The sequence below is a fragment of the Mya arenaria genome, chromosome 1 (genome assembly GCF_026914265.1).
Source record: "Mya arenaria isolate MELC-2E11 chromosome 1, ASM2691426v1".
NCBI lineage: Eukaryota > Metazoa > Mollusca > Bivalvia > Myida > Myidae > Mya > Mya arenaria.
Window position 1 is genome coordinate 10,000,311 of NC_069122.1, and position 144,179 is coordinate 10,144,489.

The 144,179-nt window shown below is 34.6% G+C and overlaps 3 protein-coding genes across 3 annotated transcripts; 2 read left to right on the top strand and 1 right to left on the bottom strand.

Annotated features, from left to right (window-relative positions):
• Positions 1-8,383: 8,383 nt before the first annotated feature.
• On the bottom strand, positions 8,384-82,866 carry LOC128229801 (integrin alpha-6-like). The gene is made up of 27 exons (XM_052941625.1): positions 82,473-82,866; positions 58,450-58,577; positions 57,927-58,012; positions 50,345-50,551; positions 49,962-50,121; positions 48,056-48,198; positions 47,126-47,196; positions 45,845-45,947; positions 35,860-35,998; positions 35,339-35,427; positions 33,489-33,617; positions 32,621-32,793; positions 31,721-31,919; positions 29,668-29,835; positions 28,859-28,941; positions 28,309-28,459; positions 27,172-27,350; positions 26,265-26,348; positions 25,498-25,603; positions 24,702-24,821; positions 24,383-24,445; positions 22,284-22,322; positions 19,880-20,029; positions 18,918-19,037; positions 18,487-18,591; positions 17,629-17,754; positions 8,384-17,096 (listed from the first exon to the last, which is right to left on the bottom strand). The coding sequence occupies exons 1-27, from the start codon at positions 82,685-82,687 to the stop codon at positions 16,944-16,946; spliced, it is 3,489 nt and encodes a 1,162-aa protein (XP_052797585.1). The 5' UTR covers positions 82,688-82,866; the 3' UTR covers positions 8,384-16,943.
• Positions 82,867-86,569: 3,703 nt separating this feature from the next.
• LOC128239269 (biogenesis of lysosome-related organelles complex 1 subunit 1-like) lies at positions 86,570-94,223 on the top strand. The gene is made up of 5 exons (XM_052955839.1): positions 86,570-86,719; positions 90,585-90,657; positions 91,312-91,444; positions 92,148-92,235; positions 93,317-94,223. Exons 1-5 carry the CDS (start codon positions 86,659-86,661, stop codon positions 93,325-93,327), a joined length of 366 nt encoding a protein of 121 aa, XP_052811799.1. The 5' UTR covers positions 86,570-86,658; the 3' UTR covers positions 93,328-94,223.
• Positions 94,224-133,014: 38,791 nt separating this feature from the next.
• LOC128221037 (collagen alpha-2(IV) chain-like) lies at positions 133,015-143,167 on the top strand. Its single transcript, XM_052929478.1, has 2 exons — positions 133,015-133,084; positions 141,837-143,167. The coding sequence occupies exons 1-2, from the start codon at positions 133,015-133,017 to the stop codon at positions 143,165-143,167; spliced, it is 1,401 nt and encodes a 466-aa protein (XP_052785438.1).
• Positions 143,168-144,179: the final 1,012 nt, after the last annotated feature.

The window sequence follows — 144,179 nt, forward strand, 5'->3', positions numbered from 1 at the left end:
CAGTCACTACAGAGTTATCGCTCATTCATTATGCACATTACCTAAAATCGGTCCTGACCGATCAGTGACTTTAGAAGCAATCATCACTAAATACGGTTAAAATGTGTACGGGATATCTCGGCCAGGTTCGATAAACAGCAATGCCGCCTCAGTCCCTTTTCAGAGTTATGCTCCTTAAATAGGTAAAACACTGTAATAAAAGTGTCCGCCCTCCAAATTTGGCACTAAGTTTCACTAAACTTGGTGTCCTAAAAAGAGGATGGGCGTATTTTGCGAATATCAGCGCTATTGTTGCATTTGTTTTTGAACGTTTTAATTCATGTTATTTTTTGTTACACAGGACTACGTTTACGCTTGAGTGACCATTACAAAACCTCTTTGGAGAACATGCCGATATCTCCAATCCTGACCGAAAAGAATACCAAACTCAATTAGTTTTACGTGGCACCCAACCTTGTTGAAAAAAATCATAGAAAAATAGACAGCTTTGACAACGAAAAAAGAGATCGGGAAGTATCGAAGTTTTCGAATGTTTTCTGCCATGACGGTCAGTTCGTTAGAAACGTTTTCCTTGTTGGTGAACCAGGAAGTGGAAAACAACTTTCTCCGTGTCGCGGGGTCAATTTGCCCTGCTCTATATGTTTGTGTTAGTGTCATATGTCTACATGTATGTTTATCCAGTACACGTACTTTCCAAGTCCATCTTTCTTGTGATAATCCATTTTCCTATTCTTCCATTCCTTTCAGTCATTCCTATCATTCACTAATTCCTATACTGATTTCACTTTCATTTTCGCTTTCACTTTCTATATTTATTAAAGTAGTTCGCCTCGTGCACAGCTGGTGGCGGTATTTTCCTCGTGCACAGCGCACTCATATTTTGTCGATGGAGACGTAAACATCGTTGGATAAATTTGGAAACTTTATTGTTTCATTTCTTTATAAAAGTGTATTTGGATAATTCCAGGTATGATTTATTACTATAATATACATGTTGGCATTGTGTGAATTTGTCTTTTGTGTAATTTGATGTATTGGCACTCATATTTTGTCGATGGAGACGTAAACATCGTTGGATAAATTTGGAAACTTTATTGTTTCATTTCTTTATAAAAGTGTATTTGGATAATTCCATTCGCCCCGAGAGACGAACAATTTTCATTCGCGACATCCGCAATGTGTGCTCTGGTTTGGAGCAACCAGTATTCACAAACAGGGGAAGGATTTTAAAGTAAAACGCGCTTCGCTGACTCAGAATTCTTCAGAGAGTTTGCATTTTTGTTTCATGTAACCATACGAGATTCAGGTCAGAGTTGCAATCTTAATGAAATGGTCAAGGATCAAATTGATGGTTGATCAGATGATGGTTTCCGTTTATTACAGACAGTGCGGGAAAGTGAAAAATGCTTAATCATAGTTGACGGCCTCGACGAATGGACTCATCCGAAAAACGCAAACTGTACCTGCAAAGCAGACGAAAAGGTGATGCCTTTCCAAAATTCAAAGATCGACAAGTTTCTGGAAATAATAGAGGCAGATGATCCAAAAGAAATTGTGAAACAAATTGTCACCATACTTAATGAGGATAACGAGATTAAACGGGATCCAGAGGACTTTATGAAAATGATACGCGAGAAGGATCTTCAAGATATATTGAAAATTCCTATCACTATCACCCAACTTGTTTGCCTGTGGTTCGAGGGTGTATCGTTTAACAATTCAAGGTGTAACATTTATGCTGGAGTGATAAACATGTTATCCGGTAGACAAGGCTGTATCATAGAGAAGGTTCCGAAAATTGAATTTTCGTCCGTGATCACGAATCATGAATGCTTCACCAACAATCCAATGGTTTACCTTGCGCTGGCCAAGTTGGCATACACAACTTTGTTTTCAGAGTACCGAGAATCGTCTGTTGTTTTCAACAGTGGCATTGTCAACGATGTATTAAACAGTGGGCAGGTTGAATTTGCATTGAAGTCTGGCTTACTTACAGAGAAGAAATCCAACTCATTAAGCAAGAGGACATCTCATTTTGCATTTTTTCACAAAACAGTTCAAGAGTTTTTTGCTGCCCTTTATTTATGTTAAAATGAAAACGACTACAATCAGTTAGTTAGCATGTACGAAAAAGATAACGTGGAAACAGTCTTGGGAGATGTTTATTTTCATGTGTGGATTTAACCCCGAACGCGCTGTCCAAATGTCTACATGGATCAATAATTCCATACCTCAAACATCATTAAATCCTGCGTCTACCATTACCTTCAAAGCCGATTTGTCCTTTACGTTTGTTGGTCATGATTCTGACAAAAAAGAACATCAGCGCTCGGTTATCTCTGGCTACCGTGAAGCCCAATCCAACAACTTAGGCGACATTCCACTCACCCTCGCGCACTTCTTTTTTGACTACGACTCTAGAAAAAAGGATGACTGTTTATTAAAACATTTGATGAATGTAAACAAGTGTCATGTGAAGCTACTTGCAATCATCCGCATTGACCGCAATTACATTCTGAGTGAGCAGGTGTTCAGCGTCTCTTGCGAATCCCTCAAATGTGTTGAGTTGGTGTTTTGTGTTGGGCAGTATGACCTGTCCAAGTGTCACAGGCTGGAACAGCTCGGTTTAGTGGGAATCCATATAACACATATTCAGGTTGATACAACAAATGTTAAAACGTGTCGATTACAAAATGTGTCATCTGAGGTTGTGTCAGCAATACTTAATTCATTGAAACACGACATAATGGGGAGTTAACTGCAAACACTCTTTCTGACAAATTTAAAGAATACCCTGTTACTTCGTGATACAATTCCAAGTCTGTCTCAGTTACATTACATTGATATCCATAATACTGATCTCGACACGCTCTTCCTACCTCTTCCATCCACCATCATCAGTATCTCCCTTCTTAAAGTGACAATGAAAGCGGAGGCGGTTAAAAGGCTGGTGGAACGGGTTGAGAACATACCGCACGCTGTGAAATGTTTTTTATCCTACTGCACGGTGAAACCAGCCAGTGAATTCGAACAAATAATGAAGCATGTGGATAGTTCGCCAGCATTCACCAGTGGTGATAGAAAATATATGAGGATTTATGAGTTCACCAAAAATATAAAATAAATTCTTGATCAATAATAGGAATCAGATTTGTTTGTTAGCATTGATGTAGACATTTCGGATTTGGCTGAAGATAAAGACAAAATAAAACGCACCGAAGCAAAACCTGAGTTTGTCAAATTATGTTATTCTAACTAAAGTAAGCTTTTTAAAAGTTATCGATATCTACTGCCAGTTTTATAAAAAAAATATAAGTTATTTACATGCCATTTTGGCAAGTTTGCACAAGATGGTGATTGGCTTTTGTCAGGAATTGTTGTTATTCGTATTATTGTTTTGGCCAAACCTAATTCGTCAAGAACAGAATTTGAAAAAATACTCAAAGGAAATTAAAGGAACTAAGAAGATGCGACTGTGAAAGTGTGCACCTTGCAATAATTCAACTTTGGAGAGTTTCCTCCCCATGTTCATATAAAAAGCAAAATCTATCAACTAGTAGCGTAAACTGTGTTTCAATAAAACAAATCGTCAGGACATTTACCGCATAGATTCGTAATTTTACCAATGTTCCAGAACTCTTAAGACGCGTAAGGTTTACAACCAAGATGTCTTATTGAAACGGTGTCCTGGGCGTACATGAAGCATGTTAAATCATACGCACCTATACTTAAGTGGAGTGTCTCATGATGAGAGCTTTCACAAACTCATTACACAAGTAAAACGTTTAGCACGCGAGTTTCATTTCTGGTGTCAAGATGTAAGCATTTTCCTTTTCAGGGAAACCGAAACTGATTTGTACGACCGGGCGTAAACGTATATGTATACGAACGCCACCGTACTTGTACTTCCCTTACTCTGATATGATTAGACATATACGCTAAGAAGAAGCTATAGTTAAGTACTAAAAAGGCTACAGAAATAGTCCTGACTTGAGGGGTCAATTATAGAAGAAATTAACTAGGCCTTTCAACGGAATATCTATCAAGGGAAAAAGTTTGATGAAACAACGCCATTGTAACTTTATCATCTTTAAAAGCAGCATGAACTTGCATGATAAACCTACACTAGAGCTTGGACAAGAAATGGTGTACATCTAATTAATAATGACGTTAACCTTGAAGCAGAATACGTTAAAGCAGATTGCAAAGCGAGGTCATGATGTCATCAAAATAGGTGAGCTATATGAAAGCCCTGCATAGTGTTATAGAGCTACCTCGCGAAGAATAGTAGTTCTATTTAAAGTAACAGCGATATTGACTTTGCAGACAAATAAAAAACAATAGGGCTCTAATGCCAATAAATGGGGGCGTAGCTAGACCAGAATTGATGTGCACATCCGGTTCGCAAAGATGGGGGGGGGGGCGTCGGGGCATGCTCACGCTATCTTCTTTCTAAAGCAGAAAGGTGCGATTACTACTATATCGAGGATAAAAAGAGAAAAACACACTAATTAAAAGAAAAAAGGAGCGTTTAAAAGGAAACTTAACCAGTATTCTTTCCTTAAGAATATACCCCCTACCCCTGCAAATACCATTTTTGAAAATCTTGTGCAATCCCGGGCCTATTGCTCCGACGCGGAGTTATGCAATTACACACTGAACTTCCCTATCATATGTGAGCGTGGTCCTACGTACCAAATGTTCAGCGATAATCCTTGCCGTAACAGGCAATTAGATTTACGAAAAAACAGTTACTGTATAATCTTTTGCAGCGTAATATGACCTTGGGCGTGACTAATTTTAACCGTAGAATAATGATTAAGCAAATTTGGGAGAGAACCACATGACAAAGCTACAACAAATTAAAGCTCGGACACAGTGGTTTCTGACAAGACGATTCTTGAAGTCCCCCAAGGTAAACACATGCATACAATGAAAGAACAACGTCATTTTTTGTTTTGTCAGGACCGCTAGTCAATTGTACATACGTTATATGTAAGCTCTGGACAACATATTAAGCCGTGGCCGCGACATACTAAGTCAAAGAGTCGAGATAGAAGGTCATGGCAATTAGATAACAAAAGGTTCGTACATGTCATGTCTTTGTAACCATGACAATATTTGAGATGTTTGAAGTGTTTTTCTTTATCTGAATGTGAATACATACATGCAAATAATATGAGTTCCTCGGGTGCGGCAAATTTTGACCATTGATAATTTAAATAGACTTGGTTGCCAATTTTAGGCATTGCGTGTTCAGACTTGCTGTAATCCTTTTTTCTTTGACAAAGCTGATGTAAACAAATATCCACAAGATGTGGCAGATAAGGATCCCGGGGCAATGATTTGTAGAGACTATCTAGATCATGCTGCAAACTAAATATCTAATTTAATGCCTTGTATGAACAGGGTTAGAGTGACATAGTAGTAAGGTCGTCCGCCTCTCATCTTAGAGGTCCTTATGTATCGGCACCAGTAATAAACATATTCAAATCGTAATTTTATCATTAAACCTAAACAAGAAAGAATCGTATGAATGGAATGAATGTTGAAAATTAAGTCAATATTTTTTCAATTAAAATACTGACAAATATGCGGAGGGATAATGGTTTACCGTTGTGTAACAGAGTAACGTATGCTTCTTTTGCGTCACCTTTTTTACGCACAGTCTTGACGCGTATATTAAAGAAATAAAAATGGAGACCATTTTGGACAGTGTTAGTTTAGGTATCTGGCGCGAAAAAAAAAATGGATAACGCGTGCATTTGATAGTATGTTCACAACGATGTACATATAGTTATGTACCAAGAATTACGCAACGTGTTTTGCTGTTTTTCAAGTCGTCGTGAGAGAACACGTAGTTGACTTTTGTTCAAAATCTGGGTTTTAATCGCGGAATTTGAAGTTATCTTCCTTTTAATCTTCAAGACTAGAATACAAAATCCGGGATTAACCTAAACTCAAATAACGTCAGAAATTAAGTGACAAAAATCAAACTGAACTTATCTCCTCGAAGTCAGGTGCTCGAAAGAAAATAGGTGCATTTCCTTACAAGTCTACCGTTTGTTGATTTAAGATTGGCTGGGTAAGCAATGGTTCATTAAAATGTCGAAGTTCATCTCTTTAAAAGTCTACCGTGTGTTGATTTAAGATCGGCTTCGTAAACGATGTCTCATTTCAATGCGAAAGTTCATATCTTTACAAGACTGCTGTGAGTTGATTGAATATCAACTGGGTGAAACACTGGTTCATTCAAATGTTAAAGTCCATCTCTTTAAAAGTCTACCGTGTGTTGATTTAAGATCAGCTTCGTTAACAATGGTTCATTAAAATGTCAAAGTTCATCTCTAAAAATTCTACCGTGTGTTGATTTAAGATCGGCTGGGTAAACAATGGTTCATTAAATTGTCAAAATTCATCCCTTTAAAAGTTTGTTTGTATTAATTTAAGAACGGATGTGTTAACAATGGTTGATTAAAATGTTGAATTCAATTTCGTTAACGATGTTATATCTTTGTTTTTATTTGAGTAGACGGGGAAAACTATTTTCATAACCGAAAAAGTACAACCAATGGTAAAACGGGTAGAACTTTGGGGAGAAAACTGTGGCATTGGCCTAGATGAACCAAGCATATTTGTAAGAAACACTGCCTTAAGTGAGATGAGAAAGAAAATTTTATTTGTCCGAACTGTTATACAAAAGTAAAAAGGTATGTTATATGCGTGGTTGAAAGAAAGAAACGATTTCAGGTAATGCGAAATCACCGCATCTCTGTCTCGGAGCGACATTGGAATTATAATGCAATTGACCTATGTTTGGGGGCTGGCAGATTTGACGATATGAGCCAAGCTGGAATCCGCATGTTTTCGAACCTGCATGTTAGAAAAGAAATATCAATCTTGTTATTTTCGACGACCTAATGTCAACGGCCAGCAAAGACCCGAGGATTATGGACCTCTTTACGGAATGGTCTCACCAAAGATATCTATCCGTCATGGCACTCAATCAAAAGCGATACTTTAGTAATGATCCCATCAAGAGAAGATATTGCAATAATTCGGTGTTATTCAAGAACCCAATCGACCAACAACCTGTCGTATTCAAGAATCCAATCAACCAACAACCCGTCATGTTCTTAGCTCGACAAATGTATCCAGGAAAAACTGGCTATTTGATGAGTTTTTTTCAAGAGGCTACGAGTCAACCAAACGGTTACCTTGTCGTCGATGAGAAACCAAAAACATTAGAATCTGAACGTCTAAGAGGACAGAATATAAGTTGGCAACTGCAAGAGACCAATTTTAGGGCTCCTGGGCTGGTTTCATCAAGAATCCTAGATTTTGAACGGTAATGCTGCACTGCTGAATATATCCCGGAAATGAAATCGATTCTAGGATTTTCTTTGATGAAACAGCCTCCATGTTTTAAAAACACATGACGATGGCCTCAGTTCCAAATGTCGAAGTTACAAAATCCCAAGTTTTCAGTAGCAACGTTTTAAGAATTTAATCTTGGTAATTCGATCACACATTTTTTTACAAAATGCCGAAGTTACAATTTTTGTAGTTTGGCATTTTTGCTTCTCGTGAGATATTCAATCATTGCTCGACATTTTGAGCACATGATACAACACCTTTTTCTCATTGGACTATCTACTCGGCATTTTGCAGTTAGATGCGGCTCGCCGTTATGATTTTAGTGATGCAAAAATTCCGAAACAGAAAAAATGCAGCTTCGGCATTTTGAAGTGAAGCCATCGATGACCCAAGTGACAGTGTATACCTTGCCACATTATATTGCTTGATAATCCCAAGCTATGCATCCCCTGAGTATTGCCCTCACAGCAGGGTGTCAATTTCCAATTGAATTGTTTATTTCCATTTTTGCTGTGTTCCAAGAAAAAAGGCTGGTTTGGTAATGATTTGAAAGATGAAAATTCATTTATGCACTGAACAATATTCATTGTCAACAGGCACAGTTGGGCAATAAAGATTAGGACCTACAAAAGCCGTGTGCAATACCCAAGATTCTTTTTGGGTGGGGGTCACTTCTAAAAAGGCTAAACTAGGCCTTTCAGAGTTGTTTATCTAAATTTATATGATATTGGCTAGGATTATTTTGTCTAAAAAGATTTGTCATACTATTATTTGTATTATTATTATAATTATTACGAGTGTAGGACAAAAGATTATTTTTATAGCGCGTTCTTTTCCGTATTCCGTCCACCTTGTTATAATGGTTAGAAGTGTTTGTTCACTTAAACAACGATGAGCAGGATGTGTTTTGTCAGGGGGGGGGGGGATAATTTGTCCCTCTCCCTATAATTTATTTACCAACAAAATGCATGCACTACTTTCCTTGAACCCAAAGAACAAAAGCTACGGAGTTATTCATTTTATTGAATTTAAGCATCAAATAATGACTATTTAAAACATACAAGTGAGTAATAATGCATACAATTTACAAATTTTCATGACAAACATTTCATTCTCATTGTGTGGTTATTTTTTAATCAATGATAACTATTTCATTGCAGAATTTCAGTGTTTCAGAGAACCTTGTTATTTTATTTGTATTTTTAAGGCATGTTATTAAAGGTGATGACTTTACGGAAATCTTACCAGATGTATCAAGTACATTTCAATACGAAAATCACATTTCTTTAACTGTGTACTGACCACACATTATAGTCTGCTAAATAATAATTCAGAAAAAAATCAATCCAAATGATCACAAACAAAATGTAAATGGCTTACTTTTCAACACAAATGTCACATGTATTCTTATTTCAAACACCATTGAACATGTGTATACAGTGAGTTTGCATAAATGATACAGTAATGAAATATTTGGAGTCACAAAAAAAATCAGAAATAGAACAGTGGGCACTTACTTCTTGCTGTGGTTCATTTGAAAACTGTGCATCAACATTTCACAACACACTGAATATAGTATAACAAAATTATAAATGAAACACAAGTATATAATATTCTTTACATATATATACCATATATTACATAAGTACATTACACATTCATACGCTTTCCTACACATACTCTTGTACAAAGCAAAAGAAAACACACTATAAAACAATTTATGGCTAAAAAGCTGGAATGCATTAATTAGGGTAATAGCTACACTGTATATTGTATGTGTGGGTGGGTGTGGGAAAGGGTTAAAATGGGCAACAAAACCGGTATATTTAGAACCAAGGGTAACGAAACACTACTCATGCAAGTGGAATAATTGTCAATTACTGTTTTGAACTTTTTTTCATTGATTTTTTTTTTATGGTAGGAGGAAAAAATACATAAAAACACAGATAACGAGGTTTAGTCAGAATGAGACCATTTCATAATGTTTTGGTGTAACATGTGATCCTATGTACCCTTCTCAAAAAAGTGCGGAAAACGCGCGTTTAACGCGCGTTAAACGTGCAGAAAACGCGCGTTAAACGCAGCGGTATTGGCACTGCGTTTTTAAGCGTATTTTTCTTACCGACTGCGTAAAAAGTGAATAAAATTGAACAGAAAAGCGCACTTAAGCGTATTTTTTCTGCACTTTTTACAAAAAACGCACTAAAAACGCACTTGAGTGTATTTTAAGTGCGTTTTTTAACAAAAAAAAATACACTTAAAACGAACTTACACAAAAAAAAAACGCACTGAGTGTGTTTAAACCGCGTTTTTTTTTTTATAAAATGCGCACTTAAAACGCAGTTGAGTGCGTCTTTTCTGGAAGTGCGTTTTTTACCTCCAAAAAGCGCAGTTAAAACGCACTTAAGTGCGTTTTTTTAGAAAGAATACGCACTTCTTGAAAGTGCGTTTTTAGTTCGCTTTTTGGAGGTAAAAACGCACTTCTAGAAAAGACGCACTCAACTGTGTTTTAAGTGCGCATTTTGGGGTTAAAAAACGCAGTTAAACGCACTTCAGTAAAGAAGTGCGTTTTGATCCCTAAAAAACGCGCTTAAAACGCACTTCCGTTTTTACTGATTAAAAGTGAATCTTTTGCACCCAAATTTTATGGAAAAAAAAATGCATTAAAAGAGCATTTTTCTGTGTTAAAAAAGAGCACAAATTCACTCAGGTGCATTTTACCTGCATTAAAAGTGTCCATTTTTGCAAAAATAAAAAATGGACAATTTTAATATATTATTTATATATATATTGAACCATCAAAAATAGAACACATTTGAATAAATAAATACTGATTTTGTTTCATTTAAATTTCCTAAACATGAGTTTGTGTTACATATAAAAAAAAATATATCTCATAATTAATTTAACATGACACCTTGTAACTGGACATAATGTATTTACAGTCAGACAAACAAGTACATATTTGTAAAATTTAGCAATAATAAAATAACCTTTTACTCAGTGGCAAAAATAATTGATAGAAAATCATGAAACTGTAAGCTACAAATTGGAAAATGACAGTCTCAAGAATCTTTTGTTATATTTTTGTCAAATCTAGAGATTCCTGACAGCTCTGGAATAAAACAGGGTATCATATTTTAAATAAGTAATGACTTTATTAGTACTTAAATTGATTGACCCAATTTGGCCAGTTTCCAATAACTGGTAAGCCATGTGGAAGATGACAGTTTTATGACCCCTCCAAAAACCAACACTGTAATCATTTGTATAACTTTAAAGGTGCTAGTGTGCATATTTATGGAAACATGGCAATTTCTGCTTAATATGTTAATATTATATTAACATATATAAGGATAAAAACAAGTGCATCTTCATAGAGTTTTAAAACTACATCTACTATCTGGGACCAATAATCCTACTTCCAGCTACTATCTACAAAAGCATTGTTATTTATTAAAATATGTGCACTAGATTGAAAGTTGACAAACAAAAGTCCCACAAGTAGTCAAGTGTCATAACAGTGAAATTAACAACTGAAATAAAGAATACATACCATGACCTGAGTGCTTTCACATGTCAGTTTATCACAAATCATCCAATAGTGGTATTGTTATGTTTCTAATCATAACTCATATTTACCTGATCTAATGATCATTATTTTATTTCACTAATCCCTTTAATATTAATTTGTTTTAATTGGTGTATTAAAATCCATTTATTAATTAAAACATCATCAATATTCTTTTAATGAAATCCCAACAAAATGGCTACCAGTAGCTTTGATTTGAAATTGGCTCCCTAAATGCTGAGATTTAATTGGTCCTTGGTACAATCAGATAAGATCAGGCTTATCATGCATGTTGTAAAATTGGAAAGGAAATGACAAAGAATTTGGTAGTCATTACAAGAAACTTAAGGAATAATAATTCTATAAATGTTGTAATTACATGCAATTGATTCTTGCCTATAAGTAAAATGTGTTCTTTTGATTACACAATAAATAAAAAATTATAATATATTTTTGATTTTTAAAATAATCTTTCTTTTTATTTCATTATTTTATTTTTTTTATTTTGAAGGTATATTGATCAATAATAAAATGCTTATTTACCGGTTGATTTATTCATTCATTCATTCATATTCTTGTATTTATGTGTGTATTTCATAAATGTTATTTTGAGAAGGGCATGATTCACATTAATATTAAAAAAAAGTAAAAGATTCACTTCTTAACAAAAAGACGCACTTAAAACGCACTTACTGGTGGTCAGAAAAATATCAAAATAAAAAACGCACTTAAAACGCACTTATTGGTGGTAAAAAAGAAACAAAATAAAAGACGCACTTTTCCCTTTAAAGATCCACTTAAAACGCACTCTGCTGAAAACGAAAACCTAAAAGATTCACTTTTAACGCACTTCTGTATAAAAAGCGCACTTATTGACAGAAAAAATACACTTAAACGCACTTATGTTAGAAAAGACGCACTTATTCACACAAAAAACGCAGAAAAAATACACTTATTTAGAAAAGATACACTTATTACGCAGTTATTCATAAAAATACGCAGAATAAATACACTTTTTCAGAAAAACGCAGGAAAAATACACTTTTTAGTGCGTTTTAAGCGCGTTTTGGTAAAAAGTGTATTTTTTTTTGAGAAGGGTAAGGAAGAGGAATTACAGAATAAAACATGGAATGTTTTAGGATTAAAAATACTGAAATGCAAATCACTGTTAATTAACAAATTCACTATAAAAAATCATGTGTGATGAAACACACTATTATGTACATTTTTGTGTCATTATACTGAAAGTGTACAGAACGCCAAACTCTCAACAAAATGAAACTCAAGAACAAGGTGTAGATGTATCTTCTTAGACCAATCTACAGTTTGGACAACTTTTGTTTTCTCTGACATGTAGCAAAAAAGTAAAACATATATATTTACAGACAGATTGTTCTTAAGTGTACCATAATACCATACTTTACTTTGAAGGCATAAGAAGATGTAGAGTATTTTTATTTGTTTTACTCAAATTTGTTTACTTGATCTTTGCATCTCTCATTATTATAAAATATACTTATATATTAATCACTATGTCAAAATATTTCTGTTTCTGACACACACAAAATTAATTGAATTATACAGATGGCATAAATCAATAATGCCCATTTGCAAATATCATCATAATTGTATGTCTACAAAATTACTATAAACTAATATAAGATTTACAGAAATTATTTAGAGAAGACATCAACATTGGTCATGTTAATAATGGTAAGATCAATGGACATTTGACCAGCCACCAGTTGTTAATCCAACAATTATTTGACCAATCATTGGATTGTATTTTGTAAAAAAAATAAATAAAGCATGTGGTTGCAATATCAAATAGATTAACAAACATCTCCTGAATGATCTTAACAAGATGTAATACTTGCTTTAGCAACTATTTATCAATCGGTTGTGATAGAAAGGCTAGGCTATAGTAATTGCCAATAGTTCAAGGCATTTTTTAAATTTATTATTATATAGGCTAGAGCTACTGCTTATTCTAGGATAATTGGTGTTTGACACTAATATTGGAATCACATGGTTTGTATTGTACATTCAAAAGGTTTGGTGACTTAAAACCTAATAAGGTGACTCAATAACTACTGGGAAGGGTAAAATAGGGTAGTGTTTGGCCTAGGGTCCTGTAGGGAAGAGGGTGACTAAACTACAATAGGGTATAGCTTTTTACATTGTGGAGACTGGTTATCTCAAAGCAGGCTGCATAAAGCACCTGGGTAACATTGATGATGCAAATGGAAGTTAAAAGCAAAAACATTCTATGTGTCATTGAAAAAATAAGCACATAGTTGCTTTACACTTTCAATCCACGAAATATACATGTATATACATAATGTAATGAATTTACAGTATGAAAACAAAACATGACAATGATAACGGTGACATTATGTTATTTACATTGAATATGAAATTATACAAAATAATATTACATGATGAAATATTTGCAATAAACACATAGAAAGCATGATTCAAACATCAAAATAAAGGTACTTATCAACTGTGTATACATTTCAATAACAGATAAGGTAGAAATTATTGTTCCAAGTATATTTGTTTTTAATAGCTAAGATTTTATAATGCATACAATAGCTAAATAATTAAATCAATCAAATTAATTTTACAAACAGCTGCTCCTGAAAATTATAATAGTCAGCAGGTTTACCTCAGAACATGTAAAACTGAGAAATAAAAGTAACTGTGCATGCAAAAATATTGACTGGTACTTGAATAGAATAACTTGAAAAAGCAGCATTATTCTGAAAAACAGTCACACGTGATTTGAAAAAACAACAACACCATTACATCAGAGTTGGCCTTGTATGTTAAAACATGGAACATGGCTGGTTTCAATCAAGGATTTTTATTACTTCAATAATCATAAATTTGTAGAAAGAGTTCACAAATGTCATCAAGTTGATTTTTGTTATTTAATTAACTATGTGTTCAATTTTAATACTGGTTAAGTTCAATTCACACAAATAGTGTATCAAAATAAAAAAAACTATGACACTAAGGTAATTTTAATTTAAAATCTAAAATTGACTAATATCTTTTTTGAAACGCCCCTCAAATGTCCTGAAACCAATTAAAGACATGTACAGTTAACTTTTTTCCACTGGGAAATAATTATTTGGACATGATAAAAAGAACTTGGTTTTACAAACTGAATGGCACTTAAAATGGTGATGAATGTATTGTAATTATAAACACAAACAAAACAACACAGTAATGCTGTCACGTAAAAAAGCCCTTAAACGGTACACATAGATAGAAAATATAATTATATTATATACAGAATTATATAATAAGGGAAGAGCAGTATTATTTATATTATACATGTGGTCTTATTTCATTCACAGACAAGGCATTTTAGGGAAAGTTACACAACTTACATGATTGTATAATTCATATATTTTATTCTTTACCCTAACAGGTTGTTAAAATGTGCAGAGTAATGGCATAAAACATTAATGAAGTCTGAGATTGTTAAAATGAAATGAAATGAAACCTATAGATACAATAATTAATAGTACTATTTTAACATGTAATAAAAATGTAAGAATGTTGATTGGCTAAACTATCGCTTTATGTTAATTTTAAACACTGTTGACTACAATTTGGAATGTAGACTTAAAGGCATCCAACCTCTTCAATTTCTGGCTAAAATCGAAATGACCTATTTTTAGATGTCTTTGAATCCCAGTGCATACAGTTCATGTAGTATTATACCACTAACAATGAACCAGGCATTCTTTATGGAGAATTGTTCAAAATGAGTTTCAGATTTTGTCACTTCATTTTGCAATTTTCTTTTAACTTTAGCACTGATTATGTTATCAAATGAACAGTACAAGAAGTATATTACTACCATAATTGTTTATGGAAGGTTTTGCGCTTGGCTGCCTTTAATGGGCCCACTTAGACGGGCCCAACAATTAACAATGTAGCACTATAATGCATATTAAGTAAGACCTTGTCATTCTTAAAACTTACATGTTTCAAATTGGTTGGAATAAGTACTTTGTGTGTATGTTTCTGTAGAATCGTTCTAGTGTCAGCTATAGTTCATACTTTAGATTTCTTTAAACACATCTGAGGGGTGATAAAATTTTACGCTGACTTTTTTTATAACTCCAAAACTATTCATGCAATTCCATTCTTATTTACACTCATACATTGGAATGTTTAAAACATATCTCATATTTAAATATTTTTTTACCTAAATTGAACATTGTGTCATGATTTTCCTAATGTCATTAAACAGAGAGGGTTGCACTATACACATGTATTTTTTTTCTCAAATGAAAATAGCCAAAAACATCCAACAAAAATGGCCAGGATAATTATTATAAAATATAGTTACATAAAAGCATTATGCCAATGGTTTTAGATTTTTCCTTTCAAAAATATTCCAATGAAATATTGCTCACATATATATAACTGAGCACTCTTGATTCTATAGAACAAAGTGAAGTGAAAGCATCATGACAAAGTTTTATTTAAAAAAAAAATCCAAGAAATATTCCAGAGGTATACAGTACCAGTTATTCTCTTACAAAAAGAATACTCAATTATATAGACCATTAAGCTGCATTGTGTATTCAGTAACAAATCTACTGATTATGTAATACTCCCTATTAAATATTAGTGGTCAACATAATATTTTGTCCAAAGAGAAGGCAATATTTCTTTAGCGTCCAATGAATATATTTTAATAAATCAGCAGTCAGCTGTAATTGATTTAAATCAATTATAACAGCAGATATAAACAGAGGCTGGCCCAGTTAGTGGGTAGTTTACAAAATATTATGTAGACCACTAAAAACAGAAAGATTCTTATAATGTACTTCCACAAAGTAAATGGTTATGCGACTGCATCACATCAATCATTTATTTTTGTAACTACATACTATTAATCTTTACATAATGACTACTTAAATATCAATAGTAAAGCTATTAAGCATCCCATAACTGACTAGTATTTAAGCAATTAGCCTATTAAATTATTCACTATAATACTCGCCTATATTTATTACATCAGCTTTAAAATATATCTACCAAATATAAATGTTGATAGTTTATATGTGGTTATGTTTAAAATTATTGCCTGCTTACTTAAGATCATGTTAAGTTTTTTACAATTTTTTACAAATTGTACAAGTTGACCTCAGAAAGATCTTGAAATTCTTATTTTGAAAATGAAATTGATTTTTCTCACCCTTAATCATCTGTGTATTAATTTATCATTGGAATATAAACTATCTATCGTAAAATTCGGTAATTCTCTTCTGGATTAGTAGCCTGATTAACTAAACTATAAAAGGCCGAAGCTATAACTTATAAGGCACAGTATTATGCTCTAACATTTATACTAAAAGGACGTGCCAAAACTACATTTATATAATTATAAGAAATAATCATGAATAATACCATAATTCAAGAATTTGTTGTTTTTAAATGATTTTCCCAATATTTGAGACCGAATGAAAGTTATAAAAATAATTCAACAAACGGTTTTGGCATGTCTCGCTACTTAAAAAGAGATCTTAAATTTCTGGAGCAAATATGGTTTAAAAACATAATCTAAAGTCACTTTTAAAATCATGGATAACAGTTATGTACATTTAAATGTCCATAAATATTTAGAAGATGTCCCATATATTTTCAGTTTATTTTTCCTAGAAAGTTTCAGCAGAATAACCAGATTTGAAGTAGATTTACCATAAATTTCGGTAATTTATCAATAAAGTTTTGATAAATTTCCCATAAATTGTCAGGATACCCAACATTTTTTTGAGATGTCTAAATAATTTCCACATTTTTCAAAAGTTATTCCCAAAGAAATGTACATTTTCTTTTAAGTTTCTGTCCACTTTCACACAAAATTGTAAACAAAAAAATATTTTGCATGTAATACAGCTCTAGACTGGAAATGGGCCTTACTTGATTTGATATATTGTTTGAAAATTTAACTTTTATCCTATCATCAATGCTTGAGAAACACTTCATTTTCATCTATGTAGTCTTTATGGGTCTCCACTTTTGTATTGTGTGTTGGGTTCTTGATATCGCGTTTTTTCTCCACCTTTACATTGTAAGTTGTCATACTATCATACCGCTGTCGCTTGAAGAAACCACACTGAAATGACAAGAAAATGTTGACGTAGGTATACTTTTAACTTCCAGATAAAATTGTTAACAAATTTTCACACATTGTTTTAACATAAATTCAAACTATGCAATTTTTCTCTGAAGACATCAACAACAAACATGTTTACCAGTAATCAGTTGTTTTTTAAAGAAAATTTTATATGTTTTAAAACAAATTTTATTAGTTAATCCTTCATCATAAATATACCTCTGTTCCAGTGGCTTATAAATGCCTGGTTAACAAATTTTATAAGGAATATCCCCTTTCATGACATTCCAGTTCATTACACTATACATTTCCAGTCAGGCTTAACCAGCATGTTTAGGGTAGTTTGTTAGTGCTTGTTTGTATTTATTCACCTCTTATCCCTTTACTTCCATAATAGAAAAAGCAAAACTAAATTTGACTACCTGAGAGGCTTAAAAACTTCTCATGTCACTGGTATTTTTGTGAGTTAGTCAGGAGACACTAAACAAGCAAATTATTACTTGTCGCCTAAAAAGACAAAATCAACACTAACCTTCCATAAACAAAGAGCAAGCAACACCAACAGCACAAGACCTCCCAGAATAGCGAGGGCATAGATCCACCATTCCAACGGCTTTTCTTGTACAATCCGAATACTTGGGATGGCTACTGTCCGTGCCTGACAAAAGATACAAAAGACAATGTCATTACTGGTTTAATTGATCTGCAGTGAATCAATTTCAATCAGGATTAATCTTTTGAAAGTTGTCAACCCTGATTTTAGGATCAATCTTAAAGGGACTAGACACCAGATGATACAATTGCAAAAAAAATGTAAAATTGATATCGTTGTGTATATGCATTATATCTTACTTACTGATGTATCACATCAACACATCAGTTATGACACATGTATCTTTTGCAGTTTCTGCGTATTTTTCCAATTCGAAATTTACTCTGTCTACCATGTAAATCCAAGTTATTTAAAAATAGCGTTGGTATATGTATCTATACTAATCATGTGTCTTTTACTTGCTAAACATACACACTATAAGCTGGGAAACCATTATGCACTTTTCTGAAACAGGTAAGCTCAGCTGGGAAAGCGACAAAATATTCTTTTAATCATGTAAAGTGATGTATAATCGGCCTCAATTATATATTCTAGCATTATGTTAGCTCATATTGACAAATCTAGGTTTGTTTGTTGAAATAATGTATTTGCCAGTTCTGGGACCATGTGGTGTCTAGTCCCTTTAAAGCGTTGTCATCCCTGAGTCAAAATGTAAACTTATAATTATGATAAGGCATATAATTATAATGGTACCCACTTTTTTCTCATTAAAAAAGACTCACAAAATATCAATATTTAATACATCATACATAAACTTTGAAAACTGTTGAAACTTACATATGTGACATCATTTTTGGTATCCTCTTGTAAAACATTCAGCTCAGGTCGGATAAATATCTTCGCCTTTGAGCGTATGTGAACTTCATCTACATGTCGGAAATCCTAAAAAGTGAAATAAAATTTTACTTTTATTTTGTAACAGAGATCACTATGTGCATACCAATCTGTAGGCCTGACAACAAATGATTTAAATTCAGATTTTAATGGCAGGTGTCATGGAATTTGCTCGTGTGTGCGCGTTCATACAGCATTTTTTTAACCCAAGAAAAAATGTGATCAATCCTTAAGATGATCTGTAAGGAAAATGTGATGCTGCCATGATGACAGCAGACAAAACAATAACTATGTGTCTTCCATTGTCAGCAGGCTTAACAGAAAACATAAGTGTATCTAACATTTTAATCTGGAAAAGCATCTTTGTAACAAACCTCAAGCAATGTGCTTTCCCACAATCTGGACCGGAGACGAATTTTCACACTGTTATAAGGCTCTAAAATGCCTAGTTTACATCGAATCTCATAACATTTGGCTGTGTTTCTATCACAATCCTGAAATACAGAAACACAAGTTTGGTATGATTCTCAAGTATGTAAGGAATATGTCCATAAATAAGCTAGCTGTCCGATTGCTTCATCAACATATGTGTTAAATGTTAAAGCTGTGGTACCCAAATAATATCGTATCGTTTGAAAAGTATTACTGCTCACCCTGTTTCTTCAACACTTTTGATATCTAGATGTCATGTGTCCATAAATTGCAGTTACTTCTTAGAATACTCTTGCGCACAATGGTCACAAATGGCTCAGGGAGAGCAATATTTGATAAGCATAATTAGAGGGCTGATTTTTCTACCTTTTGTGCCCTGTGAGTAGAAGTGAGTAACTCATGTCATTTAAATAAAATAAATCACACGAGCCATCGGATCAGCAGAAATCTGTGACAAATTACATTCCTGCTATTATCAGGTGAATAAGTGAATTGTAACATCTGTACAAAGTTTCATGAGAATATCTGTATCTGTTTTTGGAGTTATGAACAAGGTTCAAGTTTGTTCATGAAAACAATAACTATGAATGACAGCCAGACTATGATTATTTTGTTACCAACATAAAATATCTGCGCAAGGCCTAACAGACAAAAACAAATTAAGCCATAGCTTTACTATATAAAAACCCTTACAGATGTGTTTGAACATATTACCCTTTAAGAAATACCATGAAAATTTCAGGGACAAGCCCAGTATCCATGAACACAAGATCAGAAATAGAAATAAAATAGTTTGTGTGCAAAATTACCTGCAACAATGATAACATATTAAATAATTTGAACAAAGTTTCAAAACATTGTTGCCAACTTCAACATTTGTTAGAGGTACCAGACAAAACTTTACCAAGAGAGCAATATTTTTCCGCTCCCGGGCCTCTCCTATTTTGGGCTCCTCTTCACGCACTTCCATCGGTTTGTTATCGACCGAATTCACCTCCCGACGACGGCGCTTATTTTGCACAGTGTAGCCTGGATCGCCCGATGAGCCCTCGACCTGTTTGAGGAAATTATTAAAGTAATTTTAAATGATATTAAAATATTACTGTACGATGATTATTTACTAGTCATATAATGTGTATGTATAATATGTAGATTAATATTTTAGCTACAGGTAGGTAAATAATATGTGAAATACTGTCATTATAAGTATAGCTAGATTTTGAAATCAGATCTTTTTAATCTATGAAATTATTAAATAATTACTTTAGGTCCAAAAAAACTGTCCATCTGAAATTTCATTATCATAAAATTTCAACAAAGTTTGTTTTAAAATTGTAACAAAAATTAAATAAGAACATTTTGTGCATATCATAAGAAATAAAAAAAAAACCTTAAAGGCTAGTAATTATTATCTACAAATAAAAAACCCGCACCAAAGATCTCAAGATATATAATCCTTTCTTGATATGAAGCCCAGTATCCCAAAATATTTTTTTGGTGCTATTGGAGAATCGAAGAAACAAAAATCTAACTATAGACTGGCATTGACATCAGTCTTAATCCATTAAAGCAAACCCAATGTTTTCTGGGTTAAAACATTACACCTAATGTAAATTCAATATTTCATGTTATAAAATTCATTTCATGGTACTATACCAGTAATCTTACTGTTTGGATTTCAAGTCTTTGATGCATTAAATGATCATGGATTTAAGTCAGACCGAATCGGACAAGTGGAATTCAAATAAAGTGCAACATCTATAGCTTGTCGATCAGCAAGTTGGCATATTCTTTGTGTATCATCTTGAACAAACTACATAAGAGAATGGCTATACCCCTGGAAGGCATCCATACATGTACAGTTCGCGTTGGTTTTACAACTGACCAATGAAATTGTAGCTTTAAATTACACTCACAAAGATGGCAAAAGAATATCTTTGAAGCGCAGAAAACTTACCAATACTTTTCAAAAACACTTTTGAGGCCGTACAAATTGTCTTTTTGTTGCAAGATTATATTGTGAACATTCTTTTATTGACTGCACGCTTTGCTATTAAAGTTCATTAGCATATAGAAGTTAAGTTTTAAATATCAGTAAAGGAAATTAGAAAAAACACAAGATTTATAAGTAATGTTTTCAAAACTGAAAAGGGAAATTTAACACAATTTTTACCATGGACATTTATAAGAACAAAGGTTATGCAATTATTGACAGATCAATATACTGCCATATGGATTAGAAGCAATTTGTTTTGACAAAACATCGATAATTTCAGGTTTCATTTATACCATACTGTAAATGCAACATGATAACCATATGCACTTACCAGTACTGATGTGCTTTGAAATATGGAACAATTTATCATTTTCCACTGGTATAATTACACAATGTACATAGTGTATGATAATACTTTTTATTTAAGTATTGGTGTTAAAAAATATCATTTTAATTAGTGTTCCATAGATGGTTACTTATTTTTATTCTTAAATAATATATCGCGATATAACACACAGAACTTATCACGATACATAACACGATTATATATAAGACAATGGAAAAGGCAATTTGTTTTTTTCAACAATACCCATCCTCAGTAAGGACCAGTGAAACATAAACACTGGTAACATTGAGGTAATTGGAAACAAAAATAAGTATGCCCCCATTTTTAGCACTTCAAGTTCTAGGCAACATGCAATTTACGTTACATACAACATACATACAAACAATAGCTAGCACAACAGATCTAGTTCAAGCATTCAACACCAGCACTCAGAGAAAAGAAAAAAAATCAATGAAGTATTTTATAGAATTATTAATTGCTTCATTTTAAATGAATTTTAAATCCAAAAATATATTAGTAAAGAAAACAAGACAGCCTCAATGACAGTATGCTTCAGAATGCAAGTTTAGTTTTTGAGAAAATATTAAAAAGTGTCCATTTCAAATGTATTTTAAGTCCTCAAACGTATAAGTAATGAAAACAGTTCACAGCTCCAATGACTTTGCTCTCAGCCTTTTATGTTGGTAGAAAATAGCTTAGTAGTATTAACTAATTTTTTTTTGTCATGATATGATGTCTATCTATTTTCATAAAAAAAGAAAAATGATTCCATTAAAGACTATGCATGCACTGTAAGAAATGAACTCATTACACACCAAAATACATCTAAACTACCACATACTAAAACACAAACATTCCCCAGACTAGCGAAAATAGGGTGCACACTAAGAAATGGTATGGTTCTGAATCTAGCAAAATAAAGGAGTGAAGGAAAAGATGATGGCAAACATCGGATGAATAACTTACGAGAAATGTACGAGGTCGTTTATTGGTAGAATAGTCCTCCTAAGTAATGTCAGCAGTTAATAAAATGCAATTATGTAGCAACACATTATAACATGATATTGTTAACGCATTCATATACCATCGTCGACAACCCCCATACTTTATGTTAGTACTGTGGAAAAATTGACTGACAAAATTTCGTTTTCATGGATAGTAGTGAAGTAGGGGAGAAAACTCTTCTCCAAATGAAATCAACTATTACAAATTACAATCCATGTTCTTCAACATAGATTTCTGAAGATTATCGATGTTGTCATACAAGTGTTTGGTTACAAAATATAGAAAAAAACGCAACATAATTTCATCCAATGAAACTGCCTCATTATTTATTCATGATCACGAGATTTTCCTAGTAATACCTCCCACGATACTTAATGAAGTAGAGTGTTATAATAAGTGAACAAGAGGTCTCCGACGATGTTAAATATAGGCCAAATGTACACTTGTCCTCAGTCTGCAAAAACTTATGGTAACCAAATCTTTAACATGGGCTAGATGCATTGAAAGAATTTTGTACATTTGACCTACACTGCAATTATGTCATTCCAAGATATATATATGTATATAATATACAGTGAAATGCTGATGATACAAACGTATTCAATACAAACTAATCAGAGTTGAAAGATAATGGTCGAGCAAACTACAGAATGTCTGATTACTTGTTATTATATTTCTATATAACACTTTTTTATATTAGGATCCCCCTGACTGTACGTTATCAAGGATTATACGTTAAATTAGGAGTAAACATCACACTTATTCAGTCTTATACATGTAGTTAATGTTGAATTATACTCAGATAATTTTCAATCTTAACTTCACAAAGTATATATTGTATTGAATTTTGTCAATTAACATACCTGATAATGTTAAATCAATGTTAAACTCACAAAATCAACATAACACTTGCACTTCATGATGCCGCATAATGCATTCACTAAATGCTAACATGACATCTAATGTTAACATGACCCCTAATGTTAACTTGACATCAAATGTTAACATGACATCTAATGTTAACATGACACATAATGCTAACATGACATATTGTGTTCAAATGATATCAAATGTTAACATGACATCTAATGTTAACATGACTTCTAGTGTTAACAAGACACATAATGTTAACATGATACCTAATGTTAAATTACAAAGTCACAACCACACCTAATGTTTAATTACAATCATAATCACATCTAATGTTAAATTAAAAGTCATTATCACACCTAATTTTAAATTACAAAGTCATTCATTACCACACATAATATTAAATTGCTAAGTCATAATCACTCAGTCATAATATTAAATTCACAAAATTGACATCACACTAGTTAACTATAATGTTAAATTGCAATACTAGCATGATTAGACTTTAAATCAAGATAACCATTATGCACTGTAATAATCTATATTACTTTTGTAGATTATTATAAAAGCAAAAATAAAATCACATTGCCATATTTTATTTCACATCCGATATGATATAATAGCAATCTCGCATCAAACCTATACAAACCTCTTTTTTTGTTTCATTTTTCTACATTAAATATTTTTTCATTACAATTCAATATCAGTGAAAACAAGAGAGTCGCAGAGCAAACGGCAATGCTTATCTTTTCTTTCTCTCAAACAAACAATCGGGCAGCACTCAACAATTATAGAAGCCAAAGCTATAGGCCTAGGTAAAGATGTGGCAGTATGCGTACCAAGTTTCATTTGAATACATGGAACGGTTTTTGAGTTTTGCATGAGGTGAACAATTTTGCCAAACGTCACCAACAGAGTCGACGCCGACAGAAAGGCTATGACAAGGTATATAATTATGATTATCTTGTGAAGACTGGTTTACTATTGTTATTAAAACAACAATGAGAAAAAATACTAACGAAAAACATCACAACGTCAAAATGAGAACAAAAATGATAGACCAAGTACAAGAAAATTTATTCAATCTAAGTTCCTGGAACTCAGTCGGAACAAAAATGTCCACAACAAAATTAAAATGTAATAACTATTGTAAAACTAATTTTTATGAAACTTGGAAAATAATATCTTACCTCAATTCCGACAACATTGATAATCTCAGGCTGATCAAAACAGGTAGCATCTCCACTTATAACCTACAATATACACACAGAAATATGGAGTTCATAAATGATGGATGATTTTTCAATACGAGATTTCTAATATTGATTAAAAAAAGTCTTAGAGGGTTTCGAAAAGTTTAATAAACTTCATTATGACCATGTTAGTATGCAAGTTTGTTTCTATTAAAAGGCTTTTAAAAACTTGAGTATTTCAATCTCCAGTATTAAAACCAAATCAGGTAACTATTACTACCGCTAACTAAATACCGCTACATAAGACGATAAGTACCTGTGGTGAATTCATGAGGTAGAGAAGGTGTTTTCCATGTGGGTATGTGCTCTGGACCTCGTAGGGCCAGAAAATGGTAATTTCAGATGCTTCCACAGTTCCCGGACCATTGTTGTACACCTAGGAAATAAATATAGCACTGATGATGTTTAGTATAGAATATATACAAAGCTTACTATTCACTTTGCACTGCTTTTCTGTTCTCTAAAAAGGGTTTTAATTCCCTTTACAAGGCTTTTTATTCCTGTTGCCAGACTTTATATTCACTTTACAGTGCTTCATATTTGTTTTGCAAGGCTTTTTATCAACAGGATTCTTTACACTTTGAATGATTTTTTTGCAATTATTATTTTGCAAGACTTCCTTCACAGTTTGCAAGACTTCCAATAAGGTTTGAAATATTTCTTTTTCATTTGCAAGGATTCTTCAGCAAGACTTCCTTTTTAGGTTTGCAAGAGTTCTTAATTACTTTGCAAGAGTTCTTAATTACTTTGCAAGAGTTCTTATCCAGTTTGCAAGAATTCTTATCATGTTTTCGAGAGTTCTAATCCAGTTTGCAAGAGTTCTTATTCACTTGGCAAGTACTCTTTTGTAAGACATCATATTCAGTTTGAAATGCTTCTTTTTTTTATACAATAATAACAGCAATAATAACTTCATTTATAATATGGTTAAATTAGTGAATTCTTAAATACAGAAGCTGTTAACTGTTGCTCAATTAAATATGTTTATCTAAAGATTGTTTAAAAATTTCACAATTTTCTTGCAATAAGTAATTACCTCCAACTCTACTTACTGTAAATGTATGGTTGACCGAAGGTCCTATCATTCTCTCATTTTCCATGGCACTTTCCCCTCTAATATCACCAGAGTAAGGAATAGCACTGTCTGGCTCACTTTGTCTGCAAATAAGAAACATTTAAGGTTAACCCACTGTAAATGAGGTAAACCCACTAAACCCACTGTAAATCAGGTGAATCCACTGTAAATGAGGGGTCATTTCACTGTAAATTAGGAAAACCCACTGTAAATGAGGTGATTTCACTGTAAATGTGGTGATTTCACTGCAAATGAGGTAAACCAACTGTAAATGAGGTAAACCAACTGTAAATGAGGTAAACCAACTGTAAATGAGGTAAACAAACTGTAAATGAGGCGATTTCACTGTAGATGAGGTAAATCCACTGTTAATGAGATGATTTCACTGTAAATGATGTGATTTCACTGTAAATGAGGTGATTTCACTGTAAATGAGGTGAATCAACTGTAAATGAGGTAAACAAACTGTAAATGAGGCGATTTCACTGTAGATGAGGTAAACCTACTGTAAATGAGGTAATTTCACTGTAAATGTGGTAAACCCACTGTAAATGAGGTAAACCAACTGTAAATGAGGTGATTTCACTGTAAATGAGGTAAACCTACAGTAAATGAGGTAATTTCACTGTAAAATGTGGTAAACCCACTGTAAATGAGGTGAATCCACTGTTAATTAGGTGAATCCACTGTTAATGAGGTGATCCATTGTAAATCAGCGTTCACAAACAAGTAAGATCCACTCACCCACTAACTTGTAAATCAGCGTTCACAAAAACAGTTATTGGAATGACCAGTGTGTCCGACTCCTTGGTTAATTCTTCACTAGACCTGAAAACAATAATGAACAGCGGATAAGATTAGATAAGTTCAGATAAGACAATATAATTTCAGATAAAATCAGATAATATCATATGAGATGGCATTAGTTCAGATAAGATTATAAGTTTAGATAAGTCCAGTTAAGATGACATCAGATGTTTTGAAAAGATAACAAAATAAGAGATAAGTTCAGAACTAATATAAAATGAGAACAATTCAGATGAGATAGGTTCAGATGAGATACTATCAGATAAGATTAGATGAGTTCAGATAAGGTCAGTTTGAATAAGATGAGTTCAGATTGCATTAGTCAAGATAACATGGGATAAGTTTGGATATAATGATATAAATTCAGATAAGAAAAGATAAGTTCAGATAAGATAAGAGAAGAAAAGTCTAGATGAGAGGAGATAAGATTAATTGAAACTAGATGACAAGAGATTTTATATAAAATAAAACAATCAGAACATACAATTATAATATACAATTAGACAAGTTAAAGGCTTAGTTTAAGGAATGTTTGGCATGATAACCCCCTGCTGTGCATCTCCTGCTAATTGCACTGGTGTCACAGTAGTGGCCAATTTCCTGTGTCTTCGTTTAGTGGCTCAGGGCCATTTAAGGTCCATTTCTATCATAAAACATCCCAAACTACACAGCAGGATACTTAGATCGAGGATCTGATAAGACAATTAGGCAATTCGATTAAGATCAATTAACAGAGGTTGTGTACAAATACCCGGTTCGTGGGGGGTCACTTATAGAAGGCTTAAACTAGGCCTTTAACAATGACCAAACGTGATGATAGCCTGAATCCTGGCTGATGACTTACGTATTCACAAATCCAGTCATCTCAAATGATCTGACGGTGGACATGACAGATTTTTTTATCTGGAAGAACAGGTCAAAGTTCTTCTTGTCCCCAGCAAACAACGGTTTCCCCATCTCTTTGCTTCCGAACTCATTACACTCGATCAAGGTGCTGTTGACACTAAAGCAACCTATTTCCCCCTGGAAAATAAACATATATTAAGGCTTACATGACAATAAAGCCAAAGGCATATAATTAAGTATTTTTTTTCTTTTAATATAAGTGTTGGGATGGAAGTGAGATAGCATACTCAAAAACCAGTTTAGCCAACCCCCCATTAAATAGATTGTTTAATATATTGTCACCCGTTTCAATTAAGCGCTAGTATGCTTCTATCCTAAGTGCCAGGCACCGGGCATGAAAACAATTGCTACCCATTATTTAGCAACCAGCCATATTAGAAACAAGAACGAAAACCTTAGTGGGGCTCAAAACTTGGACCTCCCACTCTATATGTGGGTGCATTACTGACTTGACCAAGGAGGCAGTTAAAGTCCCTCTCTTGTTTTCCCGGACCATTCCAAGGCAGTAGCCCAACATTGGGCAGATTGTTCAGAACTTTGTTAATGTTCACAACGATAAATATCATCGTTGTTAACTTTTAACAGTTAAATATTTGATGATGTTCTCACATCTTTGAATATGAACAAGTTCAACAGAAACAGTTGTCTCAAATATTTTAGAAATACAGCAGATTGCAATTGTAACCATTTAACTTCCAGAGCAGTTACGATTTGAAAGTCAACAACTATGACGTTAACAACATTGTTAACTTTAACAAAGTTATGAACAAACAGCCCATTAAGTAATAATCAGTTCATTAATGCTGTGTGTTATAAAGCTTTACTCAAGAAATGTTGAAGTCATAGTATAATCAGTTCATTAATGCTGTGTGTTTTAAAGCGTTACTCAGGAAATGTTGAAGTCAGAGTATAATCAGTTCATTAATGCTGTGTGTTATAAAGCTTTACTCAGGAAATGTTGAAATCAGAGTATTATGACCTGCTAGCGACAAATTCCAAATGTTGCTTAAAGCATAGCTACAACATGCTAAGATCTTACTAGCTAAAAATCCCGTTTATTGGAACTTCGACATACCTGTGCTGGTACAGAATTCTTCCAAACAAGAGACTCTGGCTTAACAAGAAAGAAACTCGCTTGGTATGCAATTTCTCCTTTATTTTCAACCTCTACAGCGACACGAAGCACAGTCTGGTCTCCGATTTCCAATACATATTTGTTGTTCATCCTTGAAAGAGACATAAGCATTATCATAATTAATATTCAAATTAAACATGAATATCATGCTTAATGGAAGGTGCAGCCGAGTCTCTTTCGTGGATGCTATGGATCAAATATGAGCTTAATCTTTATTTAACTTGATTTAATAATATTTCCATATTCGCTTGGCTCCATTTCTACGTTGGCTCGAACTGAATGTTAAGAACTGATTTTGTTTTTCTATTTGTTAGCATTTCTGCTTGGCTCGATATTTGAGAGGCTTGGAAGTATTTTGGCTGGTCCCTGGGATATCAAGCCAACAGGATTCAACAATATATTGATTTCACTGTGAATATCTAGTAAATTATTCATTTACTAAATGTCTTTCAATCATATTTTTGTACGTCATGTCACATCGCCAACTTACTTCTTGAGATCAGGAAGGTCGATGGTCATCAGCAGGTTGCTCTGACAGATATCATCTTCGCCACACTTCTTAACAAACTTTACCTGCACGCAAGAGAGTGATAATGTTATTTCTGTTATATATCAAGAATATGAATTTATCCACATGATAGTTATAGCATAATTTGTCATTTAAGCTCGATCTTGGTGTTACCGTTATGATATGGGATTCACTGTGTCAACAAAAACAAAGGAAACATTCTCCAACATGGTGCAAGTTTATTGACATGTTACATTGAAGTTTGTTTATTTGATTAAATCAAACTCTGCCAGCGTCTGTTGTTTGTATTTTGGCTTGACCCCGCCGTGTTGACATCACAACGTAAATTGGATTTAAATGCACCATAAGTGACATCAGAGAGAAGTGACTGTAATTCTCAGTCCATCAAGATATGAGATATAAAAAGGCTTGAAGACCTGAACAGAGTGAGATACAACGGATCCAGTTGCAATACCCTAGCTCTTCTCGAGGAGACTTCTTGGTACTTAAACGTGCTCGGTGTAAAACATCAATACACCAGATACAACTTCCCTAGGTTTAACCAGTACTGAGTAAAGCATTTTCCCAGTATAACCCTTTTAATGCCAAGCACTAGGCAAGAGAGCTACTGGTGCCATATTTCTTAAATATATTTCATATAACGTCTTTAGGTTTACCACCCCTGGGGTTTGAACCTGCGACCTTCCGCACCCAGAGCGAATCCTCTACCACTGAGCTATTGGCAGCAGTATTTAAATCAACAAATTTTGTCATTATCAACATTTTATTACCTTGGAGATAACCATTGTTTCTGCCTGGGTAAGACCTGTATCCAGTATCGGGTGCTCATTGATATCGGGCAGAGCCCCGGGGGAGGTGGTAGGAATGGGCTCAGTTCTCTCAGGAAGGTTGTAGCTGATACCAAACTCGATAGGGTTTAAGACGTCTGTGAACTGGCTCTATAAAGTATCAATGAATAATAGTTAAAGAACAGAAAAATTGTAATGTGACTCAATTACGGTCCAGCAATTTAAATTCTAAATTTTGCCCAGACTCCATGATTATGGGGCCAAGAAGTCCCTAAGATTTCTAGTTAAAGCAAAAGAAAAAGGTATCAACTTCAAAGTTAAATCTTGCTTACAATTAATTGAATATTACTCCTTTCTGTATGATTATGAATTAATCTGTTACTGCTTGACTCCTTGATTATGCCTCAGACTCCTTGATTGAGTCTCAGACTCCTTGATTATTTCTCAAACTCCTTGATAACGTCTCAGACTCTTAATTACATCTCAAACACCTTGATTACGCCTCAGCTCCTTGATTATGCCACAGAGTCCTTGATTATGCCTCAAACTCCTTGATTGTGCCTCAAACTCCTATATTATGCCTCCGACTCCTATATTATGCCTCCGACTCCTTGATTATGCCCCAGACTCCTTGATTATGCCTCAAACTCCTTGATTGTGCCTCAAACTCCTATATTATGCCACAGACTCCTTGATTATGCCACAGAGTCCTTGATTATGCCCCAGACTCCTTGATTATGCCTCAGATGTCTTGATTGTGCCTCAGACTCCTTGATTATGCCCCAGACTCCTTGATTATGCCTCAGACTCCTTGATTATGCCTCAGACTCCTTGATTATGCCCCAGACTCCTTGATTATGCCTCAGATGTCTTGATTGTGCCTCAGACTCCTTGATTATGCCCCAGACTCCTTGATTATGCCTCAGATGTCTTGATTATGCCTCAGACTCCTTGATTATGCCTCAGACTCCTTGATTATGCCTCAGACTCCTTGATTATGCCTCAGACTCATTGATTATGTCTCAGACTCATTGATTATGTCTCAGACTCCTTGACTATATCTCAGACTCATTGATTATGTCTCAGACTCATTGATTATGCCTCAGACTCCTTGATTATGCCTCAGATGTCTTGATTATGCCTCAGATGTCTTGATTATGCCTCAGACTCCTTGATTATGCCTCAGACTCATTGATTATGCCCCAGACTTCTTGATTATGCCTCAGATGTCTTGATTATGCCTCAGACTCCTTGATTATGCCTCAGACTCCTTGATTATGCCTCAGACTTCTTGATTATGCCTCAGACTCCTTGATTATGCCTCAGACTCATTGATTATGCCTCAGACTTCTTGATTATGCCTCAGATATCTTGATTATGTCTCAGACTTCTTGATTATGCCCCAGACTCCTTGATTATGCCTCAGACTCCTTGATTATGCCCCAGACTCCTTGATTATGCCTCAGACTTCTTGATTATGCCTCAGATGTCTTGATTATGTCTCAGACTCATTGATTATGTCTCAGACTTCTTGATTATGCCCCAGACTCCTTGATTATGCCTCAGACTCCTTGATTATGCCTCAGACTCATTGATTATGTCTCAGACTCATTGATTATGCCTCAGACTTCTTGATTATGCCTCAGATATCTTGATTATGTCTCTGAATATTTGGTAATGTCTCTGAATCCTTGATTATGCCTCAGATATCTTGATTATGTCTCTAAATCTTTGGTTATGTCTCTGAATATTTGGTAATGTCTCTGAATCCTTGATTATGCCTCAGACTCTGAGTATACCTCAAACTCCATGGTTATACCTCAGACTCCTTGATTATGTCTCAGACTTCCTGATTTATCATGGTTGAATGATATTCACTTGTCAATGAATGTATGAAATCTTCTCATTTTAGACCTTAATCATCAGAAAGGCCCTAAATACTTTGAAACAAAAGCTGCAAATCATTACTATCAAATAGAATAGATAGGAAAACAATGATGCAATATGCTCCTAAATTTATAACAGAACCACAAACCTTCAGGTATGCTGTCTGCGTTACACAAGAAAATTTAGGATCTCTCGCATCTGGAAGGCCTGTCTGGCTCTGGGACAGAAGCCTGAATGTATCTTCAACAGACTGTGTGTAGTCCTGGTTTACATGGAAATGTACACGGGAGTTGAACCGCGAGGGCTCGGCTGTGATGGTGTAGATGATGTCAACCGGGTCGTTAAATCTGGAATAGAAAAACGAACATGAGAAATTGCGGAAAATACACAATGGGCCAATTGTTAAGAACTGTGTGTTAAATTTAACAACATTGTTAACATCATTTTAGTTAACTTTCAAACCAATACTGCGCTGAAATTGAATGGATACACTAGTGATATTGTTCCTAACAAGATATGAGACAACTATTTCATCTGTATTTGTCTTATTAAAATGTATTCGCAAATCATCAAAAACTTTACCTTTACAGGTTAAAAATGATGTTGAAAATCCTGTTGTTAACTTTAACAAAGTTCTGAATATCGGCCCAATGTTTGTTCCAGTGTAATATCACAATATTTTGAAAGGTGTAAGATCGCTATATATATTGCACTGAGTAAACACAAAACGACATGTTTCATGTGAAATACGTTACGTTGGTGTTCACAAGGTGAAATATAATGTGATCTTACACTAAAACAAAGCACCATTGATTGTAGTTATTCAGAAAAGGGCCAAAATATTTCAGAAATAATGTCAATGATGTTTGATTTTGATGTGACAAATGGCTTGAATTTCAAAACAGTGAAAAATATCAAATCGCCATTTTCACTGTTTGCAACAAAGCACATAATTATTATAAAAGGTTAATTAATAGTGACAGTTAACTGCCTATGCATTATATTAATTAACAATCAACAGTTTTATTATAATAAAACGCAAGCTGACCTTTCAACAGGCTCAGCAGTGTATCTCAGGCAAAGCTTGATTTCCACACAATAGTACATGAAACTATCGACAGAGCAGCTGCGATGGGCACTGGAGCTCATGTTGAGTTTGTCCGGGGAGACGGTGACCTTTGAGTGCAGGTTAATGATGGGACGTGTTCGAAGGAAGGCAACCTGTAAAAAAAAAAATGAAAAAATTAACATTAAAATTGTTACATTTGATCAGCAGCCCACCAACTTAACACATTACAATACATGTGTAAATTATAAGTTAAACTTTGGCAGGTGTTTGTTATTCTAAGTGATGGGACATAAATTAGGCGAAAGAAAAAATAACACTTGATGATTGCGGATAAATTAATTGAACGATTAATGAAATGTGTATTGAAACCTGCCAGTTAGCCTGCATGATATACGCAAAGCCTAATTATTAGAAAAAAGCAAGTTTTATTTCGGACATGAGAAAAATAACATGGCGAACAATATCCAAAATATTTTCATTATAAAAGCAGCGAAATGTGTTTTCTGTGATCAACCACGTGTTTAGACTGATAAAAAGCATTTGCCAATTAGAAGAATGAGTGTTCGTCACAGCGAAACAAAGCAAATGGTCGCCTTAATCCGATGGTTGTGATCTTGTCATCAACAGATGATAAATAGGTCAGCTAAATACTGTAAGTTGAATATTAATGATTCTGATTCAATTCTTTCAGAATTTCTTAAACATTCACTTATAAGACAGGCCTCCTACTTTCAGGTTAAAATTGGGACATGATTTCCCTGTCTTCTAAGAGGGGGAAATAGGGTTTGAGAAAAATGCTAACAAACCTCAAAAACTTGTCTGCTAAAGAAAAATTGATAAAGCATACCTTATTATCAACATAACTGCCCACAAGCAGGTCAGGGTAGGAGTTCTGGTCAAGGTCCATCCCTCCTGACAGGGAGTAGCCAAATGTTGACCAGCCTGTAGCATCTTCTAGATCAGTTGCATAGATACGCTGAAAATGAGACAAGTATTCAAATATTTACAAGGTTTTCACTGTATTGTTCTTACATTGAAGAACTTAAGTAAAGATGAAGTAAGAGTATCCAAATATGACCAATCTGTCCGGTCAAGATATATGTAGCCAAACACTGACCATCCGGTCAAGATATATGTAGCCAAACACTGACCATCCGGTCAAGATATATGTAGCCAAACACTGACCATCCGGTCAAGATATATGTAGCCAAACACTGACCATCCGGTCAAGATATATGTAGCCAAACATTGACCATCCGGTCAAGATATATGTAGCCAAACATTGACCATCCGGTCCAGATATATGTAGCCAAACATTGACCATCCGGTCAAGATATATGTAGCCAAACATTGACCATCCGGTCAAGATATATGTAGCCAAACATTGACCATCCGGTCAAGATATATGTAGCCAAACATTGACCATCCGGTCAAGATATATGTAGCCAAACATTGACCATCCGGTCAAGATATATGTAGCCAAACATTGACCATCCGGTTAAGATATATGTAGCCTAATATTGACCATCCGGTCAAGATATATGTAGCCAAACATTGACCATCTGGTCAAGATATATGTAGCCAAACATTGACCATCTGGTCAAGATATATGTAGCCAAACATTGACCATCTGGTCAAGATATATGTAGCCAAACATTGACCATCCGGTCAAGATATATGTAGCCAAACATTGACCATCCGGTCAAGATATATGTAGCCAAACATTGACCATCCGGTCCAGATATATGTAGCCAAACATTGACCATCCGGTCCAGTTAAATGTAGCCAAACATTGACCATCATGAAGCCTCTTGAAGATCAGAGGGCTGTTCCATCATGTTGTTTTTTTCAATAGTAAAACTGCACTGGTTAAAATTCTTCGTAAGTACAAAATTCCACCTATTCTTCCTAATGAAAAAAAACCTGCTGCAAAGATAATTATACTGAAATGATTGTATTTCAAAGGTTGAAAGCGGATACGGCTTTGACACAGAATGGTAGATTGTAGTGTTGGGAATCTGTTCCAATTTTACAATCGATAATCGGTTCCACTCAAGTAACCGATTATCGATAGTACAATTGTTTTTTTAAAATACTAGATAAAACCTAAAGTGAAGTTTTATTCATGCACATTATTAAACTCTTAATCATTATATGCATATACGTTATGTCTATGATTGAAGTAATTAAGTGTTATATCAAAAATAGTTCATTTTTACTTGCTAATTGTGGCTTTCATCTGCCATTTTGTTAAAGATAACGTCTGAACACTTACTTATATTTTTTCATTTTTTTGTTCGATGATCGATTTTAACCAAATACAATCGATTGTCGCTGATTTCAGGCACAACCAATCGATTTTCGATTATAATCGATCATTGGAACATCACTAGTAGATTGTGTTGTATAACTTTATAGTAATGTTGGGTTCTTCAGTCATAAAGTCTTAGTAAACCAATGAAAATTTCATTTTTATTAAAGCGTTAGTAATGCTTTTAGCCATACAACATCCATTTTCGAACATGATTAACTTTGATCTGATCTTTTGTCACAAGTCTTCTATCAATGGTTTTCAGACATTTACACAAAATGGCTCATTCAAAGACAAAAAATGAAAAAAGGTTGTCAAATCAATCAATCTGTGAGAGTGAGGCTTCAAAGCCCATCTGCTATGAAAACAACCTTATATGAACAGACCTGTGAGAAAGGTTCCTTAACACCCTTTGCTGAGCCATGATAGATATATACAGCTCCACTCCCCTCATAAGGGGCACCCACTGCAAAGTCTGAAAGACAGTAAACACAATATGACCTCACACTGACAACATTTCATATAAGTAAGAACTTTAAAATCATATACTATCTTTCTGATACGCACCACGACAATATATAGTCTGGTTGCTGTGTGAACTGACACATATATATTTTTCACCTCAACTTCAATTCATTTAATAAAGGGCCTTTTGGCAATAGCGAATATTTTCCAAAGAACGCAACATCTTCGGAATATGTTCGGATCATGAATCATCGCATATTTATATAAACAATATGATTTATGTCATTTTAAGGAAATGAACGCATTTGGACTGGTTCAAGCATTTGTGGAGTCTGTCGGGCTTCACAATTTTAACTAGCACTATTGCGTCTATACCCTGATAATGACATCAATCAAGCAATTCATCCCTTGAATACATGAAAAACAGAGCATTTCTATATACCTTGGTACGAGTCCTTATTAAGATCGCCAGCTCGGGACAGACTGAAGCCAAACCGGGCATGTAGACATTTGAGAGCGTTACAATCTTCTTGGTTCACAGTACGCCCCTTTATGACTTGGGGCTTCGTGTACTGGGTGATCTGAAAATATACGAATGAGAAGGGTTTTACAGCTCGATTTCCTCCTTGGCTTTAACTGGGTGTAAAGGACCATTTTGGATCACTCTTTTGTAAGCATTTCCATTTGGTTCGATATTCACGAGGCTCAAAGTATTTTGGAGTCTACGGGTTTCTACTGTAGTTTGAATTATACTGCCTTTTTTAGTTTTCCACAATCAACTTTTAAATGAAGACATGGTCTGGCCTACAAATCTGATTTCAAAGGTATTCTTCCCTGTATAAACCTGTTACCAAATATGACCAGTAGGACAGGATGTAACACAGAGTGCAACAAAAAGGTTTATAGTGGAATCCTGAAAAAAGCTTCCATACTAATAACCATGTTCCCATTGTAAACATAAACAGCTCCCCCAGCCCTGATAAATGAGTCAGACTCATTACAGTAATATGGTTAGCAATCAACTAGGTACTAACCATGTCCCCATTGCCAATGTAGACATACACCGCTCCTCCGACCCTAATACTGGAGTCAGACTCGTTGAAGTAATACGGACAGCCAACAATTAGGTACTAACCATGTCTCCATTGCCAATGTAGACATACACCGCTCCTCCGACCCTAATACTGGAGTCAGACTCGTTGAAGTAATACGGACAGCCAACAATTAGATACTAACCATGTCTCCATTGCCAATGTAGACATACACCGCTCCTCCGACCCTAATACTGGAGTCAGACTCGTTAAAGTAATACGGACAGCCAACAATTAGATACTAACCATGTCCCCATTGCCAATGTAGACATACACCGCTCCTCCGACCCTAATACTGGAGTCAGACTGGTTAAAGTAATACGGACAGCCAACAATTAGGTACTAACCATGTCTCCATTGCCAATGTAGACATACACCGCTCCTCCGACCCTAATACTGGAGTCAAACTCGTTAAAGTAATACGGATAGCCAACAATTAGGTACTAACCATGTCTCCATTTCCAATGTAGACATACACCGCTCCTCCGACCCTAATACTGGAGTCAGACTCGTTGAAGTAATACGGACAGCCAACAATTAGGTACTAACCATGTCCCCATTGCCAATGTAGACATACACCGCTCCTCCGACCCTAATACTGGAGTCAGACTCGTTGAAGTAATACGGACAGCCAACAATTAGGTACTAACCATGTCTCCATTGCCAATGTAGACATACACCGCTCCTCCGACCCTAATACTGGAGTCAGACTCGTTGAAGTAATACGGACAGCCAACAATTAGGTACTAACCATGTCCCCATTGCCAATGTAGACATACACCGCTCCTCCGACCCTAATACTGGAGTCAGACTCGTTGAAGTAATACGGACAGCCAACAATTAGGTACTAACCATGTCTCCATTGCCAATGTAGACATACACCGCTCCTCCGACCCTAATACTGGAGTCAGACTCGTTGAAGTAATACGGACAGCCAACAATTAGGTACTAACCATGTCCCCATTGCCAATGTAGACATACACCGCTCCTCCGACCCTAATACTGGAGTCAGACTCGTTGAAGTAATACGGACAGCCAACAATTAGGTACTAACCATGTCCCCATTGCCAATGTAGACAAACACCGCTCCTCCGACCCTAATACTGGAGTCAGACTCATTAAAGTAATACGGACAGCCAACAATTAGGTACTAACCATGTCTCCATTGCCAATGTAGACATACACCGCTCCTCCGACCCTAATACTGGAGTCAGACTCGTTAAAGTAATACGGACAGCCAACAATTAGGTACTAACCATGTCCCCATTGCCAATGTAGACATACACCGCTCCTCCGACCCTAATACTGGAGTCAGACTCGTTGAAGTAATACGGACAGCCAACAATTAGGTACTAACCATGTCTCCATTGCCAATGTAGACATACACCGCTCCTCCGACCTTGATACTGGAGTCAGACTCGTTGAAGTAATACGGACAGCCAACAATTAGGTACTAACCATGTCCCCATTGCCAATGTAGACATACACCGCTCCTCCGACCCTAATACTGGAGTCAGACTCGTTGAAGTAATACGGACAGCCAACAATTAGGTACTAACCATGTCCCCATTGCCAATGTAGACATACACCGCTCCTCCGACCCTAATACTGGAGTCAGACTCGTTGAAGTAATACGGACAGCCAACAATTAGGTACTAACCATGTCCCCATTGCCAATGTAGACATACACCGCTCCTCCGACCCTAATACTGGAGTCAGACTCGTTGAAGTAATACGGACAGCCAACAATTAGGTACTAACCATGTCCCCATTGCCAATGTAGACATACACCGCTCCTCCGACCCTAATACTGGAGTCAGACTCGTTAAAGTAATACGGACAGCCAACAATTAGGTACTAACCATGTCCCCATTGCCAATGTAGACATACACCGCTCCTCCGACCCTAATACTGGAGTCAGACTCGTTAAAGTAATACGGACAGCCAACAATTAGGTACTAACCATGTCCCCATTGCCAATGTAGACATACACCGCTCCTCCGACCCTAATACTGGAGTCAGACTCGTTAAAGTAATACGGACAGCCAACAATTAGGTACTAACCATGTCTCCATTGCCAATGTAGACATACACCGCTCCTCCGACCTTGATACTGGAGTCAGACTCGTTGAAGTAATACGGACAGCCAACAATTAGGTACTAACCATGTCCCCATTGCCAATGTAGACATACACCGCTCCTCCGACCCTAATACTGGAGTCAGACTCGTTAAAGTAATACGGACAGCCAACAATTAGGTACTAACCATGTCCCCATTGCCAATGTAGACATACACCGCTCCTCCGACCCTAATACTGGAGTCAGACTCGTTAAAGTAATACGGACAGCCAACAATTAGGTACTAACCATGTCCCCATTGCCAATGTAGACATACACCGCTCCTCCGACCCTAATACTGGAGTCAGACTCGTTGAAGTAATACGGACAGCCAACAATTAGGTACTAACCATGTCCCCATTGCCAATGTAGACATACACCGCTCCTCCGACCCTAATACTGGAGTCAGACTCGTTGAAGTAATACGGACAGCCAACAATTAGGTACTAACCATGTCTCCATTTCCAATGTAGACATACACCGCTCCTCCGACCCTAATACTGGAGTCAGACTCGTTGAAGTAATACGGACAGCCAACAATTAGGTACTAACCATGTCCCCATTGCCAATGTAGACATACACCGCTCCTCCGACCCTAATACTGGAGTCAGACTCGTTGAAGTAATACGGACAGCCAACAATTAGGTACTAACCATGTCCCCATTGCCAATGTAGACATACACCGCTCCTCCGACCTTGATACTGGAGTCAGACTCGTTGAAGTAATACGGACAGCCAACAATTAGGTACTAACCATGTCCCCATTGCCAATGTAGACATACACCGCTCCTCCGACCCTAATACTGGAGTCAGACTCGTTAAAGTAATACGGACAGCCAACAATTAGGTACTAACCATGTCTCCATTGCCAATGTAGACATACACCGCTCCTCCGACCCTAATACTGGAGTCAGACTCGTTGAAGTAATACGGACAGCCAACAATTAGATACTAACCATGTCCCCATTGCCAATGTAGACATACACCGCTCCTCCGACCCTAATACTGGAGTCAGACTCGTTAAAGTAATACGGACAGCCAACAATTAGATACTAACCATGTCCCCATTGCCAATGTAGACATACACCGCTCCTCCGACCCTAATACTGGAGTCAGACTCGTTGAAGTAATACGGACAGCCAACAATTAGGTACTAACCATGTCCCCATTGCCAATGTAGACAAACACCGCTCCTCCGACCCTAATACTGGAGTCAGACTCGTTGAAGTAATACGGACAGCCAACAATTAGGTACTAACCATGTCCCCATTGCCAATGTAGACATACACCGCTCCTCCGACCCTAATACTGGAGTCAGACTCGTTGAAGTAATACGGACAGCCAACAATTAGGTACTAACCATGTCTCCATTGCCAATGTAGACATACACCGCTCCTCCGACCCTAATACTGGAGTCAGACTCGTTAAAGTAATACGGACAGCCAACAATTAGGTACTAACCATGTCCCCATTGCCAATGTAGACATACACCGCTCCTCCGACCCTAATACTGGAGTCAGACTCGTTGAAGTAATACGGACAGCCAACAATTAGGTACTAACCATGTCCCCATTGCCAATGTAGACATACACCGCTCCTCCGACCCTAATACTGGAGTCAGACTCGTTAAAGTAATACGGACAGCCAACAATTAGGTACTAACCATGTCCCCATTGCCAATGTAGACATACACCGCTCCTCCGACCCTAATACTGGAGTCAGACTCGTTAAAGTAATACGGACAGCCAACAATTAGGTACTAACCATGTCTCCATTTCCAATGTAGACATACACCGCTCCTCCGACCCTAATACTGGAGTCAGACTCGTTGAAGTAATACGGACAGCCAACAATTAGGTACTAACCATGTCCCCATTGCCAATGTAGACATACACCGCTCCTCCGACCCTAATACTGGAGTCAGACTCGTTAAAGTAATACGGACAGCCAACAATTAGGTACTAACCATGTCCCCATTGCCAATGTAGACATACACCGCTCCTCCGACCCTAATACTGGAGTCAGACTCGTTAAAGTAATACGGACAGCCAACAATTAGGTACTAACCATGTCCCCATTGCCAATGTAGACATACACCGCTCCTCCGACCCTAATACTGGAGTCAGACTCGTTAAAGTAATACGGACAGCCAACAATTAGGTACTAACCATGTCTCCATTGCCAATGTAGACATACACCGCTCCTCCGACCCTAATACTGGAGTCAAACTCGTTAAAGTAATACGGACAGCCAACAATTAGGTACTAACCATGTCTCCATTGCCAATGTAGACATACACCGCTCCTCCGACCCTAATACTGGAGTCAGACTCGTTAAAGTAATACGGACAGCCAACAATTAGGTACTAACCATGTCTCCATTGCCAATGTAGACATACACCGCTCCTCCGACCCTAATACTGGAGTCAGACTCGTTGAAGTAATACGGACAGCCAACAATTAGGTACTAACCATGTCCCCATTGCCAATGTAGACATACACCGCTCCTCCGACCCTAATACTGGAGTCAGACTCGTTGAAGTAATACGGACAGCCAACAATTAGGTACTAACCATGTCTCCATTGCCAATGTAGACATACACCGCTCCTCCGACCCTAATACTGGAGTCAGACTCGTTGAAGTAATACGGACAGCCAACAATTAGGTACTAACCATGTCCCCATTGCCAATGTAGACATACACCGCTCCTCCGACCCTAATACTGGAGTCAGACTCGTTGAAGTAATACGGACAGCCAACAATTAGGTACTAACCATGTCCCCATTGCCAATGTAGACATACACCGCTCCTCCGACCCTAATACTGGAGTCAGACTCGTTAAAGTAATACGGACAGCCAACAATTAGGTACTAACCATGTCCCCATTGCCAATGTAGACATACACCGCTCCTCCGACCCTAATACTGGAGTCAGACTCGTTAAAGTAATATGGACAGCCAACAATTAGGTACTAACCATGTCTCCATTGCCAATGTAGACATACACCGCTCCTCCGACCCTAATACTGGAGTCAGACTCGTTGAAGTAATACGGACAGCCAACAATTAGGTACTAACCATGTCCCCATTGCCAATGTAGACATACACCGCTCCTCCGACCCTAATACTGGAGTCAGACTCGTTGAAGTAATACGGACAGCCAACAATTAGGTACTAACCATGTCTCCATTGCCAATGTAGACATACACCGCTCCTCCGACCCTAATACTGGAGTCAGACTCGTTGAAGTAATACGGACAGCCAACAATTAGGTACTAACCATGTCCCCATTGCCAATGTAGACATACACCGCTCCTCCGACCTTGATACTGGAGTCAGACTCGTTGAAGTAATACGGACAGCCAACAATTAGGTACTAACCATGTCCCCATTGCCAATGTAGACATACACCGCTCCTCCGACCCTAATACTGGAGTCAGACTCGTTGAAGTAATACGGACAGCCAACAATTAGGTACTAACCATGTCCCCATTGCCAATGTAGACATACACCGCTCCTCCGACCCTAATACTGGAGTCAGACTCGTTAAAGTAATACGGACAGCCAACAATTAGGTACTAACCATGTCCCCATTGCCAATGTAGACATACACCGCTCCTCCGACCTTGATACTGGAGTCAGACTCGTTGAAGTAATACGGACAGCCAACAATTAGGTACTAACCATGTCTCCATTGCCAATGTAGACAAACACCGCTCCTCCGACCCTAATACTGGAGTCAGACTCGTTAAAGTAATACGGACAGCCAACAATTAGATACTAACCATGTCCCCATTGCCAATGTAGACATACACCGCTCCTCCGACCCTAATACTGGAGTCAAACTCATAAAAGTAATACGGACAGCCAACAATTAGATACTAACCATGTCTCCATTGCCAATGTAGACATACACCGCTCCTCCGACCCTAATACTGGAGTCAGACTCGTTGAAGTAATACGGACAGCCAACAATTAGGTACTAACCATGTCCCCATTGCCAATGTAGACATACACCGCTCCTCCGACCCTAATACTGGAGTCAGACTGGTTGAAGTAATACGGACAGCCAACAATTAGGTACTAACCATGTCCCCATTGCCAATGTAGACATACACCGCTCCTCCGACCCTAATACTGGAGTCAGACTCGTTGAAGTAATACGGACAGCCAACAATTAGGTACTAACCATGTCCCCATTGCCAATGTAGACATACACCGCTCCTCCGACCCTAATACTGGAGTCAAACTCGTTAAAGTAATACGGACAGCCAACAATTAGGTACTAACCATGTCCCCATTGCCAATGTAGACATACACCGCTCCTCCGACCCTAATACTGGAGTCAGACTCGTTGAAGTAATACGGACAGCCAACAATTAGGTACTAACCATGTCCCCATTGCCAATGTAGACATACACCGCTCCTCCGACCCTAATACTGGAGTCAGACTCGTTGAAGTAATACGGACAGCCAACAATTAGGTACTAACCATGTCTCCATTGCCAATGTAGACATACACCGCTCCTCCGACCCTAATACTGGAGTCAGACTCGTTGAAGTAATACGGACAGCCAACAATTAGGTACTAACCATGTCTCCATTGCCAATGTAGACATACACCGCTCCTCCGACCCTAATACTGGAGTCAGACTGGTTAAAGTAATACGGACAGCCAACAATTAGGTACTAACCATGTCCCCATTGCCAATGTAGACATACACCGCTCCTCCGACCCTAATACTGGAGTCAGACTGGTTAAAGTAATACGGACAGCCAACAATTAGGTACTAACCATGTCCCCATTGCCAATGTAGACATACACCGCTCCTCCGACCCTAATACTGGAGTCAAACTCATAAAAGTAATACGGACAGCCAACAATTAGGTACTAACCATGTCCCCATTGCCAATGTAGACATACACCGCTCCTCCGACCCTAATACTGGAGTCAGACTCGTTGAAGTAATACGGACAGCCAACAATTAGGTACTAACCATGTCTACATTGGCAATGGGGACATACACCGCTCCTCCGACCCTAATACTGGAGTCAGACTCGTTAAAGTAATACGGACAGCCAACAATTAGGTACTAACCATGTCTCCATTGCCAATGTAGACATACACCGCTCCTCCGACCCTAATACTGGAGTCAGACTCGTTGAAGTAATACGGACAGCCAACAATTAGATACTAACCATGTCCCCATTGCCAATGTAGACATACACCGCTCCTCCGACCCTAATACTGGAGTCAGACTCGTTGAAGTAATACGGACAGCCAACAATTAGGTACTAACCATGTCCCCATTGCCAATGTAGACATACACCGCTCCTCCGACCCTAATACTGGAGTCAGACTCGTTGAAGTAATACGGACAGCCAACAATTAGGTACTAACCATGTCCCCATTGCCAATGTAGACATACACCGCTCCTCCGACCCTAATACTGGAGTCAAACTCATAAAAGTAATACGGACAGCCAACAATTAGGTACTAACCATGTCTCCATTGCCAATGTAGACATACACCGCTCCTCCGACCCTAATACTGGAGTCAGACTCGTTGAAGTAATACGGACAGCCAACAATTAGGTACTAACCATGTCCCCATTGCCAATGTAGACATACACCGCTCCTCCGACCCTAATACTGGAGTCAGACTCGTTGAAGTAATACGGACAGCCAACAATTAGGTACTAACCATGTCCCCATTGCCAATGTAGACATACACCGCTCCTCCGACCCTAATACTGGAGTCAGACTCGTTGAAGTAATACGGACAGCCAACAATTAGGTACTAACCATGTCCCCATTGCCAATGTAGACATACACCGCTCCTCCGACCCTAATACTGGAGTCAGACTCGTTGAAGTAATACGGACAGCCAACAATTAGGTACTAACCATGTCTCCATTGCCAATGTAGACATACACCGCTCCTCCGACCCTAATACTGGAGTCAGACTCGTTAAAGTAATACGGACAGCCAACAATTAGGTACTAACCATGTCCCCATTGCCAATGTAGACATACACCGCTCCTCCGACCCTAATACTGGAGTCAGACTCGTTAAAGTAATACGGACAGCCAACAATTAGGTACTAACCATGTCCCCATTGCCAATGTAGACATACACCGCTCCTCCGACCCTAATACTGGAGTCAGACTGGTTAAAGTAATACGGACAGCCAACAATTAGGTACTAACCATGTCCCCATTGCCAATGTAGACATACACCGCTCCTCCGACCCTAATACTGGAGTCAGACTCGTTGAAGTAATACGGACAGCCAACAATTAGGTACTAACCATGTCTCCATTGCCAATGTAGACAAACACCGCTCCTCCGACCCTAATACTGGAGTCAGACTCGTTGAAGTAATACGGACAGCCAACAATTAGATACTAACCATGTCCCCATTGCCAATGTAGACATACACCGCTCCTCCGACCCTAATACTGGAGTCAGACTCGTTGAAGTAATACGGACAGCCAACAATTAGGTACTAACCATGTCCCCATTGCCAATGTAGACATACACCGCTCCTCCGACCCTAATACTGGAGTCAGACTCGTTGAAGTAATACGGACAGCCAACAATTAGGTACTAACCATGTCCCCATTGCCAATGTAGACATACACCGCTCCTCCGACCCTAATACTGGAGTCAGACTGGTTAAAGTAATACGGACAGCCAACAATTAGATACTAACCATGTCTCCATTGCCAATGTAGACATACACCGCTCCTCCGACCCTAATACTGGAGTCAGACTCGTTAAAGTAATACGGACAGCCAACAATTAGGTACTAACCATGTCCCCATTGCCAATGTAGACATACACCGCTCCTCCGACCCTAATACTGGAGTCAAACTCGTTAAAGTAATACGGATAGCCAACAATTAGGTACTAACCATGTCTCCATTGCCAATGTAGACATACACCGCTCCTCCGACCCTAATACTGGAGTCAGACTCGTTGAAGTAATACGGACAGCCAACAATTAGGTACTAACCATGTCTCCATTGCCAATGTAGACATACACCGCTCCTCCGACCCTAATACTGGAGTCAGACTCGTTGAAGTAATACGGACAGCCAACAATTAGATACTAACCATGTCTCCATTGCCAATGTGGACAAACACCGCTCCTCCGACCTTAATACTGGAGTCAGACTCGTTAAAGTAATACGGACAGCCAACAATTAGGTACTAACCATGTCCCCATTGCCAATGTAGACATACACCGCTCCTCCGACCCTAATACTGGAGTCAGACTCGTTGAAGTAATACGGACAGCCAACAACTAGGTCATCATAGCTGAAATATAATATTGTATGATTATGATTTGTCATTTGTTATTCGTGAAAGCTTGATCATCTCTGAGTGTCAAGATTGTTTGTCTAAGGTTGTCTGTCTAGAGCTGTTTGTATAGGGTTGTTTGTCTATGATTGTTTGTATAGGGCTGTTTGTCTATGATTGTTTGTCTAGGGCTGTTTGTCTAAGGTTGTTTGTCTAGGGCTGTTTGTCTATGATTGTTTGGCTAGGGCTGTTTGTCTAGGGCTGTTTGTCTAGGGCTGTTTGTCTAGGGCTGTTGGTCTAATGTTGTTTGCCTAGGGTTGTATGTCTGGTGCTGTTTGTCTAGAACTGTTTGTCTACGGTTGTTTGTCTAGTGTTTGTCTAACGGTTGTTTTTTTAGGTTTTTTTGCCTAAGAATATTGTTTGTCTATGGTTTTTGTTCAAAGATGTTTGTCTAATGTTGTTTGTCTAGGAACTTTGTTTGTCTAAGATTGTTTGACTTAGGCTGTTTGTCTAACATTGTTTCAGTCTAAGAACATTGTTTCAGTCTAAGAGCATTGTTTCAGTCTAAGAACATTGTTTCAGTCTAAGAACATTGTTTCAGTCTAAGAGCATTGTTTGTCTAAGAACATTGTTTCAGTCTAAGAACATTGTTTCAGTCTAAGAACATTGTTTCAGTCTAAGAGCATTGTTTGTCTAAGAACATTGTTTCAGTCTAAGAACATTGTTTCAGTCTAAGAACATTGTTTCAGTCTAAGAGCATTGTTTGTCTAAGAACATTGTTTCAGTCTAAGAACATTGTTTCAGTCTAAGAACATTGTTTCAGTCTAAGAGCATTGTTTGTCTAAGAACATTGTTTCAGTCTAAGAACATTGTTTCAGTCTAAGAACATTGTTTCAGTCTAAGAGCATTGTTTGTCTAAGAACATTGTTTCAGTCTAAGAACATTGTTTTAGTCTAAGAACATTGTTTCAGTCTAAGAACATTGTTTGTCTAAGGTTGTGTGTCTACATTATCTTTGTCTAAGACTGCTGTTTGTCTCAGGTTGTATGTCTGCAATCATTTTTGAAGATGTTTGTCTAAAGTTATCTGTGTAAACTTTTTTGTCCAATGAGCTATTTGTCTTTTTTTGCCTTAGATTTTTTGTCTTAGGTTATATAAATATTTGAATCATTATGTAACATGAATATGAATTCTCACCCGTCATTGTTGAGATCAACAGCGAGTACTTCGTGTCCAAATCCTGAGAAAGGCAGCTCTCCTGACAAAATCTACAATATATATAGAACGTAGCAATGTAAGCCAGTCTATTGATATTATTATAACATCGGTATAGCATAAACATTCTCCCTAGTGCCAGCATTTCTTGATATATAATTTGGCATCAGCTTCTGAACTACCATGGAATAAATTCAAAAACCACTAAGGTCATACCAAATTGTTTTTATATTTAGCGTCAATCCTAAAACCTATCGAGCTATCCTGTAAAAAAAAAAAAAGCTAAAACAAAAAATGAATACTCGTTGGTTGACATCAAATGTAGAATATAAACACCAGAACCTTCTAAGTCCAATCTGGACCATTCTCAATTGTTAGATAAATTTCTACAACAAAATGAGTATAAATGTGTTGATCATGGGAATCATACAGAATGCATCCTACTCTGATATCAAAAGCCAAAAATACTATTATAAAGAATGAAACACGTTGTTTGCACTTGTTTTCTGTAGTCAGAATCACATTTAAAGAAACTTGTTGATCATATATACATTGTATTGTTTTTTCGATCAAGAAGCCTAAAACCTATCTGTCCACAAACACTAATCACAGAAACAATCTGTTATGGCCTAATTTCATCTGTTCAATGCAGATTGACAGAAACAATGCAAGCCGCCAACTTTCACAACAGAGTATATAACTCTACATAACTATACAGACCTTCACTGAATTCTATTAGTGGATTAACCATACCTAAAGCTGGTATTAATTTGCGTAAAATTTGTTTTCAATAAGAGTTTTAAATTAAGAATATGATAATGATGGTCCTAATGCCTAAAAATAGGGTAATGCTTACAGCATGAATTTATTGCAAAACTAGTTTCTTTTTTACTGGAATCATTTAAAACGTACCTGACTCTGATCATAACTGAGGAAATTCCCGCTTGTCATCTCAGTAAAGAAGACAACCTGACCATTTGCAAAACTGCGGGGTGCACCAGAGACGTAGTACATGCGGTCCGTGTTGTCGAACTTCCCGCCAACCGAGGAATAACCTGTAGGCAAACAGAAGGGCCTTTTTAGCAAAAATACAAATATTAAAACTGATGAAAATCCCTATAGTTGTTGGCAAAACAACTGGATTCTCCAAACTAGATGCACATTCTCTGTTATTAAACTATCCACCTGGTGAACCAAGGAATAACTTAGAGGCTAAAAGAGAAGTTGTTAGCAAGAGTTATGAGCTTCTTGTGGCCTAAAAAAAAGATTTCATTCTAGTTACTTCTAGTCAAATAATTATAGGGCCATAATTTGCATTTTAGGCAAAATAGTTATCTAACTTCGTTATTTAACTTATGCGTGCTTACATGTAAAACTTTAAACATAATTTTTAAGAATGACTTGAAGGTGCTAATATGCAAAATCCATAAGGTGGGATGCTACTGCTGATGATATGGAGAGTAGAATAGCTATCCTAATTTTTGAATAGTCAAGCTAAAATGCTCGACACATATCTTTTTTGGGCATGCAATCAGAGACAAACATTTTTTTAGACCTGTATAAAGTGTCATTGTGAAAATGTGCACCAAGTTCCATGATCAATATCTACAGACGATGACACCAAGCTTTAGGCTATTCTCAAAAATACCTTAAAGGGACTAGATGCCAGATAAAACCATTGCAAGAAAATAGTCAAAAAGCTACATAATATTGATATTCTTGTGTACAACGCATTGATTCTTACTACTAATGTATCACATTGCTTACAACACATGCATCTTTCGCAGTTTTTGTGTATGTTTTCAATTCAAAGTTTACTTGGTCAGAGTGCATGTCTATGACGTAAATCCCAGTAAATTTAAAAATAGCATTGGTATTATATATATTTGTCTGTACAAAATCATGTGACTGTCAAATGCTAATTATACACACTATACAAGAGCACCGCGAAACGGAGCATTATACGCCCGAAGAAGATTCGGCTTGAGGTCTTTAATAAACATTTAGGTTATGCTAGTATACTGCTTACTAGGTGTGAAGTGTTTACAACAAAGACTTAAACTTCCAATATTGAAACGGAATTGCTAATGCCCCCCAGTGAAATTAGCCTTTGAGGTACGGACCTGGAAAGCATGCTTGACAAATCCTTTTAATGTAGAGATGATTTGTATAAAGTTATTTGAAAATTGCTTTAGTAGTAACCCAGTTATGGCCTGGACATGGAATTGCTAACGTCCCCCCCCCCCATGGTGATTCTAGTGTTTGAGTTATGGACCTGGAAATTGCGCGCGACACATCCTTTTAATGTAATGATGCTTTGTATAAAGTTATTTGAAAATGACTTTATTAGTGACCAAGTTGTGGCCCGGACACGGATTTGCTAACGCACCCCCATGGTGATTCTAGTTTTTGAGGTATGGACCTGGAAATTGCGCGCGACACATCCTTTTAATGTAGTGATGATTTGTATAAAGTTATTTGAAAATCGCTTTATTAGTTACCAAGTTATGGCCCGGACACGGAATTGCTAACGGACGGACAGACAGACAGACAGACGATGGAGGCCATAACATAATACGACCCTTCGGGCGTATAAAAATGGGAAACCATTATGCTCTGTTTTTAAAAGGGTAAACTCAGCTAAGACAGCAAAAAAAAATTTAATCATCTAAAATGATGTATAATTGGCATCATTCTAGCTTATACTGACAATTCCAGACCTGTTATGAGGAAACACTATATTTGCCATATTTGGGACCATCTGATGTCAAGCCCCTTAAAATGTTATTCTTCACACCAAACGTATGAGAAAACCTACCTAGATATGAGATCAGTGGCACAGGGGGTAACACGGGGTCGGAATCTATAGTAGGCGATCGGTACATGCGCTTGATGGCGAAAGTCGGAGCCACGTCAACCTCAGACAACATGCCCCTCCAGTTGATGGCTCCTGGAGATCCCATAACCAGATGCTCATCCTGAAATTGGAACATTTTTGAAAGTTGTAAAATAAATAATAGCATCTTTTTGTTCTATAAGATTTTTACATCTCATTGAAAATTTCCCAGTTAAAATAGCGCCAAGATATATTATTTTCCTCTGTAAACTATTTCAGTACAGTCAAATGACTTAAACATAATAATGCCAAAAAATGCATCAACCTTTATTACGCCTCTTGATTAGCATTATCCCAGAAATTACCTCTGTGACATAAGCGGAGATTCCCGTCTGACAAAATCCATATTCCTCGTGTTCCTTCGACTTTGCGAGGCCCTTACAGGGAGTCAGTAGATTACCGATGCCCATTGCCGCATCATATTGGAGGTCCTGGGAGAGCTGATAGCATGAGCCCAGGCCGTAAATATTGTAAGGGTTCGTCTTGATCTCTTTGTATCGATGAGCGCAAGCCTGAAAATAAAATAATAAAACTTGATTTTTCTTATCGTTATAGCTGCACTCTCACAGATGACAGTTTTGACATTTTTTTAGTTTTTGCCTCAAAATCAGCTGATTTTTGTATTAATGCCTTCAATTCTGCCATATAAGATAACTCACAATAGATTTACACATCTCAATTGTTCGGAAAACTGCCGAAAAACGCATCATCTTAAAGTGTAGTAATACTTTTAGCGGTAAAAAATAACAATTTTAGGGGTCGTATTTGATATAATTCTTATCCTTGTCTTTAGACATGCCTCAGTGATTCCACTCAGTTTATTGGCCAGTTATATATTTACAGTCCAATCAAAACACTCGGATTCAAATCTTAATATTAAGTGAAATCTGAAGTGGTAACGTTGAATACAGACTCAGATCATACACATAATAAAGGGTTGTCTTTATCTCTTTAAAGCGATGGGCGACCACCTCAGAAAAGAGGAAAACATTTGATTTCATTTGCTTTGTTTATTATGGTAATCATCGGGCGCACAAATTACTATGGGAAAATATCTTGAATAGCTGATGACACAAGCCAAGGCCATTGATTAAAACACAATGCAGCTGCTTGTCTTAATTTCCTTGAAGTGATGACAAATTCATAACATCACAAAAAATGCCGCAATGAGTCGAAACCAGGTTTTCAATGATTGATGGAAGAACTTTGCGTGATATGTGAATGCAAAAGTACATGCCAAATAAGTAAAAGGATAGATCCCAAAATACAATCCCAAGGTGTCCAATAGCTCTTCCTATATACTAAGTTTAGTCACAATTAGGTCAACCCTAAAGTTTTTCTATTTTAAAAATCAGTGACCTTGCCCCAGGGCCCTCAGGCCCCAAAGGCAATCCCATGAAAGGTATCTATTAACTGTTATTATAAATTCTTCCTATACACCAAGTTTGGTCACAATATGTCAACTATAGATATATATTCAGTTTTAACTGATTTTCTACTTTTGGTAAGATATATCGAGTGGCCTTAATCTTCAGCCTATGGGCCTAAAACGCAATCACATGAAAAGACTTCATAAACTCTTCTTTATACCAAGTTTGGTCACAATATAAAGATATTCAGTTCATACTGTTTTTCTTGTCAATGACCTTGACCAATTTGGGCCCAAACACAATCACATGAAAAGTCTTCATAAACTCTCCCTTTATAAGTTTAATTGGTCACTCATAACTAAAGTTATGTCCATTATAAACTCTAAATAAAACAGGTTATAAATAATGTATTAATACAGACAACGCGAAAACTTTTTCTTCTTCACAGGACATTGCGACAGGTAAACACCTAAGTTTACCTGTCGCAACATATTTTTACCTGTCGCAATGTTACAAACAGTATTCGGTTACATCAGCCTAAACCTTGATTTTAAGCCTCTTTTTTAATAAGTTTTGTAATTCCCCATTATAACAGGTTTAGATCTTTTTGGTTAGATTTGTCTTACAGTTCTATAATAAATTACAAAAAAGCTAAATATCATGTAAAAAAAATCAATATTCGGATCTTATGTCATATTTTTTTTCTTCCGTTGCCTCCCCAAAAAAGCTCATATCTGGTTCGTCTACCCATGGAACAGCTAGATCTTACTCTTTAATTCATCTTTAAATTAAAGATACAGTAAGGTTATAAAATGTGACGAATTGTACTACAAGTCAAACTCAGGCACAACATTTATGCAAAAACGAAAGTAGATTTCTTGTTATTGGCAAAGTTAAACAGAGCGGAAAGAAAGTCAGCTCGGTATATTTATCATCATATTTAAATTAAAACGATTGCTGGGAACCAATTCGCCGAAAATAAATACATAAGGAATTTTGTAATTTCCGAACATTTCCGTAAAATAAAAGAGTACGAGCTGAAATCGGAACCTTACGCGTTCTATCGGCTTTCACGGAAACATGTCGAAAACGGAGTTTACAAATAGTGATACACGGATTAACACGCTGAATAATCATGATATAATAATTAAAAATAACTCTGAACGTTTATTTAGAAAATGAAAGTAAATTTTCCGAAAATTAAACGGTGCTGACTGTAATTTTTCGCCGGACATTGTGACCGACCAAAACAAAAGTTTTGTCAGTCAAAATGGAAATATACCGGACATGTCCGACTGTCCGACGGACATTCGCATTGTCTGTTAATATTTTAAATTGGTAAGAGTTGCCTCCCTTAATCTTGAATTAAAATATTTAATACACATGCTGATCTTGATTCGGAACAGAGACTTTATTTTTAATTAACGCTTACATCGAGTTGGCTCCAGTTTTTTTAAACTGGTGTACATAATAAACACATATACACCTACTTCAAATATAAATGTTTTGAATTGTATCCGGATACGCAAGCACAATGAAGAGACAAAATATGCCGAATCTCTGAAAAATTAGCATGAATCCTGCAATTAGACACTTAGATTAATATTAAGATACAGCCTTTTATTCTTTTTATAAAAACACCTCAGTTGAAACATTTCATGAACTTTTGATTTCATTTAAATAATCAAAAATTGATCAAAATAGCTTGACCAATTTTATTCTCACAAATATTCAAGTCAGTATTGTGCTACAAATCTAAGTTTAAATATATAAACTTATGGCTTATTCGGATAAGTAAGTAAATGCTTTAGTTCAGTCCTAAAAATATCATAGCTAACATTAAACACATAATTATGCATGATAAATACAAATATCACCAAAACTTCAAAATGTTTATAGTTGTTATTTAACTAAAATAATGCTGATGTGTTTAAAATTTCCCTGAAAAACTCTGTTATATAAATTTCGCAAATTTCAAACAATTTTTTTCATAAAAAAAAAAAAATCACTGACAATAAAGTAAATAAGTAAATACATAAGATTGACCGAATGAACTCTATAATGATCTAAATTAAGAATAAACTGAATATAATACCAACCCTATGACAGAGCTATGAAGGCTCTTCTACTCCCCCATGTTCAACTCAAGTGGATTTTGAATGTGATATCCAATCTATACTTGATCTGTCAAGTGGTTATCAAAACGCTGACCACATTTTATCTATTCATACTGTAGGGTGCAATATTTTTGAATATTTTATTTTAATTTTAAAATTCTGGATACAGCTTTGGGAAGAAGACATTATGAACACTAAGCTAGAGTATGTTGAGCCTCAGGACTTAAAGATGGGCAGAAAAGGATAGGTAAAGGGAGAGAACGGGGCACATCAATCATGTCAGGCTGTGAAAATTCAAACATTTATGAATTTCACAGAAAATGTTAAGAACAGTGCTTTAATGAAATAATATTTAAGGTTGTAAAATGTGTCAAATTAGTAAGACATTATAATAATATTTTTATTTTATTTTTATCTTAAGCATTGAGTTTTATAAGGGCAGGTCAGGGTGCACATATGCTCAGATCTCCATGAGGGCAGAAGGGTGCTTCCGAAAAAGGACAGTGTCCTTCTATAACTTACTAACAGCTTAGCAATCGGCCAGCGGGATGTCCATATTTATGGGAGTATTCAGTTATTAAAGGGACATAATTCAGTCAAGTTAATTTTTAGCTCTAGTGAACATTATTGTCAACATGATCACCTGAGCTTAAACCTAAAAAATTTTAATAATTATTTTGTAACAATTTAAAATTACAAAAGGCTTTATTTAGTTACAATAATAAGGCCTAGAAGAAAAAAAAATGTTTGGTTAGGGTAACATCCTTTTCAAAAATAGGTAGGGTAGGTAGGCTTTATTATTAGGTTTATATAAGAATGTCATTTTTTATCCTAGCAGAATGATGTTAAAGTTATCTTCTGTAAGCATTTAAGGGTTTAAACTACATATTGAAAAAGAATTAAAAAAAATAACTGACTATAAAAACGGTAGGGTCGGCGCATATTCCGTAAGTAGGGTCGGGTTACCCGAACCAAATGTATTTTTTTATTAGGCCTAATTGTAACTTCAAAAAATTTAAATGCTTATATTCATAAGAATATAAAATTTAATGAAAACATGAGATATCATTTGTAAATACCCTGCATTATCCAAGCAAATCAGTACTAACTAACAGTAATAACTATTTGAATACCAGATGATAGCGCCAGTGTAAATATACTGGTCCATAATGATAACAAGGCAAACATTGACCAATGTCCAGTTTGTGTGTATATATCCTTGGCTAGACTTTAAACAAAATTAGGCTTTAAAGGCGCACAATATAGGTAGATGCAATTATTTTTTTGATTTCAATGCATTATTAATTTGTTACTAATTTGACATAAATGATAAAAAAAGCATATTATCTGTGTACAGAAAAAATATGAGCAAAATTTTTGCTCAATTTTTCAATATCAAATTCCATGCAGTTCAGTTTTCAAGTTAAACAAGAAAATGGAACAAAGGGCAATTACTCCAGAAGAGTAATGGTCCTTGTACACTGCACTTCCTCTTATTGTGCTTTAACATCATATGAAGTTTTGTTAATTTGAAAATGCATTAAATGAAAAAACTTGTTTTACATCAGCCTATATTGTGCACTTTTAAGTGACCCTAACATCTTTAACAGCCTTCTTTAAAACTTTTAAAGCTTGACTTCTAATACCATTAGTACTTTGGGTCAAAGGTTAAATGTCACTGACACTTAATAGACGTCTAATTTTGCATTATAGGGCAAGACTGGAAACATGGTCATTTATTTGCCATTTGAGTTTATTTCCCACCCATTTGGACAGTGGGTGTTTATCTAAACCCTAATGAAAATATTAGTACAATCCATTCGGTGTAGGCTAGGACTCTATTCTACCGACATTGATTTATTTTGCTAGACAGACAAATTTAGCATTTAACAAAATGTATGCTTTGAACTTTACAATGACAATAGTATGCATAATATACACTAAGGGACTTGCAATACATGTTTACAAGGAAAATTATTTTTGATAAACAAAATGAACCATTAAATAAATCCTTTGGAATTAAGTTAAGTGGATTGCCAAGCAACTTTATTTAAATAAGGAATTTACTGGGCCAAATTTATTTTTTGTTTATTAAAAAGAAAATAAATGACCTCTGCAACAGTGTATAAAGGGGGGATATATGCCAAAATGTAACAAAATCTTTTATTATTTATTGTTACCCCAAATGTGAATAGTGGAGAGGAAATTGTGTTCAAACATGCATAAAAACTGAGAAATGAATTATTGTACTTCCGTTTCAACCGTTCCTCTTAAAATGTTTGTACACTATATATATTCAGATAGAAAGGGATTACGATTTGTTGTTCTAATTCTGTTGAGAATTTGCAAATCTGTCCCCAAATTTCATGCAAATATGCATAATATGTACTATTATGAAAATAACAATACCAGCCTGATAACTTAAAGAAAATTAGCCAAATTGTCAACAAATTTCATGCAAGTATGTTAAATATTTGTATTACGAAAATACCAATCCCTGAACTTGATATAACCACTGACACAGCATGATACTTAATCAATTATGCATGAATGATAATATATACAATAGGAAAATGTAACGCAACTATGCATTCATAATACATTTTAGCTTACGTCACTCATCCCTATCTAGTCTAGCTGATTTATTGCAATTTAAAAACAAATATGTCAGCTAAATTGAACTTTTTTTTTTTTAATTTTGCCCTTACATCATTCCTCAAACTAGGCCTAAAGGAATGAGAGTCTGTAGACCTGTAGGCTGTTGTTTTTTTTTGTATATTTATGTACATTTTATGAATACTCAATGGGTTTGGTATTGACAGAATTATTTTCTCTGTGTCACTTTTGTCAATCCTTGGGCAATTTAAAGCAATGCACCACTTAATTGTAACTACACCCCCCCCCCCCCGGTCCGGGGAATAGCAAGGACTTTGACTTTCATTTCAGCCAACCCCAGGTACAATCTCCACCCTGAGGGGACAAACTGCTGGTAAAATCCTCGCCAAAAGCCCCTGCACCCCAGGGGCATCCTAGGTTAGGCTCATTCCCCGTTGTTTTGGGAGCGAAAAGAAAACCACCGCAGTCACTCGGCACTGCACCTGGGCCACCAGGAAGGTAAAACACGGCCCATTTCCGCCGCTATCCCCAGAATACCCTCTTTAGAAACGGCAGGACCGTCAGCAGCTATTTTGTGGGTAGGATCAGGTAACCCTTACCAAATGTTTTTTTGGGGCCAAAATAAAATATCATTATCAGCACTAAATCTCAATTTTCAATCTCTGGGCAATAAAAACTTCGAAAAATAAGGGTTGGTTGGGTTAAAGACATATTTTTTTTAGGTTCTATGACTAAAATGAAATGCAACACAAAATTATTATAATAGACGTGCACATTATCTTCAACAGATCTTTCTGCTTGGATAATTTAATGCATTCATTCGGATATTTAAATGATTCATGTATTCGATCTATCCTATGAAAGTACAAATAATTGATCATTATTGTATAATAATATAAAATTTGACAATTTTCAAATTATGAGGATTGGAGAAACATTTACATAATAATAATAATAACGATCTGACACGTAATTCACGTTTATTCATTTGTACTTGTTGAACAGCTGGTCAGCTGTTCGAAATATTTTGGACATTATATTTAAGTCTTTTTTATGTAAAAGACATATAATTTAACATGAAAGCGTTCTAGCATCAAATTGGCAACTACCGAACGTAATTCCGATATACTTCATATGAACTATGGGACAATTATCTAACAAAATATTGTTTAAATTAATATGCATAAGGCAGGGGAAACAACTCTTATTCCAATTAATTCGCATATCACATTAAAATATTCTTTAATAACACTGCAGTATCAGTGGCCCTCATGGCCGAGTGGTCATGTCAGACTGCTGTCAAAAATGATTGTACTGTAAAGGTGGACCTGGTTCAAATCAGAACTACACCAGAATATTTTTCGATGAGAAAGCATCTGGTACCTTGCGGAACCAATAAAACTGTTTCTTAAATTATTCATGATTATGATATTTTCCTAGCAAAATCAGCCATGGTTCACAACGAAGCATAGCATCTAAGTGTATCAAGGATATCCAACGATGGTAGTCTAATGGAATAAAAACAAACAGAGCAAGCAAAAAGAATAACAATCTTAATAAATATTAACAGGAATACTTTAAGTTGGAGATGACTTGATTCTGAAAATTGTCATTTGTTTGAGGAGGTACCTCTCTGTCTGACAGTCACATTTGTGACGAATAATTGTGGTCAACCTTGTGAAAGAGTTTGAATCCCATACATCCCCAGCTACTAACAGCCCCATTTCAACCCTGGCTAATATGGCTATATTAGTTTGCATATGAGGAAACCCAAATCTACCCACCGCGACCCCTTTTCCAGCACCTCCACTCCGCACGACAACCCCAAGCCACTGGTTTTCTCGACCTGGGTCCTTCTGGGAATTAGAGGCTGAAATAAACAGAAGCTTATAATATATATATTAGATAATTAGGCGTACAAACAGCACAGACAGTTGAATTACTTATGTTCATCAAGGGGGATAACTCAACAATTTTTTAACCAAAGTGATGGACCTGCTCTTGTTGGGGTTACTGATTTTCAATCGCTAACAACCATGTGCACCTACTGTCACCTTGTTCTTTTAAAACAATACAAACTCACAGGTCTGACTTCAAACTTTTTTGCCCTGAATGCATGATAAGGACATTACTATTTTCAAAAAAGATAATATTTCACTGTATTTAACATCAAGCTGAATTATGAATTTTTCCTCATTTTCCAAAAAGTCGCTGGTTAACGAAGATATAGAAAGTAGACAATTTGACGACTCGTCCTACCCTGTGAGATTATTACTTTTATTATGACAACTTGAGGTTAGCACCCACCATATTCATCTTGAAGCAGTAGTTGACAATCATTGGTTAACGTTGAGAGGGCATTACATTTGAAAATGCCGCCCGTGTTGTTCTCGTTAGACTGGGCAATATTGAGGTTTGGGGCTCCTACTAGGATACTGAAAATAAACAAGAACATTTCTTTTATTTGTAATCAAACATAGAATTTCCTTGCTCAGTCAGTTGTCAAGCAGATTGCCAGGGTTCCCAATAACTTTGGGCTGAAACGTCCTAAGAAGAAATGTAACCAACGATTTTCCATTTGTTTTAAAAAAAATCGTAAATTCCAACCGACTAAAAAACAAATTGAACTGTACATTTTACCCGACAGCTGGTTCTTTTTGAGAACCCTGGGTCAATGGCATACATAATTCAAAATGCAAAAAAAAATTGATTGCATTGACATAATTTTTCTCTTTTTTAACAATTTTCCTTGAACTTAGAAACTCCAGAGTGGAAATAGTGCATATAGTATAAAATAACCTTGGCAGGAGTGCCCACTTAGGTTTAATATCGCAAATAACGATCTTTCCACTTTAGAGGTAATTAAACCTTCACTATTCTTCACATTTCTATAAGTATCCCACTTGGTAACGTCATGATAAAAATATTATTACCATTACAGAATGTGAATAGCCCATTTTAGATTAAATGAATAGTATTTCATTATTCGGAAATTATCAGCTGTAGCTCACTCTACTCTAACTATAACAAGAGGCCCATGATGGACCTAAATTGTTTCAGACAAAAAGAGTTTTTCTTCTATATATATCAATGTAACATAGGTGAACCTCAGAGCGGGGCCTTTAAGAACCAAAGGGCATAATTTAAAAAAATCTTGGTAGAGGACCATCAGACAGTGCTACATACCAAATATCTAAGCTTGATATTTGTTTTTAAAACTGTACACAATTGACCCAAAATTCATTGCTGCAGCTTCAAAAATAAAAAGTAGGTAAAAAATTCAGCTGCCAATGTCAATAATCATGAAGATTTGTGTACAAATAGTCTATTATTTTCATTGCTGTACCTATAAAACTTAGAAAGTAGGTCATAAGGTCAAAGTCAATGTTTGAAGGACAAAATTGATATTTGTTTTTCATAAACTATATTCAACTGGTCCAAACTTCACTGTAGCTTTAAAAATAAGAAAGTAGGTCAAACGGTCACAATCAAGGTCATCAAAGCACAGCACAGATATTTGTTTTCAAAACTGAACACATGATCTAAACTTCATTGCTGTAGCTTTAAAAAATGAGAAAGAAGGTCAAAAGGTCACAGTTTACTACTGAAACACATCTATGCCAGAAACCAGATTATGCCCCTGGAAATCTACAATCCTAAGCCGTACAACCTTGATTGAAATGACAGACCAGGCCCAGTAATGCAGGTATAAGGACTCAAGAATGAAATAAGATAAAAAGTTATAAAAAAATATACTTAGGGGAAAGGGGGGAGGCAGCGAGGTGTAACAACCCCTTGCTCATTTAAACACAGTGGCTGATTTTTGCCCTTCCATGTTTGGATATGATCGAAGGGCGAAAACCCACTAAAGGGCTGGGCAAAAATGCACAAAGTGGCCCATGCATGATCAAGTTTGGGCCCCTTTCCAGATTTAAGAATCATTTAGTATATAATTGGATGAATTTTTTCTTGTTAATTTGTTCTTTGTATAACAGATACCAGTATTATTCCCTAGAGTCAAATTATTTCTAAGATGCCTTTACTCAACCATAGAAATGCTTACACAATGGAAATGCTCTCCAGACTTTTGTAATCTTTGGGAAAGTAATGCCTTCTTTCACTGTAACCAGTGAAAGTCAAAACAATGGGAGAAAAAATGTAAGATTTGTCTCACAAGTGGAAGATATCCTTTCAACTCTGTCAACATAGAATAACAAACTTCCAAGATCTGTCTGTTTGTTTTACAGTGATTACTACAAAAGCTTGTTAATGAGAAAATTGAGAGAGTCATTTAATCTTACTTCTAGTGGCAAGTGAAAGAAAACATTATTTTGGAGATATGGAACAGGTTAGGGGGATAGTTAATTAATGATATCAAATGTTTTAATCACAAGTCCTCAACTTTTCCACTTCATAGAAAGATGTTAAGTTACTCCATACGTAGTCCACAGATAGACAGGAGTGCCAGCGTTGGGGGATAGGGGCTGAGTTTTTGGGCTGAGAGGGTGGGAGTTGGGGGGATGGGGGCTGAGTGTTGGGGCTGAGAGGGTGGCAGTTGGAGGGATTGGGGCTGAGAGAGTGGGAGTTGGGTGGATGGGGGCTTAGTGTTGCGGTTGAGAGTGTGGGAGTTGGGGGGGGGGGGGGGGGCTGAGTGTTGGGGCTTAGAGGGTGGGAGTTGGGTGGATGGGGGCTGAGTGTTGGGGTTGAGAGGGTAGGAGTTGGGGGGGGGGGTGAGTGTTGGGGCTGAGAGGGTGGGAGTTGGGGTAGATTTGGGCTGAGTGTTGAGGCTGAGAGGGTGAGAGTTGGGGGGATGGGGGCTTGGGGGGATGGGGGCTGAGTGTTGGGGCGGAGAGGGTAGGAGTTGGGGGGATTGGGGCTGAGAGGGTGGGAGTATGGGGGATGGGGGCTGAGAGTTTGGGAGATGGGGAGAAAGCTGCTGAGTGTCTTGAGTATATAACTTCAAATTATTTATGCATATCCACGCTTGAATGGGTGGATGGGGGCTGAGTGTTGGGGTTGAGAGGGTAGGAGTTGGGGGGGGGGGGGTGAGTGTTGGGGCTGAGAGGGTGGGAGTTGGGGTAGATTTGGGCTGAGTGTTGAGGCTGAGAGGGTGAGAGTTGGGGGGATGGGGGCTTGGGGGGATGGGGGCTGAGTGTTGGGGCGGAGAGGGTAGGAGTTGGGGGGATTGGGGCTGAGAGGGTGGGAGTATGGGGGATGGGGGCTGAGAGTTTGGGAGATGGGGAGAAAGCTGCTGAGTGTCTTGAGTATATAACTTCAAATTATTTATGCATATCCACGCTTGAAAAGTTTCCAGGAACAGTTTCTGTAAAAAAAAATATATATATTTTTTTTTTAAATAGTAATCGATGTTGACCTTTTTGATCAATTTCTTATGATAACCGCGACTCTCTGGAGAACATATATATCTAAATATATCCACAATGAATTTTTTTTCTCTCTTAAATTTCTCCAATATTTTTTTTACCCCAAAATTACATCCAGCATTTTTTGCAACAATAGAACATCAGTTATGAGTCATCAGCAACCCTTAGAAGCGCAGAGTTTAATGCTGACACATGGAAATACATCAAAGACAAAGCAAACAATAAGGGATTTCAATTTCCCCTCCCTGAAACATGCCTGATGTGAGCAGCTGAAAATGAAACCTCCTCATTACAGACGTTAATGTCGTGACAAGTATTGTAATTAGGCCGAAAAAAAATAACGGATGGATTCTCATTCAAATATTTTAAAAATTAAATAAAAAAGAACAGAACAGAACACTCATAGACAATAAAATTTTACAGAACAAAATAACTTTAAATTCTCATTCAAATATTTTTAAAAAAAAATAAACAGAACAGAACTCATACACAATATACAGAACATTGAGTATATTTTTTCTATTGTCTTAAGCATTATATAAATAATTTTATATTATCATGGAGATTATTATTTCATTCAAACAAAATAATCCACTGATACCGGTACATTAAATTTTGACGCCCTTTTTCCCTTTAATTTCATTTCTTTCATTGCCAAGGCCATATTTTTTTCAAAGGTTGGGCGGAACATTTCAGACCTGAGAGCGGAAAGGGATGAAAATATAAAACATATTTATCTAGCCTTTTACAAGCCCTGCATCACTTCTGTTTTAATTAAAGACTGATGGAAAACCCATGTGTGGCACTTGGAGACTTGGGTAGACAGCGACAATTTATAATTAGAATCTTGATCATTGAGACAGACTGTTCAATAATTAATTATTCTTTTTTACTTATAAATGGAAAATATCATAATCATGGCATCGGTGCATTTTGTCTTTTGATGGAATATAAATCTCCATCATGCGACTGCAGTCACAAGAGAATCAATGCAAATTGCTGGATCCTGAAATCAGGGTTTTTGCAAGGAATTTTCAGCTCGGGGTCGATTGATTCTAAAAAATTATGCTTGACAAATAGGGAGTCCCTTAGGTATATAATATAAGGGTCAGGCAGTAATTATGGTATTCAATGAATGTTTAATCATGGGGCTATGGTCAGTACCACGCAGTAGCTTGAACAAATATGTGTCAGGGACTTACCGACTAGAGTTTTCTGCGAGTCCAAAAATTGTTATCAGGCATTACATAATAACCAGCATTTCATGAATACCTTTTTTACCCCAGACTTTGCACCAAAATTGCTGCAAACTATCCATATTCAGATCGTTTGAATCACAGTTGAATCGAAAGCTGAAATTTCTAGGCGAAACTATCAATATATGTATTGTTGTAAATGCATGAGCTTTTATAGACATGGTTTATTAAGACATCATGGCATAACCTCAATACACTACTCTGCTATGCTTTGTAGTTTACCTTGGGGGATTATGGAAAATCTCTTAATCATGAATTATTAATGAGGCAGTTTCATTGGTTCCGCAAGGTACCAATGCATGCACAGACACCACATACCAATGTTAACCCACTAGAAAAAATATTCTGGTGAAAGCTTGATTTGAACCCAGTCTGCCTTTTCACAACAACTTTTTTGACAGCAGCCTTGACCACTCGCCTATGGAAGCTTAGCTGCCAATAAAGGGTTATTGAAGAGAAATTTATTGCAATATTCAAATTCATTGGAAGAAGAGTCGTCTCCCATCCCGCATGCTTTTTCATTAAACGAAATTATGTCAATCAATTGTTTCCAAGATTAACTGAAGTGAAGGCTTGGAATAAAGTACCATGGTTGCAGACGATGCGTGGGTTTATTATATACCTGTCAGATGCAGTTAGTCACTTACTCCATGCTTTTAAAGCTTTAATTACCACAAAAAATACAACTTTACAAACAATTATGTTAATTACACCTGCAGCGTTACCATTTGTTCAAAAAACAAAACAGCTGGAAAACATTATCAATGTCTTACTCAATTTTTGTCTTTTCTTATAATTCTGACATAATTATCTGCAAAACCATCATCAAATTCTTTCCCTATCATAATCTCTTACAGTAAGCGTACATAACAATGAGTAACAAGAATTCTGCGTGGAACAATAACGAAACATCAGCAAAATTAAGATTTTTTTCTATGCAAAGATCTGAATAAATGGAAACTTAATTACCAAAAAAATGGCAGAATTTGTTTACATATTACAGCAAATATATAGGAAACAATTTCAGACATTTAATGTAAATTAGGTGTATTACAATGGGCCTCTTGTGGGCTATTAACTTCAATTAGAGTCCTGGTTCAACAAAGCTTTATTGATGCAATCTGTCTGTTTATATGAAGGAGGAGAGTCTCAATGGAACTTTTACAGAGAATACCTGCTATGAAAGTTGCAGTGAAATGAGGGAGGGTTGTGCCGCAAAGCAACACTCAGATGCCCATCTGTCTTTTCTCCTTCCAAAATGGGACATAATTTGACCACAATTAAAGCAGAATTCTTGGTCCATTGTTTACAAACATCTTGAAACTGAGATTAGTGAGACTCAGAAAAGCAAACTTTTAATATTGTTGTAAAATTTCTATTACAGAAGAAAATGCTGTATCTGACACAAATAATCTGATCTGCAATCACACGCATGTATGTACGCATGCACGCACGCACTCACGCACGCACGGACACACGCATCTTTCATCAACATTAATTTTATTATTGATATTTTGAAACATTAAAGAATTCTGACTGTCTCAGTCTGGGTCTCAAACTTTGACTCAAGTTATATTGTTAGTCAGAATATGGGCCATCAGGTCTATTCTAAATCTAAACTGGCAACATGATGATGATATGTACCAAGTATTGGTTTAAATATCTATTAACACTTTTTGAGTTTAATGGCGAAGGTTCAAGATTTTGCACTTCTACCATTATGCCAAACTTTAAAGTTTAAAGTGTTACTAAAATACTTCAAAAACGTTTTTGAAAAACAGATGTGCTTAACTCATCTTTTTCAATAAACAGTGGCTAAAAATTGCATAACGTGATCAATATCACCGGTCAATCCAACAATCCAATCAATTTCTGGTATCAAACATAATTGAATTGTTATTGCATGATTTATATTGAACATCTGTGAAGCATAAAATGCACTAAAAGTCTCTTGATCTTATCACTGGTGTAGCTCCACATATAAGGCCTGAGACTCCAGGCCCGCACATCATTTTCCAGTGTGGTCTTTTTCCAACCTTATGTGAATTTTTCAGGGACCATGCAGGGCACTTAAAATTGTGTAAATAGCGGTCCAAGTCTGCCTTAAATTGTGAATTAACCATAGTAAGTATATAAAATTATCAAACAAAGCAAAATAAGCCCCCATTATGGCCCTGTGTTTATTTGAAGGGGTTTTTATGGGAATAAGACTACATTCAAATATATCTGCACTATTGAGTTAAGAATTGACAAACCAGAAAAAAAAATAGGATTGTGAATTTTGGGTACATTAATGTTGTAAAAGAATACTTTTTGGCATTGTGAATGCAGGGGCCTATTTAGTTCAGCCCCTGATATACCTCCCCCTGCCCTTACTTATTGTAACATGGGGGAATGGGGTCCCCATTTTTTTTAACCCAATATTTTTGTTTAATCATTGAATGTTAGTACTCTATAATAACTCTACCAGATGGCCAAATTCCATAATGAATGCAGGTCAATATTTGTATATGAATAAGGTAAAAAATATGTTATTAAAACATCCTAATCTCCGGGCCTAAAATCAAATCTTACTCATTGTCCTTAGCTACACCCCTGGAGCTTGTTACTAAAACATGTGATGTAACCGCGCCAATACATTAATTACGGCCTGGTGCATTAATACTCCCAAAGGGGGAGTTAAACCAGTGATGTTAAAATGCGGATATGAGCAGCTTCCTGGCTGAGGCGTAACATATCAGAGCCTTACACATGTGACATCAATTGAGTTTCTGGGATATTGAGTGCTTGGAAATGCAATTTATTTTAATGGAAATTGCATTTATTATAATTATAAAATATTAATGAAAATATGTATTTATTTGCAGCTACACAAATTTCTCAGATTTTCGGAATGCATAAGGCAATTAAAAAAGCTAACTGTGAGGCAGTTAACATTACGATAGGCAGTTTATAAAACTATTAAAAATGAAATTCTACCAAGAAACAATTCTCCAGAAATAAGTGCGGTAAAGTTAATGGCTTGTATAATTGTACATCGGATGCGCCTGTTTGCAGTTTTTTTTAAATACATGTGTTAAACACTAAGGACTAGGAAAAATTTAGAATATTTATGTGCACTGTTCACTTTAATTAATGTTATTTATATTCTCAAAACATAAAAAGGGTCATGTTTAAACGGGCCTCGATCATGTCTTACGAAAATCCTATCTGAGTTATATAGGATCCCCGGCCTTAAATCTGTTTAAGCCTCTCAGATACTTTCTCCGTGATTCTACATTCTAGACCCAAGTTTTCCAGAATTACCTTTTCACAACCAGGCCCTTCAGTCATGGCCAGGGTTTAATGTTTCAACATCAAAAGGTGCCATCTATTAAAACCTGCCACAGGGTTCTTGTAAATTAACAGCTTCATTATAAAAGCTAATTGAAAATGAGTAGGAATAAAATGAGCAGCACACTTAACCCCTTAATTTTCAATTCCATGCCTGAGATGTGCCAAATGTTAAAGTGTCGATTAAAAGCTGTCATTCCATTTCACATATTCTAGTAATTCCAAGAGTATAATTTCTATAATTATTGTTCTGTGATGATGAAGCCCTCACACCATAGCTTTCTGATCAGCCTTCTTTGACATTTGAGAAAAAGTTTGTAATAGTCTGTGGTCGCTGGTATTGACCAGAAGAGCGTTGTGAGAAAGTCAGTGACACATCAGCACACGCGAAGTTTTCAGGGGTGTCTTTCTTGGTCGCTGGTACAAACTCCTCATGTGTTAGTCAGACGTTAGTCATGCAACGTTAGTCACACGCTATATAGGCACGTGCCAAATGTGTCCACCTCACTCTAGAAACATTCTAAGAACATCCATAGTACGCTGACCAGAATCTTATGGTGAGCGGCCCCTTTACTTTTGTTTGCATAAATGATGATTAATCTTAATTTCTTATTTAAGTAACCAATCAGTGGCATTAAATCATTTGGTTTAGTTGTTAAGAATTGTGGCTTTACATAACTTTGGGGTGTAAAATGCAATTGTCATTGCTCAGGGACTTAAATTAGTGTGCCACCAAAAATTATATATATGGGCTCTAAATAACAATTATAAATACTGGGTGGCGTAGGTTCTTAAATGATGGGTTCTGGTGTATAATACTGTATCTAATTGTTTTCTACATATAAATGACATTATGAAATGATTACTGCAGTTTCAGGATGGGTGACCAGGTGGTATATAGCTATTTTAAGTTCTGTCAATGTTCAATCTACATTTTTATTTACACTGTTTGGAAAAAGAAGATTTTATAGTTCTAATTTGTTACTTAATTAAATTACTAATGATCAGGTACCCTAGAAAAGAAAGATAATTACATTTTACATTTAAGGCCTGAAAAAACAACAAACATTTGGTTCTGGTTATGAAATAGGCCATCATACCCTACCCTTTTTATATTGATCGAGGTATATTTTTAAATTATTTTTTATATTTTTTTTATATTCTTTTTTAAGAATGTGTTTCAATATGTAGTTCAAAACCTCCAATTCTCTTTCCAGGATGATGACAATAACGTTCTTACATAAAGCCTATTTAAAATATAAGATAAAAAGCCTACCTTCAAACCCAGTATTTGTTTTTGAAAATAATGTAACACTAACCAAACCGTTCTTTTTTAAGGCCTTAAAAGACTAAATAGTACTAACAAAGTTTTTTTGTCCTATAATACTTTAACCATAACTGAAATAAAACACTTAAATGCCAAACCAATCCAAAAATCGGAATGTCAACATATATGGTAGTTTCACCTTTCATTCAGAAAACTCACTCCTAGATGGCAAACAAACCCCATACAAAGCTGAGACTCAAAAAAACTTGTTTATGCTTCTTTTTTTCTGAATATCAAATAATTAGATCAATCTCATCTTACATTCTAAATTCATAGAGTTAGCCTATTTATTCATCCATATTTCCGAAATGGACAGTTTGATACCTTTATTAAAATTTGATGTCTCATATATCGCAAAAGCTAATCAATCTGCATGACGTTGAGGAAACGAAGGCACGTCTATAATAACTGTGATCAAATTTCTTCAGATAAAAAAAATAGTTAAATATTAACACCTGAGCATAACCAAAAAATAACAAGAGTGGTGACACTTAAAAACAAGAGTGGTGACACTTAAATATGTCTGTTCAATTTTCTGTTACAATTACAGTCAAACAAAGAAGGCATAACTCAATAATGATTAACGCCAGAGTTATGCACCTTGCTATTCCCATGCATATTGTCTCTGGCAACATGTGTACCAAGTTTCATTTAAATATCTTGAACGGTTTTGGAGTTATGGCAAACATTAAAGTTTTTGTAGCACTATGACATTAATTAATTGTAAAAGAAAAAACATTTAAGGCTTCAATGCTGATAATACATCAGACGTAAACAATTAACCTACCTGAGTGATTCCTTTCATTTCCTGCTTGTTTGTTTTTCGCAGAAAAAAAAGTCTAGGTGTATACCTGACAATACATCTCGACATTATTTTTTCTAAGGAAAACAGACATCAGCAAAAAATGAAAGGTATCACTCAGGTAGGTTAAAAGTAATAAAAATGCATATTTGACAACCATTTAGAATGGATATACAAATATTATGCACAGTATATACCCCTACCCATACCAATACTACCCATCTAGATATTTTAGTGAGTCAATCCATCATGTACCCAAATCCGGCATACCAAATTGTATAAAACATATAATTTGCAAGCATGTGCATCGCCAGTTCTGCCAAATTTATATTCACATCCCCACACTAACATGTACGCACCAACGGGTCCAACCCTTTCAATGCCGCGAGCATACTAAAATGGGAGGGGGGGGGGGGGCATTTCTGTTAGGTGCATGTATGAATGTATGATAAAACTGCAAATTTGTACACCCAGTTTCTGCCAATTAATAATCATACCTATCATACCAAGCCCAAAGCATGCATGCAAACAGATTCCGTGACAGAACGGTGCCAATGTTTCCCAGTAAATAACTTCATTGTGATAATAGCTGACTGTTGCATCAGTTACATTGGGGAAATGCCTGACATTTACCGACCTCATCATAACTCTCTCATTCATGTGAAATATACAAACATAATAAGGCTGTGACAAAAAAAAAGTTTGTTACAAGCAGTGCATTCAGTAAAGTGAGCGTTTATTAAACGCTAGCAAATGTTTTGTTTTGTATCCCTGCTGCAATGCAGCGCATATATACTGCAAGCATCTCGAGGAACCAAACAGCAAACGTTAGCCGTAAACATGTATTATACTGAACAAATGGCAGTTTTCCCATCTATATTATGAATTTATCTCTTAGCCCTTGACCTTTTTTTGAGGGGCCAATTGACAGAATGGGATTTTGAATTAATTTGACCCCATGGACAGGAAGGTTAGCACATTATATATACATCTGCTTTAATATTTGGACTTTTTTCTGTCAGTAAACAAATGAGATAAACAAATGCACGGTCTGAGTGATGGCAATGCTTAAATTGTCTGTTGTTTTCTCCTTCTTCTTCTCATGCTCATAACTCGACTATCAATCAAGCCGGAGTTATGTGCCTTGATATGCGTATTGTCTCTATCAACTTGTTTAACCAAGTTTCAACTGAATATCTTTTAAGTTTATGAGTAATGACCAAAGATTTTGCACAAGGACCGCGCCAGCAAACAACAGAATTAAAGACTAGACATTATATATGCATTGATTTTTCTGTGTTTGAAAAACAGACAAATAAAAAATAATTGAACGAACTCACCCTATTTTTTTTTTTTTTTGGGGGGGGGGGGGGCAAATTTAATGCTTTTTTCCCCAAACACTTTTATTGCTAGGCTAGACCTTAACATTATATCACTGTCCAAAAGGTTTCCCTGAGGTTAAATTGCCTAACAATGATTTGTTCTACAACTCTCTCAAATTAGTTTACAAATACAAGATTACAAGAGAAATGTACCCTCCCAGAAAAAAATGCTGTAAAAGATTACTCTCGGTAAAATGATTATTTACATCAATTATCTTACACATAGGAAATCTACCATGCATGTTTCCAACAAGCCAGAACGAAGTGGTATTGATCAACAATTCTAATAGTTTCCTGAAGGACACAGAACCATTATTTTTCCAAAACTGTTCTACTTTTGATCTCTCTTCCAAAGGGGCACTTAAAATTGACCTGCGCAACTATTGTAGCCAGAGTTATATGTGCCTTTAAATTGATACACATGATAATGCTATTATTTTCCTTTGAATATCTTGAACAGTTTTGGAGAATAATACTGCCCTTCAGTTTAAGCGTTTGCAGAATAACAAAGCTGTTGACACCAGTCCCCACTTTCTCAAAACTTAATTGATTGATTAAGCTTAACAGGCTTAAGTCGCTTATTTCAATTAGCCAAAATTCATATTGAAAATGGATTTTGATAAATGAAAAATGGTTTATTCGGATAATCATACAGATTATTCCTACAAAATTTCTAAAAATTCTTGAAGAAGTTAATATAACACATTTTATAGAACAACAAAAATAGTGAGATTAGCTTAAGAAGTTTCGAGAAATTGGGGCCAGCTCAGGGCTATTAAAATGCCTGAATTCTTTTTTTTTAAACTTTGAAAACTTTTTAAACTTTATTTAAGGAATGAATTGAAAAAATGGACGTGATGTCATACTTTATTAATGGTCAACTTGCCTAATTTTCAACAATAAACTATAATTTCAGGTTTTAAAAATTACCAGTTCACGTATTACAAATTAATTTTTTTTATAACAATGGTCCCTATTGCTCTCTCTAGATCAATGCCTCATTTATAATACAAGTCAAAAACAATTAAACTTAACACTTAACAATCATAACAAGGTCAATGATTTGATCACATATATATACATGGAAAGCAATGATTAATGAGCAAAGCCTGCGTGTTAACTAATAGGTCACTGACTGTCCAGTCATTACTTAGTAACAAGGAATTACATATCACAATTAGTTATAGTTTACCATTCATTAGTTTATAACCTAAATACCGTATATGTCATATAAAAGGCGCCCTGCGTGTGTCTTTTGAGAACCCTTAGTAACTCACAACTTTTAAAATCCACAAAATTGGAGTCAAAAACATGAAATAACAATCAGTATCTGCTGCATGTAGCTAATTTATAAACATAACCATATCCGTGTAAATCAATAAAAGGGTCGACTGAAAACATGCTTAAAACATAAAAACACAACTTCCGGCAATAAAATTGCCACGGTCATTGTGTATAATAACGTAATTTTTTTTTATACGCATGACCTCAGCAGGTGGCACAAAAAGGCAGGCCTAGAATGCCTTTCATCGCCTTTCATCGGAATTTTCCTCATGTTTTCGAGTTAAAGGTTAAGTCATTCATTGTTCATGATACAGAGTCAAAAAGTAGATCCAAGAAAAGATCCCCGGCACCTCAATTAGGGCATCCACGCTAAAATTAATAATTTGGGACCCTGTCTGCAGATATTTTCTTATTCATCAGAAGATTAATTGTGTACAAGAATCTTCATGACTATTAAAGGTATCACTGCCAGGTTTCAAATGCTCCCCTTTCATTCATTTGGATTATACACAATTCTAACTATTACTTATGTTACTCGTAAGATATCATTTGAGGGGGGCTTTAAATTTTCAAATCCATTTTGCAGTTTAATCTTAAAAGGAAATGGAAATGTAATATTGGCTTAACTTCAACCTACAATGTTTCACCCAGCCAACAATTTACTGCTTCAGTTTTTAGTGCAAATGCACTTGTATTATTGCACATTCTTTTACAATGAAAACTGCATTAATTTCCTTGCGTATCGAAATAAGTTCTGGAATGCATATAAATCAATTTATTCCATTAAGGGTATCCATCCATCATTTAAATTTATTTCAATGTTATAATATGTTATGTTTGAATATGGTAAGTTTGCACCAAGAGCTTTTTTATTTAGACAGTTAGACATTATGTTGTTAAAGAAATAATTTAATAAGCAGCTTTATAATCAAGTAAGATTTTTTTTAAATATTACCTCCCTTTGATATAGGAATATTGTTTGTATTACCTCCCTTTAATACATCATGTCATAATAGTGGCATCATTATTGTGTTATTCAAAAACGTAACCCATGCAAAGATGGTTAACACAATAATTATTCAATACAAATTAAACATAGAAATAATATTAATGTTAATATATCTAAAATGCACTAACACTTGCTTGCATCTTGTAATGTTGGATGGCTTACCTTAAAACTGACGGTTTTGAAATATTGCTTTTTCCACAAAATAACCTTGTCTGATGTTGATTACATATAAATGTATCAGAGAATCGTTACTATACAATGTTATTCCACATGTTACAGCTGAAACACATTATAATGTAAAGGTTTATAAGGAATACTGTTCTGAATTTCTTGCAATTTTATTATTTCAGACCAAGAAGGTTGGTGTTGCTGTATTTTCTCAGGTCTGCTATTGCCAGCAGCGGCTGCATAATGGCTTGACCCTGCCATAATGACTTAAAAGTAATTAAATGCCTGCAATTCTCAGAAGAAACAGAGTATACACATGTACATAAGGATTATAACAATGAGATCCGAGTGTGATACCCTAGCTAGCTCAACTTTTCAAGGAGATGTCTTCTTTAACATGTCCAGGTAAAAGAGAGCAATTTTATAACCTGTTCCAATTATTTTTCAAGTGTCTTTTGGTATGATGTGGTTTGGAATTAGAATTCTGGGACTTTCCGAACCCTAAATTGCCGCTCAAACCACTTTCGAAGCTATTAGGTGTAGGAGAGAAAAGGTAGGAGATATATATATAAGACTGATACAATAGAAGGGAGAGATGAACATGTGAGAAGAAAAAGAAGGGAATGGATCAACTGGAAAGGGATAACATTACACGAGACCAGATAACATTACACGAGACCAGATAACATTACACGAGACCAGATAACATTACACGAGACCAGATTACATTACACGAGACCAGATAACATTACACGAGACCAGATAACATTACACGAGACCAGATTACATTACACGAGACCAGATAACATTACACGAGACCAGATAACATTACACGAGACCAGATAACATTACACGAGACCAAGCAATGTCAACCATTTACTTATCATCATACAAAATTAATTACATGTTGGTTTTTTTCTCACCATTTTCATGATGGAGGTCATGCAGAGCCTTTCTGTTTTTATCTTGAGAAGAGATATCATAAATTTTAATTTAATTGTGGCAAAAAAATTAGTGTATGTTTTGCATGGTATTTGGAATGGGAAAAAAAACACTGAAGTTTTATGTCATTATAATAAACAACTATGAAACTGTCGTAAAAATACAGGAAAAAAAAAACAAGTGTGCTTTTATTTAAGTCTCAAATAAAGATGGACAAGCCCTTTTTTGTTTACTGCTGACTCAGCTGCAATCAGCGCCGATATCGACAAACCTGTCCTGAAGCCTCCACGTTTATTTCAATAACCCGTCATAAAAACCATAAAAAACGGAAATGCCCCAATATGATCGATGAAGTAACCAGAATATAATAATCATTATCTCTCATGGACAATCAAATGGGAGCAAGACAAAATTAGCCGCCCTATCGATACTGCTTCAGCAAACAGACCTTTGCTATAACTCTGCCAAAATGGCTTAACAAGACCATTGATTCAATATCAACAATATGCAAACATGATTCCTATTTAATATTGAATAAATAGAAGGCGATGAAAAGTATGGTGGAAATTAAATCATCAAGTAAACACTCTGAAACATCTTTTGATGAAAAGAGTTTAAAGCAATCATGGATTAAATTAATAGCACAATTTGAGCTCAAATGAACTTCTTTAGCTAGAAGAAAGAAATTTTTAGCATATTTTCTGGAGTTTTCAGTTAAAAGCTCTGTCAAATACACTCTAGAATAGACGATTTATAGAATTAATATGGATTCCAACCGAAGCCTTTTACAGAGATTGAAATGACAATCCTATCTTGTTGAGAAAAGATTTATTTATATCTGAGCAGATGAGGTTTCGAAATGAAAGCCTTATTCAAGAGCGTCTAAGAATTTCTGACAAAATCGAACAAATGAGCCATCAAATGTTGCACATGATGAATAACTATCTAGAACCAACCTATTTCACGATAAGAAATACACTCCAGCAGTTGATTTCCTTGGTCTGAGTTAAAAAGGCTACCAAGCAGTTTAAGAGTTAAGAGTTTGGCAAGATTAATTTGTTTATATTTGGATAAAAATATAAATATAATTAAAAGGTAATTGGCCTAATGAAACCAATAGCACAGACACTTATGATCGCTTTGGATTAAAATATCTTCCAACAACCCACAACAGTTTTCGAAACATTAAACTTTCCTTTCAATGTAAACTATAATGATCTTTTAACTGTGTATCATGGTGTATTGGATATAACTGGTCCCCAACTACCACTTAAAGAGTACCCAGGTTTGAATCATGTGGCCAGGAGAAATTTAATGTTTTGGCATTTGCAATGGAGAAAAACGACCATGCAGAATATCTTAATATTATCATAATAACCAAATACAGTCAAACTATTTCACAATCACTTTATACTAAAAGAAGCACAATTAAACTGTTATAAAAATTACAGAAAAAGCACACACTGCAATTTTATCAAAGTCTCATATTTTAATGGAAAGGCCGACTTTTGTTTACTGCTGACTCAGCTGCAATTTATAAGCACGATATCGACAAACCTGTCCTGAAGCCTCCACGTTTATTTCAATAACCCGTCATAAAAACCATAAAAAACGGAAATGCCCCAATATGATCGATGAAGTAACCAGAATATAATAATCATTATCTCTCATGGACAATCAAATGGGAGCAAGACAAAATTAGCCGCCCTATAGATACTGCTTCAGCAAACAGACCTTTGCTATAACTCTGCCAAAATGGCTTAACAAGACCATTGATTCAATATCAACAATATGCAAACATGATTCCTATATAATGTTGAATAAATAGAAGGGATGAAAAGTATGGTGGAAATTATAACATCAAGTAAACACTCCAAAACATCTTTTGATGAAAAGAGTTTAAAGCAATCCTGGATTAAATTAATAGCACAATATGAGCTCAAATGAACTTCTTTAGCTAGAAGAAAGAAATTTTTAGCATATTTTCTTGAGTTTTCAGTTAAAAGCTCTGTCAAATACACTCTCGAATAGACGATTTATAGAATTAATATGGATTCCAACCAAAGCCTTTTACGGATATTGAAATGACAATCCTATCTTGTTGAGAAAAGATTTATTTATATCTGAGCAGATGAGGTTTCGAAATGAAAGCCTTATTCAAGAGCGTCTAAGAATTTCTGACAAAATCGAACAAATGAGCCATCAAATGTTGCACATGATGAATAACTATCTAAGTAAAAAGATGCTGAGGAACTTGGATGAAAAAATTGAAAGAAATACATCAACAATGTATAAATTGATTTCAACATAATATACCGTATTTTCTCGACTATAAGACGAGGAAATTGGAACATGATTTTTAACCCCAAAGTAGGGAACCAGTCTTATTTATAAGGGAGTCGATGAAATATTAAAAAAAGATTCAAGTCAAAATCAGTAAAATTTTCCAGTATATCGTCTGCTGATACAAGTATGGGGCGATTATTAGTAAACAACAACACAATTTTTTTTTTTACATTTTGGTATTATTTTTACAATTATGATATCAAAGAGTAAAACATTTTATTAAATAATTGAGATGCATTACAGAAAAAACATTTTTTGGTGCCAATCTGGTGTATAGTCTCTTTAAAGGATTTTGGGTGCAGAAAAAGATATTAATATAAACATAACAATTATACAAAAAAATATTGGAAACATGCTTAAAATTGCAGCCTTGGCAAATTGCAAAAAACGGCATAATTCACATCCGAGTGAAGTTCAAATTAAGAACAAATTTTAAACTGCAAAAACTTGATAAAAAGAATACTGTTTTTTTCGGACATTCATTTTACAAATAATTATGTTATCAGTATGCAATGCGTTTTGAAATGACAAGAAAATTATATGAGGTAACCAAGCATGAAATGTTAACGGCCATGATTACCAATGTGCATGATAGAATGACAAGCCTATCTGTTCATCGGATACCTTAATTTATTGAGGTTATTTCGAATGACAATAAAGCATTTGGTCAGGTATTATAGTGTGTGGTTTTTAAACCATTTTTAAGAAGACAATTTAAGTCTGGTGGCTTTACCACAGGCCAAAATTATTTTTTTGTGGTTTATAGGTAATAAATTAATTCCTGCCCCAAAAATGATAGGGTTATAAGGTAGGCTTTCTATATGAGGCTGTATGTAAAAAAACTATTGACATTATTAGGAAATGGCATTAAAGTAATCTTCTGTATAAAGCTTTTGAAAAACATCATATAAACGCACGCACGCACGCACGCACGCACGCACACTTTTTTCTTTATACCAAAAAAAATAAAGACGGTTCGGTCGGCAGCTATTCTGTAGGTTAGGTTCAGGTTACCCTAACCATAAGTATATTATTTTTTAAGGCCATGTTTTTCCGTTTTTGTGTAGTCAGAACGCATGCAAACTTGACAAAACATTATATGGTACATAAAAAACTACACATGTAATTGCTTAATGTATTGTTAAGATCGTCTGTCATGATTATTCAAACAAAAGTAGCATGGTTAGCTTTAAGGTAAAACGGACACTCACACAATTAAGGATGATCTTGCAAGTTTATCAGACAGTGACTTAACTTGTATAATTAGTCATTGACTCACTCTTAAATAATGCATTATTTATATAATGAATAAGTTGCATACATTATGTGGTTACAGTGGTTTTCATAGACAATTTAAGCCGGAAAAAAAATGACATTTCATAATGGACTATCTATTTTATGTATACAAAGGTTTCTATATATATTATATAGTCTTTCGAAAATGGGGAAAATATTTTGAATTTCTTTCCTCCGATTGTTTGAAATAATTTTAACAATATCATGGAAATTACCACTTGAACTTTAAGTAGAAGATACTCGACCCAGTCTCTATAAAATAGGCACCAAACTACCGTTTTTAAAGTCCACTGGTAAAAAAACATTAAAAAAATTCAATAAATAAATTTTAAAAAATTCTGTTTTTCAATATGTGGTTTATAAAACTTAAAAGTATTATACAAAATTATACTTTAAAGCCATTACCCAATGATGATAAAAAGGTTCTAACATAAAGCCAGTAATAAAAAAAAACACACACAAAAAAACTTGTTTTTGAAAAGCCTAAGATGAAACCTAAACCAATTTAATTTTTTGGCCTGTTTATTTTTAAAAAGTGATTAAATAATTGAACATACATGTACAATATTCTATGATCAAAATTATCTAAATTCAATTTATATTATCAAACTGATATATAATTGTTATAACCAAAGACATAAGTTTGACAAGCCTGGGTTTAATTCAAGCTTGCAGGGTTATTTCAAATTTCAAACACTGTTATCACTCATGAAATGGCAAGTACATTGTAATTTTTTTGTACATCATATTATTTTTTTTTAAAAGTAGGGGTGGGGTTGGGGGTGGGCAAAAAAAACAACGGGTAACCCGAACCAAATGTTGTTTTTTAGGCCTGACCTAAAACAGGACAGAAATATTTATCAACAGGAGATAATTACACTGGGTTATTAAACTGCCTCCCAAAGCATCTTAGGGTTGTCCATTCTGCAGTAAAACCAACATAAAATGTCAGCTAGCTATCTAAATGGTTATTTATCGACAACAAAATTAAAGTTAACAGAATAACCAAGGAGAAGTCATGGCTTCATGCAGTAAATTTAAGGACTGCACCCAGCAGGAGGTATATGCCTTTAAATAAGACATCTAAATTTCTATAAGATTTTTTTCCATTGATAATAGTATTCCAAAACCTCAATCACAGTGCACTTTAAAGCTGCACTCTCACAGATTGACCGTTGCGACAACTTATTTATTTTTGTCTTGGAATGAGTCAAATTTTGCGAAAATTCTTGGAAACCAGTGATAAAAGAGAACTAGCTGACAAAAGTATACCGGCTCTGATATATGAATTCCAAAATTTAACCAAGCTAAAATGAAAGCAATTTTCCAGTGCAAGTCTCGTGGCCTTCTGTTAATTTCGACCACTGCGCAACCATATACCAATTTTTGAAGTCGTCCAAGGGACATGTTATAACATATACATACAAACATAATAATTCACTATACGAATGAAGCATGCACAAACCTCAGGCCAAACCCCCAATAGAAAGACTTCTAGTGTTTCCTCAAGCAGAAAATACTGTCATAAAGGCAAAGCTCGAGATCCATAAAAACCATGAATAGATCTACTCCAAAGTCATGCATAATAATGAGATTGAGATCTAGCTATTACTATCAATCCAAGCCTTCTTCCTAAGTATAGACAGGGAGGCTCAAGCAAGCAAGACTTTTATGGTTATGATTCAGACGCATGTCATAAACATTGCACGGATTAGTTCTGACTTTGAAAAGTGATGTTCAAAATTTATAAGTAACATGTGGCATACATTCAAGCATATCAGAAAGAGATATATATAATGAATTTTGTGTCTTCGAATGTTAATATGAATGTTTTGGATGTGTGCCACTGGCTTAACAGGGGCATATATATACATTTCCATCTTGGCTAACAGTCATCGATATGGCCTACAAGGACTGGCATAGCTCTACTTTCGGCTGCAACCTGCACATGATTTAAAAAAACGAAAAAACTAAGGGGTAGGGGCGTTAGATCAAAAGGCCCAGTCTTTCTTTTAGGCATTTATTTTGTGAGTGCATGTTGATTATTATTCCAAGAATTGTGGAAAAGGCACCTAAGCATCATATTGTATTTAACAATTCATTTGTGCAATATGCCCCTAAACCGCCCTTGCAAGCTGGACCAGTGAATCAATTTTGGTGGAGCTACCCCTGACAAGCATTAATTTAGGCCTGCAATGTAAACTTCAGATTTTCGGATTGTTGGGTTTGCTGGATAGGGATATTTTTTTATCAAAATCAGGATTGTAATCAGTCTGGTTGACAGCAGGAAAAACTTTGATTTCTGTACACAAAATCTGCGACATTCTCAGGGCTTTTTCTGCCCATTTTGGGAAAAAGACCCTAGACATTTTGGGAAATTTTGCGTCGTAAAAATGCGGAAATTGGGAAATTTTACAGTGAAAAGAAAAAGCTGTCTAGTCTCCTGTGAATGAGGAAATTATTTAATATTAGTTTATTTTCCCTTAAAAAGACCCACAATGACTGAAATATCAATCCTTGGGGTGTTAATATCTATTGCAATAAATCATGACAGATAATATTTCATATCTCTGAATGTGATGAAAATCAATGATTTCTGAGTTCAATTACCAAAAAAACTTCACATCACATAATTTATAAGGATGTTGTAAATGAACCAGTACAGGTAAAAAGAATTTCTAAAAAAAAAAAAAAAAAAAAAAAAAAACAATTTTTTTTTTTTTTTTTTTTGGATTGGGATTTTTTTCTGAAGATTGGGAAAAATATCTTATATTTTGCTTTGGGAATGGGTCCGATAGTCGGACCCGTGGGTACTATAGAAAAAGCCCTGCAGAAATTCTACAACAATTTGTAACCTTTTTCCCAACTTTCTGCATACCATTCTCACCAAGGCTGGCTTCCCACACAGTAAACATCTATACAGCAATAATTTACCACAATTTATTGCCCATTTTTATCATATCAAATAAAAATTACTGGCAACTAGATTGTAAAATAATGATCATTCGGCCTTTAACATGGCCTGTGCCCAACAAGCATGTAAAAATAATATCTCATACCGACAAATTATAGGGATATGAAATATGGTTTATTCGTAATACGTTCCGTGGCAATATAATATATAGCTATTGAAAGCTTAAATTGTTTTTGTACATGTATGTAAATTACGTCGTACGCTTTAATATGTAATAATGAAGGCTTTATAATAGAAGTTCAGGTAACCAAAGAGTCTTCATCTTCTTCCATATTCTGAACTTGGCCCTTCAGAGAACGTATGTAGCTTAACAAGCTCTTCACTAAGCTATTTTTATATAATTTTAAGTTTAAAACTTGAGATGATAATACATTTTTCAATATATGTCAAAACATTATAGGAGTAATTTGACACAGATTTTTAATGCTATAAAATGGGAGCCGGACAAAACCCTTGCCATAAAATTGATTTATAACTGTGTGACTTAATATGGCTAATACAATATTAAATTGTAAGGGGATTTGATGAATTGAAATACTGTATATATATGGGTCAATATCAGCCTGCTTTAATGACAGGGTGCAAATTTGACCCATTTTTGAAATATCAATGGCCTTTTTAAGTTTCAACTCTTTACACTTTTAATCAATACTAGAGGGAGAATTATTGGTGTGAAATTCAACACATACATACAAATGCCATAAAAATGTGTAATACTAGCCATTGAAATAGAGGACCACATTTGGAAGATTATCCTCAAAATCTCAGCATGCCCACACAGATGAAAATCCTGCTTACTGAGCATTTTCTATACTGATTGATTAAATGGAAATGGATATATAATCATCTCAGATTGCAGTGAATTGTTACCCTGTAGCTTGATTTAATGCAAATGGGAAATTTGAGTCTTGAGATAGATTTACATCACAAAATGAATTGAAGTCAAAGCTGAACTTTAAACCCTCGAGAATATATCTTAGTAACTGATTTTAATTAATGAAATAAAAAAATTAACAAGCAAAACCATTACCTCCATGTGCATGTAGAAATTGAAATATTGTACAAGATAAAAATACTTAATATCATAGTCATCTTTAAATAGTTTAAAGTAAACACACAGTGTCACTACAATGACATAAACAATAAATTTGTAAAACAGTACTTAAGATAATAAATTTTACAAGGTTCTTATATGATCCATGTGTTAATGTTTTATTCTGACCTAAAATTCTGCCCCATTCCCAATTATGCTAAAACATATATACTTTTTTCACAAATGTGAAAATAAAAAAAAAACTGGATCCCGAAATCATTTGTGTATGGATTTTAAGTTGGTGTGTTCTTCAGAATCAGACTTCATTACATTCTATTATCTTTTCTGTGTGTTTTTTTTTTACTTTTTTAATTCATTTCTAGACAATATTGAAATGCACAATTTTCCTCAAAATGGGCATTTATCGTAATCTGAAAGGCAGCAATCTGAAAGGCACCCAGCCCTATTCCCAAAATGGTGAAAAAACAGCTTGATCATATATATCATTATTTTATCAGATTATATAGATCACAATGCTTATTCACTCACTTGAAGCTACATATAGGAGTCAATGCAAATTCAGAGACAGTCATAGCCCTTTTGTTTCAAGCCAGCCAGACAATAGACCACTCTTAATATTGTTATTATTCTGAGGGAGAAAAAATCCATTAGCTCTGGCCCAGAGATGCCCAAACATTTTATGGATATTAAGGCATTTATCTAGAAATGGCTAGAGTTACTAGATAACGGATTGTACAACCAAGTAAAGGGTATAGTGTTTCAATAATGGTGCACACAAGTCCTTGTTCTCCCATGCAAGATTAGCGCTTAATTAATCTGTACAATGTTGAGGGTGTGGGTAATTACAAGAAACAAACTGCCTGACTTAAATGGTAGGCTCAATGCTACAATGTTACAATGTAGTGTTCCGATGGCCATGGATCCAAGCCCTAAACCAAGCTCTTTTCCTCCTACATTTTTATATTTTTACTTTGATGTTCAGAACAAAAATTTCAAAATAATAAACATTGATCCTATTTCTAATTTAGTTGTGATGTCATTATACTTTAATCATTATTTATGATACTGCAACTCACGATTTGTTTTCTACCTGGCTCCTTACAAAAATGCAGACACATCGTTAACATGTGAAGTATTTTTGTACCTAGGTAATCATCACAGACATATTTAACAGAAGGTTAGTTGTGTAAATGATTGACAAACCATGATTTGGGGAAATAAATTCACTCCTCTTCACCCTACCTAGATAACTATCATTTGAAAGTCTCCAGCTGAGTGGAGAACATCGAAATACAAAATGAATCAGTTGGAAAGAATTTAATCACATCCACCCTGCAATTATAATAGCCTATTCAAGTCTAATTTAAGATACAAGTAGAATACCTTGAAATTTTTACGTACATGTAGTAAAATAATTGATGGTAAATATTAAAAGATGAATTGTTTTCTAATATTTAGAATTAATATTTTGATAGAAAATAAATAATTCTAAATTTACTTATAACCAGTCAACTCATAAAATGAACCTGTTTATTAATATGAAAGTTCAAAAAAAGATGAAAGCATCAATTTTAGTTTATTTATTTTTTTAATATTTTTAATTTTCATACAAAATTCTTATTAATATTATATAATGCAATAATGCTTACATTTAATTGTATTATAAATCATTTGGACAAGAAACAGTGATGAAACTGCCATAAGAATCAATATTGGCAATGGTAAACAAACATGTACACAGACAACACATACATGTATAACTTGTATACTTACTAATTTCCAATTACTTCGTCTGACAATCTAGACGCATTAAACTTCTTTAATTCTTGGTGTTGAGCAACTGAGAATCCAAAATAGCTGTTATCCGGTCCTTTTTTAACTACTGGTATACTTGTATCTAAGTTAAATCCATGAATTAATATTACACACGTTAATACACAGGTGTGTAATAAAATTGTCTTGGGACACCCCGCCATTAAATTTGACATTGTTTTGGTGACAATTAAAAGCGCACCTGTTCACGTGCTAAATAATTTACACAAATTATAAAACAAAACCGGCATATATAATTATTCAATTTGTTACTCCATAAACCAGATTTTTCCCCTGGAAATACACTTAATCCATTCTGCAAATGCTAAAGAACTTCGCGTGTGACACAATATCAAACATAAGATAGGTTAGGTAACTTGACAATTTTCCTGAACACCTGTGTAGTTGCGTCCCTTGTGACGCGTTATCGTACTAAATAGCGAAAAGATATTAAGCGCACATTCATTGCTCACTAAGACTCCCTGTCAAAAATAATGATCTCATTGTAGTGTTATCGTAGCTTTCGTATCAATAAAAAAAACATCTTAATCAGGGAGTACACATTAAGGGAGTCTTAAACAGTTTAAGTGGGGGTTTCAGGCTTATTTCGAAATTTAAGGCCTTGTATGTATTAACTAAATATTTCCCATTAATGATAATTGAAATTATTTGAGTGTCATAGGTTTGTTATTCTTCCTCATTTATATGGGAATTAAACTTAAGCCAGTGTAATAAAAAAAAGCAGTGAGATCAAACAGAAACCACGTATTGCACTTTAAAAACTTCCTACAAATTTAAGATGTGTGAACTTGATTCGTCTGAGATCCTTGATGAGAATCCTTGATGAAAGATATCACTTGTTTGTACACGACCTTCCCCATACATAGAGTGTGTATTAATATGGGATATGGTTTTAATCAGATTGTTTTATACGGAAATTGTATTTTCAGCCAGTGTGACTATTTTTTTCTCAGATAAAAACAACTGATTATAAGCAAGACAGTGTAATAGCAAACAACAAGGATGTCACACTGATTCATATAATATATTTAATTGTGTATATTTCGATTTCTACATGTCAACGACAGAAAACACGTCTCCGATGCGTTTGCTGGTGAACTCTATATCCAAGAAATCTGAAATGGCGAATATACACACTCATTTCAAACTTATAAAAGAAATATTTAAAATGAATACAGTTCAGAAAAATAAACGTTCGAAAGTTCCATGTAACGAAACTAAGTGGAGATATGACCGTACAATAAAACATAAATGGGAAGAAACGGCATTTCAATGTACTGAAACTGACGCATTTTCAACTGTTCAATCATCAAAACCAATTATGTCGAGTGCATATGGACTCATCAATTAAATTATATTGAAATCTATTTTTAATACACACCCATCATTTCTTTGACATTCTCTGGTTTTATGTCCGTGTTGTTTCGGTCCTCTTTGCCCTGCCCCTCAATAACAACCTTAGTGAGAGAGGAGACAACGACCGACTCCATAAGTGAAATCGATGGTGTCATTTAGATTAAAAATACAAAGTCATGAGTAAGAATACGTGCATTTTCTTTAATAGTTATGTTACCACCGTGCCATAGTTTTAAATCAACGTAGGTGTCAAGGTACTGGGACTGTTTTAATTCAGGAGTTTAGCCGTTAATAATATCCAATCTGTACAAACGTCAAATATTAGAATACGTTGTTATGTTTTAATAATTCCACAACATTGTTTCATTTTTAATAATGGCAAAAGTTCAAATCACTCAAATATGTAGCAATAAAAATGAAACTATGACACTAAGAAAGTTAACGACTAAAATTGAAGACTTTTATTTACCCCCCCCCCCCCCCCACACACACACTCGCACCGCCGGTTAGAGAGAATATGTGACATCCTTCCTGGCCTGTGGGCTTAGTTGGTAACTCTAGCACCGGACTCAGTGCATACAGGGGGGGGGGGGGGGGGTGTCCGGATTGATCCAAAAATTATCACCTAGTTGGATTTTGCAAGTAACTATTTCAAGTAAATATGTGACCTCAATATCATGTGAAACTCAAGTTCCCGACCGTACGATATTGTTGTTGTTTTAGGTTTTAGAAGTATGTACCGCTGATGACGCTGGAGGTATCGGAGATATCATCTCGGAAACTCTCCACAACCACGTTCGTTAAGTCAGTCTTGGTGTCAACGCTCGTCGTCGTTTGCTGTAGAGCCTCTGCATGGACGATCTTGGCAGCGTTGGCGATGATTCGTTGGATGTAGGCTGCCACTGGATATAATAAAAAAAAATTGGACAGATTAAGAGTAAGCCTGAGAAATTTTCGGAACCAATTAATCCTACATTAGAAACTACAGGGACAAGAACAAAAGTCACCCCCCACCCCAACCATACATTTTTGGTTATAAACTGATCAATACAGGTATTTCTGTTAGTATGAATTTGTCCGAGTTGGCTTGAATTAAGTTTTAACCTCCACTTAACTCCTTTGCTGACCGTTAGAAGGCTTTAACCCCAAATTTGTTTTATTTCGATGCAATGCGGTGTATGGCCTGTCTGTGTGATTTGTGAGGTTAAGTGTCTCTCGTTCAGTATATGAATATAAATGTATTTGGTAGAATGTTTGACTACTGTGCTTTCTCTGAAGTGTCCATTGTATTGTGAACCTCCCGTGTTATGATGCTTACAATTTGAGCAGGATTCTGTGATGATACGTGAAATAAATGACAACCATGTTGTTAAAAAGCTAGTTGTAAATCACACCTTTGTCACTAATTTCAGCCTCGTCGTCATCATGGGTTAAACAACCTCTTGGCCTCAGTGCAGGGTCACATGTTATCACTTAAAGAAAACAAAACGGTAATAAAAAAGAATGCCGTGTATAGTGTATAAAATGAAAACAAGTACAATGCCAAATCCAGTAGGCGAATAGCTCTTGGACAGTTTTTGAGTTAAGATGCAGTACACAAAGAAACTAAACAAATGACTATTTAGACATATTATCGAGTAACTGCTTATTTAATATACACCTTTACTGATTGATTACATATTAAGGATCACAAACTTTATAGTTCAATTCTAGTTTACCAATTATCTAGAAAACGGCCCACATGTATGTGATAAATGACGGAATACTCACCGATATTGGTGGAGCGAGAGATATGGACTGCTTCTTGGACTGTCACAGCGTCGACAGGATACCGGGTAACTCCAACATCTTTCTTGGTTATCTCAATGTTTCTCGAGCCGGTTTCGTTTTCTAGGATCTCAGCCTTCAATGGTTCCAATTGCTCGTCGTCGCGATTTATCGATCGACAAAGTCGATTTCGAGCCTTCGCCCACTGTCAAATTAATAAGAAGTATTCTTAAAGAAAAAAAGCAGAAAACATTAACGATTAAGACTTCGTATTTATTACATTTTATAAATTTATTTCCTTTATTTTGGAAATAATTCTGTGGAATCTGGGACCAATGCTCCCAGGTGGAATCGAATTTTCTACTTATATCACTTGGCACAGACGTTTTGCTTACACGCTCGTTGGCAGCGTCCCCAAGTCTAAACACCCAAGCGGAACACGTGGATTTATTCGACTCTGCTGACATTTGTTCCCCTCCTTTTAATTTAACAGTATTTTTGTCTGCAGCTACTGAAACAGGACAGTACTGTAGGTCGGCATTCATGTGTACAGTACGGTTGTCACGTTACGCCGTTGTAATTTAAAGCGCGTCATCAATAGAATCACGTGACATACGCAATGCAGAGCAACAGGAATTATTTATAAATGAATTATGAAATGTTATTCATTGTATTGTTCTTACCGTCTTTGGTTTACTTTGCAAAAAAGATATTTTTGTAGTAATTTGTGTTTTGTATACATCAATTGAACATTCATTCAGATGTTCAAAAATATAAAACAGACATGAGTGCAGTACAGTCCAGAAAAATAGTTTTCTTTTATGTCAATTATAATCTGCATTCAAGATTTGAAACCTGATTACCTATCGTCTGTATATTTTCGGTAGATTAACCCTTTGCGGTATTTATTATTACCAGAAACTTCCGGTAGGAGGTAAACAAGCAATATACATGTCAGTTTTTTTGTCTTTTGTTTCCTCAAGTAGTGAATAAATCATTCAAAATGCTTTCGAATCTTATGAAAGTTCACCATGCCAAGCAAACGGCCCGGAAAGAAAGACAAGGTAATGGATCTAGTGTTTTTGAAATATCTGTAATGTATTTTCGCGAGCACTTTCATCGCTTTCGTTTCATTTGATTTTGATCCTTTTCGGATAAATATCACAGACGATTTAACGATACAGTTTGTTATAATTTGAAACAAATTGTCTATTCGGTTACACAGGTGACAGTTACGATGACAGGACCCACCGTATTGCGCCCCCCCATTTAGTCCAAATAATTGTACGTTGACGGATTTTTTTTAGATTTTTGATATGGCAAATCCTTCACGTACAAATTGTTTAGTATCAAAAGTGGGTAGTTGTTCCGATCAGGATTCCGGGTTAAAGCATATAGCGTCTATAAAATATCATAAAAACAAGAAATATTACCAGATAATGTTATTTTATATTAGTTCCGTACACAAAAAAATAAATATCCAACTTATAATTATGAGTTTGACGGCTTTTTTTCATTTCATTCTGTCAAAACATAACGATATAATACATGAAGGGCACCTGCAAGGCTTTAGGGCACAGTTTTAAATCGCTCGGAACATTTCGGCCATGGCCGAGTTGTTACGATTGTATAACGAGGTCTATCTCGAAGCTTTGTCGGAGGAGGCCGAACTATTACGATTGTATCGAGTTGTTCCCCTTCGCATAATTGTTGTCTGTGTCAGTCAACTTTCGTTTTATTGGAAAGGTAAACAACTTGTTTTAATGCATTAAATGCTTGTTTAGTGCAAAATAACATTTCACTTACATGGTAAAATATGAATATAACTCTTTATGATCAATTTCAACCATAAAATACTTCACTTAAAACAATTTCAATATTTTTAAAACACCCCCGTTTTTTGCACATTCCCGTTTAGACGTTAGGGATTGGAAGAATCCCGTATAACACGTCTATTATTTTAGACTACCCCCCATTAAAAAAAAGAATAGTTATTTTATTTTTATAAAGACCAAAAATGATTGGAACATGATTTATCATTAATAATAACTCACTATGATTTTTTAGACTAGAAATATGTGCTGTAACTGTAAGGAGACGGTGTTAAATGACCAAACAATACTTATCACTTCACCATAATATTTTTAAAACTTAAAATAACTGCAAGAGAAATTTGTGCCGTACGTTTACTATTGAAGGAGGGGTTTAAAAAGGATTAAGTTGTATTTACAACAGAACCCTTCTAAAATTCTACAGGTATTACATAATAATTTCGAATGAAATTTCACATTGATAAAGTTATGGTCCTGATCTAAATTCAATGTTATACAAGTACTGGTTGATGTTACAAATCCAAACTGGATACAAATCCCTAACACCTGTTAAAACACATGTTTGTTTACGGTGATTGATTATTCGATGATCTATATCAATACAGAGGCTTACCTTGGTAACGCTTGGCGAAGCTTCATCTTGTTTTGTTGAGAATTGTTCTACAAAATGCCATTCAGTGTTTTAATACGGTTTTAAGATGTCAAAGGGCATGTTTGAGGCCTTGGGAGTTATGTTGACCTATATTTAAGATATTGAGTAATTATTATGGTTAGCATTTGCAAATCGTCTGTTTTGAAATACAGTGGGAACAATAATTTATTTGGCAGCTAAGTGTTTAATTAATATTGCATACTTATTAATCATAATTTTATGTAGTTGTATTTTCTGGAGTTTGACTTTTGGCAGGTTATTACCAATTTTTTTATGTTATTTTGTTTTCAATTTGTATTTAATTCAATTCAATCTTAAAGCACTCATCTGTTTCTACATCATTTTGTCAAAATTTAGCAGAAGGTTTTAAGAGTTGTACATTATCTTAGAAATAACAACATCAATGCTTTTAATGTGTTCGGTATTGGTGCCTTTCATAGCATAAATTGAGGGTGATTTACTGTCCATAAAATGAACGATTTTCGCCCGCCTTTTGATAAGATCATGAACTTGTTCCCTGACAGATGTTTACATTAACTTTAGGTGTTTCACAAGAAATTTTATCTTACTACAACAAAAACTTTCCAAGATACCAGTAATTGTAAAAAACTCCAAAAGCATTCGGAATTGTGACCTTAGCCAGTAAGATTTATAATGTATGCTTATTTTAAGAATAAATATATGTGCCAAACATACTCATAAAAACACTGAATAGACTGTGTACTGGACCAATAATTCACCCACTTTAGAAAATTGTTAATTTTAAAAGAAATATATATAAAATGTTCCTGACTAAACACAAAAAGTTTTATTTATTCCTTTTTTCTATAAATCTGAACATGTTGCTTTGTTTAAACAAGTTTGAGATTAAATAAATGGTTATAATGCCCATTATTATACAAATAATTATATTTTTTTGAGCAGCCATGATATTATCGGCGTGCAAGAAACGAAATAAATTTATCTTGATTGTATTAATATATTAATAATGTTGTTGTTATCAGGAAGAACAGACGAAATGTTGTATCAAATAACCGAAAGTAGGGTGGCCAATGGGACGGACATTACACTGACATTCAATATTAAAAGTATAAATAATTATTCTAAAATGTACTTAACAAAGAATGACACCATAGCGATAGTTATTCAGAGACGGACATTACATTGACTTACAATATAATAATAGTCATTCTAAAATGTACATTACAAAGACACATGCGATGGGGACAGTCATTCAGGGACGGACATTACATTGACATATACTATACTAAGAGTTACAAGGACAAGTACAATGCAGAGATACACCCCATGGGAACAGTTATTCAGGGACAGACATTACATTGACGTACATGTTTACCGTATACATTAATAGTTATGAGGACATGTACATTGAAAAAACTCACACCTTGGAAACAGTTATTCAGGGACGGACATAACATTGACATATATACTTTGCCATTTCATTGGTAAAAGTATATTGAAATTGTACATTTTCTGAAACTGTATTATAGTCTGTAACAAATGCAAGTTATTTGGAGGCATTTGGTTGAAAAATAAGTCAGTAGGGATGTTACAAAAACACCACTCTCCGCAAGAGGTCCTTCTCATGTTAACCGCCACAATGCAATAATAATAGTATATATTCATGGAAATTTTGGTTGATATTTACAATTTTTGATATATGATCATGTTCCAATCATTTTCGTGTAACCGCATTGAAAATTCATGATTCATATTTGGTGGTTCTCAACCTTCAGTTTAACAAGAGTTGTTGATTGTTTCCCTTTGACCATTAATTTTACAAATTGTGTTTTCTCCTGGACAGACTCAGGTAGTTTCCTGCAATTTGTGTTTTATAATCCCTTAGTTGGCCATAAGACAACACACATTTTTTACTGAATGCTGAAGGAGGTGGATTGACAAGTTTTGTTCACTTAGGAAAAATAGTCTAATTTTAATATGTTAGGCGCTTGTGGATTTTGAGTAACAGTAACAGCATAGAGACGGGTGATAGCAGTTTGAGCCTTAGTGTAGGAGTTTGATCCACAATTGGGGTTTGATGTTATACTAGAGACTGGAAATAAACATGTGGATATATTGTAACAATCCTTGTTACATTTGATCTTGATTTTTTTTTTATGATTTTTTTTTTATTATTTATCGGGGGAAGATAGGTTGGGTCCTGTCAATGTTCATGCCTCCTGTGTTCAGCTAGGTATACTGTACATTTAGGGATTTTGAATGAGTTGAATTTTCTGCCCCATTTCCAATCTGACAAAAACAAATATGTGTATTATAATTATCTTATAAATGTTCTATTAGTTAAATTGATTGTCATTTAAAGTAATCAGAAACTGAAATTTAAAATGTTCAGACTTTGAAATATTAACATTTAAAAATTGCTGTTTAATGGTATCAGATTTTTTTTGTTTATATATTTTGCAGAGAAGAAGAAAAGGGAGGCTATCATATCGGCTACTGCCTTGACGCATGCCTTAGTAGACCACCTTAATGCAGGGTATGGTATTGCTATTATTGGTATTTGAAGGAGGGATAAGGTCTTTTTGTACCATATTGGAGAGTGTAATATCTTTATTTTCGTAAATGCATCTCAGTGGGCAGATCTCTTACTGTGCAATAAGTGGCGTGCAGAATGATAAGGCCTTTAAAAGCAAGTAGTACACCCAACCCTTTGTTATGAAATTATACATAACTTCAAAATACACTGTGTAGTTTATAATTTGTTGAACAAACTTTATGAACTTGAAACTTATCAATTAAATGCACACTAATTTTTTCATAAGCTTTAACTTAGTTAGTCCTTCCTGTGTTGCGATTGCCTACCGTACATGTGTATGTCAACCAAAACTAAAAAGAAATAGACCCAGTTTTTTTTTTAAACGGACTGCACAGTACCCCAAACTTAATATGTATTTATATCTTCAATGTGTTTGAAACATAAGCAAAATGTACTTTCTTGTATTTTTTGACAATATTTTCAGTGTTGCGAATGCAATCTTGAAACAAGAGAAATTGACATGAAGACGAAGATTCTTCAGGCAAACGTAAACCATTTTTACAGTTGCTAAAACTTGTGTACTCTAACATAATTTTATTATGTGTAATACAGTTGTAAAATGTGACACATAACTTCTTTAACATAATATTCCAGTGTGGCAAATGCGTATGTGAACCAGAAGAAGTTAGACACGGAGACCAAGATACTGCAGGCAAATGCGACCCAGTTCTCCAAACAGACGGCGCAGTGGCTGAAACTTGTGGAGGATTTTAATACGGCATTGAAGGTTTCCCTAAATTATATTTACGCTGTCATACAAAAACTTGAACTTTGGCCACATCTCAAAAAAAAAAAGAGTTAAATGTTCCTTTATATGGAATTTTATCTGTAAGATGTGTGAAAGAATTATTATTAAGTTTTGTATTGTAAAAATGTCTACACGTTGAATATCTTAAAACTGATAATAAAGGAATGATGTTATTATAACATAAATTTTTTAAGCAAGTAAGTGTGAGGCTTTGAAGGTTCAAAAAATACCTTGCATTAGAACCAGCTGATCTTATACTAGACATAACTGCAAAGTATTTTTCAACACCGAGAAAAGGTCATTTAAGAACCGGGGCCTCAAATAACAAAAATGATAGACCCATCTTAGGCCAATATAAAATAACTGCTAGATTTTCATCCAATTTGTTTTTCCAATGAGGGCGGGGTGTGATATTTTATTTTTCTTAGATGACTGTTTCACCATTGAATATGTTTTCATGCTCTTTCTTATTTCATAATGGACAATATTCATGTGTTTCTAGACAAACATTTTTACATATGAATGTTATACATCAACACTGTAAGTATGAATAAACATTCTAGTTCAGCATTTTTCAAGCCATCAAAATGTAAAGGGCCACAGGGATGTAAACCTAGCAATTAATTTATAGTTGCCTTATAGAGCCAATTTTTCAGATTATATCTTGCACTCTCTTTTACAGGAAATAGGTGATGTAGAAAACTGGGCCAAAAGTATCGAGACTGACATGAAGACGATATCCAGTGCTTTGGAATACACCTACAAGAGAAGTAGGATTGATATATCACTTTTAAGTGATTTTGTACACTATTTAGCTTGTCTACTTTTTTGTCATAGCCTTGGTGACATTGTCAACAGCAGTGATTTTTGTTTAATTAATTTTACCGCCTGTGCCTTGCAAATTGGGAAAAAAATTTGATTTGGGAAAAATACAAAATCAGCTATAGCTAATACGAATAATGGTAGATTTACATGCTCGAACTTTTTTATGCATACATTATGCTGTGAAAGAGTAAGTATGGTCACAACTTTGTTTATATTTCAAGAAATTCATTGCTTGTTTTATTCATTAACGTAATCTACATTGATCGAATTGGGGAAAAAATATAAAATTTTGAGGAAAATGGACATTTTTCGTAAAGGAAAACAGCCTTAAGAAGGCAGTAAATTGCACCAAAAATCACTAATCAGTGGCATGCACAATTCTCTTACATTGGCCATGTCTCAAAAACTGTTCAAGAAATTCAAATTAAAAGTAGTGCAGTTTTCCAGAGACATTAAATTTTGCAAGACAATTTACAGCAAGGCTCAGCGATCTGGCTTGTAAAATGATTGAGTTATGTCTGTATTCTGACTGAAAATCAACAGGTATTAGGGCAGGGCGCTGCAGAAAAGGGACATGGTGAATAGGGCAAATTGTTTCGGGGTGTGAAGAACTTGATAACTATAAATTTGACAATAAATATTAGTAATGTGTTTAATTGAAGTACTTTTATCTATTAACTGCCAGATATTTTAAGTATGTATTTATAATCATATAATTAAGCATAACTTGAATATTCTTTGAGGTATTGACTTCAAACTTCATATACAGATATATCTCATTAAGGAGAAGTGCAGTGCACAGGAACCATAACTCCGGCTGCAGTATTATTTTAATTATTGACCTTTGTAAATTTTCATTGTAGTCCTTTGTCTTAAGGCAAAGTTGTTACTGCGTAATTTGGCAGAAGATATAGCAGCAGTCTGTGACTGCTCTTGTTTTAAGGACTGTAAACTATAAAGCATACAATGGTATTATATTCTATTTGAATTTACAAATAAATAAACATCAATTTTGACATGTTTCAGGTGAGGGATGATGCTGGATTCAAACTTCTTCTTCTTATTGTGCAATATATGTACCATTGTGTATATAATTGATCCTAATCTAAGGAGTAAAATCTAAGTGTTTTTATTGGACTATAGCATGAAATGAATTTATACATTTAAATCACTGAGGTCTGTTGGAAACCAGTCCAGGCATTTTTCTGTTCATTTTTGGAACACATTTTACAGGTAAATTTGGCAAAAATAATCGCTAAAATCATTGTATTGGGAAATATTTAAAATTACAAAAGTAAATTTAAATACAAATAAAGATTTTTGTATATTTAAATTTGATGCCTAGAAAATATGCCTGCTTTGGACCTCCACCTTGTGAACTGACTTATCACGTACAAGAATATCTGTTTGATAAATGCTATTTTAACTCGAGTGCGCCGCCGCCAAAATGTAACACTGTCACCAAATGATACAACATACAAAGTAACAGCTCTTGAAATTTAAGTCAAATATTGAATTTGAACAAACTGAATCTTACTTGTAATTTAACTAGACATTTAAATTGAAAAAACTTTTTATTTTGCTTTTTTTATTGTGATTTATTATTTGGGTACAAGAGTTGCTACGCTCTCCCTCAAATTTCAGTGGGATCAGCTACTCATTATCAGTCCTATGCATGTATAAAACAATACGAAGGTATTTTCCTGTGCTAAATGCAAAAAATGTATATTTAAGACAATTACAACTACATTAAAGTACAGTTCAAATATTGTTCTGAGAAAGAAAACTGATCGACTTGTTAATAGTTATTGCTTCATGTTGTTTCATATATATGTCCTTGGCAGTAATGTTTGTTTACTTTTGAAACTTGTTAAAATGTAATTGTGCTGATAATGCCATACAGTAATATATATAAATATATAATGTCAAATGACTTGTTTACTTCTGGTATCTCAGTAATTTTTCAGTTGTTAAATTGTAAATATAAACACCATTATCGATATATATATGTATGTATTTAGTGGTCAAGTATAACAAAAACATGCCAAAAATCTTGCATAATAAAAGAACTTGTAGGGCTTTTTATAATCAGTGTTTTATAGATAGCCTTTGCAATTAACCACATCCGATAGACGTGCAAGCTTTCAAACTTGATAATTTAGATTCATATAGCTTTGTATATTATTGTTGTGTCGCCTGTCTAGTCTGGGATAGTCTGGCATACATTTAGGGATCGTGTTGTTCGGTGTTGTTATCATTTGCAGCGTCACAGTTTCATGTCAGCTCTTTCACTGGAGTATCTGTTGTCTTATCTTTACCAAACATGGTTACAATTTTTATTGGTACAATGTCTGGACTGAGTTATATTGATAGCAAGATTACACTATTTATGGTAGAGTTACGGCAGTGGTGTTGCAGCCCTTATATGGTCAAATTTGATAGAATTCACTTTTCCCCTATTTTACATGAACACTTCTTTTCCAATCCTTATTTGCAATGCTTATTTGCATAATTTCTCGTCAAAATTGGACTTGACAACATATTGGCTGGATGTGACAGCAATGGAACAGAACTTGGAACATTTTGCAAGATGTAAAATATTAAACAAAAATAATTTGTTGACATTGTATGTGCCTCTTGTAAACAGGTGCCCTGTGTTCAAAGGTGTTTGCAGCTAACGTTTACCATTTGGTTCGCTCTTGCAGTATATGTGCTGCGATGCAGTTACAATCTTTAACTGATTTTATAAATTTGGGTTTTGTGTAGTATGCAGTCCAGTAATTTTCATGTCTAGGAATCTCGTAGGAATCATTTCACTTTCAACTTTTATCCTTTATTACCTTCTCACAAAGTAAACTAACCTTAAAGGATTTGAACGGGCACACTATAGGCTGTTGCAAATTTTTATTTTTTTTATTAATGCAGAACATAAAATACATGTTTTTCTTACAGATAAAACAATATTTATAGCAATGCCCCCAATTAAAAAACGCTAAAATATTGTTTTTTTTATTTGTACAAAAATCGTATGCTTTCTTTTGCTTTGATCATACAAGTCGGAAGAGTTAAACATGATATTAAGCTTTTCAGACCCATTTAAACTGGTATATGGCACACTTTGTGGATAATCTTGGTTCAAATATGCCATTAGGTCTTGTCTGGTCTTAATTCAGTGACACAAGTATGTACATGGTAACGATGAAAACATTGTTAATATTCTTGATATCATCTTTAATAAATAGAACCTAATGAGGTTGATGATATCCACAATTAATATGTTTCTTAGTAAATTCGATTACTGTTCGTATCGTGTCAAATCAAGGCCAATACTTGAATGTCAACTCAATCAAAGGAATATGTATTTAGCATTCCAATAGCAGCAACGCATTTACCTGGTTTTAGAAGCCTTTGACTTTGTTAAGTGCAGGGTAAGTAGTTGTACAAAGTGTGTTCCGACAGTATTTTTGTAACTTCATTTTTATATCAATTTCCCATAACATGGTAAAAAAATAAAAAAAACACCCAAACAACAAATGTTGGAATGAAAGGCATAAAAGGCGCACAATATTGGTTGATGCAAAAAACTTTTTATTTTAATGCATTGCCAATGACTTATATGATCAAAAAAAATGTATATGATTAAGGTATATTATTTTATATCTTAATATGGTCCGTAATGTCCCTAAATCTGGTCTGTAGTGTCCCTAAATCTGGTCCGTAATGTCTGGTCTGTAATGTCCATGGTCCGTAATGTCCGTGACCCCTTAATATAACAAAAGGCGTTCTAAAATTAGAGAAAGTATCCCGGTTAAGATTTTGCAAATGTCGTTTTGAAACCAGAAAGGAAAACTGGAAGTTGCAAATAGCAAAGCAACTGAAAAAATATTTCAAATGGCATTTTTAAACCAAGGGAAGTAACTCTGTAAAAATATTGCAAATGGCGCTATTGAAACTAATGGAAGTAACTCTGTAAAAAGCAGATGACGTTTTTGGAACAAAGGTAAGTGACTGTAGAAACTATTGTAAATGGTAATTTGAAACTAAAAGAACTGTTTGAGCAAATGGCGTTTTTGAAACAAAGGGAAGTAACACCGTAAAAACTATTGCAAATGGCATTGTTGAAACAAAGGGAAGTAACTATGTAAAATGCAAATGTCTTCCTTGGAACCTAGGGAAGCAACTCTGTACAAAATATTGAAAATGGCGTTCTTAAGCAATGGGAAGTAGCAGTGTAAAAACTATCGCAAATGGCGTTTTTTAGGCAAAGGGAATTAACTCTGTATAAATTATTGCATATGCAGTTTTTTTTTAAACAAAAGGAAGTAACTCAGTAAACTGTTGCAGATTGCGTTTTTAAAACAAAGGGAAGTAAATCTGTTAAATGCAAATGGCTTTTTTGAAAGGGAAGCAACTCTGTCAAAACATTTCTTATGGTATTTTTGTAACTAAGGGAAGTTTTTGTTAAAATATTGCAAATGGCCATTGTTTATTTCAACATCGAATTTAAAAGGGCTTGCCATTAGAAGGATTTTTTTCAACCTATCGAATTGCTTTAAGAATAAAATATGTGGTCTAGGATTTAAATGATAAGGCCATTTAAGTTGTAATTTGAATTGCAAAATAACCGTTCATGGCATTGACGGAGTACGTGACAGATCATTTGATAAAACTCTCGATGGAATTAACGATAAAAAAACTGTAACAGGTGAAAATTCAGCAAGTGCGTTAACCACTGCGCTTACCGGTCAGCCTGTTTTACCCCATGAATAATCAATTTAATGCATATTTTGGGAAGTCATTTGTATATTTTGGGAGGTCATTTGTAATACTTCGCAACACAGCGTGAGGCATATTCCACCATTAAGGTTTTACATTGTATTCGCCAATTGGAACGTTAGTTATCATAAAACATGATTTTAGATGTAAAGTTGATATTACATGATACAATGATGATTGAATAATGGCCATCAGCAATGCTTAATAACAAAATGCATACACAAACAAACGCATACAGTTTCATTAAGTAATGGTCACTCCCAAAATCTGAATTCCATCCACCATAAGCATACATGGTACATAATTTATAACCGCTATTCTACCTTTAATAGTCCGGTAAAATAACAATTAGCCATCTGTTAAAATATTTATTTTCTATAAAAAATCGACATATATTTCCAATACCTCCTGTATTCGATAACATTAGAGCGCTGCATAACGCTTCAAACTTACATGCGCTATTTCTTTTTTGTTCAAAATTGTTTTCAGCGCATTCGGAACTCCCCGGCCATTTTTATCGAAAACAACCTCGGATGAATGCCAGTACATCAGTAGAAGTAGTTTGTATTTTTTTTAATTATGTCATTAATCAAATGTAGTCTTTTAGCTTGTATTTATTGATCTAAGTTTAAATTGATTGCGCGATAAATTAACTACTACGCAGTCTTCTTGCAGCGGACTTAAACATACTGAATTCTTAGTATGTATGTCCATATAAATCCTAGGTTGTTTTTGAGAAAGATGGCCATGTTCCGAATGTTTTCAACGATGCATTAGAACAAAACAATACAACAAATTGTTATATTTTTCAAAATCTGAAATAAATAAGTGCTTCAAATTTCTTGAAAACAAAACTTATGCTAAAAATAATTTTCATTCACCCCTTTTCAGTCCAAAGGGAAACTACCCAAATGCATATGTCAAACAATTTCACGATATGTTTGTTTGCTTTGACATATCAAGTCAAATCAATGTATTATGTTTATAACATCTCAGGTATATAATTATGCCATATCCTTACATATAGCGTATAATTCTGTAACATAACGTCGTTGCACACAGTACTTAGCATTTCTTGTATGTGGTGTAAGTTTGTTTTTGGTGTTTGTATTTGTCTGTGGTTTGTGTCACTAGTTCATTATCGTTTGGGCCCTTGCCTTGTGCTGGGATTATTTTTGAATGTTCAGCTATATGGGTTGTCCCTGTAGTTTTCATTGCATAGTTGCACACAGACTCAATAAGCCATCCATTTAACATATTCAAAACATCGTTATGTGTCAAGTGTGTCATAAAATTTCGGTTTATTAGCTTTTTGCATAAACATTATAACTTTTTTTTTGCGCGGACATATTAAACATTCAGCGATTAATTTGGTTTTCATTTTAATTCTGATTTTATGAAACCTTTCGCAGCACGTTGCAAGTAAACTATCCACACTGCTTCTTTCCGCTTGTATTGCTTAGTTTCTTAAGTTGTCATAGCATGACGTGTTAATGGCAGAGTTGAGGACGTCATAAGTTTTAAAAACACTTAACACATCAATTTCTAGAGCTCTGTTCTGATCGTATTGACTGGTCGATCTTGTTTGGAGTTCCAACCATACTCTTGAGGGTCTTCAATCACAAAAAAAATATCACAAAGACCTGTTTGCTTAAAATGTTTGCTTACTAATTGTGTCATAACATTAAGAATAGCTAAGGATAATTACAATGTTATTCTCAGTTATTCTTACGTTATGAAATACGTTAGGCCTAAAAAAATTGTTTGGTTAGGGTTACATCCTTTTCAAAAATAGGTAGGGTAGGTAGGCTTTTTTTGTTTTGTTTTTTGTTATTAGGCTTTATATAAGAATATCATTTTCATCATTGGAGAATGGTGTTAAAGCTATCTTCTGTATAAGCATTTAAGGTTTAAATTACATATTGAAAAGCAATTAAAAATTATTTTTTTAGTTTTTCATTTCTTTTTTTCAAACTGACTATAAAAACGGTAGGGTCGGCGCCTATTCCGTAGGTAGGGTCGGGTAACCCGAACCAAATGTTTTTTTTAGCAAATTCTTTTGTTTTATCTACGGGATTACGGGATTATATTCCGGAAGCAGTAATTATTAAAGTGATACTCTTATTCAAAATTAATACATACACATGTAAACCAAACATAAATCTTGAGTGATAAACCTTTAACTACTTACTAAATAGTGCATTTATTGATTATATTTATAACTGCTCACACGATTGTAACTGTGTATTTAATAGCTGAAAACGCAAAACCATTAAATGACTGGTGAATGCTAAAAGATTAACTGGGATTTACTATAGTCTCATAAGGTAGGGATACCATGTTTTCTGTACATTTCTTTCAAACTAGGACTCGGTATCCTTCACAAGAGCCATTGGTTTTGACATTATTCATCCTTTTTGGTATATTTAAACAATTGTATTAATTGTGGTAAATCTTATTTGGAAGTAAAAGTGCATCTTTAAATAAAGCCGAATGGAACAAGTAACATCAATCTTTGTGCACTCGTCCGTTATTTGGTTCACACATCATGTATTGAAAGCAGCCACACATATTTGTTTTTATTCCCTGTCTAAAGTGAACAAGGGTTACCTGTAGCAATGGTAATCCGTTCCAATTTAAGTTCTTTGGTTCATGAATAATTGAATAAATGACAGACGAGGCGCTTGTAACGATGATAAAACATCATCAAAATGTGAAATACGAGCATTTTTGGTCATAATTATTTAACAATATGACAGATAATGCTTCATTCTGCCGAAAACAAAACATCGATTTACATTTGTTTTAGCATTCAATTTGACACAATCGCTGATGTTCAATTGTTTTGTTGAGAACATCCGGGAATATTAAATGTAGGCACGTTTCATATTTATTCTTATTTTAGAAGAAAAGGGAATCAGAGGACTGTTAATTGTTCAAAGATACAAGTGTAAAACATAGACATTATAAAAAAAATATATAACGACATATGAAAAAGTATTGAAAATGGTTTTTGAAGACCTTCCATATTAATATCTTAAAGCAAGGTACCTTTTGGTCCGAATTGCACTCGCCCCCCCCCCCCCCCCCATCGCACCCCACCCCCGCACCTCGTTAAAAAGTTATTATTTTAATAGTTATTCATAAGGTCTTTGGATATCCAAAATGTATTCACCGTTTGAAATAAGTGTTCAGTTTATTAATAGCAGTGGGTCCATCATAGCACCAGCTTCATCGGATTTGACAACACGAAAAAAACACTAGACATTGTCAGTTTCTACTAAGTTGTATAAGTGCCATATAATAAAAATAAGCTAAGCTAACTTTTTCCTTTGGGAAAAATAGAGCTGTTTCTGAAATTAAAATGAAATTAGGTTTATAAACTAGTTTTCATTTAGATTAGGTTAGAAATTTGGCTTAATGAACTAAGCTACTAAAGCTTGAAACACTTAATAAAAATAAGAAATAGGGACCTGATGAGTTTTCTTTCCTATGTTCATTTATAGTATAATTTCATATGTCATGTACTGTTGTACTTGTTCATTCACCATGTTTGTATTTATTCAAGTGGTTACGAAGACGATGTATCTAGTACAAGCCTTAGTACAGTATTTGTTCTGTTCTGTAATGTTCTTGCGGAAAACAATCATGTACTATTGTTTTATACCTGTAATGTTCTTGCAGAAAACAACCATGTACTATTGTTTTATACCTGTAATGTTCTTGCGGAAAACAACCATGTACTATTGTTTTATACCTGTAATGTTCTTGCGGAAAACAATCATGTACTATTGTTTTATACCTCTTACAACTCTTTATTATACATTATACAAAGCTGGTTGGCACAATTTTCGCAATGTCTATGTGACCCCCCCCCCCCCCCTCACTAAAAAAAAACAAATTAAAAAAAAAACTGTGTACATTGTATTGTACACAACCTCTGTGTATTAATATTAATCTTATAAAATATTTAAGAGGTTTTATTATAGAAATGGACCCTAAATGGCCAATAAAATAAATAAACAGGAAATAGGACCCTACTGTGATATCATTGCAGTTAGCAGGAGATGCACAGCAGGAGATTGTCATGCCAAACGTTCCTTAAACTAGGCCATTAAAGCCGAGTTTATATTTGGAATATGTAATCGTGTTTCATGAAATCTTATTATTCCATTGACGGCAAAGTTCTGCTCTTTCATCCTTTTAGTAATAAAATATCATTAAAGTGAAAGCTTTCTTTCTAAAAGCTTTTGTTCTGCCCGGAAGACGTCCAGTAAAAACTTTACATAAATGGATTTCATGGAATTCATGTGGAGAGCGACACTTCAAAGAAATAAAAACATATGAAGTACATTTTTGTATAATGAATTAATGGCGGTGTACATAATGTTTCTTTAATCATTTATCGATAAATATTAGAAAGATGCTTCGAACCAGTATTATCTTACCAAAGCATAAACGAAGTGAGAGTTATGGATTTAGCTTTTTTGGTTTACCAATTCCGCCAACAGTCTATCAAATTGTCCTTAAATCTCTGCCAGAATTTTTGAAACTCTGCTTGCATAATTGTACCTACCATTTCTGTCAATGAACTGCTCAAAACAAACTCAAGATTTAGATGTGTGTCATGCTTTCGAAGAATCTCTTGTTTTAAATTACAACGTTTTTCTGTTTTTACATACTGTGCTCGTCAAAACATTTTGGGTTAAGTACGAAGGGGTATTGGGTAGGCAAGGGGGAGTATATTTGTGTATGTACAGTTGAACACCGTTAATCCGAAAGGATAGGGACCCAAAAATATATTCCGAAATAGCGATATTTCGGATACACAATTTTCAGAAAGCGTTCGCGAATTAAAGATGACTTGAAATATTAAGTCATGAAGATTGCAGTGTCGGTTACACGTTACCAATTCGATACATTCGGTTTGAGTGATATTTCGTCTACATGTTTGTTAAAATATTGTTTTATAAATGACAAATGTGTGTGTGTGTGTGTGTGTGCGTGCGTGCGTGCGTGCGTGCCATGCTCGTTCGCCTGTATGTGGTTTAGCTTTTGACAATTATATGACTCAGCAATAGCACAATCATAACTACAGGGACAATCAACGTGGTCTGACCTCAAATTAAGGCATTGTTAACGGTACAAGGCTCAAGCCCGAACAAATACCAAACGAGAGACAAAACGGTACAATACAACACACATTACAGAGCTATCAACATATAGTGATGGGGTATTTTTGAGGTAACCACCATGGCACGATCTGTGAAAATAAGGTAGGAACTCATTGTGGTTTCAAACGAGCAAACTAGCAAGAACAGATTAGAGCATTAAGCTGTAGGTGATATTGTTTTATTATTACTAGTTTTTGAATGATGAACATTATATAAATTTGTCAACGTGAATAATAAAGTTACCATGCGTCTGAAAGGTTTTCTGTTCCCGTCAATTCAGATTATGGATTATGTATGGATTGAAAAAATATCCGATTATCCGTCGACATTGTTATCATAAGAGTGTCTTCATATTGACGATTATACGTAAGCCCACACATCAATGTCCGCATAGAGAATATTGTCTTCCTGTACTGTTCGAGATATGCCTGATCTGTCTGAATATTAGGTTTAAGGAATAGACAAATTTGCCATCTGCTGATAGCGGGAATCAACAATGTGATTGGCTTACTGGACGAGTTATTCGTAAAAGATTTTCAAAAGAAGCTGTGCAGATACTTAGGTCAATTAAGCACTATTGTATAGCTGAATAAATGTCTTCTTCATCATATAAATCAATCATATGTCGCTATCATGTCGGTCAATACTTGGTTCGCTTCCAACGTGAACTTATAAGAAATTTGTATATTTGATTTTGTGTGATTTTTGAAGATCTTGGCGTTGAAGGTTTTACGAGTTTCACTAAAAGCGTGATATGAATGTATGCGTCAAAATTAATGCTGCCGTAATGTACTATAATGCCATGAGGCATTTACTAAATATAAGTTTTATTCTGAAATTGGCATGTTTTGAAATAAAAATGTGATAAAAATAGAACAATTATTAGGTTGCTTTGTAAGTAAATATTCTTATTCAGAACAAAAGGTAACCATATTTATTCTAAATATGGTTTTCTAACTAGACATTTGCCAAATGTTGACATTTCGGCATTATATCGATTACATAAACAACGAAAAATACACCACAGTCGTTTAAAAAATGCATACATTCAAATTCACTTTCATACCGATTTATAATTTCCGCTGAATACATGTCAAATGTCAATCTTATTAGTACATATCGTGTGACGACGCTGTTTATCGACATCATTCGTTGTTTTTCGACTGTTCACCATAAGCGACTCTAATATATTATAAGTTCCCGTTAAAATAAGAATTTGCTTCTTACAGAGCTATGTATTTTGAACATAACGACTTTCATATTACAAAACAAATTGGGTTAAGTTAAAACCAAGTGAGATCGTTATATTAATAAAAGCTTTAATAAATGTTAAACTTAATACCGAATCAGATTATCGCTTTTACGTTAGAAAGTACAATCTAAATAGTCTTACATCAGTTTCATACTGTATGTATTTTTATATAGTAAAAAAAACAGCGTATATATTACATTATTTTCTTGAGTTTCAAGTTTGTAAACAGATCGATAACATGTTATTGTGTAGATAATATTACACCAGGTGATTTCGTGTGTAGCAAAATTTGACTTCTTTACTTTAACTTGTTCATCCTGATTTTATTGATATCTTATCGCCAATATTGAAAAAATAAATTTCGGGGATATAAGTTGGGGGGATTGGGACTGTGTATGATTCTGTTTGAAGGAACAATACATGCTGTTTTATACTTAAATAAACTTAATAAGAAACTTATTGCAAAGCACAATGGTTTATGTGAAAATAAACGAACGTATCCGATAAACTAGTGTCATTTTTAACTGACGTCAAAAAAGACGATAACATTGTTATTTTCTTTTAATACAATAAATCGAAAGCACGTAATTCTTTTTCTTTGTTTTTTTTTTTTTTATAATTGTCATATAAGCATAAATGTCACTGAAAATGAAGATACACCAAAGTGTTTTATAACTTCTTCATTTTTCATTTTTGAATCGTGGTCCTTGCTATTTTGATATAATTCACACGTATGACACATATTTTGGTCCGTTTTCTGCATTTCTGTATCATGTCTCTACCAAATGAACTTCATTTGTCATGTATAAGTATAGTCCATATTGTCTCAAAAAATGAAATCAGTGCAGTGGGAGGATATGATAGGAGATAACAAAGTCTGTTAAAATGATATCATGTGGTTTGAAGATGACATGATTGAAACGTCAAGTATATGACAGAAACGTGTTAATGTTAAAAGGGTTACTGCTTTAAAACATATGCCACTGTGTAGTATAAAGTTATCATGACAAATTGCTAAAATTACTAGGGTTAATTAAAAAATCGATATACTTCTGCATGTACCGCTTCTTTATTCCTGTAGTATATAAAATCACATATATGAATAGTCTATAACAAATATTTTTAACTTTTGAAACACATGTGCTAACTTTACTGCGTTTGGGTCATTTATATACATTTAGATTCAAATATAACAACCGTTTATGGTTAAGGGAAAATCATATTTGAACAATACAATTCCATTTTTTGGCGGACATACAACCACTCTTCACATAAAAAGTTTAAAATATTCATTAATAGGGCCAAAATAAGAAATAACAATGCTACCAATAAAATTTAATGCATCCATTACCCACTTTATTGAAATGATATACAATGAGTACGAAGTGCGAGTTATGTATGATTTCAATAGCAAGATATGTTCTATACTGTCAACCTTATTGCGCAATTAGTATTGTGCGCATTTTGAAAAAGCGATGTAATTTATCGGCATGGTACTAATTGCCCGGTAGTGTGCTCCGACTTCTGGTTCTGGTGCATAACATAACAAAGTAAAATCGCTCCCCAATACAGGACATTCACCCACTAGGTCATTCATTGATATACAAAGTAAAAAGAACAAAATAATGTCAAGAAATGGTTGTGCCTACCCCATTACATATTAGCAGGCAAGACATTCAATAAGCCTACTCGGAAATGAATTTAATGTAAGGTGGTGCCACTTACTACAATATTCGGTTCCATTTGAGCTTAGCGATCCTGCTATAAAACCGTTGAGTCATTGAACTCCCTTAAATGATGCCTGACATTAGTGAAGCAAGACCCTACAATATCAAGTATACTTCCAATCTGAGTGGATAAGAAGCTTTCATTGTCAGCGACAGATGGATACATGAATGGTCCAAGGGGTTTCTTCGCAAAAGCCTAGCTGACATTGTGCTCAGATCTTTCTAACCTTTGTAGACGCAGTCGTTTAATTCTGCCTGTTGAAATAATATATACGATGGAGTTTATTCGAATAGTGCCGCAATATGTCTAGGTATATTCTATGGATAAAAAAATCGAATCCCCATAGATATGTACTAGTTTAAAGATTTCAAAATATTTCGGAACTGCAACTACACAGACCGTTTTAACGTCGTTTAATTGTCGGCATTTTCTATTGAAACACATGTAACCAATGGGCATGATACTCTCTGACACACACGTGAAAAAACACATGTATACCAGTAGAAAGAGTGAGTTATAAGGTCGGACTAAATCATTAAAATAATGCAATATATACGCTGTGTGCATTTTTAACTGTATAAAAATGCATACAGTATGAAACTGATGTAAAACTCTTTAAATTGTACTTTCTAACTTAAAAACGATTATCTGATTCAGTATTAAGTTTAACATTTATTAAAGCTTTCATTAATATAACCGTCTCACTTGGATTAAACTTAACCCAATTTGTTTTGTAATATGAAAGTCGTAATGTTTAAAATACATAGCTCTGTAAGAAGCAAATTCTTAATTTAACGAGAACTTACAAAATATTAGAGTCGCTTATGGCGAACAGTAAAAAACAACAACGAGTTATGTCAATAAACAGCGTCGTCACACGATATGTACTAATAAGATTGACATTTGTCATGTATTCAGCGGTTCGAAATTATAAATCGGTATGAAAGTTCGTTATGAAAGTAAATTTGAAAGTATGCATTTTTCATTTTTCGTTGTTAATGTAATCGATATAATGCCGATATGTCAACATTTGGCAAATATCTAGTTATAAAACCATATTAAGAATAAGTATGGTTACTTTTAGTTCTGAATAAGAATGTTTACTTACAAAGTAACCTAGTAATTGTTCTATTTTTATTTCAAAACATGCCATTTTCAGGATGGAACTTATCTTTAGTAAATGCCTCATGGCATTATGGTACATTGCGACAGCATTAATTTCGACGCATACATTCATATCACGCTTTTAGTGAAACTCGTAAAACCTCCAACGCCAAGTTCTTCAAAAGTCACACCAAATCAAATGTATTAATTTCTTTTTGCGTTTGTTAAAAGAGAACCAGCCATTTACCGACATGATTGCGACATTTGATGGATTTATATCATGATGTAGAAGACATTTATTCAGCTATACAATAGTGCTTAATTGACCAAAGCGTCTGCACAGCTTCTTTGGAAATTCTTTGACGACTAACTCATCTAGTAAGCCCATCACATTGTTGAAAGCGCTATCAGCAAAGGCAAATTGATCTATTCCTTAAACCAAATATTCATACAGGTCAGACATTTTCTCGAGCCATATTGAAAGGCAATATTCTCTATGCGGACGTTGATGTGTGGGATTACGTATATTCGTCATTATGAAGACAATCTATTGATATAGGTGTCCGCGTATAATCCCTGTAGTCTCGATTGTGCTAACATATCACAGTCAGAAGCCAAGTTACATTCAGGCGAACATACATGGCTCACAGACACGACAATACACAAATATACTGTCACATGTACCGCCTACACCTTTTCCCAATGCCTACACAGAACCCCTTGATAACTTCAAAAACATAAGATAAATCTAATTCTTCGGCTTAATTTGAACAGGTCATGCAAATAGTGAAGGGAACATAAATGCAAGCAGATAAACAACAACAACAACAACAACAATTACCTTTATTTGCCATGGTAACATTTGTTACAACAGACTAAAGAATTCAATAAAGCATCGGTAAACAAGATGGTATCGAAGGGGAATTATTACGAAATATAATAATGTTAACATGTACAACTGAAATAAAGCTTCATAAACGTATTTGCGGGTTCAGTGACATGGGTAAAGTTAGTTAAACAATTTATCTTAACATTTTGAAGTAAAATACTTTCGAGAGGAAATGTAGAATATTTGTGGTATTTGTTGTTTTCAGCAAGTAAATAGTTGTCTTATTAAAAACACAACAACAACAGATAATTATACATAAATCGTTCAGTATAACTATGAAAACATGACGCTTTAAAATAGTGTAATCTGGTACAGATCGATGTGAAGTGCGGGTCATTCACGGACAATTATTTCTATAGAACACCATGTAAACCACGTGCAAAATACATTTGTGAATGGATGTGCTTATTTAAACTTTAGAGTGAATGACATTCCAGCGTGGATATACTAGCAGCAGGTAGGTTTGAGCTTTATTTAATTGTTGGTTAGGCAATAACATTTTTAATCAGAAGAATAGCAAATTTGCTTAGATCATTTAAGACCGTGTTATTTATGTCATTAAGAAGCTCAGCGAATTTAATTACATTTGGATTTTGTCTATAATATCTCGGGATCAGGGCTTCCCTTTTGGTGCGAAATTCGGAACATTCTAGTATATAGTGAAAGCTGTCTCCTATGGTATTTGGACAAAAAGGGCAATGTCTTTCGTTGTAGGGAATACCTCGCCACGCATGTGTTTCAATAGGAAATTTAAAGTTACAACTCCTTAATTTATAGATGCCCAAAGCTGTATTTCGTGGAACATCCAGTAATTAGCTCTCAAGCTTAATTTCTTCTTTAAATCTACTGTATAATACACCTTTGTGCGATTCGTTCATTTTCTCACGCCAGACTTGCACGTTTTGGTCTTTTAGGGCTTGTGTTACTAAAATAGAGACATTTTTGCTGGTCAACGTTTCATGGTTATCATAACAAATCAATCGGTCATTTTGATAACAATTTAAAAGACGGTTGGTGGAGTGTGCAAACTGAAAAATCTATTGAAAACATGAACTCGAATGATAGCTATTTCTCCCACTTTCTTTGTGATTTGGAAAGGTAATACTGGTTCGCACCATCTCCGTAATAATAATCGATAAACGAATAAAGAAACATTACGAACATCGCCATTATTTCATTATACTCAATATGTTGATATTTCTTTATAGTGTCATAATCCACATGTATTCCATGAAAGCCTTTCATATAAAACATTTTCTGGACTTTTTCAAGCTGAGCAAAAGCTATTAGAATCTAGGCTTTTACTGATAATGCATTGTACTGTTATAATAATGAGAAAAGCCCGATTTTGCCGTCAATGGAATAATTAGATTTCATGTTCCGCGATTATATTCCAAAAATAAACTCAGCTTTTAGCGCACATTAACATTGCGAAAAGAAACCGTGTCAACCATCTTTGTATTATGTATGATAAATAGCTACAAGAGCTAAGACATAACATTACAGATGAGTTGTATGCAAGAACAAAACATCACATAACTTTATTAAGGCTTGTACTAAATGCATCGTCTTCGTAACCACATTTATCAACACAATCGTGGTGATTGAACAGGTAATACAAAACATAAAATACAGTTGAACACCGCTATTCACAACACCGTTTATCCGAAATTATCGCTATTTTCAAGTTAATATCGGTCCCAATTTTAAACCTTCTTTGTTTAAATAAATTTTTGGTCTTTATTCCGAAATCGCCATTCCGAAATAATCGCTATTCCGAAGCAAATATTACGGTCCCGATTTGGTTTTTCACACCTATTTATCAATTCTTATTTCGATCGAACTCGATCGTGTCAAAGTTGTTTCACACCATACTGCGAATGCACTCGGGCATCGACTTGATGTGACAATGGAGTATAATTAGCGTTTGTTAAAGAATGACATTGAGCACGCGTATGTTACAAACATCGATGTCAGAAAATGAGCGATTCATTTAGGTGATGTAGTGTGTATATAATTGCTGGCTAACACAATCTGAAAATCATTGGAAAATGTCTATCTCATCTGATTCGATCTTAGAACTTAGGTTGGAACTTAGGATGAATTACAATTGTTATTAGAACCCCTTGTTCACTTAGATAAGAAATAAAAAGTGTAAACCTAGAAAAAGAGACAGACTGATCCAACCATAAAGGATTAAAAATGATGATCGGTCCGATTAACCAACCAATCCACCATTGAATCTATTGACGATCGTACGGAGGGTGATCAGACCAAATAACTTACCATAACCTATATTAGTTTTACTATGGAAGCATAGTGACAGCTACAAGGTGCTGTAACTGTAGACTTGGCCATACTTGACATGCTTTAGATGTGGATAGACTATCTACGTTGAAAGCCGGAGAAGTATGACGGCAATTGTACACTAACCCATACCAAGTTGATGAGAGATGTGGATAGACTACCGTCTACGTTGGAAGCCGGAGAGGTATGACGGTCACTAAAGCCTTTACCATACTATGTTCATATATTGCAGCTGTGAATTGAATACGGTCTACGTTGGAAGCCGGATAAGTATTGAGGTGAAGGTGTTCTGTTTACCGCACGATACCGTATGGGACCAGATGTCCTCCTCTACAACAAGAGCGTATAGCAAACCTATCCAGTCTGATATATAATAGCTATCCCTTGCAATGTTACGAACAAAGTTAATATCAGTGATAACAATTGAACTTTACTTATATTATTATAAACCAACGTTTCGGCGCCAAGCGCCTTCTTCAGGGTTATAATAACAACTAAAAACGGACGTTATGTCAAGAACGACGCAACGTCGTTTTGCGGGAAAACGTATGTCATACGTATGCTACTTTTTACTAAACTTTGTAAAAATAATTGTTATAGACGCTTTCGGATTAAATAAATACAAAAAATTCCTATAGTAATATATTATAAAAAAACATATATAGGAAAAAACGAAAGCAAGCTAAACTTATTTTTAATTGCAAAGCAATTCTTTAACGTTAAAGATAGCGTTAGAGTTCATTCCCTGAGGATATAAAGTTTTGAGTTTGTGAATCCAATAAGTCTCTTTACATAAACGATTTATGTTATTTCTAACAATTTCAATAGGCATAAAACTAAAGTCATTTATACAATGCGACACGCTATTAAAATGCTTAGGGTCCGTAAAATTACAAATATCAAATCTGTGACTATTCATACGTTTTGACACAGCTTGTGTAGTTTGACCCACATACTGTCCGTTACATCTTTTGCATGTAATTAAATAATTAAATATATTACATCTTTTGTTGCACAATTGGTATTATTTCGCAATTTGTAGTTATCTCCAGTCACAGAACTTGAAAATTCTGAACCTCTATTGATAGATTTGCAATGAGAACATCTTGATCTTCTACAGCTATTAGACATGGAAATTGTTTCGTCATACTTCGAGAACTTAGCACCAATCAAATGATCTTGTAAGTGTTTTTGGTCGTTTATAAGCTAATATGGGTTTGTAGTTCTGGTGTATTAACTTGACTTCGTCTTTAGAAGATAAATTCAGTATGCCCCAGTACTTTTGTAGGGCATCTTCCTGTGACATCTTGGATACTTTATCAAAAGAAGCTTTGATAACATTTTCTGGGTTGATATTTTTTATATAAACTTAAGTTAACACTCTTTTTTGCAGAAAACGGTCACTTTAAATTCTGTTATCTGTATGCATCTCTGTACTAACCGATATAGAGGAGGGAAAGATAATTTGTCTTTGTTCCACTTAAAACTGTGTGTCGTAGATTCAACATTTACCTTTTCTTTTCTATATCGAGAAACACTTTAAAAAGTTAAAATTATGCATATATCAGGGTGACGTAGCACTTAATCAGTTGTTGACAGATACATGTACAAGTACTATTATCATTTCGCTACCTCTGCATTGCAAATCTTGAATATGTTAACTGGTTTCTGACAGCTAGTAGTTGTTTTAATGGTATAAACGATTCATATTAAGGCATACCAAAATGGCCTTTCTAATTGCAGAATATACCATTTTTTAAAGATCATAAGATTAGTGTGGTTTGAAAAAATAAACGCTCTCCCGTTTCATTGACATCGTACTTTGTCATATCTGTGCTGATAAAATAACAATTAACCTAGTTCCATATGATCGGACAGGAAAACACTACATCTCTTATTCACAGAAAGCTTTTTCATAGACGATCCCTGCCATTTTCTTATTGTTGTACTTATAAAACATGATATCATTTGATTGCAAATTGACTACATTAACCATTGACAATTCCTTACACTTCAAGGATATATTACGGCATTACCATATTTATTGTTTCTCCTGCGACTGGGATGAAGGTTGTGACCCTCAATATACACCACAAGGGGAACAGCGGTCACGAGGTTCCTAGCGCTTTGGTGTCTTCTCAAGGTGTTTTGCATGGCGCTAGGACACAGTTTGAATCAACAACGGTAAGTATTCGTTTTTTTTACTAAATTTAGGCCTTAAGAGTGATCATTACTATATTTGTCAATACGCCAACAAATGTAAATAGATCATTGTAATGAGTTATAAATAATGCATTTGACAATGTCTCCGCGTCAGCAAGTTTTATGACAGCGATGAATACAGCAACCAAAAAGGCGATGAATGTGGCTACAAAAAGTTCAATGAATGCAATTACATGCACAGTGGAAGGGGTTCCGGTTTAAAGTTTGATTTCAATCTGATACCAGCAAAGAGGATATAAACTAGAAAAAAGGTCGAGTAACGCTATTTTAAGTAACATCGGGTTTCGATGTCAGCCTCGTTTTCTTAGGCATATAGTGTATATTTATAGCGTTCTACAGAAAACAGAAGAGCCGTAGTGTTTGTTGAAATGTTTGTGTCACAGCAAGCTTTGGGTTCAATAACATCAGAAAGAGATTTAATTAGGTAATCGTCGATAACTCAATCGGAAGCGTTCATCACTACAATGCAAAATGGACATATCGAAGGCTCCAGATAAAGTTCACCAAAACCAACACTCCTTTGATAATTGCATTTGTTTACAAAGAAATGCCTTACAATTCCTTTTACAATATTATTATAATAATATTTAAATTATAATTGGACCACAAACAAATGCAAACACATCAAAGTTCATTTTTGGACCGCTTGCAGTATATGCCGGAAGGGTCAACAAGCGACAGCCATGTGCTGAATAACCCACTTGTACAGTTGGTTGAAATCCATCGAAATGCCACGTCTGCGTATTCCGTTATTGCCGATGAAGTTATTTTGTAATTCAAATAACTACAAAATTGGCCTTATCATTTAAATCCTAGACCACGTATTGTATTCTTCAAAGCACCTGAACAGGTGGCAAAACGTATTCTAATGACAAGCCCTTTCGCGTTGTTTTATTTCTCAGCGTCGTTATATGTTGAAGTAAACAATGACTAGGGTACACCTATCCGTTAAGTATCAAAACATCCGAGCAATTATCGAGTTAAACAGGAAGAGAAGAAATCTGTCACCACGTAAAAATGTAGCGGAAAGTGTATATATTTAAAAATACTGTATTCGCATTAATGTAATAGTTGATTAGATTTATTAAATGGATTTTCGTTGAAGTTAATTAACTGAAATTTACTGCAAATGAAGAATATATTAAAAAAATAAACTATATATGTTTGAAGACTATATAAAAGGGGTAAGCTCTTACCCAAGTGACATAATGCGAGCAATATTCAATTTGTCAAATTGTTTAAAAACGGCAAACATACACCAATAGCTTTTAAAAAATGAATATTTCGACAATTTATAATTTGGAAACTCTTTTTCGGGAGGATTCACACTAATCATACTAATTTGTGATTAACAAGCTTATTGAAATTGAAAAAAAATACAGAAAATTCAACATTTAATGATAGCAATTACTGGCGCTGAATATTTAAACAACAATGGCCATGATTATGTACACAACGTTCATCGGCTAGGAAAACTACTTAGCTCTCATTTAAGAATTCTGAGTAATGCGGCATTTTCAGCCTGCTTTCAATTCCAAGTAGTCAGTACAAAAAATACAGAAAATTCAACATTTAATGAAAGCAATTACTGGCGCTGAATATTTAAACAACAATAGCCATGATTATGTACACAACGTTCATCGGCTAGGAAAACTACTTAGCTCGCATTTAAGAATTCTGAGTAATGCGGCATTTTCAGTCTGCTTTCAATTCCATGTAGTCAGTACAAAAGAGGCATAGGCGCAAAAATATGAAAAGTAAATTGTGGAGGAGATTTACCTTAATGGGCTAGGGCGAAAAACATATCAAAGATCCGCGCGTATAAGTTGATGATATAATATAAATGTTTAAACAAGATATATTTGCAGAATTGATCATTTGGGAAACTGCCGAAAATTCTTTTTTTTTCCTAAACCGTTAGGCCACTCCTTATTATTTTTTGGTTTACAAGAATTTTTGAAAAAAAATGTCCACTCAAAAAAGAGGAAAAAATCACAAAGCATACTCTCAAAGGGTGACAATCAGAGAACAACATAACAACATTCAAAATTTATACCATGTGCTTCACATGTTAAATTCTTAAACTGCTATTAATGCATGTTTTAATACACTCAAAGTTCTAATTAAACACACAGTTTAAATCTTACATATTGTGCATATAAAACATCAATGAAATTGACTATAAAACATGTATACATGTATAAACTACACTTTTTATCAAAGATACATTGAATATCACTCAGCAAGACATTTGTTTAGCTTTAAGGGTATGCTAAAGCAAAGTGAATGCAGAACACTTAAAAACTGACCAATAATGAATTTAAAAAAAGATAAAGAGAAGGCGCATTTTACGCATTAAAATACACATAAATTGCACTGTATTAAAACAATACATTACATTTTCTAAACATTGTCTCAATTATTTCAATATTGGAAAATTTCAATAAAGTGAAATAATTACCAAATTTGTAAACAAGGAAGTAACATTTTATGAAGACATTTGAGCTTTAATATATTGTGAAAACAATTCCTGAAAAACTAAAAACCAAACTAGACCTAGATTTGAGTAAACCCTTACCATGCGGTGTCCGAATATATTCGGACCTTGTTGTGTGTAACCCGATCCATGCTAAGTCCGGATATTTTCATACCGGGATATTTACCATGGGATGTTCACCAAATCCATTTCAAATTCAAATCTTGAAGCAAATTACTACATCAGTACATAAAATCATACAGCAAAATAATAAATCTAGCATGTGACTTAACTTTATGTACGCTAATAGTAAACTGACAGAGAAATCCATTATTATGTATCGGACATGTTCATTTTCTCCCAACTCTGCCATGTTGTGTATGCGTTCACAGGGCATCTATACGTCACGTTGTAAATTTTTCATTTTAAAAAGTATTCCTTGGTTACAACATTAAATCTCATTTACAGTAAAATATCAAGTTCATTACAAATTGAAATGGACTTACTCAAAATAGTTTTCCGTGTTGTTTTATCTAAATGTTTTGCACAATTACAACTCCCGGCGTCATTAAATGTCATTGACACATGTGTTCAACTCTTTCATTGTTTTTACTCTACTATTAACCGAAACATGAATTAACATGTAATCTAGAATAAACACAAGCTTTACATTGACTCAATGACAAGTATTTTCAAACCATTCTGTGATTTAAAATCCATAAACACCACCGACCATACTTGAGATTAAATTGTGTAACTAGGTCACCGGTGTCAATAGCCATAACCATACAATGTTATAAAATGTTTATCTTACACATAATTTACAGATATTTATGTCTACTTATTCGATGGCAGCCGCTGTCACTTTCATTTTTATCTATAAACAACAATAGTTTCATGACCTAATTTGGCGGGGAAAACAATTACGTGACAGTTAGTGTTTGTGTCGGCTGTTACATTTGTCAATGCTTATTGCTATCGTTATTTTAACAACGCCTGCATATTTTAATTAACTATTTCATACTAAGAATGATTTGACTGCTATCGTCAATTCCGCCATTGCAACGGCACTGCCATAACCGTTGGCTGGGTCACATGCTTTCACTATAAATTGACGAATACGGCTACGGAACAACAAACCAGTCGAGATCTACTGCATTCGTACTCTTATCTGTTCGTTTTTTTTTCGTTTCGCACCAAAATCAATACGGTCGGGAAATAATTTTGATTTTTTTTTACTTTTCAGAAAATTAGACCCGCCGGTTTTGTAAACCAATTTATATAAAAGTAGTGGCCTTAGAAACGTTCTTAGCCATGAATCATGAATTCTTGAACGTAAATATGAAAAACTGCGATCTGATCTTTTGCCAGCAATCTTGTATCACTGGTTTCCAAACATTTACGCAAATATTGGCTCATTCCAAGAAAAGAAAGTGTCCATCTGTGAGAGTGCAGCTTAAAAAATATTGCAAAAAGGTAATTTCACGTCATATTTCAGCTGAATAAAATACAAAATGCAATAACTTTATCTATAATGTTGTGTTCCCACCACTGTCTCTTCAGCGTGCTGTCCTTTCAGCAAAAACAAAGGACCCCGTTGGAAATAAGTGCTTGCACTTTCACGGGTTATCCTTGACATACATACATACAGTCATGAGCGTCTGCACATTAAAAGTGTTTTGAATTCAAAAACAGCGTTTAGCAAATTAAGTGTATCAATTTGGTTGGTGTATTTTATGGAAATGCCCTTTTTAAAATATTTTATTTTCGACGAAGCACATCAAAATATGATGTTTCAAAAAATATCGAAATTTTTTATGATTGTTTAAGTCTAATAAGTGTACTTTCATTTGATATAAGATAGATATAAGTGTGTTAACAATTTTAGGACTCTTCCGTTTCATCTTTGGAAATTTAAAAGAGCAATTTAAAACTCAGTAATTTTTAATAACAAACACCAACCGGATGTTCTCTTGAATATCCTCAATTTATAAGATAAGTGATTTGAAGCGGAATAATCTTTAAAATAGGTGTTCACGTTAAAGCCATATAAGGTATATCATTATTCACTCACTTAAGTTGTAATGTCTTCTTTCAAACCCAAATGAAGCTGTTTTCGATCACTTTATATTTATGTTAAATGATATGTATAAATCTTCACATGCTCACCAGTTCTCTATGAACAATGTTGACATCGTCACGACAAGATGTAGACAAGTAATGCTTCTGGTAGAAAACACAATCCTTCAAAGGATCGACTCGAGGGGTTATTTTATCACTCGCTCGATTGGTCAGTTATGTGGGAATGGGCGAGGGGACTCACGCCTCGAGATGACAAAGAAATAAAATCCAGGAGGTACGAGATGACTCAGTCTGGTTTTAAGTGTTTTTTTCTTTAAATTACTACCATATTAAGGTATCCGAATCACAAATAAGCTTATCATAGCATCGAGAAAAAATGATACTGTATTGCTACTAATAACTTATATGAATAAAAAAAACATGAAATGAACTGGATCGAACGTGAAATGACTCATTTTACTCGTTTGTGCCCCCCCCCCCAAAAGCAAGTGGTGGTAATTGTCTTAAATTCTGCTTCTTTTCATTTAACCCTTTCAGCTGATGGTAAAAAATATGGAGCCACAATGCTTATACACTTTTACACAGGATACCTTATGTACATGGCCGTAAAGCTGAATTAAATTATCCAGTTGTCCTACTTCAACCAACAGAAAAAACGAATCCTTTAAAACATAAATTAATAAAACTTGGAGTTTAAAACAGATTCGTAACTGTGGTACCTGCAAAGTACCAATAATAAAGTGTTGAAAAAATAACATGATTCCGATATGGCTGTTAGATTCACATTCACAATTTTGAAACTTATAGTTGTACTGCATGTCTTTTGTTGAGCTTTGCAGTGTTGTTGCATTATATGCGTGGCCTTCTATTTTGATGGTCGACAGTCTGTGTGACAATGTTTATAAGGAACATGTGATCATGTAATTATTGCTGTAAATGGAATTTCCTAACACATACGGGGACGATTTTCTTTTTCCATGGTGTAAAAAAGCTTAAAATCTTTAAATTACATTAGCCATATTTTGTCATCCAAAGATATATACAATAAACGTCGATATGGAAAAGCGATTGACCTTCTCATCAAAGCCATGGTGTGTGTGTGTGTGTGCGCGTGTGTGCGTGTGTGTGTGTGGGGGGGAGCATTGTTTAAATTTCGGAATGTAGGATTTACAAAAAAATGAGACTTTTGTTTTACGAATGTGATTAAAGATGAGTATCATTTTATGATTGTTTAATACAATTTAAACTAAATGGTCAAGCCCAGTTGTCAAGAAATCAAATATTAATACTAGTTAGAAGCATAAGACATCAATAATCAATTTGATGGGCATGTTTGAATTTCCAACTGAATCTTAATCCTCCGCCACCTTGGCAATAACTTGACATTCTCAGCAGAAAAGAGACCTATTCAAGTTCAACAGACCTTTAAATTTAAAAAGAGAACTCAAGCAAACCCTCTTTATCGGCATTGGAATATAATTCAAATTTAAACCCTAGTTAGAAGCAAAAGATACACCGAATCTTTCTTTGTCCTCCCTCTTCGTGGAAAACGAATTGACATTCTCAGCAGAGAAATCTTTTAATCAAGTTCAACAGACCGGTAAAATTATAAATTTACCTCAAGCATACCCTTTGTATCGAGATTGAGACACATTTCTCGAATTGTGTATCGTTCTCAGACTATGTAATAGTCTTTTATCACAGCTTTTATTGGCCTGAACGAATACTCTACAGTGGATTTAGATTTATTAGTAGTAAAAGGAGAATAAAAGAGCTTGTCTCCGTAATTGCATAAAATAAAATGACATCTAGCTTCCACAGGGAGTAAGAAGTATGTTATAAAATCGGTATGTTGCAGCATATACAAACATGTATATATCGCATTAGAATTTTGTCTGGTTTTATAAACTAGGAAAACATTCTAACATCCAAGCGAAACTTGCTTTCGGTGCCACTAAACCGGGTTTATGTTTAAACTTTTTGCTACTGAGCTTGTTTCTGTAGCTTGACTTGACAATGTGAACGTCCACGAACACAGGTTAATTGTAATTTTATTTAGCAGAATCACTGAGGCATATTTGATGACCACAAAATACCATATTGTTTACAAGTACAGGTCGACAATTAAGCTCGCCAAACAGCTTTTTCTTTAGCTGTATTGAATGATACATTTGTAGTGATTAATTATTGATTTTTTAACTTTTTGAATGTCGTCACAGCTTTTGATCATTATCACGTGATATGCCTGGTTTCTGTACGGCAAAGGGAAGTAACCGCTGTGTGAAGTTTGAAATGGTAGGTGATATTACATAAACACAAATGAAAAAGTTCATATTACGTTACAAAATCTGCATTGCTTTGAAAATAAATTTCGTGCGCTGTAGAATGATAAGTATATTATTAATGCGTATGCTATGTTCTGATCTATTTTTCAAAAAGTTTTATTATTGACTTGAGTTTAAACATAAGGTAAACATTATGGCGGTCAAGTGACAGTGATTACTGTTTGTGAACGTGATAATACTGCAACGCAGCATTCGCAAATTAAACAAATAATAAATATTTATATTTAACAATGAGTTTAAAAAATAAAAAGGCATGTAAAATCGTTTTAAACGGTTTCCTGAATATTTATATATTCCATTAGACATATGTAAGACAGAAAGGTATGGCCAGCCCCAAAGCCGTGGCTTATGCCCCAAACGTAGCAAAAATTGCATTCCATTCCGTATACATTTTCAAATGATACCACAATTACATAGGGACAATAGGCATCGTAATGTAATATTATTATCAAGTCTTAGTGAAATTCATAGCTCATTTTCTCATTTTTACGGATTTCCTTCATTACAAAATAAAGTGTGGTAAATCATTTGAAGTGGGAAAACTAAGATATCGACGGCTCAAACCTTTCATCATATGTTGATATATGCTCAAATACTGTCTTTGATGTCCATGATTTTGAAAAAACTTAAGTAAAGCACAAAAACTAAAGGCAATATCGTGATTGGTTAATTTACATTATCACGTGTACCTATTTGAAAAGAAGTTCCTTCGTTTTCGTGTATGCATAAATTTGAATACCTTCATAAAGAGTATTTTCTTTGAATAAGTTTTAAAAACAAATTTAATATCAAAAGGTTAATCAGTAGGTGGAGCTCTTTTTGTGCAATAAGTAGCGTGCTACAAACTATTATTCAAAACAAATACTGATCACCATTCCTCGTGGTTTAAATTATGCATACTAGCGCATCTATAGAAAAAACCAATATGTAAACACGTATATTTTTTAAATCATAAAGAATAATTACAACGTTCCTCTTCTTAGTTTTGGAGCATGCGAAATAATGTAGTTGATTTGCATGTGCTCTATTAATCTAAGTTAAGGGTGAAGCTTTTCAGTGTTGTATTTCGTTATTGAGTAAAAACACTTTATATGAGCACCATTTATACAGGTGTAGATTAGGGGATAAACTCGTATATCCATGAATTCGAAGCTCTACCTACCCAAGGGCTATTAAATCCTATATAGGGCGACGTTTAAGATGCAGTAAGTGTATATCACATATAAAAATAATACAACGGAAATTACAGGCACTCACCCAATTGCTTACAAGTTGGCCAAACACAGGTGTGATTGCGCATTTATATTTTTTGTCGTAAATCGCTCAATGTTGCTCTAGACATTTCATGACGCTATTTGTAAACGAGACGCAAAAAAAAGAAACTGTCAAACAAGACACAAAAAGACAAGTTTTCCATCCTCGTGTTTATAGACACAAAAATAAAAGCATGAAAACCATTGCACGTACCAGGGTGATATAAATTAAGTTGAATTTGCAAAACAAATGTTGATAAACTTTTATTTAAGCCAGGTCTGGTCATTTTAATAACAAATGTCGTTATGTTCCGATCGTTAAAAATAAATTATTAATTAATTAGTGTTATATAGGCATGTATAGCCAAACGACCCACACGAAAACACATTAGTATCATTTATATCATTTTCCACCTCCGCTCTGACCTTTATTATTTTTTAAAAGCACACTAGCCTACAAATCGTCGGGTTTCCTTTTAAATTAGCTAATGAAATTACAAAATGCGCATTTTGATTCCATACACACAATATTAAATGTGTTTCACTTAAACATGGACATGGGAGTCTTATGCGTTGTAAATTGAATTTACAAACCCTTGTTGTTGGTGTTTTATCTGTCCCTTTTGCATATCAATGACTTCCAAAATGATTTTCGAGTGTAGCTTTCTATTGTAAAAGCCTTGTAATGAAGAAAATATCCAGCTAAAATTGGATAAAAAAGATAGAATTATTTCTTTATGCTCCTGAGAGAAATTTGCTGAGATTGCTCATTTTATTTCATTACCTTTTTTGTAACGACATTTGCCCTGAATTGTCATGAATGATTGAACAGGGAAATGAAACATCTTTAACTTGCTGAGCATGCAAAGAAAATGCAATTTGGGAAAAGAGACTCCAATAAACGTCCGAGATTCTGTGTTTTAGTTATCAAAACAAATGTCAAAGTTCATGCGTTTGCTTGTTATTAATTTTGTCATTCCTGTCGTTTTCAAATGTAATAATGAACTATTTGAGTGCTCCCCTTATTGTCACTGACCTTTAAGAATCTCTTTTTATCAATTGGTGTTCTTCCTTTCGTTGTGTTCAAACGCTATTATGAATATAACTATTTAAGATCTCCCAATAGTGTCATTGACCATGAAACTCATTGTAAGGAGACAAGTTCATGGATATGTCTTTGCAATGACTCCACTGATTTTCATATGCTAGTTGTTATTGGGGACCAAATTATAAATGGTCTTACTTGAAATGAAATCCATTATTGCTTTTTAGACTAGATCGTCCAATTACTTCTATATACTAATCGTATATAAAATTACATCATACATCTCTGAGTTTTTGTTACAAACAAGTGTCTACCAAGTCACGTCTTTTACATTGTAAATTAAAATTGCATTTGGGTCAAAAGTGTTTGAAAAAAACGTTCTCGAAATATATGTTTTAATTGTGTAAAAAAGAATTAAGTGACAAAGATTCGCCCCTATATGCGTTAATCGTACTGTTATGGATATGAAATAATTCCTGTATGAATTCAAAACTAAATTATTTGAGTACTTAAGCAAGAATGGTAGATATCTCTTGAAAGTCGAGTATTGATTTTGAATTAAAAATTTAAACGGGTGAGAATTACCGAACTCGTATTAAACGTTTAATATTGTATTTTTTATGTCGTAATTCCATTGCATATGGATATGTCCATGTTTCAATCTTTTACGAAGAAAATACATCGAAAGATATTATTTTACTCATCCGTCTGTGTACAAGGCATTGAGTTATTGAACTAAAAAAGAGACTTTTAGCGAATAAAATACATGGAATTCAACAACGTTTCGGAAGCAGAGTCGTTAATCGCAATATCACTATACGTATATATATATATATATATATATATATATATATATATATATATATATATATATATATATATATATATACATGTTTTATATAAATATAGCAAACAAACGAGCACGTTGTTGTTGTTCTTTAAAAACCAGGCGGTTTTCTAATAATTTGAGGGTTTTTTATAAAGGCAACAACTAGAGGATAATCGTTGATTTTTTAGTGTAAGATCGTATTTTAAGTCACGAGTGTCATAGAAAACATATCTTAAAAATATAGTTTTTCTATGATCACGAGTTAAATAAAATGTTTACTAAACAATTGCGGATAATCATTGGATAGAAAAAAAATCTTAGTTTTTAGAGTTTGTTTCAAGATACACGAGTCATCCCTCACTGCCAGAGACCAGTTTGTTTCGCTTGAAGCAGGTCATTTTCCGTGTATATGGTAAAATCCATACTTTTTTGTAGACAAATTTTCAAGCATGGATGGGGTAAAAATTATCAGTTTTTCCGTTAATTGTTGTGTGATTTTTTCGGGAAGTCAATATTTACTTTTTATAACGACAACCAGTTGAAAAAGGATATTTCATCAATTTATTTTCGAACAGTTGTTTTCGTCTGTAATTTATTTGGCATGAAAGCAAATGTTCGAACATTTAGCTTCGAAGGTCAAGAAAATGTTTGAAATACAGGATTACCTTTTTTCAATAAACGGTAAGTTTTTTTTTATTCCAATATATCTTTATTTTAACTTATACCACCTTTTTACTATCAAATCATAAGTTTTGGCAACATTTTCTGATTCAAATCTGACGTGTTAAGTTTTGATTATGAGCAAGTTACTATAATGGATTGTAAAAGTAGTTCTGAAAGTTGATATTTTCACTTCTTAGGTTACAGTGAAAAGATCAGTTCGATATTTTCACTGTTGTTATTTTACTGATAGTAATCCATATTCCATCGAAAAGCATAAAATAATAGGAAATATTACCTGATTCGTTCTATATATACAAATATGTTTTTGTGCTGTTTTACATGAAAACTATCAGTTTGTCTTGGGTTGACATGACTGGCATTTTCAAAATTTATTTTTCGACGGCACAGCATTAACTTTTTTAAATGATTTAAATTCTTTGTTCAAATAAAGGTAAAAAACAACAACAGCTTTTTCCTTTTTAGATTTTGATAAACTTTTAATCAAGTAATTAACTTGTTAGTTGGTTAGTTGGGATTCAGTCCTGCTGTCCCTTGGTGTCGGGGAACATTATCGATGTCATTCCCGCAACTCGAAACAACAGTTTTGGCTATAACCCAAATAACCATAACTGTATAGCTATGCATCAGCGTTTTCACACACATAATATTGTTAAAGGAAAGCCTGATAGATGTATACTATTGCTATTTTCCAAAACACAATCGCTCGTTTCAGAAAAATAATAACTTTCTTTAATGACTATTCAAGAAATCACACGTACATAAATAAAACTCATACAGAAATGACCGCTCATCGTGTTTAATATGCAGCGAGGATCAATTGTCAGTTATTTCCGTTGTGCTAGTAAAGAAGGAACTCGTTGATTTAGGAGAGTCCAATTGCCTACGAGTGTGCTTTCAGTGAAAGTGGACCGAATATAAAATATGTCCATTTTCTTTCATGCTTTACGATGAAATATGGGGTTTAAACAGTGAAATAACAACAGTAAAAACATTAATTCGATATTTTCCCTGCAAAATAAGGAGCGAAAATATCAACTTTCAGAACTACTTTTAAATTCCTTTGTAGTTACTTGCCTTAATCAAAACAGAACACTGTACTTTGAACCAGTAAATGTTGTCAATTTTAAAAAAAAATAATAATAAAGAATTGCTTTATAAATTTAAATAAATATATATTTGGAAATTAACAACTTACCGTTTATTACCGGTTATCCCGTTTTTCAAACATTTTCCTAATCTTTGAAGCTGAATGTTTGAACATTTGCTTTCATACCAAACAAATTACAGACATAAACAAACATTCGAACATAAATATAATTTTATATCATCGTTCAAATATATTTTGAACTGTTTGCCGTAATTTGTAGTACGTAAAATGAGCTTCCTGTAAAATTCACTGAACAATTTACAGATAATTCGATATTTTTACCCAACCCACACCTCAAAATTTGTCAACAAACCTTTTTTCAAGCGAAACAGATTGATCTCTGACAGTAAGATGACTGAATATTAATTTTACTATGAAATACATGCAGTCTTAAACTAAGAATAATGTTTAAAATCCAATGAGTATCCGCATTTGTTTTGCTAACACGTTTGACCTTCCAGATTTTCATTCATTAAATAGCGGTGTTGTAATTTGGTTACGTATTTATGCCCATCCTTAAAAAAAAGTGCTTTTATTATTTTTTGGAACATATGTGCACTTATAAAACTTCATTGTTTACTGTTCATTAAAACTTTGCACTAAAAAAACGAGCAAATAATAAGCTATAATAATGAATATCAGAGAACTATTTCTCAGCAAACCGAAAATAGAAAAGTTGACAGCTAAAATTTTGCATGAGGGGCGCCCCACGGGTAGCGGCGTAAAAACCACCCTTTGCAAAAAAGGGGGTAATTCAGAAATCAATAAAAAAAAACAAAAAAACAAAGAAAATTCGTTTATTTCAATGTAAGATCGTATTTAATTTCACTCGTGATCATAGAAAAACTACATATTCATTCGTGGCTTTGCCACTCGTGAAAAAATGTTTTTCTGTGAAATAAAATACGATCTAACACTGAAATAAACAAATATCCTCTATGTCTATGACAAGATATAGAGAAAGAATATGTTAATAGTATGCCACCAAAAATTTTTTTTTGCAGACGAGATGTTTTGGCCATAAAAGATTGCAATATCAGTCATTTCAGAATCGATTTTGGTTTAAAAAGGAATAGAATACATTCTGCGATAACTTTATCTGTATTTATTTATACTTTCGGTCATTTATTTTGCATATAATATATGGACCCAAGCATCAAAATGTCACATTATTCATGATTGCCGCCAATTGTTTGATCAAATGACAAGCTTATTTGTACATCGGATACATTAATTTGACTCCGTCGGCACAGTGTGTCCGATAAAGTATGCACAAAAATATTTTAATGGACATAAAATATAAAACACATCTCTTTACATAACGGACACGCGTATATCATTTGGTTTTATTTGTGAATGAACAGCCTCATTAGAAGTACAGGACTATGTATTTGAAAGGGATATCAACAAGCGAAGAAGAAAATATTTATTGGAAAAGACATTTGCAATAATTTGATCCAATGATTTTGAAGATACTGACGTAAAGATGTGAACGTTCAGAGTTCTGTATAGAAAGTTTTATTTCAGTTCACTTTCAAAACAATTACTTTTGTTTGACATGTTTACAATCATCTATGCTGTAGCTTACGTTGAACAGAGAAAACATTGAAATTAGATGCTGTACGCAAAGAAAAAATATAACAATATTGGCATAAACTTGTTCATTTAAATGATATTAGTCTGTAAATGTTTAAGATATTGAATTTACTAAATATTGCTCAGTCTTGGTGTTTATTTCTTTCAAAATTGTTGTATGATTTTGGATGAATTGTATTTGGGACAAAATATCCATAGATTATGGAATTTCAACCGTCGAAAATCAAGGAAGGCGTATAATAAAAAGGGAAGTTTAGGTCTAATAAATCTCATTCTGTTTAGTTCTATAATCAGCATTTGCACAGATTAGTACGCATAGAAATGATAAACTAGGCTTATTTATATAAAAAAATGATATTGTCAAAAAGATAATCAAGACGAGGATTATCCTTTAAGTGTTGATTAGGGTGCGCCCTTTCGATATTATGTTTGAAGAATGACTTACTCAAAGTACTGAATAAGACTTCTGTCAAGTTGGCACTGTCCTTTGTCGTGTTGCCCAAAGAGTACATTTCATTATTAAACTATACACAACAAAACTATCAATCGGATGAAATACAAAGTGAATATATTTGATGAAAGATAGGAAGCACCTTAACAAAAATAAACAAAGAAATAATAAACATTATATGTTTTTCAAGATAAATACAAACTATTTAATATACATAACATATATATCATTCATATACTTAGTACCAATGTAGTCCTTAAGATTATTACATAATAAGCGTAAAAACATGCAGAAAAGTATTAGATTGCTTCAAGGGTGTGAATAAAATATTGAAGAACAACGAAAGTCATAAATTTTATATTTATAAACATATTATCTTCCCGCAGTACTTTCAGTACTTTGATTCATATTTTATATCATAATAAGTTCGTAAATGCATATATGTATTTGGCTATAAGTATTTGCATCTTTAAGTCAATTAAAGATTATGTTCTGTTCAACTCTTCACAAATGTATGTGAACACAGTTTAAGAAATGTACTTACAATAATGAAAGGGATAATCAATATATAGATACGTGAGGTTGAACCAACTTTCACACGATATTCTCATAACGTACGAATAATTGTATTGGTGCCTACTCCACTCTGGCGTACTAAATAACACTTGTCATACTGATTCAACACGGGTCGACAATTAAAGTCAATGTCGCTTGCTGGTTAACAGTTATTTAACAAAACATACGTCTAGGGCCGCGTAGAAGATTACCACCATCGGAAAATTACCACAGTCTATATTTTTCTGTATTTATAATTCTAGCTATGCTCAAGGTATCCTTTAAACAATAATTAATAACAGACATACACGTATGAATTACAGTTTTCGTTAATTATTGGAATAAAACATCTACAACATTCATATTTGTGAGATGTCATATTCGAAATAAACATTGTATTTGTCTACTAGAGACTAATACATGGACGAAACGATAATATTTTTCAAGAAAAAACAACACAGTATCAAAATCAATTGTTAGATAATATGTTGGATAAATATTTTGTACTGTAGGAGTAGATGTGTATTTAGGAGTCGCTTGTTATATTCGGGATATACTTCTGATCTAATTATCAACCTATTTGTCACTAATAAATTGAACAGAAAAATACTGAGATAGTACTTTATTCGTTACAGTTGGGAACGGTTACAATTAAAATATCTGCAAAAATTGTTTGTGTCGTTTTTTTTTTCTCGCCGGGTTAAGAATAAGTAAATAGGGTGAATATGCAACAATTGGATCGATTGCATGCGCATGCAGATTAGGTATTAAGGTTCCTGAAACACAAGTATGTTAGTTGTGTATGTCTAGTGACCCGATATAAGTTTGAAATCATTTGAAAAGTTTATGATATGTAAAAAATAATATAAATAAAGGACTTAAAATTATAAACTATCACAAACTAGCTTTGTTTTCTTGATATAATGCAACAACGGTCGTTTTCAGTCTGAATATATACTAGCTATAACAAAGATTTGGTAAATTCATGTAAGTAATCAGCAAGCAATTGATAACAAAATTAGATGAGGTCACCAGGAATCAGATTTCAACAGTATTGCTATTTGAGGGATAGAGCCTATATGTTCGTTGGCCCTCGACCTTCTTTGTTATGATACAGCTAAAATGTATATCATCGTGTACTTAACGAGTAAAATACTTAACTATAATGGCTGTCAAACACTTTCCTTTTATCTGTTTTGTGTTCAATAAGATAATATAATATCCAGTACAACTTTATATGGAGATATTTTCCAAAAAGATCAAGATCATACAGCCAGACATAGCGGATGCGATACATGGTTCATGTAAAGACCAGCACTCACAGACAGCTTTCATTTTTGTGATATTTTTTTTATCGGACGCGCAAGCGGCATCATATATTAGACCAAACAGTATTAAATTGGTTCGGTTTAAACGAACGCTGGCAGCGTGAACATGTCTCTAAGCATGTAATGATTAGGTTGTTTTGTCTGTAAATTCGTTTGCATAATTTGCTTTTATTATGTGTGTCGCCTCTGTATCCAGAGACAGTGGAGGCAGATGGTGTTCAAATAAGTTCTTACGGTTCTAAATGAGACGTAATAACACTTGCTACTTTTTGTCGAATATCTGTTTCCAGAGCTACACGTTTTCTATACTTGTGCCACTTAAATTGCAGCTGAAATTATATCGTTAGTCTCCTCCTAAATCGAATGAGACAAGTGAAAATGGATGCGTTTATTGATGTTTTATCCAGAACTCTTGGTAGATAAATAGACGCGATACTGGAAGGCCGTTTAAATGAAGGATCAAAGGCGTTGCTTCAGTTATACTAAATCTGTTGAAGGTCACAAATGGCAACATATTGGTTCTTTTATTTTCATAACTACTTGTTCATTTTCAAAGTTTGTTTAGGTGTAATTTGTTCAATTAACAACTAAAATTGACTGACAACCACAGGAGCCTAGGTTCTTTCACGTAAAATACCCAGATGCCTGCAAAAGTATAGGCATACATGTTTGAAAAAAAGCTGCACAAACCAGAAATTAGAGTAGTTAACCCAAAATTGAACAGTCTTTAATTTTGCTTTATTTTCTAAAATTATAGCTTTCTTTCAACACTTTATAATTCATATATTAAGAAACAGAGATTTTAAAGGGATAAGTCAAAGCAGAGATGAAGGAAATGAGAGAAGGTGAAACTAAAGGATACTGAATGGGGAGTAAAAAGAAATTACTAAAGAGAGATAAGAGAGAAAGAGAGAGAGGAAAGTTAGAGAATATGAGGAGGAAATGTGAGAGGAGAGGAAAATAATAAGGTGTAAAAGGAAGAAAGGGAAAGCTGTAAAGTGAATAAATGTTTGTAGGGAAATGAATAGAGGGGATGGGTCGATTAAGAGGGGGTACAAGCGGTTTGAATAGAGAGAGAATTGTGAGAATGGTAGAGAGGAGAGTCAGAGAAGAGAAGAAGGTAAAGTGAGAAGCGAGAAAAAGAAAGAAGTGTAAAAGGAACGATATGGAAAGTTGGGAGTGAGCTGGGAAAATGGTTAAAAGGAAGTGTAGAGGGCGATGGGTTAATAAAGAGCGAGTAGAAGTGCAGAGAATGGTGAGAGCCAAGAGGATGACAATAGACAAGAAATATCTCGTACTATTCACGACCAAACGTACAAGCACTGGTTCTCTTGGCTTAGTTCAAGACCCACCACCGTCAACTTCCGTATTAATGTATCAAAGATTTAGAATCATTGGATATAATTTCTCATTATATTAAAACTTGGGCGTTAAACGAAATTTATCTATACCACTCCACGTGGAAAAACATAAAACGCGTTAACTGGCAAAAAACTTTAGGTTATAAAAAAAATATTTTTAATGTTTGATTTGAAATAATAATTCATCCAATTGTGTTAATTAGTCGTCATATTCCAGAAATTATGAATATGTTTCTGCCTTCCAGTAGGCATATATTAGCATCAATTACTCCTTACTGATGACTCAAAGACAAATATGCATGTTCATGGCATCAAATAATTGCGCGTGTTTTTGTTACAGTCTTTTTGCATCCAAATTCTTCAAGACTAGTGCTGCTATGTACCCTGTCTAAGGCCAAAAGGTGAAGATTGTTATGCGCACGTAATACGCATTTAGGAAGCTTCGCACCTTCTGACGTTCTACTACCATTTTTTTCTAAAATGAGATATGAACTTATCATTCATTGCGTATATATTTGTCAAGACGCCATTTTCGCAAAAAAAGCAACAATGCGACTTGCAAATCTTTATAAATGGAAGAGGTCTAATCATATTGAAAGACGACACACAATGACAATTAATATTTGATGTAAAATACAATCTGGAGCAAAATATTAGCTTCGGGACAGGTTATCGTGTTATGCGATGCCAATTTATGATAGCTGATAGTTACTTCGGTTTGATGCCGGTTCTGCTGAGAATAAATAAGCTGTTTTGACTGAATTTTGTATGAGTAAACAGAGTTATTGACTTCATCTTTGTTATCTTTCAAATCTTAATACTCTTACAGATCCATATGCATGACATCTAACGTACTACCCGATGCGGTTAAAGGAAGCCGACGCAAGCGCAAATATGCGAATATGATTAATTAGAATAAACTATTATGTCACGTCAACCATTAATGACGCAACGACATTGGTCCAACACTAAATTTGGTCACTAAATTAAATCGTACCAAAATTGCGTCATATCTCACCTGATATGGTTTCCTGAACCTCGTATATCGCATTATCGGGTCATCTACTAAGCCCGTTACTTATAATATTTCGAATAATTTTTCAATCCTGTTAAGACATATGTTACACAGAAAAAGGATGAAATAGACACAAAGGTCATCTGGAATACCATTTTTTTATAAACTTTGTTGAAATGGAGTAGCCTTACTTTAAAATATGTTTAATGAAAAAGCACAACACAGCTATTGGCATATTGTCATTTGCACCGAATTTTGTCAATCAAGTTTAATTTTAATATTATAACGAGAGGCTGAAAGACACATTTTTCCAACAACTCATTATGAACTATATATTGCCGTCTGCATTTCCTACAACTTTTGTCATATACTTGTCACTAGCGTTTTCGTCCATCAGTATACATATTTAATAGCTAAAGCATACTATCCCTGTAACTAACTATTCCAAGGCTATAGTTATTTACTTTTATGTTATCTGTAACATGTTCTGTTATTTTTCTTTTACCTGCAAAACATCTTTCAATCAATGATGTTGTGAGACAAGAAACAAATTGTGCCTTTTCGACCCTGTCCTTTCAATAACAAAACAAATCATTTTGCCCAGCTTCGTCCAAGTCAATAAATATACATCTTTGGCGTACGTTTTACAGCAAATGATATTTGTTCTTGTGTTTACATACACGGGAGATGACATGAAAGCAAACGTTCGAATAATTTATCTGACAGTATGTGTTGGGCTGTATTGAAAATTACAGAGTTCTAGACGCAAAATGGTCGATTCCGTTAATTATCTACGAACGAACGAACTGACTCAAGTATATGAACGTTCTTAAATCAAGACTATTCTCGAAGGTCCAATGTGTTATTTACCTCCTTGCGATATTTCTTCTGTATTCGGAGGGTGTTGGAAAATCTTGAATTACAACAAATTGTATTTACCCTCTACACTTGCATGGGTAAGTAGCAACACGAATTTATCAATGTTCTTGGTCGTACTTTTTTATTTCATCAGACTATATGGTAATTGTGTCGTGAAATTAGACCTATGAGTTTGTAGACTTGATTTGGCTTCGTTGTTTTACTATTAACAGTTTTGATGATTATTTGTTGCCGCTGAATTCCACTGACTTTCTTTTTTACCGTTATATCTGTTTCATATAGACTATTAGTGTCATATAGTTTCTTCTACAAGTTATTGTTTTATGCAGGAAAGTTTTCCCTCTAACTTTTAACATTCATCTTTTACTTGTTTTACTTGTTACAAGATATTACCTAAACATTTCAAAGAAACACCAATTCACTACATGTATCCAGATTTCTGCCACTTTTTGTACATGCATTCTAGTCAAACAGGTCTTGGAATTGGCATCCCTGCCGATCTATTGACGTTAATGAAGTTGAATATGTGAAACATAATATATTTACGGTATTCGATGTGACGGGAATTGTTGATGCCTGATGATTTGAAAGGGTTATAGAGTATGAAAAATTATATCGAAAATGGTTAAATAAACAAGCATTTATGAAAAGTTAAAAAAATAGGTCATTCACGTATAATTTTTAAAATGAAAAAATGCAGTATCTATAATGTAGTTTTTGCCAATTATTTTACAAATTTGTTATCAGCAAACATTTTCCTTTTATTATTTATTAAATTTATATTGTGTCTCCAATTAAAAAGGGTCGATGTCGGACCAGAGTGACTAGCTCATGTTTCGGTCGAATGCCTTAATATGAACATAATATAAAATTCAAATCCAATAAGCAATACGGCCCATGATGAAAAAACACAATACCAACAAATATATACAATTGAATATAAATATATAAAAATAGAGACGGCACATTATATTTTTAACAATGCTCGAAAATTGTAAAATGTGAAAAAAATATGCTCAAATACTACTAAACTTAAGGAAGATATTTTGTATTAAAATAAGATATTATACCGGCTACCCACGGCTGATTATTAGCATAGAATTATAACATGATAAACTAATAAGAACCGGTATGTCGATTTCTAGATTAATATATCACTAGGGGCATCATTTTTAACACCTTGGTTGTTGCAATTATAAAATGAACAATCTTCTTGCATTTATCAACGGTTAATAAATAAAAACATTTTAATTTTGTCATTTATATCTTATCTTTACAAATGAAAAACGGTAACAGAACAATTTTGCGCTTTTATCAAAGATAAGGAGAACTGAAATATGTTTGATATGCAAGAAATAACACCCAATAACTTGGTTATGGAGATATTTGTTGGACATCACAGAGAAAGAGTCACATCACAGAGAGCAAAGAAATTAATAATTGCCTCGAATGTGTTTGACGATCCATGCATAGCTCTTTACGCTGATGTAGTTAAAGTTTTCCCAAGACATTACCTCTGAAAGAGTTTGACATTCTAAAGCATAACGTTCACACAGTGCTTAGACGAACATGTTTTGCATTAATAAAATTGCAAGAAATGTATGAATTGAATACGTTCAAGAGATCACTTACACGCAAAATCAGCTAGTTTATCAAATAAGCTCCGCATATTTGTGTATACAAAGTTCAATTAAAATACCCATGATAAACCCGTTGAGAAAATGGTTTTATGTTTTGTGTTTGAACATATAAGATATTGCATGAGAAGTGTTATATCAGAAATATCGATTGTGATCTTTTTGTACAAATATGTAACGTAGCAGCAAAGCTCTACCAAAAATTCAATTAAATGGCTTGCAAGCAATAACACTCGATCAATAATTTCATAAGACGAAATCCGAAATTTATACCCCGTCATTTTTATGGCAAACAAATCCTTTATCTCTGAAATACTGTTAACAGCATGTAATATTCTGCTCTTGTTTACATACGGGCGAAATGAAATGAGAGTAGACGTTAGAATAATTCATCTGTCTGTGCAGGTTGAACTTTATTGACAGAATCAGTTGTCTAGACGTGAAAAGTTCGAATCCGTTATTTTCTTTTTTGAACTTTCTCCAGTTTTGGGAAAATCTTTCAGGTGTTTTATATGCGAAAGCACTTTACAAAGTTTTTGGTTTGAGCGGTTTAAACAAAATGTCTTGCCATGCTTGGGCTGGGAAAAGATGGTCACCCCAGAAGATGCAAACGAGGTAAACCATCATCCCAGATCACAACAATTTGTCATTGTCAAAGGTATGAGCAATGACCGCAAAATGTTACTCTCAGGAAGGTCCATGTTGACACTCACCGTATACGTCCAGATAACTGTTTGTCCGGATTTATTCGCATGGTTTACTGTTCTTCGTGCTGTTGTTGTGGATAAAGCTAGACATGTAATGGCGTTTTACCACCGTGTATGTTTTTAGTTTGTTTCCTTTATCGAGATACTTTTACGTATGGTAGTGTGATCCGCTTGTCAGCGATTGCATGTTCTAACCATAACCAATCAGAAGTATGTAACCATCAGAATAGGTTACGTCCTACTGATTCTTAATGACGAAATATCTATCCTAACAATGCGGGTTACACTGGATCATTAATTCTGTATAGTATCATTTAATATCATTTTGTAAACCCTGCATCTAGGGCAACAGCCTTGTTAACACTGTTGACCTTTATTAACAGCCATAATTGCAATTTGCACAATCAAGCAAAAACGAGTTATTGTAACTCTGGTTAATAAATACTTGTGAAGCATACGCATTTAGTGCCCCCCCCCCCCTTGGTTCAGATGTGCTAACATAAAGGTAAAAATTGTTATAATTGCAATTTGAACAATCAAGCAAAAACGAGTTATTGTAACTCTGGTTAATAAATACTTGTGAAGCATACACATTTAGTAGTGCCTTTTGGTTCAGATGTGCTAACATAAAGGTGAAAATTATTTAGGTGTAAAAATTAATATGTATCATTCAAATGCCTTAATAAGAATAGTTTACTTCTTTTATCCGCATAAAGCTTGTATAGCAATTGGATCGTTCAGAGCACGTGTGGGGCAAACAACTATATCAGCAACGGTGTGGATAGTCGACACTCAAAGCGCCTGGTGTTCTTTACTAATACGTGTGTTCGTACCATAATCTCGTATGTGGTATTTTACGGGAAAGTGTCAATTACTAAATGCTGTGAGAGTTGTTAGCGTTATTTGTCCATAATATCTGTTAAAGTGCCCTCCCGATTGTGTTATAAATTGTGTCTTTTGGGAATGTTTGTACTTTGCCAAAACCGTTCATATTAAATTGTCGGGCCTAAGACAGCTTTGAACCTAATTCGACCGTACTTGATCCACAGTACTCGTCGTGATATATAGGATAATTGTTTTTTTTCAGTGTAAGATCGTTATATATTTTACCTCGTAAGCACCAAAAGCTATGGGTGGCGTAGCCGCGAGTGATATATTTACTTCTTGTGTTTACGAGGTGAAATACATATCGGGATCTTGCAATGAATGGACATTGTTTTCTTTAATCATATTTCTAAAAAGGATATTATTAGAAGATAACGGTGAAATGTTGTTATCCAGAAAAAACGCGCCAACTTGAATGCGAACGTCACGTCATTTAGGAAATGACGTCGTTATAATTGTGTCACAGCCATTCCGCGCTGACGTTTAATTTGGAATTGAGTCCGGGCTATACTTTCAAAACAGTGAAAAATATCATAATGTTTTTCAATGTTTGAAACACTTTTGTTTTCTTTAATCATATTTCTAAAAAGGATATTATTAGAAGATAACGGTGAAATGTTGTTATCCAGAAAAAAACGCGCCAACTTGAATGCGAACGTCACGTCATTTAGGAAATGACGTCGTTATAATTGTGTCACAGCCATTCCGCGCTGACGTTTAATTTGGAATTGAGTCCGGGCTATACTTTCAAAACAGTGAAAAATATCATAATGTTTTTCAATGTTTGAAACACTTTTGTTTCACTGATATATCTCTATAAACCATCAGAAAGCATTATATAAACTGGTATATTCGTATGAGAATGCTATGTTTCTTCTAAGTATGAGAAGTCCATGATGAACTATCCAAGTTTCGGCATTGTAACTGTTGTGATTTATCCCTTGTTTCGTGTCTGTTTGGCCCTTTAAAAAGAACATCGGGTCTGAACTTGTCCCTGTAGATAACATTGATTTATTAAATAAAGAGTCATTATTAGCATGACTATTATGTTAACCCATCTTTGTTAACTAATTATAAAACATAATAAATAAAACATTTCGGTGTTCAGTTGTTCACAATTTCATTTTAACTACATTGTAATACGGACAACACTTAAGTTGATAGACCCATGTTTTGTCAATTATTGAAGAACCCTTTAAGAGTTTATCATACAGAATAATAACTGTCTCGAATGATAGCACCATACGAACCCGGTACATAAAATGTCCTGCGCAGTACATGTAACGTTTTTACTATTTAAGATGATCTTACTCGATTTATATCAGAATGGTTAAAAAATGTAATTCTGTTAAACATCAAGAAAGTTCTGGTAATTTATTAAGATTGATGCAAAACCATCTGGTGATGGCCTTATATCATAATTGTTAAATACTAGGGATGCAAACGAATATTCGAATATTCGAATATTCGATCGAACGTTTAATATTCGAATGTCAAAATTGGTATTCGAATATTCGATGCTTTTTGTTTGATAAATATAATAATAAACCTTTTTCCTACATCTGTGCTGTTGTATATATTAGCATGTCTTGTTTTTACAACGATTGGCCTCTAATTGCCAGAGGCGTGACGTGATGACACTATACCGGTACACGCGTCATATGTTAATTAGGGACACATAGTCGGAGACTATAAACAGTACCCGTAATTTTACAAAAACTGGCTATAAGACAAGTGGCATCAAACAACTTTCAATTATTTTCGGTAAATTCTAATGACCATTATTGGATAATAAACGGAATCGGCAACCAAAGTGGTGTCATGGCTGTCAATTAAGCTGTGCAGTATTGCTCAAATCGCCGTAATGATATGGATGACATGTGCTAGTTATATGCTGTTTTCCATGTTTCGATATAACATTCGTGCTTTGAAATGTAACTGTATAGAATAGCAATTTAGGTCATTGTTATACAATAGATGGGTCAATATTCAGGGTTATTTTCGTTTTATTATTTATCTAATTTCCGAGTAGGTTTGGTGTTTTCATAGTTATATTTAGTAGATGTCAATCCCAGAACGAGGCCGCTCGTCCTACAGAACGACCCGTTGGTGCATTATGACATTCAACCAGGCATTTACGATCTTCGCCTTTTTCAGTGGCTATTGCTTTTGTTCGATATTTTTGTAAATGGGGAATTTCATTGCCAATGTTTGGAAAAATCCGGGTCCTTCGCGGATACCGGCTACAACGAAGAAGGGTTAAAATGCCCCGGCTATTACTAAAGCAAACAATAAAAGTTGTTTACTACATTTCTTATACATTCATATTGGTAATCGAATATTCGAATATTCGATCGAAAGAATTAACGAATATTCGAATATCAATTTTGCCATTCGTTTGCATCCCTATTAAATACCATGTAGTGCATCTTGCCTGTTTGTTATTGGAATCGTTAATCTCACATTATGTTACAAATTAATGTTATGTGGTATAACACTGTCCTTATTAAAATCATACACTGAAACAAACCTATTTTCTTCTTAATGCATTCTTATAACTTAACAAAAAACCATAATTTAATTGATATGTAAAAAGGAAAGTGCGAGAAATATCAACCAAGTTCATGGCATTTTCTTCCCGGCATTGTAAGCATTTGTGTTAATATTTTTAGAATAAAAACGGGTAAATCTGAAAATAAAAAAAAAAAACAGTGAAATTATATTTCGATAAACTCGCTGTTTCAAATGGTAATTTTATCGAGATATAATCCCCCATTATATTACAATAATCTACGGAAAAGCATGAAATAAGCTTAAGGCTTTAGTAATTGAACATTATTCTGTTTTTGCTTTTTGTCGTATAGCCAAATGGTTTTACTGCATATTATTTACAGTGTATAGGTATTGTGTTACTACTTATCTGTCCGATTATTTTATTTTATTTTCTAAATAAATCAGTGTTTATAACGGACATGGAAACAGACTCGGATAAAAGGATGCCTTTAAATAATATTGTTTATACATTCCAAAATGTTTGGATTTTGTTTGCATTGTATTTTTGAATAAAACGTAAATATTATGATATCTGTTTATTTCATGAATAAACATATTTGATTTTGTAGATTGTGTTAGAAAACATGAAAGAAACACAGATGAAATGCATATCCAGAAATAAAGATCTGTGATTTTGTTTGGCATTTTAGTGTCCAAAAATGTTCCTTTATATTATACTTCATACATTGCGAGCTAACTGGTGTAAACACTGCAATGAATAAGAAACATTCTTTCCAAATAAATGTTAAACAGACTCTTAACACACAAATATAGATCATGAAATATAGCAAAGCAAAGGTCATAAAAATTACGTTTTCCACAAAAGTTACTGTTTTAAGTCGAGGCAATATATTTTACTTTTGACAACAGTGACGCATCAGAGGTAATGTGCAATATTAGTCTTAATTATATATCAGTATATTTTTATATTATATCATAATGATTCAGCATATCCAACTGTGTATAAATAAATATACTATACAGAGACTGAATCTTTAACGTAATACTGTATAATTTGACACTAGATGCACATTGAATACCGCCCCAGAAATACAAACGCTCTATTCAATACTAATGTATGACCAACAAAAGCAATTATTTTAATATGTTTTCTTAAATAAGCTATTTAGTAACGATCTCTTTACACTTAATCAAAATATCATCGCATTATAGATGAAATGACGTCATTGTTGTAAGTGAGCTGTACATAATTAATGACGTAACTATCCTAGTATGTCATAACTTAAGTTTAATCTCAGCGAAAACAGTCGTACCCTAATATCAAACAAAATTAAACACATTTTTTTTTTCAATTTTCTATGTGAAACTTACGCCGCATAATAAATAATAACTTCACCGTTGTAAATGTGTTTACATATTTTAAAGAACGAGGTCATTTATCAAACATTATTTCAATAACTGTTCTTATTATTAGTTTATTCATCGGGCAAAACCATCCGTAACAAATCTTATTTTAATTATGAAAGCAAACGTTCGAAGTATGCATCTGTGTATGCTGTCCTTTATTGACAATTTCAGAGTTATAGACGCAAAATGGTCGATTCCCGTTACTTATCTACGAACGACCTTATCCCAGTATATGGAAATGTCTTGAAAATAAATAAAAAAACAATTCAGACGAAATATTGTCGATTTTTTACCTTCTCTTAAAATTTCTTCTGTATAAGGAGGTTGTTGGAATTGCTTGAATTACAACAAAGTTCATTTACACTCTTAAATGGCTTGGTTTCACATGTTCATGAAATTTGCACTATTCAACGTTTGGTCCTCAGGTTGTCACTGCATTGAATCTCAAAGGATGCATACACATTTCTAGTTGAGTTGTCTATGAAATGTTAAAAAATATGAACGTCAGCTGTGCTGTAATTTCCATTAAATTTCATGTGTAAGAAGGAACTTTAAGTTTAGCCATGTTCTTGTCTGTACCTTAGTTGTCCAATTCCTTTGACGACATGGTAATTCTGCCGTGAAATTTGACCATTGAGACATGACTTGTCTTCATTGTTTTGTTACGAACAGTATTGATGAGTATTATTTTTGGTACTGTTTTGTACCGTTTTTACCATCATTTTTTTCAGACTATTAGTTCCCTAAAGTTTTTTTTTGAGTTATGATTTACCTCAGCGGTGTTATTTTACACCTTCATGTGTTACTAGTTACAATTATTATCTAATTATATCATAACAAAACAGTTTAAGTACTCCGTGTACATACATTGTAGTCAAACAGCTCTTGGCATTGGCGTTGCTGGCAAGCTATCGAAGTAAACCTAGTTGTATGTGTTGAGCGTTATTAATATACGGTATTCCAGGTGCAAATATATGAATATGAATCAATGATGGCTGGTGATCCACAAGTGGTTAGGTGGCATTCGAAAGGGTTATAGAATATGAACATTTATATGCCTTAATACTAACGATATTAACAAATACATACAATGGAACACCTTGGCTGTTGCAACTATTGCAAGAACGGTCGTCTTGCATTTATAAACGGTAATTGATTAAAGACACTTTGATTTCGAAATTTATATATCTTATCTTTACGAATGAAAACCGGTAAGGAAACAATTTCGCGCTTCTATCAAAGATATTGAGAGCTGAGATGTGTTCTATATGCAAGAAATTACACCCAATAACTATATTATGGAGATATCTGTTTGACATCACGGATAAAGAGATGCAAAGAATAAATAAGTGCCTCTAATGTATTTGATGATCCATTCATAGCTCCAAACGCTGATAGTTACTTAAAGTTTTCTCAAGACATTAACTCGGAAAGCGTTTGACAATCTGATTTATTACGTTCAAGCAGTGCTTTGGCGACCATATTCTACATTGCTATAATCGCAATTGGAATGTGTGAATGAAAAACGTTCTAGTGACCACTTACAAACAAAATCAATTAGTAGGTATAAAACATTTTCATTGGAAAGGTTCAGACCAATAATTCAATTACGTAGTTTTCAATCAATATCATGCAATCAATAATGAGGTATTCCGATTTTATATCTTTGCCCCCGATATTTCAATGAAAAGCAAATAACTTTGCCCAAGTACCGTCCATGTCAATACTATTTCCTCGAAATACTGTTAACAGCAAGTGATATTTAGTTCTTGTTCACATACGAGATAAATGACATAAACTAAGGTAAACGTAAGAATGATTCATCTGGCTGTTAAGTTTTACATTTATTGACAGCATCAGAATTCTAGACGCGAAATGGTTGAATACGCTATTTATCTCCTTTTGAACGTTCTCCGGTATATCGAATCTTTTGGAAATGCCTCTGTTTGAACAGATGTGAACTTATGAGCGGCTTACAACGCTTGGGCTTGGACAAGACGCCCACACCCAGAAAATGCACAACAATGGCAAGACCAATGGGACAGGGAATGACTCGAACAATGAAACTATAAGTAGCAAATTGTACTGTGTAGAGTAGAAAATGAAGGGACGTGTGTAGTAAAATAGTTTTTACTTATTGTGTTGCAACTGACTTCGGTACATTCCTAGTACGTCTACACCTTAAGTACCTTAAATATTTATGAACCTGCCAATATGGCTCAGGTTTAATTTAATGACGAGAGTTTGTTACAAATTCATAAACAAGAATATGCCGATTATTCACCTGCTCTCAAAATGCTTTGGACGGAATGATACCGACATGAGAATTGTAACAATCACTGTCTTTACATTCATTTTTGATAATCGTTCTGGTATTTGTTCTTGAGGTAAATGTTGTATTAGATGTACGCCCTTAATGGAGGCTTCATTGATACAGAATCTTATTGCACTATGACAATCTAATTGTAAACCAAATTTACTTTAAAGAAGTAATATTTTCATCTTCCAGTAAATTCCACTATAATACTAGATTTGGTACCCTGCTAGTACATTTTACTAATTTTGAAAGTAGTTCTTAAGGAAGTATAATTTACTGCTTTAATTAGTAAAATTACTCCTTTTTACAGTGAAATGTTAAACTCAAGCTTGCACATATTCGTATATTTGGTAGAAATTATCCGCATCGATTACTATTCTATGTGTAGTTTTCTTGTTGCTATAAAGATAGTCGAATAAAGGTTTTGTACCACGTTGTTAGTTTTAGTCTCTTTTCTTCTACCGAGCCTTTTACTTTTATTGAGATAGTGTTACCTCCTAGTAAGCGACTGATGTTTTTAATCATAACAAATCAGTGGTATGTAACCATATTAAAATCCGAACAATATTACGGTTAAATACTACTGATTTGTAATAAGAAAAATAGTAATTGCTACCAAGCGGGTCACAGTTTATTATTAGTTTTATAATTATAGTTGTATTCAATATGACTACTGAAGAAATACATTACATTTTGTTTGTAAGTCACGCATTTGGGGACAACAACCTTGGTTAACACCTTGATATTTATGATAAACAGGTTCCCTGAACTTTCCCATGATTGCAATTTACACAATCAGGCAGCAAAGAAATAATTAAAATGTTAAGACATTTGTTACTTCTGGTAAATAAACTCAGTAGAACATTTAGTAGAGCCTTTGGAATTGAAAGTGCTGACAAAACGCTTAAGGCGAAAATCGTAGTATGTGTAAAATAATATTTGTTAAGATATAAGTTAAATCCAATTTATTTAAGCTCGATTGTAACAAAAACTGACGCTTATAAAATCCCGCTCGAGTCCGTTTCTTGGCATAAAGGTATACAGGTGTAACTAGTCTGCTATTGTTTTCTTTAAACCTTTTATCGAGTTCTGAGAAATTATTTAAAACAAAACATTGGTCTATAATTTATGCCATTTCGCTGTGAAAGTGAAAATAATAGTGTGAAAAACGGGATTGTAAAGAAGATTTTTACTACAAATTAAAAATGGTAGATATGTTTTGGTGTATTCTTCAGAAATTAATGCACAAAAAATGAAAACCATCGATTGTCATTGGCCCACACAAAAATACGAACACTCAAGTAAATGTTCCCTTTTACTACTGACACTAGTGAAACAAGAACGCCCTGGTGAAAAAAATGACTGTCTGAAATATACTCTATGAAATTAGATTTTGACGCAAACTTCAAACTCGATCTACGTAAAGTTAATGAATGGGAAAAAGTGAAAAATCCTCGATTGGCCCACGAAAATGCAACGATCAAGATCATGCATGTTTTTAATCATTTTTTAAGTTTGGAATAAAAACATACATTTTATACATTAATATACATTACTGTTATTTCCCTCACCGTTGTAAGGCGGTTACCCAAACATAGGCGGTTACCCAAAGATAGGCGGCTACCCAAACATAGGCGGCTACCCAAACAAAGGCGGCTACCCAAACATAGGCGGCTACCCAAACAAAGGCGGCTACCCAAACATAGGCGGTTACCCAAACATAGGCGGTTACCCAAACATAGGCGGTTACCCAAACATAGGCGGCTACCCAAACATAGGCGGCTACCCAAACATAGGCGGCTACCCAAACATAGGCGGCTACCCAAACATAGGCGGTTACCCAAACATAGGCGGTTACCCAAACATAGGCGGCTACCCAAACATAGGCGGCTACCCAAACATAGGCGGCTACCCAAACATAGGCGGCTACCCAAACATAGGCGGCTACCCAAACATAGGCGGTTACCCAAACATAGGCGGCTACCCAAACATAGGCGGCTACCCAAACATAGGCGGCTACCCAAACATAGGCGGTTACCCAAACATAGGCGGTTACCCAAACATAGGCGGCTACCCAAACAAAGGCGGCTACCCAAACATAGGCGGCTACCCAAACATAGGCGGTTACCCAAACATAGGCGGCTACCCAAACATAGGCGGCTACCCAAACAAAGGCGGCTACCCAAACATAGGCGGCTACCCAAACAAAGGCGGCTACCCAAACATAGGCGGTTACCCAAACATAGGCGGTTACCCAAACATAGGCGGTTACCCAAACATAGGCGGCTACCCAAACATAGGCGGCTACCCAAACATAGGCGGCTACCCAAACATAGGCGGTTACCCAAACAAAGGCGGCTACCCAAACATAGGCGGTTACCCAAACATAGGCGGTTACCCAAACATAGGCGGTTACCCAAACATAGGCGGTTACCCAAACATAGGCGGCTACCCAAACATAGGCGGCTACCCAAACATAGGCGGCTACCCAAACATAGGCGGCTACCCAAACATAGGCGGCTACCCAAACATAGGCGGCTACCCAAACATAGGCGGCTACCCAAACATAGGCGGCTACCCAAACATAGGCGGCTACCCAAACATAGGCGGCTACCCAAACATAGGCGGTTACCCAAACATAGGCGGCTACCCAAACAAAGGCGGCTACCCAAACATAGGCGGTTACCCAAACATAGGCGGTTACCCAAACATAGGCGGTTACCCAAACATAGGCGGCTACCCAAACATAGGCGGCTACCCAAACATAGGCGGCTACCCAAACATAGGCGGCTACCCAAACATAGGCGGCTACCCAAACATAGGCGGCTACCCAAACATAGGCGGCTACCCAAACATAGGCGGCTACCCAAACATAGGCGGCTACCCAAACATAGACATCAAGGATTGTTGATGTACAATACGGTTAATAAAATGGCATCAAGTTATTTTTTATACAATATGTAATGCATGGAGAAGAAAGCTTAGCAAGCTGCCACCGAGAGAAACAAATGTGTTTGATGGGGATTAATCTTGCGTGCAAGTAATCAACATGGCACTTTCACAAATATTCTACTCGATAGGGATTAAACAATGATAGATCAAGTCGAGGACGATTATTTGCGTCCGAGGTCGGCGACAAACCATTATCGATTGTCGCTATGTACAGGAAAGGGAGGAAATCGTGGAAAGAAAAACAAACCCTATACGCCAATCGGCAGTATTGGTCAGAATGTATCTTTCAATACATGCATCGTCTTTGCCAAGTGAAAGGGCGTTCAGTTTTGCAGGAATAATTGTTGACAAAAGTTGTAGACACCCTTATTTTACCGAAAGCCAACATAGTTGTCGTACTCTACGTATTTTGATTCAAATGCGTTGTTTTATGTCATCAAACTGAAAAACATATATAATTGACCTAGTATTAACTAAGATGTATGTATTTTCATTTTGTCCTACTCAGAATTACGAGTACAATGCACTTACAGTATTATATTCAGTGCAAGAAGATTTGATTACCGTGAACTCCTGATAAAACGCATTGTGATCTATAGCTAAAAGGGAAATACAACAACAACATGTAATTATACCACACCACGTATGTTATTTCTTGTCAATGTTCGCCTGTTTAAATTGCCACGCTTTCACCAATAATCCACAATTCTTGTATGAGTTTAAGAGACAAATTGCATTGAGTGTTGAATTTTGATTTGCTAATTTGTCACTGGTCAACCCACGTACAATTCATTATAGAAAGGGCATTTCGTTTCCTTGACCACGTTTCGACCCTTTCTATTCTCAAAGCAAATAAGGATTCTACAATAAAAACATATGTTCGTAGAACGAAACAATTTAAGAAAAAAACATAATATATTTACTTCCTTGAGAACCCGAATGTAAGGCTTTTTTCGATTGACAGTTGATAT

Bases quoted from the DNA above. Each gene is read 5' to 3' on its own strand.
- LOC128229801 (XM_052941625.1), bottom strand. From the start codon at position 82,687: ATGTCAAATTTAATGGCGGGGTGTCCCAAGACAATTTTATTACACACC. The intron at 58,013-58,449 runs GTGGGTGCTAAC...TGTTTATTTCAG, and splicing joins ACTGCTTCAAGATGAATATG to CCTCTAATTCCCAGAAGGAC. The intron at 32,794-33,488 runs GTATGCTTTATC...TTTTTTTTACAG, and splicing joins GCAGTTATGTTGATAATAAG to GTTGCCTTCCTTCGAACACG.
- LOC128239269 (XM_052955839.1), top strand. From the start codon at position 86,659: ATGCTTTCGAATCTTATGAAAGTTCACCATGCCAAGCAAACGGCCCGG. The intron at 86,720-90,584 runs GTAATGGATCTA...TATATTTTGCAG, and splicing joins GGCCCGGAAAGAAAGACAAG to AGAAGAAGAAAAGGGAGGCT. The intron at 91,445-92,147 runs GTTTCCCTAAAT...TCTCTTTTACAG, and splicing joins ATTTTAATACGGCATTGAAG to GAAATAGGTGATGTAGAAAA.
- LOC128221037 (XM_052929478.1), top strand. From the start codon at position 133,015: ATGGTCACCCCAGAAGATGCAAACGAGGTAAACCATCATCCCAGATCA. The intron at 133,085-141,836 runs GTATGAGCAATG...CACCGTTGTAAG, and splicing joins ACAATTTGTCATTGTCAAAG to GCGGTTACCCAAACATAGGC.